General features: G+C 53.3%; 8 protein-coding genes and 1 pseudogene across 13 annotated transcripts in view; 6 read left to right on the top strand and 3 right to left on the bottom strand.

Annotated features, from left to right (window-relative positions):
• The first annotated feature begins 792 nt into the window (after positions 1 to 792).
• Positions 793 to 10724, top strand: LOC105465245 (glutaryl-CoA dehydrogenase). Of its 3 annotated transcripts, none has more exons than XM_011713578.3 (11): positions 793 to 1004; positions 1097 to 1132; positions 1447 to 1590; positions 1709 to 1771; positions 3677 to 3847; positions 6477 to 6606; positions 6690 to 6906; positions 7382 to 7485; positions 7774 to 7899; positions 8174 to 8334; positions 10231 to 10724. In XM_011713578.3, exons 1-11 carry the CDS (start codon positions 914 to 916, stop codon positions 10302 to 10304), a joined length of 1317 nt encoding a protein of 438 aa, XP_011711880.1. In that variant the 5' UTR covers positions 793 to 913; the 3' UTR covers positions 10305 to 10724. The 3 variants fall into 3 exon arrangements, with proteins under 3 accessions (XP_011711880.1, XP_011711962.1, XP_011712037.1); XM_011713735.3 differs by having other exon boundaries at positions 896 to 1004; positions 1097 to 1311; XM_011713660.2 differs by lacking the exon at positions 1097 to 1132.
• LOC105465179 (small ribosomal subunit protein eS6-like) lies at positions 3857 to 6466 on the top strand (annotated as a pseudogene).
• LOC105465374 (synaptonemal complex central element protein 2) lies at positions 9841 to 29147 on the bottom strand. The gene is made up of 6 exons (XM_011713827.2): positions 29029 to 29147; positions 28127 to 28242; positions 14994 to 15168; positions 11231 to 11419; positions 10759 to 10872; positions 9841 to 10149 (listed from the first exon to the last, which is right to left on the bottom strand). Exons 1-6 carry the CDS (start codon positions 29041 to 29043, stop codon positions 10105 to 10107), a joined length of 654 nt encoding a protein of 217 aa, XP_011712129.2. The 5' UTR covers positions 29044 to 29147; the 3' UTR covers positions 9841 to 10104.
• A 2834-nt stretch (positions 29148 to 31981) lies between these two features.
• On the bottom strand, positions 31982 to 42991 carry LOC105465123 (phenylalanyl-tRNA synthetase subunit alpha). The gene is made up of 13 exons (XM_011713408.2): positions 42806 to 42991; positions 39542 to 39679; positions 39359 to 39457; positions 39162 to 39280; positions 37860 to 37952; positions 37640 to 37768; positions 37447 to 37562; positions 34602 to 34686; positions 34416 to 34515; positions 34151 to 34319; positions 33962 to 34039; positions 33644 to 33758; positions 31982 to 32402 (listed from the first exon to the last, which is right to left on the bottom strand). Exons 1-13 carry the CDS (start codon positions 42950 to 42952, stop codon positions 32264 to 32266), a joined length of 1527 nt encoding a protein of 508 aa, XP_011711710.1. The 5' UTR covers positions 42953 to 42991; the 3' UTR covers positions 31982 to 32263.
• A 5632-nt stretch (positions 42992 to 48623) lies between these two features.
• Positions 48624 to 55197, top strand: LOC105465060 (calreticulin). The gene is made up of 9 exons (XM_011713309.2): positions 48624 to 48786; positions 49148 to 49249; positions 49442 to 49645; positions 50068 to 50162; positions 50255 to 50464; positions 50552 to 50665; positions 50755 to 50898; positions 54250 to 54342; positions 54420 to 55197. Exons 1-9 carry the CDS (start codon positions 48696 to 48698, stop codon positions 54618 to 54620), a joined length of 1254 nt encoding a protein of 417 aa, XP_011711611.1. The 5' UTR covers positions 48624 to 48695; the 3' UTR covers positions 54621 to 55197.
• A 1185-nt stretch (positions 55198 to 56382) lies between these two features.
• On the top strand, positions 56383 to 64114 carry LOC105464890 (RAD23 homolog A, nucleotide excision repair protein). Of its 2 annotated transcripts, none has more exons than XM_011713161.2 (9): positions 56383 to 56551; positions 58353 to 58514; positions 58675 to 58856; positions 58993 to 59048; positions 59182 to 59309; positions 59577 to 59655; positions 59771 to 59904; positions 63161 to 63325; positions 63408 to 64114. In XM_011713161.2, the coding sequence occupies exons 1-9, from the start codon at positions 56480 to 56482 to the stop codon at positions 63519 to 63521; spliced, it is 1092 nt and encodes a 363-aa protein (XP_011711463.1). In that variant the 5' UTR covers positions 56383 to 56479; the 3' UTR covers positions 63522 to 64114. The 2 variants fall into 2 exon arrangements, with proteins under 2 accessions (XP_011711463.1, XP_011711514.1); XM_011713212.2 differs by having other exon boundaries at positions 56384 to 56551; positions 59774 to 59904.
• A 512-nt stretch (positions 64115 to 64626) lies between these two features.
• On the bottom strand, positions 64627 to 67627 carry LOC105464828 (GADD45G interacting protein 1). Its single transcript, XM_011712943.2, has 2 exons — positions 67254 to 67627; positions 64627 to 64997 (listed from the first exon to the last, which is right to left on the bottom strand). Exons 1-2 carry the CDS (start codon positions 67601 to 67603, stop codon positions 64679 to 64681), a joined length of 669 nt encoding a protein of 222 aa, XP_011711245.2. The 5' UTR covers positions 67604 to 67627; the 3' UTR covers positions 64627 to 64678.
• Positions 67628 to 81419: 13792 nt separating this feature from the next.
• Positions 81420 to 85025, top strand: LOC105464785 (DAN domain BMP antagonist family member 5). Its single transcript, XM_011712862.2, has 2 exons — positions 81420 to 81840; positions 84537 to 85025. Exons 1-2 carry the CDS (start codon positions 81430 to 81432, stop codon positions 84780 to 84782), a joined length of 657 nt encoding a protein of 218 aa, XP_011711164.2. The 5' UTR covers positions 81420 to 81429; the 3' UTR covers positions 84783 to 85025.
• Positions 85026 to 110635: 25610 nt separating this feature from the next.
• Positions 110636 to 137044, top strand: part of LOC105464278 (nuclear factor I X) — a 104831-nt gene continuing 78422 nt past the window's right edge. For all 3 annotated transcript variants that reach the window (XM_071087280.1, XM_071087281.1, XM_071087282.1), the window contains exon 1: positions 110636 to 111028. In XM_071087280.1, the coding sequence (XP_070943381.1) occupies positions 111002 to 111028 (27 nt within the window). In that variant the 5' untranslated portion in view covers positions 110636 to 111001. The remainder of the gene's footprint in view (positions 111029 to 137044) is intronic.

A 137044-nucleotide genomic window follows, 5' to 3' on the forward strand; every position in this document is an offset into this window, starting at 1 on the left:
ATCGACATGTGCTTCTTTTTTTTTTTTTTTTTTTTTTTTTTTTTTTTTTCTGAGACGGAGTCTCGCTCTGTTGCCCAGGCTGGAATGCAGTGGTGCGATCTCGGCTCACTGCAAGCTCCGCCTCCCGGGTTCACGCCATTCTCCTGCCTCAGCCTCTCGAGTAGCTGGGACTACAGGCGCCCGCCACCTCGCCCGGCTAATTTTTTGTATTTTTAGTAGAGATGGGGTTTCACCGTGTTAGCCAGGATGGTCTCGATCTCCTCACCTTGTGATCCGCCCGCCTCGTCCTCCCAAAGTGCTGGGATTACAGGCGTGAGCCACCGCGCCCGGCCTACATGTGCTTCTTGGGACAGACTGGCAGACAAGTTTACTAAGATCGCCCACTCGGAGATCATCTTCCCCATAACCAGCGCTCAGAGAACTCGAGACTGGCCTCCTGGGTTGGGGAGGACGCCTAGCGCTCGCGCCAGAATTTCTTTGTTTAATTCTTGGCTCCCTCCGCACACACCCCCTGCAACTGACCAACCAGGAGTGGGCCGAGCACTTTTCTACGGCCAATAAGAGGAGAAACCCAGCTGGCCAATCGATTTCCCTCACTCGTCTTCCGCCCCTACCCCGTCCGCTTCTTAAAGGGGCTAACCTATCTCTGTATGGGCCCTCCTATTTCCACAGGCAAGGCTACCTTAGCCCTTTTAAGAGGCAGAGCGAGGAGGGGCCGGATTCTACGAGGAACCAATAAAAAGCCTCACTCGGCCTCCGCTCCTCCCACTTTTTGCTGAGGTCAAAGGCCTGCGTCAGTTGCACTCTAGCCTCGGCAGTGAGCTGGGAGGTACCAGCTAAGGAAGGTAAGGTGGCTCCAGCCGTAGGTGGTTCCTGTAGGTCGCCGTCGTTGCTCCTCTCGCTTTGAGAGAGCATGGCCCTGAGAGGCGTCTCCGTGCAGCTGCTGAGCCGCGTTCCCGGCCTGCGCGTCTTTCGCACGTGGGTCTCGTCGGCGGCGCAGACCGGTCAGTGCGGGGTCGGGAGTGTGGAGGGAAGGAGTGAGGAACTGGGGGCTTAGGGACTTTCCGGGGTTGACTTTCCCGTTCTGTGCTTGCAGAGAAAGGCGGGAGGACACAGAGCCAACTGGCCAAGTGTAAGGACCTCTGGTCGCGCCGTGTGTCTGCTGCCTCTGTTCAGCTGTCTGTCTGCCCTAGGTGGACTCTGTCCCAGAATCCGAGGGCTGCCCGAGCAGGGTGGCAGGGTCGTGGCCAGGGTCAGAGGCACTAAGGCAGTGAGTGCGCTGTGCCTGCGGGGCCGGAGAAAGTTCACCTGGTCAGTCTCGTTTGCAGCTCGCAGTACCCGGGAGGCGACATGGGTGTGGAGCGGTAGGGCTGATGAGGGTCCGAGAAGGGAGGGCATAGTGATCGGGCGGACTGGACCGAAGCGAATTCCTTCTCCCCTTCCCAGCCTCGCGTCCCGAGTTTGACTGGCGGGACCCGCTGGTGCTGGAGGAACAGCTGACCACAGATGAGATCCTCATCAGGGACACCTTCCGCACCTACTGCCAGGAGAGACTCATGCCTCGCATCCTGTTGGCCAATCGCAACGAAGGTGGGCGGGCTGGTGGGTGCCCTGAGGCTGCTCCTCCCCCTGGAGCCACAGCCACCCCGCCTCAAGGCCCCCTTGTCCTTGGGGCTGGGCCTGAATTTGGGCACTTGTCCCTTTGCAGTTTTTCATCGGGAGATCATTTCGGAGATGGGGGAGTTGGGTGTGCTGGGCCCCACCATCAAAGGTAGGAACAAGTGTCTCTCCACACACTGCAGACCCCTCTGTATTCTGAAAGCTTCTTCCTCCTTCCCTCCCTCCCGCCCTCCTTCCCTCCTCCTCCCTCCCTCCTTCCCTTCTTTCTCTTTCTTTTCCTTTCCTTTTCTTTCCTTTTTTTTTTTTTTTTTTTTTTTTTTTTCCCCTGGAGTCTCCCTCTGTTGCCGAGGCTGGAGTGCAGTGGCACTATCTTGGCTCACTGCAAACTCCGCCTCCCAGGCTCAAGCGATTCTCCTGCCTCAGCCCTTCTAGTAGCTGGGATTACAGGCACCTGCCACCATGCCTGGCTAATTTTTGTATTTTTAGTAGAGACACGGTTTCACCATGTTGGCCAGGCTGGTCTCAAACTCCTGACCTCAGGTGATCTACCCACCTCAGCCTCCTAAAGTGCTGGGATTATAGGCATGAGCTACCGCATTCAGCCTTTTTTTTTTTGAGACAGAGTTTTGCTCTTGTTGCCCTGACTGGAGTGCAGTGGTGAGATTTTGGCTCACTGCAGCCTCCACCTCCCGAGTTTAAGTGATTCTCTTGCCTCAGGCTCCCGAGTAGCTGGGATTAAAGGCGTCCGCCACCACGCCTGGCTAATTTTTGTTTTTGTTTTGTTTTTTTTTTTTTTGAGACGGAGTCTCCCTCTGTTGCCCAGGGTAGAGTGCAGTGGCCGGATCTCAGCTCACTGCAAGCTCCGCCTCCCGGGTTTACGCCATTCTCCTGCCTAAGCCTCCCGAGTAGCTGGGACTACAGACGCCCGCCACCTCGCCCGGCTGGTTTTTTGTATTTTTTAGTAGAGACGGCGTTTCACCGTGTTAGCCAGGATGGTCTCAGTCTCCTGACCTCGTGATCCACCCGTCTCGGCCTCCCAAAGTGCTGGGATTACAGGCTTGAGCCACCGCGCCTGGCCAATTTTTGTATTTTTAGTAGAGACGGGGTTTCACCATGTTTGCCAGGCTAGTCTCGAACTCCTGACCTCAGGTGATCCACCTGCCTCAGCCTCCCAAAGTGCTGGGATTACAGGTGTGAGCCACCGTTGCCCGGCCCTTTTCTTTTTCTTTTTTTTTTTTTGAGATGGAGTCTCGCTCTGTTACCCAGGCTGGATTACTGGATTACAGTGGTATGATCTTGGCTCACTGCAGTTTCCTCCTCCCAGGTTCAAGCACTTCTGCCACCTCAGCCTCCTAAGTAGCTGGGATTACAGGGGCGCACCCCCATGCCTAGCAAATTTTTTTTTTTTTTTTTTTTTTTTTTTTTGAGACGGAGTCTCGCTCTGTTGCCCAGACTGGAGTGCAGTGGCCGGATCTCAGCTCACTGCAAGCTCCGCCTCCCGGGTTTACGCTATTCTCCTGCCTCAGCCTCCCGAGTAGCTGGGACTACAGGCGCCAGCCACCTCGCCCGGCTAGTTTTTTGTATTTTTTAGTAGAGACGGGGTTTCACCGTGTTAGCCAGGATGGTAATTTTTTATTTTTAATACAAATGGAATTTCACCATGTTGGCCAGGCTGGTCTTGAACTCCTGACCTTGGATGATCCACCCGCCTGGACCTCCCAAAGTGCTGGGATTATAAGCTTGAACCACCATGCCCGGCCCCTTTGTTTCTTTTTTTAGAGACTGGGTCTCACTATGTTGCCCAGGCTGGTCTCAAGCGATCCTCCTGCCTTACTGAAAGCCCCCTTCTTTCCCTAAGCCACAATTTCCCAGTCTGTAAAGTGGGGCTGTTGTCCCACCCTCTGAAAGTGGCTATGGAGATGAAATGAATAAACCTCAGCTAGGGCCAGCTTGGTGCCTGCCTCCTTGTGTGTCCCTATCCCGCCCTGTCTCTTGGGTCCTAGCTGGGCAGGGCGGTGTTCTCTATTGTCCTGCTTTCCCCTCCTACTGCCACCAGGATATGGCTGTGCTGGGGTTTCGTCTGTGGCCTATGGGCTCCTGGCCCGAGAGCTGGAGCGGGTGGATAGTGGCTACAGGTCAGCGATGAGTGTCCAGTCTTCCCTCGTCATGCACCCCATCTATGCCTATGGCAGCGAGGAACAGCGGCAGAAGTACCTGCCCCGGCTGGGTGAGTGGCTGGCCATGGGGCCTGGTGGAAGGAAGATAGTCCCTGAGGTCTGGAACTCAAGGGTGGGGCTGTCCCCTGAATCTATTCTGTCCCTATCTCAAAGATAGCATAAGTGGCCACCTGGACCCCCTGCCAGACCCTGGGCTTCACCTAGAGATCTGATCCCTGGCCAGCCTGATTGTCCCCCTCTGTGACCACCATCATCTCCCTACACTTTCTATGTTCCCCAGCCCAGCCCAAAGTGTAAAGTCCACCAGGTCCCTGCTGGCCATGTGCAGTGGCTCACACCATAATCCCAGCACTTTGGGAGGGTGAAGTGAGAAAATCCCTTGAGCCCAAGAGTTCGAGACCAGCTGGGCAACATAAGGAGACCCCATGTCTATTAAAAAACAAAAAAAGGGCCAGGCGCGGTGGCTCACGCCTGTAATCCCAGCACTTTGGGAGGCTGAGGCGGGCGGATCACAAGGTCAGGGGATCAAGACCACGGTGAATCCCCGTCTCTACTAAAAATACAAAAAATTAGCCAGGTGTGGTGGCGGGCGCCTGTAGTCCCAGCTACTCAGGAGGCTGAGGCAGGAGAATGGCGTGAACCCAGGAGGCGGAGCTTGCAGTGAGCCGAGATCGCACCACTGCACTCCAGCCTGGGCGACAGAGCGAGACTCCGTCTCAAAAAAAAAAGAAAAAAGGAAAGTGCTTATGTGGCCTGAGCTAAGCGGACGTTGACCCTCTTTTCCATGGCGCCTCGGAGGCGTTCAGCTGCTTCATGATGAAGCTGAACATCTCCTTCCCAGCCACTGGCTGCCAGAAACTCATTGAAGTGGATGATGAACGCAAACTTTGTACTGTTTAGGAGAGGCATATGGCCACAGAAGTTGCTGCTGACGCTCTGGGTGAAGAATGGAAGGGTTATGTGGTCCGAATCAGTGGTGGGAACAACAAAACAAGGTTTCCGCATGAAGCAGGGTGTCTTGACCCACGGACGTGTCCACCTGCTACTGAGTAAGGGGCATTCCTGTTACAGACCAAGGAGAACTGGAGAAAGAAAGAGAAAATCAGTTCGTGGTTGCATTGTGGATACCAATCTGAGCATTCTCAACTTGGTTATTTTAAAAAACAAAAAGGAGAGAAGGATGTTCCTGGACTCATACTACAGTGTCTCATTGCCTGGGGCCCAGTAGAGCTAGCAGAATCTGTAAACTTTTCAATCTCTCTAAATAAGATGATGTCTGCCAGTATGTTGTAAGAAAGCCTTTAAACAAAGAAGATAAGAAACCTAGGACCAAAGCACCCAAGATTCAGCGTCTTGTTACTCTACATGTCCTGCAGCATAAACAGCAGTGTATTGCTCGGAAGAAGCAGTGTACTAAGAAAAATAAGGAAGAGGCTGCAGAATATGCTAAACTTTTGGCCAAGAAGGAGGCTAAGGAGAAGCACCAGGGACAAATCGCAAAGAGACGCAGACTGTCCTCTCTGCGAGCTTCTACTTCTAAGTCTGAATCCAGTCAGAAGTAAGATTTTTTGAGTAATAAATAAGATCAGATTCACAAAACAAACAAACAAAAAAACCCACAAGGCTCTATGTAACCAGGCCTCTGCTGACCTTCCCACCTCTTCTCTGGCCACTCACGTGCTCCTCCCAGCCAGACTTAGCTCCTGGAAATTCTCCAGAAGTACCGCCAGTCCTTTGCACATCTGTTCCCTCTCCTGGCACTGCTGTTCCCCACAGCCTCCTCCTGCTTAACTCCTCACGCCCTTCCAGTTTGGCCAACTCCTTCCTGACTCCCTGGGTTCCCCTCCTCATCTTGACATTGTGATCATGACTTTGGGGTAACCTGTCTCCTGACAGCAGGGCCAGACCTAACTTAGTTATGAGGCCTGACTCAGGGGCAAGGGTAATTTTTTTTCTTTTTTGAGACAGAGTCTTGCTCTGTCCCCCAGGCTGGAGTGCAGTGGTACCATCTTTGCTCACTGCCACCTCTGGCTTCCCAGTTCAAGCAATTCCCATGCCTTAGCCTCCTGAGTAACTGGGATTATAGGTGCTTGCTACCCATGCCTGGCTAATTTTTGTATTTTTAGTAGAGATGAGGTTTCACCATGTTGGCCAGGCTGGTCTCAAACTCCTGACCTCAAGTGATCCACCCGCCTCGGCCTCCCAAAGTGCTGGGATTACGTGTGTGAGCCACCTCGCCTGGTTTAATTTTTTGTATTTTTAGTAGAGATGGGGTATCACCATGTTGGTCAGGCTGGATTTTTTTTCTTTTTTTGAGATGGAGTCTTTCTCTGTTGCCCAGGCTATAGTGCAGTAGCATAATCTTGGCTCACTGCAACCTCTCCTGCCCAGGTTCAAGCGATTCTCCTGCCTCAGTCTCCTGAATGCTGGGATTACAGGCACACGCCACCACATCTGGCTATTTTTTTTTTTTTTTTTTGTATTTTTAGTAGAGATGGGGTTTCCCCATGTTGGCCAGGCTGGTCTCGAACTCCTGACCTCAATTGATCCACCCGCCTCGGCCTCCCAAAGTGCTGGGATTACAGGCGTGAGCCATTGCGTCCTGCCACAAGGATAATTTTTGAGTGAGGGGATGTATTGGGGAGCAGGCAGCCATGTGACCTTGTCTTGTGCCTGCAGCCAAGGGAGAGCTCCTGGGCTGCTTCGGGCTCACAGAGCCCAACAGCGGAAGTGATCCCAGCAGCATGGAGACCAGAGCCCGCTACAACTCATCCAACAAGAGCTACACCCTCAACGGGACCAAGACCTGGTAAGGGGTCTAGGCGGTGGGCAGGCGGTGAACAGGGGCAAAGAGACGCTCGTCAGACCCCTCACCGACTGTTCCATCCCCAGGATCACCAACTCGCCTATGGCCGACCTGTTTGTAGTGTGGGCTCGGTGTGAAGATGGCTGCATTCGGGGCTTCCTGCTGGAGAAGGGGATGCGAGGTCTCTCGGCCCCCAGGATCCAGGGCAAGTTCTCGCTGCGGGCCTCAGCCACAGGCATGATCATCATGGATGGCGTGGAGGTGCCAGAGGAGAACATGCTCCCTGGTGCATCCAGCCTGGGGGTGAGTGGCAGCCACTTTGGGAATGGGTGTTGGGTCACCTGCGGGTGTGGCTTTGTCAGGCAGGCTCCGTGCTGGGGACACAGCTCCCTGTTCCTGTGGAGCCCACACAGCGGTGATTCTTACTCAGCCGGACTCACTGATGTGCTGAAAACTGCCCCTGTTTGGTGACCGTCTCGCTCATCCCGGCTCTGCCCGGGACACATGGGCCTGAACCAGCTCAGTCGTTTGACTCACAGTGCATCTTCTGGCATCCATCAGCCTCCTAGCTTTGAGCATGGAACCCAGATCCCAGGCTGGGTGGGACTGTGTGCAAACCAAGTGAGCAGGCACCGAGCGTCGGTGCCAGGGCCATCTGTGATGTGAACCCCCTGCGTGGGGTGGCTGGGGAGGAGGCTTTCCCTGTTTCAGAGTTGGTTCTACATAGGCATTCTTGGTGTCTCTTGGGTGGGGCTGAGGTGCCATCTCAACCCTACAGGGTCCCTTCGGCTGCCTGAACAACGCCCGGTACGGCATCGCGTGGGGTGTGCTTGGAGCTTCGGAGTTCTGCTTGCACACAGCACGGCAGTACGCCCTGGACAGGTGTGTGGGGGCTGCAGTGAGATCCCCTGGGGTTGTGGGGCAGCTTGGGTTTCATTCTCTACCCCATGGGTGACTCCCCAGCCCCCACCCACCAGGCCTGAGTTCCTTGCTCTGGAATGACCAGTGACGTCCTTCTGAGCAGTCATGGGCTGAGTCAACAGCAGGGCCAGGGCGGGCTCGGGGGCACTGAGGCAGCCTGGGAGGCTTCCTAGAGCAGGGGGCCCCAGGACAGGGACGGGGTGGGAGAGCGGACCTCCCCTCACCCTTACCCTGCCATTGCCCCTGTAGGATGCAGTTTGGTGTCCCGCTGGCCAGGAACCAGCTGATTCAGAAGAAGCTGGCAGACATGCTCACTGAGATTACCCTGGGCCTTCACGCCTGCCTGCAGCTCGGCCGCTTGAAGGACCAGGACAAGTAGGGGTTGTGTGGTGGGGATTGGGGGACGGCAGCTGTGGGTGGAGGACCTTGTGTCTTTCCTGGAGAGAAAGGTCCTTTCTGCCTGGTGGCCCCAGGGACCTGAACTTTCTGCTCTCCCTCTTGTCTTTGATGGGCTGGGCTGAGGACAGCCCCACTGGTCCCTCATTGGGAGCTTGGCTGCATCAGGGAATCCCCACCCCAGGCTAGGTTTGCTTGGGGCATCGGGATGCCAGGATCCCCAGTCCTTGTTACCCTCATATGCTGCTCCCAGGGCTGCCCCCGAGATGGTCTCTCTGCTGAAGAGGAATAACTGTGGGAAAGCCCTGGACATCGCCCGCCAGGCCCGAGACATGCTGGGGGGGAATGGGATTTCTGACGAGTATCACGTGATCCGGCACGCCATGAACTTGGAGGCTGTGAACACCTACGAAGGTGGGAGCTGGACCTCAGAGGGCTCACTGCAGCCTCAGTGTCTGGGGTGGGGGTACAGCGAGGTGGTACGGGGACAGGCCTGAGTCTGACTCCACCTATCACTAAGTGACAGTGTGGCCTGGGGCGAGCCTCACCCCTCTGTCCCTCATCTGGAGTTGCGTACACGGGGACTGTGGAAGTGAAGTGCTTCATGCACCACATGGAGGCCCCATCATGCCTTGCGAGGGGCTCCCAGCTCTTTCTCCCACATGCTGGGGATGAGGAATGTTCCTGAGACAGGTAAGCTCCGAAGGCAGCCCAGGGATGAGGCCCAACTCCTAGCAGGCTGGTGGGTGTGAGCGAAGCTACACGCAGGACTCAACGCTCCATTTTATGTTAAGAGACAAAAGTCATCTTCAGATGACGGTGTTTGCACCCTGCAACTGATGGTGATTTACATGGCGGCCCAGAACCCCTTGCTTGGTGGGAAGACAGATGTGGAAAAAGATACTTAAAAAAAATAAAGTGCAAACCCAGTGTGCACTATGCAGGAACAGAGGGAGGTATGAGGACCCCCCCGCCGGCAGACAGGCTTCCAGACAGAGGACAGCAAATGCAGGAGGGGTGCCTTCCCTGCGCCACAGCCCCAGATCTGGCAGCTGGTGGGTGGGGGGATCCTACAAGTGTGAGAATGACCTTGAGGACAAGCAGAGGGCGCCGTGAGACGGTTTTATGCAGAGATGGCATGAGTCAGATTTGGTGCTTTACAGGCTGGGCGCAGTGGCTCACACATGTAATCCCAGCACTTTGGAGGCTAAGGTGCGAGGATTGCTTGAGTCCAGGAGTTAGAAGTTACAATGAGCAATGATCACTGTGCAACTGCACTCCAGCCTGGGTGACAGAGTGAGACTGTCTCAAAAAGAACAGAAACAAAGGCCGGGCGCAGTGGCTCAAGCCTGTAATCCCAGCACTTTGGGAGGCCGAGGCGGGCAGATCACGAGGTCAGATCGAGACCATCCTGGCTAACACAGTGAAACCCCGTCTCTGCTAAAAATACAAAAAATTAGCCGGACGTGGTGGTGGGCGCCTGTAGTCCCAGCTTCTCAGGAGGCTGAGGCAGGAGAAGGGCATGAACCTGGGAGGCGGAGCTTGCAGTGAGCCGAGATCGCGCCACTGCACTCTAGCCTGGGCAACAGAACGAGACTCCATCTCAAAAACAAAACAAAAAAAAAAATAGGTTTGTACTTTAGGAAGTAAACAGAATTGGCTCTAAAAAGGAGGCTACAATCTTGCCTTCTGCTCCATGGAGCTGGGGAGGAGCAAAGGATGAGACACCAGGGCGTGAGGTGTGGGAGAAGCGACCTCTTCTCTGGGAGAGGTGGCTTCAGGTGGGCAGAGGTCAGCTGAGGCAAGTGACTACTTTTCCGACGTGCTGTCCCTCCCGTCCCTCCCAAGGGTAAGAAAGGGCCTGCTGTGTTTCTCTGGAGCTCAGGGGTGCTTTTAGCCTCTGCAGCAAGGAAGCGTGGCCAGGTTGAAAATCAAACATTTAATAAACTGTGGGCCTCGGGGTGAGGAGAACTTGCCAAGGGTGGGGAGCATGAAGGCTGGGCCCATGGCAGGGGCTGGACTTGCTATGTTTTGGGAGTTCAGCACAAGGAGCTTTGGGTTTTTGTTTTTTTTTCTGCCAAGATGCATTATAGAACCATGAAAAACAATTTCTCAGTGTGGCCCAAATGGTGGCCTCACAGTCTTCTGGAGGCTGTCACTAAGGCGTGAGTCTCCCGGCAGCTGTCAGCATTCACCATCTCTGTGGGTCTGTTCTTCTGAAGCAGTGGCCTGGGGGGACATGAAAATTCATTTTAAAGGAAGTTGTGAGCCGTGAAGACTCCAAACCAACTCTATATTAATCTTGTCCAGGTACACATGACATTCACGCCCTGATCCTTGGGAGAGCTATCACGGGAATCCAGGCATTCACGGCCAGCAAGTGAGCCCGTCCCATCAGGGGCCCAAAACTCTGAAGCCCCTTTCTGGAGAGAGGCCTGGCTGGACCGCAGGAGCGCCATGCTCTGAGAGGGAGGTGGCGGATGGCGTGGGAAGTGAGAGACACTGATTTTTAAATATCAAAATTTCCCTTTGAAGTCGTTCGGATGTGTTCCTTAAAAAGAAGATGGAATTCTCTGTAGAGCGTCTCAATCCACTTTTAACCATGGATGAGAACAGACTCCATTTACCCTGAAATAGCAGCTTTTCTTGAGAGGAGAGTGACATTGAAGCAACTCCGTCTGCTCCAGCCGACCCCTCACACCGAGTTCACAGTGTGCCCTCCGTCCCTCCCGTCTGGGGGTAGTGCCTTATGCTGGGTGTTGGAGCGGAGTGAGGGAGAGGAAAATAAAGAGCTGCACATCTGACCCCAAGGTGTCAGGCCAGTTTACTGGTAACTACCTGAGAAGTAGTTTCAGCCACGGAAGAAACGAACGCGTCTGGGGGCTGTGAGTCGCTGGGACGTGGTGAGGACTTCCCCCTAGAGTGGTCTGGCCCCCGTCTGAGTCTTAGGCTCTGGTGTGAAAAAGGAAACCCAGGTTAGCAGTGACAGGCTGTGCCAGGGCTGCAGGGCTCAGGGCTGTGGGCAGAGGGTATGATTTCTGAGTGGCAGGGGTGCAGGGGACTTTGTCCTTTCTGTCACCACAGAGCTGCTCATACAACAGTGGGACATGACAACGGGTTGGCTTCTCAGCTCAGACACACCATGTTATAGGGGACCACAAACAAGATGGTAAGTGCACCAGGGGCTTTGCAGGGACTGTGGCCTGGTGGGGTCAGTGCTGGGTGCCTGGTTTCTGTTCACATTTACTCTTGGCTGGGCCATCCCTGTCCTCTTCCTCAGGCAGCGCCCCCCATGTGAGTTTCCTCATACCTCAGGCTGGAGACACAGGTCTTTGTACACAGTCTCCACGCTGTGGCAGACTTGTTTGAGCTCTGTCTCCAAATGGCTGATCTTTGCCATTTTCTGGGTGAACTCTTGGAGCTTTTCCTGGATGATCTTGTTGTGGTCATTATAAATCTGATAGATCCTCTCCTCTAATTTCTCTGTCAGATCCGAAACCTTTTAAAGAATAAGATGTGTTCTTGGAAAATCAAACAAGAGGTATCACAACACATATGTGTTAAGTGGGTTTCTTAGATTTCTGTAATTTATCTTATGAAAATGGCAAAATAGGCCGGGCATGGTGGCTCACGCCTATAATCCCAGCACTTTGGGAGGCAGAGGCAGGTGGGTCACTTGAGGTCAGGAGTTTAAGACCAGCCTGGCCAACATGGTGAAACCCCGTCTCTACTAAAAATACAAAAATTAGCTGGGCATGGTGGCACATGCCTGTAATCCCAGCTATTCGGGAGGCTGAGGCAGGAGAATCACTTCAACCCAGGAGGTGGAGGTTGCAGTGAGCCGAGATTCCACCACTGCACTCCAGCCTGGACAAGAGTGAGACTCCGTCTCAAAAAAAAAAAAGAAAGAAAGAAAGAAAATGGCAAAATAGGCCAGGCATGGTGGCTCATGCCTGTAATCCCAGCACTTTGGTAGGCCGAGGTGGGTGGATTACTTGAGGCCAGGAATTCAAGACCAGCCTGGCCAACATGGTGGAAACCCATCTCTATTAAAAATATAAAAACTAGCTGGGCATGGTGGCGTGCGCCTGTAATTCCAGCTACTTGGGAGGCTGAGGCAGGAGAATTGCTTGAACTGGGGAGGTGGAGGTTGCGGTAAGCCAAGATGATGCCATCGCACTCCAACCTGGGCAACAAGAGTGAAAGTCCATCTCAAAAAAAAAAAAAAAATTAGCAAGGCATAGGTGACGGGCACCTGCAGTCCCAGCTACTCGGAAGGCTGTTGCAGGAGGATCAGTTGAGCCCAGGAGTTAGAGGCTACAGTGAGTCATGATCACACTAATGCACTCCAGCCTGAGTGACCCTACCTCAAAAAAAGAAAAGAAAAACACCAAAAACTAAAACGCAGTGCAGTGACTGGGGGTCAGATTGCCTATATGTTAAATTTTCTTGTTTTCTTGAGGCGGAGTTTCACTCTCGTTGCCTAAGCTGGAGTTCAATGGCATGATCTCAGCTCACTGCAATCTCTGCCTCCTGGGTTCAAGGGATTCTCCTGCCTCAGCCTCCCGAGTAGCTGGGATTATAGGCGAGCGCCACCACGCCCAATTAAGTTTTTGTATTTTTAGTAGAAATGGGGTTTCACCATGTTAGCCAGGCTGGTCTCAAAATCCTGACCTTAGGTGATCCACCCCCACCCCCCCGGCCTCCCAAAGTGCTGAGATTACAGGCATGAGCCACCGCACCTGGCCTGTTAAATTTTTTTAACAGGCAAAAGTATATATAGTCGTGTGCTGCATATTGACATTTTGGTCAATGTCAGACTGTATATACAATGATGGCCCATAAGAATATAATGCCATATTTTTACTGTACCTTTTCTGTGATTAGATATATTTAGATACACAAATACTTACCATCGTGTTATAAGTGCCTACAGTATTCAGTATGGTAACAGGTAACAAGCTGTGTGCAGGTTTGTAGCTTAGGAGCAATAGGCTCTTCCACGTAGCCTAGGTGTGTAGTAGACTATACCATCTAGGTTTGTGTAAATTCACTCTATGATGTTCAGATGATGACAGTGTCACCTAGGGATGCATGTCACAGAACTGTACAGGACAAGCTCAGCCAGGTTAGGAAGAAAGTACACAGAATAGAAGAGGCATCCAACAAAGTGGCCTCTGGGTGGTGTATCAAAAAAATAAATAAATAAATAAATGTTTTTGTATCTTTTCTACTAGAGGCCAAGGCAGCGGGGTGAGGAGTTCAAGACCAGCCTGGGTAACATAGCAAGATTCCAACTCTACAAAAAAATGTTTAAAGAAAATTAGCTGGGCAAGGTGGTGCACACCTGTAGTCCCAGCTACTTAAGAGGCAGAGGTGGGAGGATCACTTGAGCCCAGGAGTTTGAGGCTCCAGTGAGCTATGATCGTGCCACTGCTCTCTAAGCCTGGGCGATAGAGTGAGACACCACCTCTAAAACTATAAATCAACACAACACAACACAACAATACAACACAACAACAGAACACAACAATACAATACAATAAAACAAGTGAGCCGGGCTTGATGTTGCACACCTATAGTCTCAAGCTACTCGAGAGGCTGAGATGAGGATTGCTTGAGCCCAGGAGATCAAGATTGCAGTGACCTATGATTCCACCACTGCACTGCAGCCTGGGCAACAGCAAGTCTTGTCTCAAAAAAAAAAAGAAAAAAGAAAATAATCTGTCATCAAGACACCTAGAATCAGCAAGCTGTCCCACTCACATGACCCATTATGTATTTTTTTGTTTGTTTGCTGGAACTATAGGCATGTGCTACCATGCCTGGCTAATTTTTTTTCGAGACAGTGAGCCAAGATCGTGCCACTACTCCAGCCTGTGCAACAGAGCGAGACTGTCTCAAAAAAAAAAAGAAAGAAAAGAAAACCAGAAAGAAAGAAGCAGTCTCCTTTTTCTTCTTCTTCTTCTTCTTTTTTTTTTTTTTTTTTGAGATGGAGTCTCGCTCTGTCACCAGGCTGGAGTGCAGTGGCACAATCTCAGCTCACTTCAACCTCCGCCTCCCAGGTTCAAGCAATTCTCCTGCCTCATCCTCCCGAGTAGCTGGCATTACAGGCACGCACCACCAGGCCCAGCTAATTTTTGTATTTTTAGTAGAGACGGGGTTTCACCATGTTGACCAGGATGGTCTCCATCTCCTGACCTTGTGATCCCCCCACCTCAGCTTCCCAAAGTGCTGGGATTACAGGCGTGAACCACTGTACCTGGCCCCTATTTATTTATTTTTGAGACAAAATCTTGTTCTCTGGCCCAGGCTGCAGTGCAGAGTGACTGCACCAAGCCAATTTTTCTATTTTTAGTAGAGATGTGGTTTCACCATGTTGGCCAACCTGGTCTCTTAACTCCTGGCCTCAAGTGATCCACCTGCCTCAGCCTTCCAAAGTGCTGGGATTACAGGCATGAGCCACTGTGCCTGGTCCCCCCATTATATATTTTGAACAGGCATCAGGCGCAACCATTCATGTAAGACCTGAACATCACACCAGCTTTTGTAAGACGTAAGCCCCAGGCATGTTGAAAAACCTCCACTGCCCCATCACAGCCCATTCGATGGCTTCTGCTGGACATACGGTTGTGACAATGCAAGTTATGCCTTGACCCCCTACTCCCATGGCTGCTTGACCTTGTGTGAAGTAAGAGGGCTGGGTGTTGGAGGCAGGAGGGTATCCAATGCCCTGCTCCTTCAGCCTGGCTCTCTCATCAGGCAAATCATTCATTTCCAAGCCTTATCTATAAAATGGGTCCAATCTCTTCACTGTAGGACTATTCTAAGGGTAAATTGAGATACAGATGGTCCCCAACTTACTACAGTTCAACTTACTACATTTTTCACTTAAAGCATTTTCAACTTGCAATGGGATTATTGGGATGTAGCCCCATCATACGTGGAGGAGCGCCTGTGCTGTGTGTGAATGGCCTAGCACCGTGCCTGGTGTACAACAGACATTCATCAGTGGTTCATTCCCTCCCCTTTTGCATAAGGAATCCCCCCTCTCGCTGGGTGAAGTCTGTCACCTTGGTCTTCAGGCTGTTCCTGAAGTTGGTCATGAGCGCATGGTCCTTTTGCCGGCTCTCGTTGATGTTTTCGATCAGCTCCTGGGCTCTCTTCTGCAGGATGTCGATGCTTGAGTCCAGAGAGGAGAAGTAGAGTCCCGACTTCCCTTCCAGCACTGTCAGCTGGCAACTGGCACTGGAGATGGCGACACAAGGGCAAGAAACCTGACTTCACAGAGTACAGGATGCGGCCGGGTGCGGTCGCTCACGCCTGTAATCTCAGCACTTTGTAGGCCGAGGTGGGCGGATCACAAGGTCAGGAGTTCGAGACCAGCCTGGCAACATGGTGAAACCTCGTCTCTACTAAAAAAAAAAAAAAAAAAAAAAATTAGCCTGGCACAGTGGCATGTACCTGTAGTCCCAGCTACTTGGGAGGCTGAGGCAGGAGAATTGCTTGAACCCAGGAGGTGAAGTTGCAGTGAGCCAAGATCATGCCACTGCACTCCAGCCTGGGTGACAGAGCGAAACTCCATCTCAAAAAAAAAAAAAAAAAAAGTACAGGACACTGAGATCAGCACCAGACTCTTCCAAGACTAGCTGATCTGAGAGAGCTACATGGTGGGAGGGGACCCACATTGTTGCCTTCCATGGGTGATACGAGGCATGCTTCCTAGGTTATTCCATTCACACACATGCCCTGAACGATGAGAATGGCACCGCATTTTATAGCTGAAAAAACAGACCAAGACGCACGACTAAATATGCACAAGGTTCCAGACCAAGGAGGTCTGTCTGACCCCAAAGCCCACTGTTATTTTATGACACCAACTCGCTTCTTTGGAATACCAATAATAGTATCAATGCTTTCTTTCTTCCTTTTTTTTATAGAGACAGGTCTTGCTCTGTTGCTCAGGCTGGAGTGCAATGGCACAATCATAGCTCACTGCAGTGTCAACCTCGCAGGCTCCAGTGATCCTCCCACCTCAGCCTCCTGAATAGGTGGGACTACAAGCACGTGCTACCATGCAGAGCTAATTTTTAAAATTTTTAAATAGAGACTGGGGTTCACTATGTTGTTCAGGCTGCTCTCAAACTTCTGGCCTCCCAAAATGTTGGGATTACAGGTATGAGCCACTGTGCCTGACTGATGTAATCAGCAATCTCCTGCAACCTCCACCTCCTGGGTTCAAGCGATTCTCCTGCCTTAGCCTCCCGAGTAGCTGGGACTACAGGTGCACACCATCACACCCAGCTAATTTTTGTACTTTTAGTAGAGACAGGGTTTCACCATGTTGGCCAGGCTGGTCTCGAACTCCTGACCTCAAGTGATCCTCCTGCCTCAGCCTCCCAAAGTGCTGGGATTACAGGGGTGAGCCACCGCACCCAGCCTGATGCTTTCTTAAGTGACCGTCCTGTCATTAACCTGCTGCATCCCTTTCCAAACCTACTGGGTGGTGTTCACCACCTGGGGCTACAGAGTACTTACACCTCCTTGCTCCCACCAGGTGAGGTAAATACCTGTTGAATTATATTTAAAGAGCATTTAAAGAAATGTGCACACACGCAAAAAGTTGTTGATCCCATGCTGTACATGTAACTAATGATATAATTCAAATATTGTGTTAACCAGTGAAATAGTGGCAGAAGAGTGACAACTGTCTAAAAAGCTAAAGAGAATGAAAAATGTTGAGTAATATGTAATGTTATGTAACTTCATAATATTCAATGTAATAAAATGGAACTTCGGTTGGGTATGGGGGAGATGACTAAAATTGAAGCAAAGATCATAAAAATCTAGAAAAATTCTGCATATAGATTGCTCTGCCAAGGTTTTGTTCTCTGCTTTAAAAACAGAACTGGGGCCAGGAATGATGGCTCAAGCCTGTAATCCCAGCACTTTGGGAGGCTGAGGTGGGTGGATCACAAGGTCAGGAGTTCGAGACCAGCCTGGCCAAGATGGTAAAACCCCATCTCTACTAAAAATACAAAAAATTAGATGGGCACAGTGGCGGGCACCTGTTATCCCAGCTACTCGGGAGGCTGAGGTAGTTGAATTGCTTGAACCCGGGAGGCAGAGGCTGCTGTGAGCCAAGATCGTGCCACTGCACTCTAGCCTGGGCGACAGAGCAAGACTTCATCTCAAAAATAAATTAAATTAAAATAAATTTAAAACAGAACTGAAAATTGTGGGTAATGCATTGTGAATGAAGTTTATACTGTGATCTGATAAGGCAACCCATTGGTATTTTAAATTAAGACATATTTTTTCTTCTTCTGATTCTCTGGTTTATTTGACCTGTTTGATGTCTGATCAGTTAGTGGTTCTGGCCAGGTAGAGCTGCCCCTGTGAGTCACAGCTAATATTTCCTCAGCCATGTTCCCGGCACTGAGCTAAGCCACATGCCTTTTCTTCGTGCAGCCTCACGACCACACTTGGGTCGTCTGCTGTTCTCTTTACTTTATGGCTGAGGACATGGGCTTAGAGTGGTTACACCACCTTCTCAAGGTGGAGGACAGTCTGTGGTAGAGCTGGGCTTTGTACCCACTAGGCCTGACTTCCCAGCTGGTATCCTGCTTCCTACTAAGGCACTCAGGCGCCACTCCCCTCCTGGATCTTACATTTCCTCGTCGGCCTCTGAGGTCCTCCAGCTCTGAAAGGCCAAGCCCTGTAGGTGTGGACAGAGCAGTTCCTGAATGCAGCAGGTCACACAAAACCTTAAAGTCAGCTGTGTCCACAAGCAGGTTACTGACTACTTAGAAAAATAAATCTTGGCCAGACATGGTGGCTCACGCCTGTAATCCCAGCGTTTTTGGAGGCCAAGGCTGGTGGATCACCTGAGGTCAGGAGTTTGAGACCAGCCTGGCCAACACGGTGAAACCCCATCTCTACTAAAAATACAAAAATTACCCGGGCATGGTGGCATGTGTCTGTAATCCCAGCTACTAGGCATGCTGAGGCAGGAGGATCGCTTGAACCTGGGAGGCAGAGGTTGCAGTGAGCCGAGATTGTGGCACTGCACACTAGCCTGGGCAACAGAGCAAGACTCCGTCTCAAAAATATAAAATAAAGAAAAATAGGCCGGGCGCGGTGGCTCAAGCCTGTAATCCCAGCACTTTGGGAGGCCGAGGCGGGTGGATCACGAGGTCAGGAGATCGAGACTATCCTGGCTAACATGGTGAAACCCCGTCTCTACTAAAAATACAAAAAAAAACTAGCCAGGCGTGGTGGCGGGTGCCTGTAGTCTCAGCTACTTGGGAGGCTGAGGCGGGAGAATGGCGTGAACCCGGGAGGCAGAGCTTGCAGTGAGCGGAGATCAGGCCACTGCACTCCAGCCTGGGAGACACAGCGAGACTCCGTCTCAAAAATAATAATAATAATAATAATAATTTTCAGCTATCTGAACCAGGCACAGTGGGCTCATGCCTATAATAGCAGCACTTTGAGGGGCTAAGGCAGGTGAATCGTGAGCTCAGGGTTTTGAGACCAGCCTGGGCAGCATGGCAAAACCCCATCTCTACGAAAAACACAAAAATTAGCTGGGTGTGGTGGCGTGCACTTGTAGTCTCAGCTACTTAGGAGGCTGAAGTGAGAGGATCACTTGAGCCCAGCAGTGGAGGCTACAGTGAGCTTGATCATGGCACTGCACTGGAGCCTAGGTGACATGACGCCACTGCACTCCAGCCTGAGCGACAGAGGGTGACCCTGTTTCAAACAAAACAACCACAACACACAAATACATCCCTCCCTTCCCACCCAGTCTCCCCCAGCCAACCACCTCCCTCTTCCCTCCCCATCAAGGCCAGGGTTCTAGAAGGAGCTGCTTACACTTTCTGGGCTTTTTTTTTTTTTTCAGACGGAGTCTCGCTCTGTCGCCCAGGCTGAAGTGCAGTGGCGTGATCTCGGCTCACTGCAAACTCTGCCTCCCGGGTTCACGCCATTCTCCTGCCTTAGCCTCCCAAGTAGCTGGGACTACAGGCGCCCACCACCACGCCCGGCTAATTTTTAGTAGAGACAGGGTTTCATCGTGTTAGCCAGGATGGTCTCGATCTCCTGACCTCGTGATCCTCAGCCTCCCAAAGTGCTGGGATTACAGGCATGAGCCACTGTGCACGGCCTTTTTTTTTTTTTTTTTTTAAAGAGAGAGGAGGGTCTCACCCTGGGCTTCTTTTCTTTTTCTTTTTCTTTTTCTATTTTTTTTTTGAGACGGAGTCTCGCTCTGTTGCTCAGGCTGGAGTGCAGTGGCGTGATCTCGGCTTACTGACCTCGTGATCCACCCGCCTCAGCCTCCCAAAGTGCTGAGATTACAGGCATGAGCCACCACACCCAGCCATCCTGGGCTTATTTTCTTACCCCTCATTCACTTTTCAGTCCATTGCAATCAGATTCCTACCCCGGTTCTCAAATGAAACAGCTCCTACCAGTCCCCATGACCTTGTGGTTACAGCGGTAGACATCTCAGACCAACATGCTGACCTCTTGGCAGCAGCCAGCACTGCTGACCACCCTTCCCTGCTACTCCTGACATGTGGTATCCCAGGGGTCTGTGCTTGGGCCTCTGCTGTCTTCTTCCCAGACACCCTCAATCACACACTTGCTCTGCAGTGAGGCCTCCATGCCTCCTCCCTGCTGGCCCCTGCAGCTAATATTCCAGCCACCATTCCACAGTGCACAGGCTGTTACTCTCCAAAGGCATTCATTCCCGTAGCATGGGATCCCTGAACAGTCCCCTTTCCCACCTACGTCCTGTCTCCTCCGGAAAGTGTTCCTTTGCTGGATTCGGTGCACACAGCACCTACAGTCTCACTGTCTACACCTTGGCCTCCCCTGTAGTCTCCTGAAGGGCCAGGGCCATGTCTCATTCCTTTGTCTTTGTATCTTCAGTACCTACTCCTCATGAGAGAAGCAATAAGTGTGCTGCTAATAAATAAATGACTTGCAAGTACTTTCCATTACCATCCACACTTCGGATTCTATCATCTAGATTCTATCATCCCAGCCCATGCCTCTCTCCTGAGCTCCCAAGAATATATGAAACCTCCCAGTCTCCCCACATGGCTGTCTCAAAGGCATCTGAAACTCTGCATTTGCACAACCAAAAGCATCATCTCCCTGGCAACCCAATTTCATCTTCCCTTCCCTTAGTGAATGACATAAAAAGCCACCTGGTTCCCAAGCCCAAAACTTAGCAGCAAGCCTAGAGTCCGGCTTCTCTCTGTCCCTCCGCATCCTGTCTCAAAATCCTCTCATTTCTACCTTTTTTTATATTTATTTATTTATATATGTATTTGAGATGGAGTCTTGCTCTGTCGCCCAGGCTGGAGTGCAGTGGCGCAATCTCGGCTCACTGCAAGCTCTGCCTCCCGGGTTCACGCCATTCTCCTGCCTCAGCCTCCTGAGTAGCTGGGACTACAGGCACCCGCCACCTCGCCCGGCTAATTTTTTTTTTGTATTTTTAGTAGAGACGGGGTTTCACCGTGTTAGCCAGGATGGTCTCGATCTCCTGACCTCGTGATCTGCCCGCCTTGGCCTTCCAAAGTGCTGGGATTACAGGCGTGAGCCACCGCACCCAGCCTTATTTTTATTTTTAATTTTTTTTTTCAGACGGAGTTTCACTCTTGTTGCCCCGGCTAGAGTGCAATGGCGCAATCTCAGCTCACCGCAACCTCCACCTCCCAGGTTCAAGTGATTCTCCTGCCTCAGCCTCCCGAGTAGCTGGGATTACAGGTGCCTGACAACCATGCCTGGCTAATTTTTGCCTTTTGTTTTTTTTTTGAGACAAGTTCTCGTTCAGCTGCCCAGGCTGGAGTGCAGTGGTGCGATCTGAGCTCAATGCAACCACCATCTCCTGATTTCAAGCAGTTTTCCCATGTCGGCCTGATGAGTAGCTGGGATTACAGGCACCCGCCATCATGCCCATGGGGTTTCACCATGTTGGCCAGGCTGGTCTGGAACTCCTGACCTCAGCTGATCCGCCTGCCTTGGCTTCCCAAATTGCTGGGATTACAGGCGTGAGCCACCGCGCCCAGCACAGGCTTAGTTTCCTTTCTTTTTTTTTTTTTCTTTTTTTTTTTTTTTTTTGAGACGGAGTCTCGCTCTGTCGCCCAGGCTGGAGTGCAGTGGCGCGATCTCGGCTCACTGCAAGCTCCGCCCCGCCGGGTTCACCCCATTCTCCTGCCTCAGCCTCCCAAGTAGCTGGGACTACAGGCGCCCGCCACCTCGCCCGGCGAATTTTTCTTGTATTTTTAGTAGAGACGGGGTTTCACCGTGTTAGCCAGGATGGTCTCGATCTCCTGACCTCGTGATCCGCCCGTCTCGGCCTCCCAAAGTGCTGGGATTACAGGCTTGAGCCACCGCGCCCGGCCTCTTTTTTTTTTTTTTCAAGACAGAGTCTTGCTCTGTCACCCAGGCTGAAGTGCAGTGGCGTGATCTCAGCTCACTGCAACCTCTGCCTCCCGGCTTCAAGCAATTCTCCTGCCTCAGCCTCCCAAGTAGCTAGGATTACAGGTACCCGCCACTGCACCCGGCTAATTTTTGTATTTTTAGTAGAGACTGGGGTTTCACCATGTTGGCCAGGCTGGTCTCGAACTCCTGACCTCGTGATCTGCCCACCTTGGCCTCCCAAAGTGCTGGGATTACAGGCGTGAGCCACCAAGCACAATCTAGCCTTACTGTTTTCTACAGTCCCTCCATCTGCAGCAATTGGGGACCTTCCACAATTTCCCCAAACATGTCAGCCTTTGCCTGGAATGATTTTCCCTGCCTGCCTCCTTCAAAATGGAACATTTGGAATTTTACTTCTCTACCCCCACTACACTTTGGCCTTGCTGGTCACAAAGCTGCCACAGTTTATGAACATCAGTCCCCTGTAGCACATGACACCTTGAGGGTGCAGACTATACCCTACTCATTTGTTCTGCAGCACCCCAAAGGCTTCATCAGTTTGCTGAATATCTAAATGAATGCAGCGCTGACACTGGGACTCCCACACCTCCTCCTACTGAGTTTGCTTTGTTATCTCGACCTCTCCTGGATGCTTTCAACAGTTTCAGACCCTAAAATTAAAATCAATGAGAGCACCAGGTGTTTCTTTGTGTGTGATTGTTCACAACCTGCTTGAGCTGCTAATGGTTCAGAGCTGCTCCTTTCTAAGGCTCAAGGGATGAGGCTGGAACCGGTTTTCATGGCAGCTAAGCAAACAGTTAAAAAAAAAATCACTTGAATTCAGCTAATTCAAGTTTCATGGTAGGACAAAGGCCTGCATCAGATGTCTGCTGAGAGCTTCTTTAGTTTTCCAACCTCTCCTTTGGGGATTTATTCCTTTCGATTTCATTTTTCTTAATACTCAGCAGCTGCATATTAATCAGGATGCTAATGAATCATAGGCTTCCCTGGGCCTGCATTCACCAATTAACTTTAATAAACAAAATGCGCGGTGTCCTCTCTGCTGGCTTTCCCGGTTCCTAGGCCGGCTTCTGTTGCGGAACCCTGGACCGAGGCCAGAAAATGCAAGTCAGCCCTACACAGCACGTTGGGTGTGCATGGCCTGCGCCCGCATTGGGCAGTGGGCTGGGGGCTGTGAACACAGCGCTTCGTTCATCTATTATGGTCTGTCCTTCTAAGAAGTCCCTAATTTGGCTGCGAGGATTAGGACATAGTTCCCAAGCAGGGCCCACGCTGGCAGGGGGCCCAGGAGCTGGGGAGGAAATGGGTCTAAGCGAAGAGACCATCTGTTCGCTCCAGGTAAAGCTGTGATTGGCAGGCGACTGAGCCAGAACCGCCCGCTGGCGGAGCCCTCCCTCCGTGGCCTCTAACAGATATACAAGTAAACAATCCGCCAGCCACTTATGACCACCGCGGGTGGCAGTCCCGGTAGAGGAGGCAAGCTAATCAAACATTCAAGGGGGGAACACAACAGAATCTCTGGCGCTTAGGCAAAACAATGTTTTGCTGAAGTACAGCCAGGAAGGGGGAAGGTTTGAATGGGAGCTGATGAGCCAGTTCCTCAACCTCTCCTTTTCTCTCTGGAAACGTGTTAACATTTTAATCATGTTGCTGAGTATCTGCTGCTGGATCTATTAACTGGCCCCTGCACTGGTTTTAATCCATCTGTTTTTTGGCCCAGAGTTCCCGTGGAGCTCCTTGAAGTCTCTAAATGATTTGCAGCAGTCTGTCTTTTCACTACACAGATCCTGGTCTAAACATGCTATTCCGCAGTAAGGTATTAGCAAACAAACGACTTCAACCATTGCTTCCCTTTTTTTTGGTCTCCAATTGATAGCACACACTAGAAACCATTTCACACCCGTGGCCTGCTTTCCAGCAGAGGAATGTGCCAGGTGAGGGAAGCTGACTGCTTTCTGCCTGGAGTCCTCAGGGCCCTGTCCTGACCCTCCTCTCACTCCTTCCCCAGGTGAGTTCATTCATTCCACAGCTGCTGCTGAAACAGTGATTCCCACAGCACCATCTCCAGCCCCTCGCCCCATCCCGAGTTCCGGGTCAGAAAGTTCAACTGTATCCTGGACAGGTGGATGTCCCTGGCCACCTAAAATGGCTCAGAAAAACAAGGACAACACGGAACTCGTGTTCTTGTCTCTGCCAAGAAGCCACCACCTACTGGAAACCACAAGCTGGAAAGCAGGCAACAGTGATGTGCTGGTAAGCATTTAGCAACTGGCTGTGTGATGGGGGGAAGCCCTGATTCATAGCGTTTGCCAGTTTCCGTGGTGCAGAGCCTCCCACCATAACCAACTTCAGGCTACCAACATGAAGACAAGACGCTAAATGCTAAGTTGGGAAGAGATGTGTAGAATCGGCTCTTGCAAGCCGGTAAGAGTTCGCTCCAGCACGTCATGGCCGGGAAACATCCTCCCTCATCCCCTTCCTGTGCCCCATGGTACAAGGCACTCCCTCCACCTGCCCTGCTAAAGGCCACGCCCCCACAGAAGCCTCTCACTAGGCCTCCCTACATTCACACATTCTCCCTCCCAGCCATTCTCTACAAAGCAGCCATTTTTAAAATTAATAGTATTTTTTGAGACAGAGTTTCGCTCTTGTTGCCCAGGCTGGAGTGCAGTGGCGCAATCTTGGCTCAGTGCAACCTGCGCCTCCCGGGTTCAAGTGATTCTCCTGCCTCACCCTCCCAAGTAGCTGAGATTACAGGCATGCACCACCACGCCTGGCTAATTTTGTATTTTTGGTAGAGACGGGGTTTTGCCATGTTGGCCAGGCTGGTCTCGAATTCCTGACCTCGGGTGATCCATCTACCTCGAACTCCCAAACTACAGGCGTGAGCCACCGTGCCCGGCCTGCAGCCGTATCTTTTTATAACTGGAACCTGAGCATGTCACTTCTGTGAGCCAGCAGTTCCCTTCCTAGGTATGAGTATGCCCAGGAGAAATGAAATCATCTGTCTACACGCAAACTTTTCTAAATAGATTTCATAGCAGTGCTGCTCGTAACAGCGAAAAAGTGAAAACCACCTGAATGACTATCAGCAGATGAATGGATAAACAAAATGCGGTAGACTCATGTGGAATATTATTCAGCCATTGAAAAGATGGAAGTCCAGATGCAGTGGCTCACGCCTGTAATCCCAGGACTTTGGGAGGCCTGTACCCAGCCTGGAGTGATGAAGATGTTTTAAAGTTGACTATGAGAATGGTTGTCCAGCTCTGAATATACCAAAAGCAATCAAATCATACACTTTCAAGGAGGTGAGTTGGGCGCGGTGGCTCATGCCTATAATCTCAGCACTTTGGGAGGCCAAGATGGGCAGATCACGAGGTCAGGAGATTGAGACCATCCTGGCTAACATGGTGAAACTCCGTCTCTACCAAAAAAAAAAAAGCCAGGCGTGGTGGTGCATGCCTGTAGTCCCAGCTACTCGGGAGGCTGAGGCAGAATTGCTTGAATCCAGGAGGGGGAGGTTTCAGTGAGCCAAGATTGCACCACTGCACTCCAGCCTGTGCGACAGAGCAAGTCTCCGTCTGGGGAAAAAAAAAAAAAAAAAAGAGGTGAACTGGATGGTATGTGAATTATATCTGAAAGCTGTTACTGAAAAAACCTCTAGGGTAAAGTCTGTAGCCCACAAAATGCCTCATGACCTGGCCCCTTCTGCAGCCCTCACCTTGCCCTCACCTTTGTACCCCACTTGCCCAGCCACACTGGCCTTCCTTCAGCTCCCCGAATGCCACAAGCAGGGACTTTGCACAAGCCCTTCTCTCAACTCCTCCTTCCCCGCCCAGCCCACACCTTCTGCTTCCACATCTCTTCTACAAGGACACCTTCCCTGGCTCCACGTTCGTCTGGCTGCCCCCAGGGGAAAGGTCTCCCAGCACCATGATCTGTTCCGTGTTGGTGCTTGGTCAGATGCAAACACCAGGAGGGTATGAGCATGTCTGTCTGGAGGACGGGGGTGTCCCTGCTGCCAATTACAATACCTGCCATATCAGCCTCTTTCCCCGAGACAGAGTCAGGCTCTGTTGCCCAGGCTACAGTGCAGTGGTGCGATCTTGGCTCACTGCAACCTCTGCCTCCCAGGTTCAAGCAATTCTCCTGCCTCAGCCTCTGGAGTAGCTGGGATTACAGGCACACGCGACCACACCCGGCTAATTTTTTGTATTTTTAGTAGAGACAGGGTTTCACCATGTTGGCCAGGCTAGTCTCAAACTCCTGACCTCATGATCCACCCACCTCTGCCTCCCAAAGTGCTGGGGGCCAACATCAGCCTTCTTGCTCTTTTGAGAACACATCAAGCTTATTCCTACCTCAGGGACTTCATACTTGGGGCCCCCTCTTCGTGGAAGTTTTGAGCCCAGAATGCCTCCTGGCTGGCCCCTTCTCATGTGACCTCTTCAGAGTTCTCCAACTGCTCTAAGGTCCCTGTAACTCTACTTGCTCCTTACTATATTTTGTTTCTTCATTCCACTTACTTGCCACCAGTTGAAATGACATTATTTACTTATTTATTTTTGAGACAGGGTCTTGCTTTTCCAGTGCAGTGAAGCAATCATGTCTCACTGCAGCCTCGACCTTCCGGGCTCAAGTGGTCCTCCCACTTAAGCCTTCCAAGTAGCTAGGACCACAGGTGTGTGCAACCACACCGTGCTGATTTCTTTCTTTTATTTCTTTTTGGAGAGATGTGTCTCCCTCTGTTGCCCAGGCTGGTCTCAAACTCCTGGGCTCAAGGGATCCTCCTGTCTTGGCCTCCTGAGTAGCTAGGACTACATGTGTGTACCACCACGCCTGGCTGATTTTTGTATTTTTAGTAGAGACGGTTTCACCATGTGGGTCAGGCTGGTCTCAAAATCCTGACCTCAAGTTATCTGCCAGCGCCAGCCTCCCAAAGTGCTGGGATTACAGGCATGAGCCACCGTGCCCAGCCTCTACTAAATATATATATATATATATATATATATATATATATGTATGTGTGTGTATATGTATGTGTGTGTGTATATATATTTTTTTTTTGAGACGAGTCTTGCTCTGTCACCCAGGCTGGAATGCAATGGCATAATCTTGGCTCACTGCAATCTCCGCCTCCCAGGTTAAAGCAATTCTCCTGCCTCAGCCTCCTGAGTAGCTAGGATTACAGGCATCTGTCACCATGCCTGGCTAATTTTTGTAGACACAGGGTTTCCCCATATTGGCCAGGCTGGTCTTAAACTCCTGACCTCATGATCTGCCTGCCTCGGCCTCCCAAAGTGCTGGGATTACAGGCACGAGCCACCAGTGCCTGGCCTACTAAATTTTTTTTTTTTTTTTTTTTTGAGACAAAGTCTCACTCTGTCGCCAGGCTGTAGTGCAATGGCATGATCTTGGCTCACTGCAACCTCTATCTCTGGGGTTCAAGTGATTCTCCTGCCTCAGCCTCCAGAGTAGCTGGGACTACAGGTGTGTGCTACCATACCCAGCTAATTTTTGTATTTTTAGCAGAGGCGGGGTTTCATCATGTTGGCCAGGATGGTCTCCATCTTTTTTTTTTTTTTTTTTTTTGAGATGGAGTCTCGCACTGTTGCCCAGTATGGAGTGCAGTGGCACGATCTCGGCTCACTGCAACCTCCGCCTCCCGGGTTCTTGCCATTCTCCTGCCTCAGTCTCCCGAGTAGCTGGGACTATAGGCGTCCGCCACCACGCCCAGCTAATTTTTTGTATTTTTAGTAGAGACGGGGTTTCACTGTGTTAGCCAGGATGGTCTCGACCACCTGACCTCTTGATCCACCCACCTCGGCCTCCCAAAGTGCTGGGATTACAGGTGTGAGCCACCACTCCTGGCTTTTTTTTTTTTTTTTTTTTTTTTTTTTTGAGACGGAGTCTCGCTCTGTCGCCCAGGCTGGAGTGCAGTGGCCGGATCTCGGCTCATTGCAAGCTCCGCCTCCTGGGTTTACGCCATTCTCCTGCCTCAGCCTCCCGAATAGCTGGGACTACAGGCGCCCGCCACCTCACCTGGCTAGTTTTTTGTATTTTTTTAGTAGAGACGGGGTTTCACCGTGTTAGCCAGGATGGTCTCGATCTCCTGACCTCGTGATCCGCCCGTCTCGGCCTCCCAAAGTGCTGGGATTACAGGCTTGAGCCACCGCGCCCGACCTTTTTTTTTTTTTTTTGAGACAGAGTTTCGTTCTTTTTGTCCAGGTTGGAGTGCAATGGCGCGATCTCAGCTCACCGCAACTTCCACTTCCCAGGTTCAAGCAATTCTCCTGCCTCAGCCTTCCGAGTAGCTGGGATTACAGGCATGTGCCACCATGCCCGGCTAATTTTGTATTTTTAGTAGAGATGGGGTTTCTCCATGTTTGTCAGGCTGGTCTCAAACTCCTGACCTCAGGTGATCCACCCACCTTGGCCTCCCAAATTGTTGGGATTACAGACATGAACCACTGTGCCCAGTCAATATATTTTAATAAATTAGCCAGACATTCTGGCATGCCTCTAATCCCAGCTATTTCGGAGGCTGAGGTGGGAGGATCACTTGAGTCTGGGAGGTGGAGGTTGCAGTGAGCTGTGATCATGCCGCTGCACGGTGACAAAGCAAGATGCTGTGTTAGGAGGAAAAAAAAAGAAAGAAGCAGACACTGGCAGAGCCTTGGGGAAGAAAACGGTGAATGAGAGGGACCCAGGGGCCCGTGTGGACCCACAGGGCTGGGATCTTCCTCACCTAGCTGGCCCTCCACCAGCTTCCTCCTTGCAGTTCTCTTCCCACCGCTGATGCTCCTTGCTGTCCCCCAAGGGCTGTGGCTCCTGGTCTTTGCACTTCACATGGGGCACGTCCACCTGCGAGCACAGTCAGGAGGGAGGCCAAGGAGGGAGGATAAGGAGTGAACAGATCGTCCTCCTGCCGACCCTTCAACCCTGGGCACCTCTATGTGCCGCTGCGGGACGGTGGGGACCCGCAGGAGAGACAGGCAGGGCTGGGCAGGTGCCATGAGGGCAGGGGCGTGGGGTGAAAGGACACTGTGTCCCTAGGGGACACCTGGACACCAGACCTAGAGCGGCCGGGTGAGGGCAGGACTGTAGGAATGTAACTGGGGGACCTGGGCTCCTAACTGGTATGTGTGTTGGCTGGAGTCCTTCCAGAAAGAAGAGGTAGGAGAAAAGAAATGAGGCTGGGCGTGGTGGCTCACGCCTGTAATCCCAGCACTTTGGGAGGCCGAGGCGGGCGGATCACAAGGTCAGGAGTTCGAGAACAGCCTGGGCAATATGGTGAAACCCCGTCTCTACTAAAAATACAAAACTTAGCTGACGTGGTTGGGGCATGTCTATAATCCTAGCTACTTGGGAGAAAAGAAATGAAAGAAACGGGTGCGGTGCGTGGGTTTTTGTGCCTTTCTCTACTCCATTTCGGCCACGCGCCATGTGTGGAAATCAGACCGTCAGTGCGTCAGTCAGGGCCGGGTTCAGTCAGTCAGGAAATATGGGGCCAGGCCTGATGAGAGGAAGCCCCAATAGCAAAGGACAAGCGGCGGGGCTCAGGTCCGCTGGAGAAGGCTGGGATCGCAGCCGTTCCCTGCCCATCTGTCCGCCCGCCCCACGCGCGCGAAGGAAACAAGCGCCGCGTACTCCCTGTCGCTCCATTACGTATTTTCCCGCCTTCAAGCTCGCACCATCTGCGCATGCGCCGACCCGCCCCTGGTGAGCTCCGCGCCGGCGCGTGCTTGTTGTGTGACTCGTGCTCCCAGCCCCGCCCCCTTTGAGAACTTGCGCGGCCAATGGGGCGGGGCCGACCGTTAAGCAGCAGTTTCGTGGTCCTGGGGCTGCGCGCGCAATAGGCGCTGCTGGAGAACAGGAGGCTAAGCTCTGTGTGCCCGTGTGTGCCCCTGTGAGGCTCCAGGGTCACACGCAGCGCTCAGGTTATAGGGATCTCAGAGAGTCCTGTATTTATTCTGTACATCTAACTTCATCCACTCTGCCTTGGAAAATATTCTCAATGACAATTTTCTTTTTTTTTTTTTGAGACAAGGTCTTGGTCTGTCGCCCAGGCTGGAGTGCAGTGGTGCGATCATGGCTCACTGCAGCCTCGACCTCCCAGGTAGCTGGGACTACCAGTGTCATCCACCACGCTCTTTTACTTATTTATTTATTTTCAGACAGAGTCTCGCTCCGTCACCCAGGCTGCAGTACAGTGGAGCGATCTCGGCTCACTGCAAGCTCCGCCTCCCGGGTTCACGCCATTCTCCTGCCTCAGCCTCCTGAGTAGCTGGGACCACAGGTGCCCGCCACCCTGAGGCAGAATCGCTTGAATCTGGGAGGCGGAGGTTGCAGTAAGCTGAGATCATGCCACTGCACTCCAGCCTGGGTGACAGAGTGAGGCTCCGTCTCAAAAATAAATAAATAAATAAATAAACAAACACATATACACATAATTATATATATTTTTTCCTGTAGAAATGAGAATTCTCTGTGCTGAGCCCAGGCTGATCTCCAACTTCTGGGCTCAAGCCATCCTCCCATCTTGGTTTCCCAAAGTGCTGTCTCAAAAAAATAAATTATCTGACCTACCCTATTGACTGTAGGTCATAAGACCTCCGTTTCAAAGAAGTTTCTGCCCCACACAAGGCCTACCTATGTAGATTTTTCTTGGTCTGAGCATGCATTCCTGAGATTCCAAGAAGAATCTAGACAAACAGGCCTTGCTGGCTTTCCCGACTCAACCTATTAGTATTAGACAACCCCCCCACCTTTTTTTTGAGTCTTGCTCTGTTGTCCTGGCGACACTGGAGTGCAGTGGCGAGATCTCAACTCACTGCAACCTTGGCCTCCCGGGTTCAAGCGATTCTCAGCCAACCGAGTAGCTGGGATTACAGATGCACCATGCCCAGCTAATTTTTGTATTTTTAGTAGAGATGGGGTTTTTCCATGTTGCCCAGGCTGGTCTCAAACTCCTGGCCTCAAGTGATCCACCCGCCTCAGCCTCCCAAAGTGTTGGGATTACAAGCGTGAACCACAACACACCCTTTTTGTCCAATTAGATTTCTACCTGGGTGTTCAAACTTTGTTGAACCTAAGCATAAGACACTTTTCATTAATCAGGCATGGTGGCAGGCACGTATAATCCCAGCTATTTAGGAAGCTGAGGCAGGAGAATCCCTTGAGGCTGCAGTGAGCCAAGATCACCCGTACACTCCAGCCCAGTCAACAGAGCCAGACTCCATCTCTAAACAAAAGTTTCCCCTTATCTCTGGGTCTTCATTCTGAAGGCTTGTCAGGTAACACTATGATCAAATACATTCGTATTCCTTTTCTCTTATTAATCTGCCTTTTGTCAGTAATTTTTAGTGAAACTTCAGAGAGCAATAAGGAAGCTTTCTCTTCATCCCTACACAGCCGAGGTTCAGATTTGATGGAAATGGCAACAGATTCCAGGGTACTTATGTTTATTTAGACACATAAATATGTATTTATTTAATGACAGGGTCTCACTCTGTTGCCCAGGCTGGAGTGCAGTGGTGTAATCACGGCTCATTGCAGCCTCGACCTCCCAGGCTAAACTGATCTACCTGTCTCTGGAGTACCTGGGATTATAGGCATGAGCCACCATGCTGAGCTAATTTTTGTTTTTTGGGGACAGGTCTCTCTCTGGCCTATGCTGGAGTGCAGTGGTGTGATCTTGGCTCTCTACAACCTCCACCTCCTGGGTTCAAGCGATTCTCCCACCTCAGCCTCCCAAGTAGCTGGGACTACAGGTGCCTGCCACCATGCCTAATTTTTTTTTTTTTTTTTTTGAGACGGAGTCTCGCTCTGTCACCCAGGCTGGAGTGCAGTGGCCAGATCTCAGCTCACTGCAAGCTCCGCCTCCCGGGTTTACACCATTCTCCTGCCTCAGCCTCCCGAGTAGCTGGGACTACAGGCGCCCGCCACCTCGCCCGGCTAAGTTTTTGTATTTTTAGTAGAGACGGGGTTTCACCGTGTTAGCCAGAATGGTCTCGATCTCCTGACCTCGTGATCCGCCCGTCTCGGCCTCCCAAAGTGCTGGGATTACAGGCTTGAGCCACCGCGCCCGGCGTTTTTTTTTTTTTTGAAACAAGAGTCTTGTTGTGTCACCCAGGCTGTAGTGCAGTGGCACAATCTTGGCTCACTGCAACCTCTGCCTCTTGGTTCAAGTGATTCTCGTGCTTCAGCCTCCAGAGTAGCTGGAACTACAGGCGCTCGCCACCATGCCCAGCTGATTTTTTTTTTGTATTTTTAGTAGAGATGGGTTTTCACTGTGTTGGCCAGGCTGGTCTTGAACGCCTGACCTCAAGTGATCTGCCTGCCTTGGCTTCCCGAAGTGTTGGGATTACAGGCGTGAGCCACCATGCCTGGCCTAATTTTTTAATTTTTAGTAGAGATGTGGTTTCACCTCTTTGGCCAGGCTGTTCCTGAACTTCTGACCTCAAGTGACCCACCCACCTCAGTCTCCCAAAAGTTCTGGGATTACAGAAGTGAGCCACTGTGCCTGGTCCAGTACCCAGATTTTTGACCATCAAGTGGCACACTGAGCTAGGGGGACCCAACAAGACATGTCACCCCTAAGGAAAGCCACCAGATGGGGGCAACTGCCCACTTTATTAGACAGTAGGTGGCCCACAGGTCTCCTCAAGGCCCACCCTCACAGTGGACACACCACACAGGACAACAGAAGGAACCTGCTACCTGGTCCTCTGTCCCTGGGATTCTGGTTCTGGGACAGGAGGGAAAGAGGAAGGTGGGGGCTGGCCTCACAGAGGCCTCATAAATACAAGGTCACTGGCCAGGGATGCAAAGGAGTGCAGCAGCAGGGACTCAGGGAGGATGAGCTGTCCTAGACTGGCCCATGTCACGCAGCCTCCTGTGTGGGAGGGGGCCTCGGCTCAGCATCCAGGCGGCACAGGGGACTGTCGTACACCATCTGCAGGTTTACCTTGTGGCCCACCAGGTCCCGGATGTTGTTGATGCCATATTTGATCATCGTTGGGCTTGTAAGAAAGGGAACAGAGTTTACCATGAGGTCAGCACATGCATTCTTTGGCTTAGGATGGCTCCCATCTTCCTCAGAGGAAAAGTTCAAGTTCTCCCCATGACCCATAGGGCCCTGCGCCAACTGCTCTATCACCTCTCACCCTCTGCCTTCAGCCACACCAGCCTACTCGTGCTTCTCCTAATACAAAAGGCACATTCCCACTTCTGGGCCTTTGAACTGTGACCACTACCTAGAACACCCTTCCCCAGATACTCTCACAGTTTACCCCTTTATCTACCTCCAGATTTTGCTAAGATGGCACTTCTTCCTCCATGATGCCTTCACTGACCACGTAGTTGCCTTAGCCCTCCCTATACCACTTACTGCCCTGGTACACACTTGTGTCTTTATTTGCTGAGTGCATTTGTTTTTTGAGACATAGTCTCACTCTATAACCTAGGGTGGAGTGCGGTAGCACAATCTCAGCTCACTGCAACCTCCACCTCCCAGGTTCAAGTGATTCTCATACCTAGGCCTCATGAGTACCTAGGACTAGGACTACAGACACACGCAACAGTGCCCGGCTAATTTTTGTAGTTTTAGTAGAGACGGGAGATAGAGTCACACTCTGTTGCCCAGGCTAGAATAGAGTGCAGTGGCATGATCTTGGCTCACTGCAGCCTCTGCCTCCTGGGTTCAAACAATTCTCCTGCCTCAGCCTCCCAAGTAGCTGGGATTACAGGCACCTGCCACCACACCTGGCTAATTTTTATATTTTTATTAGAGACGAGGTTTTGCCATGTTGGTCAGGCTGGCCTCAAACTCCTGACCTCAGGTATACACCTGCCTCAGCCACCCACAGTGCTGGGATTATATGCATGTGCCACCACGCCTGGCCTGTTTTTATTCTTTGTAGAGACGGAGACTTGCTCTATTGCCCAGGTTGACCTCAAACTCCTGGCTCAGACAATCCTCCTGCCTTGGCCTCCCACAGCACTGGGAGCTACCACACCTGGCCTGATATGCTTGTTGGTCTTGCTAGTTATCATCCTTCTCGCTCCACTGGGACCCCAGGTTCAAAGGCAGGGACATGAGCTGTCATGTTCACAGCACGGGGCCAGGTGTTCAGTTTGTGCTTACTATGAAAGTTTTGTCCATTGGATGAATGAATGGGTGGTGCTGAAACCACGCAGGCCCCTATGCCTGGAGAGTTGTTTGAGGCAGCTGGACACCCAGAGTTTCCACCTGGGCACTTACCGCTCCAGGGAGAGGCCCCAGGCAATGACCGACACATTCTCGGGAAGCCCCATGGGCAGCAGCATCTCTGGACGGAAGACCCCCGAGTTTCCGACCTCCACCCACTTCTTCAGGCCTGTAGGGGCAGGACAGAGAAGACAGGGGCAGCGCGTGTTGAGTTTCTGGGCACTGCTGGTACAGGTTCTGAGTCTGGTGGTGAGCTTGGGAGGTGGGGTACAGGTGTGGTGGTGGGGTACAGGTGTGGCAGTGGGGGGACCCAGGCTGAACCATGGTAGCCTGAGACCTCCCTCCCACCCCAGTACGAGGGCCCACCCTGACCTTGGTGGTAGCTGAACACCTCCATGCTGGGCTCTGTGTATGGGTTGTAGGCTGGCTTGAAGCGGAGTTGCGTGATACCTGCAGGGAGTAGGGGCGGGCAGGAGAGCAGGGGTTTGGAGGATAATGCTGGTGATCAACACACCCGCCTGCTGCCGCACCACCGCTGCCCACCCCTGCCCCCCTGCTCACCCAGCTTGGTGAAGAACTCCCGCAGAACGCCCATGAGGTGGCCCAGGGTGAGGCCGTGATCCGCCACCACACCCTCGATCTGGTGGAACTCAGCCAGGTGCGTGGCGTCCAGGGTCTCATTCCGGAATACGCGGTCGATGGAGAAGTACTTGACCGGCGTGAAGGGCTTCTAGGGGTGACAACCGAGCCAGGCCCAAGTATGGGTCAGAAGGTCCCTTTGACAGCACCCTCTCCCCACTCTGGCCCCCACCTGGGCCAACCGCACCTTTTGGGCAAGGCGATAGAGTGCACGGGCGCTGGCTGATGTGGTGTGGGTACGAAGTAGGTTTTTCCGGGCCTCATCCAGCTTCCAGGTATACTTGTACCTTCAGGAGGGAAGGTGGGAAGTCCATGCAATGGCCCAGGGGTCCCCAGCTTCCTTCCCTTCCATACCAGGTGAGTCCTGCCTCACCCCTGTGAGCCGTAGCCGCCCTGAGAGTGGGTCCGCTTGACCCGCTGGACGTAGTCCATTGGGAGCTGCAGGGCCTCAGCTGGATCTGGGCAGGACAGAGCAACATCAGGTCAGTCAACGAGCATTTCCCTTTCTTTTTTTTTTTTTCAGACAGGGTCTCACTTTGTTGCCCAGGCTGGAGTGCAGTGGTGCAATCTGGGCTTACTGCAACCTCTGCCTCCCAGGTTCAAGCGATTCTCGTGCCTCAGTTTTCTCATTTGTGTGTATTTTTTTCTTTTTTTTTTTTTTTTTTTTGAGACGGAGTCTTGTTCGATCACCTCAGCTAAAGTGCAATGGCTCAATCTTGGCTCACTGCAACCTCCCAAGTAGCTGGTATTACAGGTGCCCGCCACCACACCTGGGTAACTTTTGTATTTTTAGTAGAGGTGGGGTTTCCCCATGTTGGTCAGGGTGGTCTCGAACTGCTGACCTCAGGTGATCCACCCGCCTCAGCCTTCCAGAGTATTGGGATTATAGGCGAGAGCCACTGCACCTGGGCTTTATTTATGTACATATGTATGTATGCATTTATTTATTTATTTTGAGGTGCAGTCTTGCTCCACCTCCCGGGTTCACGCCATTCTCCTGCCTCAGCCTCCTGAGTAGCTAGGGCTACAGGCGCCCACCACCACACCCGGCTAATTGTTTGTATTTTTATAGTAGAGACGGGGTTTCATCATGTTAGCCAGGATGGTCTTGATCTCCTGACCTTATGATCCGCCCGCCTCGGCCTCCCAAAGTGCTAGGATTACAGGCGTGAGCCACCACGCCTGGCCCTAACATGGAATCTTGCGCCACTGCCCAGGCTGGAGTGCAGTGGCACACTCTCGGCTCACTGCAACCTCCTCCTCCCAGGTTCAAGCAATTCTCCTGCCTCAGCCTCCCAAGTAGCTGGGATTACAGAAGTGTGCCACCACACCCAGCTAATTTTTTATATTTGGTAGACATGGGGTTTTACCATGTTGGCCAGGCTGGTCTCAAACTCCTGACTTGAAGTGATCTGCCTGCCTGGGCCTCCCAAAGTGCTAGGATTATGCCACTGCGCCCGGCCTTTTGTTTTCTTTTTTTTAAGGTATAGAGTCTTGCTCTGTTGCTTGGCCTGCAGTGCAGTGATGCAATCATAGCTCACTGCAGCCTCAAACTCCCAGGCTCAAGCAATCCTTCACCTTAGCCTCCTGAGTAGCTACAACTACAGGCATGCACCACCATGCCCAGCTAATTTTTTTTGTAAGATGGGGTCTTTCTATGTTGCTCAGGCTGATCTCAAACTCCTGGGCTCAAGCAATCCTCCTCCCTTAGCCTCCCGAACAGTGGGATTATACCCACTGAGCCTGGCCAAGTTTCCTTCTTTGTAAAAAGGGGTAATAGTAGTGCTTCCAGTAGTTGGCAGGAAGATTAGAATAGTGGCTAGCATGTGATGAGTGCTTAGTAAGTTTTGGGTGCTATGACAATGATGACAAGAATGATGTTGCTCCTCCTGGCCAGGTAAGTCGGCACCCAATGACCTCAACTGCCCTCTTGGTCAGGAAGGCCACCCCATTGTGGGAAGTCATTCCATTCCGGACAGTGCTAAGGGCAATGAAAGAAAGAAATGTGACAGAAGAATAAACACTAGGGGTGAAGGGCTTCTGTAGAACTGGGGGTGAGCCTGGGAGTGTTAGGCTGGGGCCTGTCTCTGGTGACACGTGAGCAGAGGTTTGAGGCTGCAGCCTGCCTTGAAGATCTGGGAGAAAACAGCTCTCAGCTGAAGACAGAATGTCAGCAAAGGCCCTGAGGTGTGCACAGCCTGGAATGCTCAAAGAAGACGTGCAGGCAGGCAGGGTGTGGGGGCTCACACCTGTAATCCCAGCACTTTGGGAGGCTGAGGCAAGAGGACTGTTTGAGCTCAGGAGTTCGAGACCAGCCTGGGCAACATAGAACAAGACAAAACAATACAAAAATACACTAATTTTTAGCTAGGCGTGGTCGCTCATGCCTGTAATCCTAGCACTTTGGGAGGCCGAGGCAGGAGGAATACTTGAGGTCAAGAGTTCAAGACCAGCCTGGCCAACATGGCGAAACCCTGTCTCTACTAAAAACACAAAAATTAGCCGAGCATGGTGGCGGGTGCCTGTAATCCCAGCTACTCAGGAGGCTGAGGCAGGAGAATCGCTTGAACCTGGGAGGTGGAAATTGCAATGAGCTGAGATCGTGCCACTGCACTCTAGCTTCAGCGACAGAATGAGACTCTGTCCGAAAAAAACAGCCAGGTGCAGTGGCTCACGCTTGTAATCCCAGCACTTTGGGAGGCTGAGGCAGGCCGGAGCTTGAGACCAGCCTGGCCAACATGGCGAAACTCCATCTCTACTAAAAATACAAAAATTAGCCGGGCATGGTGGTACGAGCCTGTAATCCCAGCTACTCGGGAGGCTGAGGCAGGAGAATTGCTTGAACCTGGGAGGCAATTTGCAGTGAGCCAAGATCGTGCCACTGCACTCCAGCTTGGGCGACAGAGTAAGACCCTGTCTCAAAAAAAAAAAAGACTGGAGGTGATATAATGAGAACAGAGCTTGACACATTCAACAAGGATGGACTTTAATTAATTTTTTTAGAGGTAGACTCTTCCCTAGGTTGCCTGAGCTGGATTTGAACTCCTGGGCTCAAGCAATCCTCCTGCCTTGGCCTCCCAAATAGCTGCACTACAGGTGCACACCACCATGCCCAGTTCTAGACCTAATTTGATAAAATGGGATGCCCATCCTGTAAAGGCTCTACCCTGGCGCCTGGTGTCTCTCATGTCTCAGGGAGGCCCTAGGGGCTGACCCACCTCGAAGGAAGAAGGTATCATGCTGGTCACGGGCTGGGTGCTGCTGGGGCTGGAAGAGGGCGTCAAAGTTCCAGAAGGAGCTCTCAATGAAGTTATCGGTCGGCATCTCGGTGAACCTGGTGGGAGACGCGGCCTGACTGCCCTGCCTGTACCCAGCAGCAGCACCAGGCCCTGCCCCCAGCCCTGTGCTCACCCCATCTCCAGGAAGATCTGTCGGAACTGGGAGCGGACCTTGAGCAGGGGGTGAAGGTGACCGCTGTCGGGGAGGACACCGTGGGCCAAGAAGTTGTAGGGCTTGAAGGGCCGGTCCCGCCAAGAGCCACTGGGGGAGGATGCAAGGGCCTGGTAAGGGCTGCCCGTCCCCGCCCCCTGCCCCAGCTCCCATCCGCCCTGACCCTGGGGTTGACCCCTACCTAGAGATCATCTCTGGGCTCAGTTCTGTCTCTTGCTTGGAGATGCTGGTACTAAAGGCACTGCCTTTGCTCACCCAGTAGGTCTTCAGGGTCCTGTGGCCAGGGGAACAAAGGAGATGCCACTGCTATCTCCTCTTAGAGGACTTCCTTGATCTCCCGCCTGATGAGGATCCCCACGCTACCTACCAAGTCACTCTGCTTTATTTCCATCCTGACATTCATCACTACCTGAAATCCCCCTATGTGGCCATGTCCTGTCTCCCGTATGCACTTACTTATTCATTCAAAAAACGCTTATTGAGAACCTAATGTGTGCCAGAGTCTGTTCAAGGTGCTAAGTACACGACTGAGTGATGAAATTAGGGAAAGTCTAGCAGATTTATTCCGTGCCAGGCTCTGTTCTGCGAAAGTCTCCCCGCAAGTCCCTGAAAGAGGGCAGTTTTTTTGGTTTTCTCCTTTTCCTTTTTTTTTTTTTTTTTGAGATGGAGTCTCGCTCTGTTGCCCAGGCTGGAGTGCAGTGGCCGGATCTCAGCTCACTGCAAGCTCCACCTCCTGGGTTTACGCCATTCTCCTGCCTCAGCCTCCCGAGTAGCTGGGACTACAGGCGCCCACCACCTCGCCCGGCTAGTTTTTTGTATTTTTTAGTAGAGATGGGGTTTCACCGTGTTAGCCAGAATGGTCTTGATCTCCTGACCTCGTGATCCGCCCGTCTCGGCCTCCCAAAGTGCTGGGATTACAGGCTTGAGCCACAGCGCCCAGCCCCTTTTTCTTTTTTGAGACGGAGTTTCACTCTTGTGTACTTCAATTATGCATCCCAGCTCTAGTCTCTTCTCTCTGCCACTCTGTGTCTGCTCAAAGGGGACATTTGTTCTGTGAGAGGACAGCCCCTAGACCATCTAGGTTCCAGGAGCCTGTCCAGCGTGTGTTCATTAAACTTTAGACCACACTAAGGACAGTGAAAGAAATGAACAAGCACCAAAGATGAAGACTAGGGGTGATGGGCTTCATGGAACTCAAGAGGAGAGGAGGGGTGGCAGGGTGGCCTCTTTAAGCGGACGCAGGAGAGAGACTTGATGAGGAGCCAACTTTAAAGATCAGAGGGAAAACAGTTCTCAGCAGAAGGGTCCTCATGGACAAAGACCCCGAGGCACATACGCTTGACAACTATGGCATTAAGCGAGCTGGGAGGAAACTGGCCACACCTGTGCCTGGTGTGGGCAAGGTGTCTGTCTCCCTCCCACCATGCCTCCACCATGCCATGCAGGTGGTGGGGGCCTGAGCCTGCAGGGGGCACCCACTCACACTTCAGCCAACAGCTTCCTCTTCCTCAGCTCGCTCCTCTCCTTCTCCCCCAGCTTCTCAGCCTGTCCCCCCTGGACCAGTTGGAGCCGTCGCTGCACCTCGTCCTCCATGCTGTCCACCTGCCGGGATAAGGGGTGTGAGGGCCAGGGGCCCACGTGCCTGTCCACCTGCCCCCTGGCCAGCCCGCAGGAACGCACCACTCGGAACACCCGGGGCCCGTCGGCTGCACTCTTGTCTACCCGGATCCACTTGTTGGACATGGCCTTGCTGAAGCCCACTTTGCCACTGGGCAGTCGCTGGAAAAGAGAGGCTGCAGTGAGTGGGGCACCAGGGCCACCTTCACCCCATCACTCACTCCCCTTTCACCCCACAGCTCCTACCATAAGCTCGCTCTGGGCCAGGCCCTCCGGGGGGATGCTTCGAAACACACGGGCCTCATGGCTGCCCTCCCGGGCAATCTCCTCACCCTCCGCAGTAAGCTCCCAGCGCTTGGTGGACCGAAGTTCAGCCTCGATGACCTAGAGAGAAATGGCGGGGGGTGGGGGGTCCAGGCAGGGGTGAGGCTCAGAGTCAGGCACCCCCTTTCGGCAGCACTGGGTCCCAGGTTCAAAGCATAGCCCTTGAAGCTGGCTTCATATCCCAGCTATGCAACTTTACAGTCAAGTGGTCTCAAGGGAAAGACCTTGTTGTGTCTCCATTTCCCTTATGTAACACAGGGGTAATAATAATGGTAGTTTACACCTCCCTGGGTAAAGTATACCACTAAGGATGTTACCTGGCGGAGGACAAATTCTTACTGTCAGTTTTGAACCTGTGACAGATTTTAAGGTGAAAAATTAGGTGAACTGATTCACCTTCACATTTTTTTCTTTGTTTTTGTTTTCACTGAGAGGGGGCCTAACCCTGTTACTAGGCTGGGGTACAGTTGTGTGATCATAGCTCACTATAGCCTTGAACTCCTGGACTCAAGTGATCCTTCCGCCTCAGCCTCCTGAGTAGCTGGGACTACAGGCACGTGCCACCACACCTGGTTAATTTTTAAATTACCCTTCTTGTTTTTTTTTTTTTTTTTTGAGATGGAGTCTCGCTTTGTCGCCCAGGCTGGAATGCAGTGACGCGATCTCGGCTCACTGCAAACTCAGCCTCCCAGGTTCAAACAATTATCTGCCTCAGCCTCCCAAGTAGCTGGGATTGCAGGTGTGTGCCACCATGCTCTGCTAATTTTTGTATTTTCAGTAGAGATGGGGTTTTGCCATGTTGGCCAGGCTGATCTCAAATTCCTGACCTCGTAATCGGCCAGCTTGGCCTCCCAAAGTGTTGGGATTACAGGCGTGAGCCATTGCACCCAGCCCTTTAAATTACCTTTTTTTTTTTTTTTTTTTTGAGACGGAGTCTTGCTCTGTTGCCCAGGCTGGAGTGCAGTGGCTGGATCTCAGCTCACTGCAAGCTCCGCCTCTCGGGTTCACGCCATTCTCCTGCCTCAGCCTCCCGAGTAGCTGGGACTACAGGCGCCCACCACCTCGCCCGGCTAGTTTTTTGTATTTTTTAGTAGAGACGGGGTTTCACCGTGTTAGCCAGGATGGTCTCCATCTTCTGACCTCGTGATCCGCCCATCTCGGCCTCCCAAAGTGCTGGGATTACAGGCTTGAGCCACCGCGCCGGGCCCCTTTAAATTACTTTTTAAAGACAGGGTGTTGTTATGTTGTCCAGGCTGGTCTCAAACTCCTAGTCGCAAGTGATTCTCCTTTCTCAGCCTCCCAAAGTGCTGGCATTACGGGCATGAGCCACCACGCCCAACCTGTCTCCATGTTTAAATGTTCACATGTCAGTGCCCAGAATGTCAGACAAGGGCCCTGGAGGTACACATTACAAACAAAAACTGAGGTTCCAGGTCCAGAGTCACGAAGAAAAGGACAAAAAGGATAAATAGAGTGCACAGGACCTGGCTCCCACTTCGTTCTAATCCTACCTCTGCCCTTCATTTCCTGTGTGACCTCGGGAAAGTTGCTTAACCTCTGAGCAACTCTTCTCATCCATAAGAGAAAGGTGTGATGGGTTCTACCTCAGATGATTTTAAGGAGTAGCTAAATTAATGCTCAGAAAAAATATATAGTGCCTACCATGTGACAACTGCTGCATAAATTTTTTTTTTTTTTTGAGATGGAGTCTCGCTCTGTCGCCCAGGCTGGAGTGCAGTGGTGCAATCTTGGCTCACTGCAACCTCCACCTCCCAGGTTCAAACAATTATCTGCCTCAGCCTCCCAAGTAGCTGGGATTACAGGCGCCCACCACCACGCCTGGCTAAATTTTTTGTATTTTTAGCAGAGACGGTGTTTCACCATCTTGGCCAGGCTGGTCTTGAACTCCTGAACTCATGATCCACCCGCCTCGGCCTCCCAAAGTGCTGGGATTACAGGCGTCAGCCACTGCACCCGGCATAAATTCTAACTGCTATAATTATTTTTATGGCTATTACTGTCATTAGATTTAACCTTACCTCCTTATATTATTTAACTCTCTGTGACGTATACAAATGTCAAATCATATTGATCAAAGCACTGTCATCCAACAGAACACAGCTGCCTCTGCATTGAGGACTATGGGCTCTGCAGCCTGAGTCCCTAATTTCAAATCTGGGTTCATCGGCCTCTTCTATTCACACTGATTATGTTACTGACCATCAGTTGTCACATCTGCAAAATGGGAATAACATGGCCATCAGCCAGGATTATGGAATGAATTGGACAAACAAGCTGAGACCAAAGTGGGGCGCAGAACGTGAGCTCTAAGGATAAACAGCCCAGATCCTGGCCTCATGGATCTAGCCTTCTGGGTGGCCCACGGGCCCCTCAGCATCCTCCTCCTGTGACTCTGTCACTGTCTACTTGCCCAAGTCAGAAGGCTGGACTTCATCGGTGTGCCCCCTGCCTTGTCCTGAATCCCATGCCTTCCCCACCTCCCCCAAGCTGCCTTCCCATAGCCAGACATCATGCCATCCAGCTTGGGGAAGTGCCAGCTTCTGCTTTCATCCCTTCACCTCCTGTCCTGTCCCTGCCAGTTATTCCCAAAGGTGATGTGGATAGCACATTCATCTGACCGGGCTCTAGCTCCTGCTATCGCTCCCCAGTTCCCTCGTGAGGTAAAGACCTAAGAGGCCTTGCAATTACAGCTATGCTGGTCTCCCTCGCCGCCTGCCATCCCCGAAAATCCCGGCCACTGATCTCTAAAGTGGTATCACTTTCCTCTACAGAGAACCGACTCAGCCGTCACCTGCACCAGGCCGCTCTCCCTGACCCCCAAGCCTGGGTCAGCTGTCACAGCTGGGTCCCCTGTGTTCCCCCCATCACTCTAGTTCTTGAAGCACCTTCCTATAAGGTCGCAACCTGCGTGAGGGCAGCAACCGCGTCCTCCTCGTCCATTATCGTTCCCCCTACCCACGCTGACCGCGCCTCAATAAACGTTTATTGCATGAGGAACATCTGGGCCCTCACTCGTCCCACTTCCCGTCCGCGCATCCCGGGGTGGACACATATACAGCTACCCCAAACTAGGCCTGAGGGAATTTGGTCTGGACGTAGAGCCCTCCTGGCAAGGGGACCGTAGGTGCAAGGGCAAGGCGGCCCGGCATCACGGGCCCGGCTCACCTCGCCCAGTGCCTGAAGGCTCTTCACGGCGCCCACCACCGCTTGGTGCTCCATGCCCAGCTCAGCCGCCAGCTCGGCGCTGTCCAGGCCGCCATCGGACGCCTCCAGCCGCCGGAGCAGCAGTTCCGCCACCGGACCATCCGCCATGGCTGCTTCCAGTGTGCTCAGCGTGTCCTGGCCGGGGCCTGAGCCACCGGAACCGGAATCCGGGCTGTGCATCGCCATCTTGAATGTGTCTAACCGCAGAGCAGGGCTCAATGTGTCGTCATCTTGAGTGTGGCGACGGAGCCTCAGAAGGTGCACTGCACTCAGTTCGCACCTCCACCCTGGCTCCATCAGTGGCGTCTGGTTGACCAGAGAGGAAAATCGATTATCTCAAGGTCAGAAGCACCGCCCTGTTTTGAGCTTTATCTAGCCTCACTTCGAGCGGGCTGTGTGACCTTGGACTTAACCCTCTCTGGGTTACAGAAATCTCTGCCCTTCTGGTATTCTCTCTTGCCCTACGAGAGGCGGTGGGTGGTGGGCTCCAGAGATGGTCATTTTGGCGATCTCAGCTACTTTTAAAATTTCAAAGGAAGGCTGGGTAGGTACCATCCCTTTTTATAGAGGGGAAAAGGATTCATCTAGTAAGTCAAGGTGGCACCTAACCTGTGTGGACTACCTCCTATGTGGTAGTACTTAGCCCAGAACTAAGTACTTCACGTGTAGAATTTCATTTCTCCCCAAAACTTTATGATGTAGATACTGATATAACCGCATTACACAGATGAGAAAACTGAGGCTCAGAAGGTGGTATGACTTGCCCAAGGTTCTACAGAGAGTTGGTGGAAATTAAGCCATAAATTATAAACCTTCCAGATCCCCCACCCCTGTGCGCTGAGAGCAACGTCGGTGCAAATACTGCATGGCCTAGATTAGCACTGTCCTATAGAAATATAGTGCAAAACATCTTTCTGGGTTTTTTGGGGTTTTTTTGTTTTGTTTTGTTTTGAGACGGAGTCTCCCTCTGTCGCCTGGGCTGGAATGCAGTGGCCGGATCTCAGCTCACTGCAAGCTCCGCCTCCCGGGTTCACGCCATTCTCCTGCCTCAGCCTCCCAAGTAGCTGGGACTACAGGCGCCCGCCACCTCGCCCGGCTAGTTTTTTGTATTTTTTTAGTAGAGACGGGGTTTCACCGTGTTAGCCAGGATGGTCTCGATCTCCTGACCTCGTGATCCGCCCGTCTCAGCCTCCCAAAGTGCTGGGATTACAGGCTTGAGCCACCGTGCCCGGCCAACATCTTTCTTTTTTGAGACAGGGTCTTGCTCTGTCACCTATGCTGGAGTGCAGTGGCGCAATTATGGCTTACTGCAGCTTTGACTTCCCAGGCTCTAATGATCCTCCAACCTTAGGCTCCTGAGTAGCTGGAACTACAGGTGCGTGTCACTACACCCAGCTTTTTCTTTTTTGTCTTTTTTTTTTTTTTTTTTTTGTAAAGATGGGTTTTTGCCATGTTGTCCAGGCTGGTCTCAAACTCCTAGGCTCAGGTTATCCTCCTGCATCGGTCTCCCAAAGTGCTGGCATTACAGGCATGACCCACCGTGCCCAGCCAGCCAGACCCTGACTCTTAAGAAAAAAAAAAAGATGACTAATAAAATATTTTGCACTCGGCTGGGCGCGGTGGCTCACACCTGTAATCCCAGCATTTTGGGAGCCCGAGGCGGGCAGATCACCTGAGGTTGGGAGTTCGAGACCAGCCTGACTAACATGGAGAAACCCTATCTCTACTAAAAATACAAAATTAGCAGGGCATGGTGGTGCATGCCTGTAATCTCAGCTACTTGGGAGGCTTAAGTAGGAGAATCGCTTGAACTTGGGAGGCAGAGGTTGCAGTGAGCTGAGATCATGTCATTGCACTCCAGCCTGGACAACAAGGCGAAACTCCGTCTCAAAAAAAAAAAAAAGCACTTTTTTTTCCATACTAAATCTTCAAAATCTGATGTGTATTTTATACGTACAACACATCTCAGTTCAGACCAACCACGTTTCAAATGGTCAGTAATCACATGTGGGCAGTGGTGATTTATGTCAGCACAGGTAGATTGGAATCCTAGATCTGCAGGCCAGGTGCAGTGGCTCATGCCTGTAATCCCAGCACTTTGGGAGGCTGAGGTGGACGAATCACCTGGGTCAGGAGTTCAAGACCAGCTTGGCCAAGATGGCGAAACCCCATCTCCTCTAAAAATACAAAAATTAGCCAGGTGCGGTGGGGATGCCTGTAATCCCAGCCACTCAGGAAGCTGAGGCAGGAGAATCACTTGAGCCTGGGAGGCGGAGCTTGTAGTGAGCGGAGATTGCCCCACTGCACTCCAGCCTGGGTGACAGAGCAAGGCTCTGTCTCAAAAAAAAAAAAAAAAAAAAAAAAGAATTCTAGGTCTGCCATTTATGTCATTCAACCAGAAGGCTTAATCTTTCTGTGCCTCAGTTTCTTGCCCACATGGAGATGATTGGAGCCCAGGTTATTGTGAGAATTAAATGCCCACACATATTCACACTGCTTACTAAATTGAGTGTGGTCCACGTTCGAACACTCTTATAAGCAGAACACATTTATTCCTTTTACATCACAATTATTATTTGAGTCTGCAAAATGGGATGACTCATATCCCCCAGTCCTGACCCTATATGAGGTTCTGTATTCAGGATACATTTCTCAAAGTCCCTTCTCTCCTCCCATTTTTTGTTGATTATTTATTTATTTACTTAGAGAGTGGGTCTCACTTTGTTGCCCAGGCTGTAGTGCAGTGGCATGATCTTGGCTGACTGCAGCCTCCACCTCCTGGGCTCAAGTGATCCTCTCACCTCAGCCTCCCAAGTAGCTGGGACTACAGGTGTGTGCCACCAGTCCAGGCTAATTTTTTTTCATATATATATGTGTGTATATATATGCCAGTTACATATATATGTGCCAGGTGTGTGTGTATATATATATAACTATATATATAACTATATATAAATATAGTCAAGTTAATTGTTATATATATCATAATACATGATATATGATATATGTGACATACATATCATATCTCATATACAATTTATGTATCTCATATATTTGACATATATATATAATGTGTATATATTTTTTTTGTAAGAACAAGGTTCCACCATGTTGCCCAGGCTGGTCTTGAACTGCTGGGCTAAAACAATCTGCCTGCCTCAGTTTCCCAATGTGCTAGGATTACAAGTGTGAACTACCGTGTCCAGCCTATTTTTATTTATTTTTGAGACAGGGTCTTGCTCTGTCACCCAGGTTAGAGTGTGCAGTGGCAAGAACACCGCTCACGGCAGCGTCAACCTCCTGGTCTCAAGTGATCCTCCTGCCTCAGCCTTCTGAGTAGCTGGGAACACAGGCGGGCGCCACCATACCTGGCAATTTAAAAAACTTTTTTTCGCTGGGTGCGGTGGCTCACGCCTGTAATCCCAGCACTTTGGGAGGCTGAGGCGGGTGGATCACGAGGTCAGGAGATCGAGACCATCCTGGCTAACATGGTGAAACCCTGTCTCTACTAAAAATACAAAAGCAAAATTAGCTGGGCCTGGTGGCAGGTGTCTGTAGTCCCAACTACTCAGGAGGCTGAGGCAGGAGAATGGTGTGAACCCGGGAGGCGGAGCTTGTAGTGAGCCGAGATCGAGATCACGCCACTGCACTCCAGTCTAGGTGACAGAGCAAGATTCTGTCTCAAAAAAAAAAAAAAAATTTTTTTTAGTAAAGACGGCATCCTGCTATGTTGCCCAGGCTGGTCTTGAACTCCTGGCCTCAAGTGATCCTCCCATCTTGGCCTGCCAAACTGTTGGGATTATAGGCATGAGTCACTGTGCCCAGCCTGTTTTTAGTTAATTTCTACAAGTCCTTCCTTCCTCTCTTCTGTCATGCAGCAAGTAGTTTTTAATCCTGTTCTGTGCCAGATGCTGCAGGTGACACTGGAGGATGCAAAGTGAACAAAACAGGCAGTGTCTAATCTCAGGTAGGAAGTGCCAAGCCCACAGGTGCCTGACACAGGAACAGGAGGAAGGGTCAGCCAGAGGCCTGGGATGGTCCTCGGGATCCTCATTGAGGGGACCAGACTAGGCAATACTGAATACTACCTAGAGGAAGGGGTAGAACCCCAACTTCCCAATTCATTCTCCCCCTTCTTTTTTTTCGAGATGGAGTCTTGCTCTATCACCTGGGCTGGTGGCCTGGAGTGGTGTGATCTCGGCTCACTGCAATCTCTGGCTCCCAGGTTTCAAGTGATTCTCCCACCTCAGCCTCCTGAGTACTGGGATTACAGGCACCCACCACCACGCCCAGCTAATTTTTTTTTTTTTTTTAGTGGAGACGAGTTTTCGCCTTGTTGGCCAGGCTGCTCTCGAACTCATGACCTCAAATGATCCGCCTGCCTCGGCCTCCCCAAGTGCTGGGTTTACAGGCGTGAGCCACCGCGCCCGGCCACCATTTCTTTTTCTTTTCTTAACCAAAGACCCTTGCCAAGTCATTCCCCACTCCACTTTGTTTTCCTTTTCATTTTTTCCTTCCTCCCTTTTCTGAGTCACAACCATTAGCCAGGAAGCACCCCCTCCTCACCCTCTTTCCTGGATCCCCCTCATTCCCTCCTTCCACAGTCCACTCCCGTGTTCCCAGGTCCAGGGCTTATTTGCCCAGAGTTTGGAAAACCCCCAGCTCTCCTTTCTACAGCGTGGGGACAGGGTACTGGTGCCAGTCACGTGCCTCTGGCTTCAGAAGACTCCAGACTGGGGTGGGGTGGGGGGGGTCCTGCCCATCTCCCTAGCACCTTATCTTCGCTACCATCTGTGTCTTTTTTCCCTCCCCAAACGGAACCCCCTGCCCTCTCGCCTATAGCCGTTTAATTGCAAAAGCCAGGCCGTTTGTGGGAGACCACAGACAGCGACCTCCTTCATTTACCGGTTGAGACGAGAGTAAAGGGGCTGCTGCAACCTGGGTAATAACCCTATCCCCACCCCAGGAGTCACAGTCACATCGTTAAGTCTTCCTCCCCTCTTGTCCCAGGCCAGCTTTAAAAACGTTAACAGCATTTCTGCTGGGTAGCACCTGGCCAGGGTCACCCCCTCTGTCTGCTCAGGAACGTCTGTCACTTCAGAGAGGTTAAGTGACTTGCCCCAGTCACACAGCAGCAGTCTGATAGGCTGCCAGGGCCCTAGGGGCAGAATGAGGAGAGGGCTGGCATTCTTCCCACTGGCCCGCGTGGCTGTAGCACCGGGGTGCAGCGTAGCCCCAGGGCCCCAACCCATGAGCTCTCTCCTATCCTGGGCGGGGGTTGGGGAGCAGCAGTGGGGTGCTGGTTCCCAAATGCAAGATAAGAACTGGCTAGGAAAGCCTTGCCCAGCCCCTCCACCTAGAGGGAACGGGAGGAAGAGAAGCTGAGGCGGGGTCCCGATCCCGCGTGGAAACACCTGCGCTCCCGCGGGTTCTTTAAACGCCCAGATGGGGAACGACGCGCACGGGTAAGGGCGGTCTTAGGTTCAGGTCTGGTCACATGACCTGGCCTGAGGGGCTCGCGGCCCCCACCCCACCAGTGGGCGTCCCCCACAACGCGTGGTCGACCATCATTGGTCAGTGGTGAGGCCAATAGAAATCGGCCATCTGGGAACCCAGCGTTCCGAGGCGCAGCCTAACCTAGTGAACCGACGAAGGTCCAATGGAAAGAGACGGCCGTGGGCGCAGGCCAATGATAAAGTGTCAGGGGCGGGCCCAAGGGCTGGGTCAGGTTGGTTTGAGAGGCGGGTGGGTATAAAAATGCAAGGCGGGCGGCGGCGTCCGTCCGTACTGCAGAGCCGCCGCCGGAGGGTCGTTTTAAAGGGCCCGCGCGCCGCCGCCCCCTCGGCCCGCCATGCTGCTATCCGTGCCGCTGCTGCTCGGCCTCCTCGGCTTGGCCGCCGCCGAGCCCGCCGTCTACTTCAAGGAGCAGTTTCTGGACGGAGGTAACGCCTGGTCCCACCTCGAGGCCGTCCCGACGACGCGGCCGGCCCCCCATCCCGGATCTGCGTCGTCGCCCGTAATTACCGCTTAGAGGGCCAACACAGTGGTCCCCGGCGACTGGAGCTGCGGGCGATCCCTCTTCTGCGTCCCTGGGGAGTGCGGAAGGCGTAGCGGCCTCCCGCGGCGGGAGTTAGGGTTCGCCCGAGGATCGCTGAAGGCACCCGACGTGTCAACTAGAGGTTGGGGTGGGGAGAGTCGGGGATCTCCTTCCCTGTCCCCAGCAGCTTGTGGTTCTCCGCAGATGCTTGGTGTGGGGGGGATTAGCAGAGCCGCGCTGACCTAACTCTCTAACCCCCCACTTAGACGGGTGGACTTCCCGCTGGATCGAATCCAAACACAAGTCAGATTTTGGCAAATTCGTCCTCAGTTCCGGCAAGTTCTACGGTGACGAGGAGAAAGATAAAGGTAAGAGCTTAGGAGTGGGTGCTCAGATCCGCGAGGACTTCCTGGCAGAAGTCCTTGTCCGCACATACACAGCCGGGACAGTCCCCTAGGAGCAGGGCAGGTGGAGGAAGTGGGGGAGTCGTCTGTATCGTCTAAATCGAGGGTCCTCGCGGGTCAGGACCCAACGGTGACCACACTACCGTCCCGTCTCAGGTTTGCAGACAAGCCAGGATGCACGCTTTTATGCTCTGTCGGCCAGTTTCGAGCCTTTCAGCAACAAAGGCCAGACGCTGGTGGTGCAGTTCACGGTGAAACATGAGCAGAACATCGACTGTGGGGGCGGTTATGTGAAGCTGTTTCCTAATAGTTTGGACCAGACGGACATGCACGGAGACTCAGAATACAACATCATGTTTGGTGAGGGGCTGCTTCCTGGTGCTGACCTCTGTCCCATTAGTTGGAGGGAGACCCAGACCCCATTGACTTTCTTAATAGTTATGATTGTCTTTGGAAGGGGTGCTAAAAGAATTAAGTCACAGCAACAATTTATTGCGTTATGATCGCAGATCTAGGCTGTTAATTAATTTGTGTCATTGTATATAGTTATTTCCCAATCTTACAAATGAGGATGTTGAGTTCTAGAGCACTGATTTTTTTTTTTTAATTTAAACTTAAGGCTTCACCCACAACCCATTCAGGACAGAATCAGGGTCTGAGTTTCTCTTTTCAGCCTTGACAGACCCGAGTTTAGGAACCAGGTCTTCCTTTTGTAAAGAGGGGTGAGGAACTCGAAATGGTGGGTAGTCTCTGACTTTTAACTGGATCTGCTTCACACCTAGGTCCTGATATCTGTGGCCCCGGCACCAAGAAGGTTCACGTCATCTTCAACTACAAGGGCAAAAACGTGCTGATCAACAAGGACATCCGTTGCAAGGTGTGCCTGGGGGTGGTGGCAAATGGGTGTCATGGGGAGGTTCAGAGGTCAGCCTGATTGAGGGGGGGCTGCTCACCTTCTTCCTTCTTCAGGATGATGAGTTTACACACCTGTACACACTGATTGTGCGGCCAGACAACACTTATGAGGTGAAGATTGACAACAGCCAGGTGGAGTCGGGCTCCTTGGAAGACGATTGGGACTTCCTGCCACCCAAGAAGATAAAGGATCCTGATGCTTCAAAACCTGAAGACTGGGATGAGCGGGCCAAGATCGATGATCCCACAGACTCCAAGCCTGAGGTTGGTGTTTGGGTGGGGGCTCTGCTCTCCACATTGGAGGGTGTGAGGACATTTGGGCCAACTCTGACCTCTTCATCTATCCTCCAGGACTGGGACAAGCCCGAGCATATCCCTGACCCCGATGCTAAGAAACCCGAGGACTGGGATGAAGAGATGGATGGAGAGTGGGAACCCCCAGTGATTCAGAACCCTGAGTACAAGGTGAGTTTGGGGCTCTGAGCAGGGCTGGGGCTCACAGTGGGGAGTGCACCAACCTTACTCACCCTCTAGTTCCCTTCTTCCTTCTGCAGGGTGAGTGGAAGCCCCGGCAGATCGACAACCCAGATTACAAGGGCACTTGGATCCACCCAGAAATTGACAATCCCGAGTACTCTCCTGATCCCAGTATCTATGCCTATGATAACTTTGGTGTGCTGGGCCTGGACCTCTGGCAGGTGAGACTTGGAGGAAAAAGGAGGATCCCTGGGGTACCTCAAGTGCATAAGATCACCCAAGGGGAAAGTGACAGGATACGATCGCACCCCAGGCGGGTCTGACTCAAAAATGATACTTTTTGTAAACAGTACTTCCTGGTCTGTCCCTGTGGAGTCCTCACAGCAATGCTTTTGAGATTGTACTTCTTGTGAACTAAGTACTTCCCCAAGTACTTTTATGCAAATCAACTTCTTTAAATACCCCCAAAGAACTAGAAGGTGGTCAGGTAACCCACTTAGTTAGCTGGGGCTGGGCACAGTGGCTCACCCTTATAATCACAGTACTTTGGGAGACTGAGGCAGGAAGATTGCTTGAGGCCAAGAGTTAGACAACCTTGCTTGGCAATGTAGTGAGGAGACCCTATCTCTACAAATTTTTTTTTTTTTTTTTTTTTTTTTTTTTTGAGACGGAGTCTCACTCTGTCCGCCTTGCTGGAGTGCAGTGGCCGGATCTCAGCTCACTGCAAGCTCCGCCTCCCGGGTTCAGGCCATTCTCCTGCCTCAGCCTCCCGAGTAGCTGGGACTACAGGTGCCCGCCACCTCGCCCGGCTAGTTTTTTTGTATTTTTTAGTAGAGACGGGGTTTCACTGTGTTAGCCAGGATGGTCTCGATCTCCTGACCTCGTGATCCACCCGTCTCGGCCTCCCAAAGTGCTGGGATTACAGGCTTGAGCCACCGCGCCCGGCCTTTTTTTTTTTTTTTTTTTTTGAGACGCAGTTTCACTCTTGTTGCTGAGGCTCGAGTGCAATGGCACGATCTCAGCTCACTGCAACCTTCGCCTCCTGGGTTCAAGCGATTCTCCTGCCTCAGCCTCCCCAGTAACTGGGATTACAGGCATGTGCCACTATGGATGCCAGGCTAATTTGTTTGTTTTTTGTTTTTGAGACCGAGTCTTCCTCTGTCGCCCAGGCTGGAGTGCAGTGGTGCGATCTCAGCTCACTGCAAGCTCCGCCTCCCAGGTTTACGGCATTCTCCTGTCTCAGCCTCCCGAGTAGCTGGGACTACAGGCGCCTGCCACCACGCCTGGCTGATTTTTTTTTTTTTTTTTTTTTTTTTTTTTTTTTTTTTTTTTTTTTTTTTTTGAGACGGAGTCTGGCTCTGTCGCCCGGGCTGGAGTGCAGTGGCCGGATCTCAGCTCACTGCAAGCTCCGCCCCCCAGGTTCCCGCCATTCTCCTGACTCAGCCTCCCGAGTAGCTGGGACTACAGGTGCCGCCACCACGCCCGGCTAGTTTTTTTGTATTTTTTTTTTAGTAGAGACGGGGTTTCACCGTGTTAGCCAGGATGGTCTCAATCTCCTGCCCTCGTGATCCGCCCGTCTCGGCCTCCCAAAGTGCTGGGATTACAGGCTTGAGCCACCGCGCCCGGCCGATTTTTTTTTTTTTTTTTTTTAGTAGAGACGTGGGTTCACCATGTTAGCCAGGATGGTCTCAATCTCCTGACCTCATAATCCACCGGCCTCAGCCTCCCAAAGTGCTGGGATTACAGGCATGAACCACCGTACCCAGCCTTTTTTTTTTTTTTTTTTTTTTTTTTTGGTAGAGACAGGGCTTCACCATGTTGCCAAGATTGGTCTCGAACTCCTGGCCTCAGGTGATCTGCCCGCCTCGGCCTCCCAAAGTGCTGGGATTACACGGGTTGAGCCACTGTGCCTAGCCTCTACAAAAACTTTAAAAATTAGCCAGATGTCCTGCATACCTGTAGTCCAAGCTACCAAGGAAGGAGGATGATACTTGAACCTGGGGCATTGAGGCTGCAGTGAGCCATGATCATGTCACTGCACTCCAGCCTGGGTGACAGAGTGAGACCCTGTTTCAAAAAAAGCTGGGACTGAATTTTTGTCTTTTTTGGTCACTGAAATACCTTCTGTGCCCAAGACATTTCTTGGCATTTAGTAGGTACCTGAAAAATACCTGAATATAAGAGAGTGAGAAACAGAAGAAACAGGTGCAGAGAACTGAAGTCAGTAGCCCAAGGTCATGGGGACAGGAAACCACAAAGCTGGGGTTTGAACCCGGGCAGTACAACACCTGAGTCGCTCCATCCTTTTTTTTTTTTTTTTTTTTTTTTTTTTTAAATATAAAGACAGAGTCTTGCTCTGTCACCCAGGTTGGAGTGCAGTGGCTTGATCTCGGCTTACTGCAGTCTCTGCCTTCCAGGTTCAAGTGATTCTCAGGCCTCAGCCTCTCGAACAGCTGGAATTACAGGCATGTGCCACAGCGCTGCGTTGTTTGTGTTTTTTTTTTTTTTTTTTTGAGATGGAATTTCACTCTTGTTGCCCAGGCTGGAGTGCAATGATGCAATCTTGACTCACCACAACCTCCGCCTCCCAGGTTCAAGCGATTCTCCTGCCTCAGCCTCCTGAGTAGCTGGGATTACAGGCATACCAGGCATGTGCCACCACAGACACCGGGCTTTTTTTTTTTAGTGGAGACAGGGTTTCACTATGTTGCCCAGGTTGGTCTTGAACTCCTGGCCTCAAGTGATCTGCTCACCATGGCCTCCCAAAGTGCTGGGATTACAGGCGTGAGCCTGTGCCTGGCCATCTCTCCATCTTTGTTTGAGATGGAGTCTCTCTCTGTCGCCCAGGCTGGAGTGCAGTTGCCCGATCTCCGCTCACTGCAAACTCCGCCTCCTGGGTTCACGCCATTCTCCTCCCTCAGCCTCCCAAGTAGCTGGGACTACAGGCGCCCACCACCACGCCCGGCTAATTTTTTGTATTTTTAGTAGAGACGGGGTTTCTTTTTTTTTTTTTTTTTTTTTTTGAGACAGAGTCTCGCTCTGTCGCCCGGGCTGGAGTGCAGTGGCCGGATCTCAGCTCGCTGCAAGCTCCGCCTCCCGGGTTCACGCCATTCTCCTGCCTCAGCCTCCCGAGTAGCTGGGACTACAGGCGCCCACCACCGCGCCCGGCTAATTTTTTGTATTTTTTAGTAGAGACGGGGTTTCACCGTGTTAACCAGGATGGTCTCGATCTCCTGACCTCGTGATCCGCCCGTCTCGGCCTCCCAAAGTGCTGGGATTACAGGCTTGAGCCACCGCGCCCGGCCGAGACGGGGTTTCACCGTGTTAGCCAGGATGGTCTCGATCTCCTGACCTTGTGATCCACCCGCCTTGGCCTCTGGGTGAGGATTACAGGTGTGAGCCACCGTGCCCGGACTCTCCATCTTTTTAACTGCAATGTCAGCAGCGTTCCTTGTCTTCTCTGCAGATGCAGGCAGCAGGGTATAGTGGTTATAGGAACACAGGTGGAAACCCTGTCCAAAGGAAGGGCTATCGGGTGTCACCTCTGACCATCCTTCCCATTCATTCTCCAGGTCAAGTCTGGCACCATCTTTGACAACTTCCTTATCACCAACGATGAGGCATACGCCGAGGAGTTTGGCAATGAGACGTGGGGCGTGACAAAGGTGAGTCCTGGTCCTGATGTGGGGGGCGGGCAGGGAAGGCAGGGTGCAAGGCCCTGAGGTGTGTGCTCTGCCTGCAGGCAGCAGAGAAACAAATGAAGGACAAACAGGACGAGGAGCAGAGGCTTAAGGAGGAGGAAGAAGACAAGAAGCGCAAAGAGGAGGAGGAGGCAGAAGACAAGGAGGACGATGAGGACAAAGATGAGGATGAGGAGGATGAGGAGGACAAGGAGGAAGATGAGGAGGAAGATGTCCCCGGCCAGGCCAAGGATGAGCTGTAGAGAGGCCTGCCTCCAGGGCTGGACTGAGGCCTGAGCGCTCCTGCCGCAGAGCTGGCCGCGCCAAATAATGTCTCTGTGAGACTCGAGAACTTTCATTTTTTTCCAGGCTGGTTCGGATTTGGGGTGGATTTTGGTTTTGTCCCCTCCTCCACTGTTCCCCCCCACCCCCCGCCTTTTTTTTTTTTTTTTTTAACTGGTGTTTTATCTTTGATTCTCCTTCAGCCCTCACCCCTGGTTCTCATCTTTCTTGATCAACATCTTTTCTTGCCTCTGTCCCCTTCTCTCACCATATCTCTTAGCTCCCCTCCAACCTGGGGGGCAGTGGTGTGGAGAAGCTGCAGGCCTGAAATTTCATCTGCTCTCCTTCCTGGAGCCCAGAGGGGGGCAGGAGAAGGGGGTGGTGTCTCCAACCCCCCAGCACTGAGGAAGAAAGGGGCTCTTCTCATTTCACCCCGCCCTTTCTCCCCTGCCCCCAGGACTGGGCCACTTCTGGGTGGGGCAGTGGGTCCCAGATTGGCTCACACTGAGAATGTAAGAACTACAAACAAAATTTCTATTAAATTAAGTTTTGTGTCTCCCTCCTGTGTCTCCTTTTGGGGAAAGACAGACTTCAGGAAACGCAGCAGTGGTCTTTTTGGGGGTGGGGAGGGTTTCCAGTATATCTCCTTTTTCAGCTGTTGCTAGAGAGGTTACTGACTGTTCCACAAGATTGCAGGGACCCGTATTTACCCCATAACCCTCAAAACCAACGGGGGAATGACTGTTGCTGCCGTAAATACTCCACATATTAATTTACTGAATCCTTGAACCTAACTGGTAAGTTTTGGTTCTGTTTATTGGTTTTATTTTTAAGATAGACTGTTGCTCTGTTGCCCAGGCTGGCCTACAATGGCTTAATCTGGTTCACCCTGCCTCTTAAACTGGCCTTCTTCATGCTTCTATTCCTTTGGGGTCCTGTGGCTCAGCCCAACCCCTCTGGGATGCCTCTAGGACTGGTAGATCCAAGGGAGAATTCTGTTTTTAATGTCGTGAGGCTTTGAAAGTTAACATCTTTATAATACTTTTGGGGTCAGATTGGGGATAGTACAACAAAGTACTCCTGGCGGGAGACCCAGGAATTAAAATAGTAGGTTCATTCCAAAAATCCGGATCCCTAAAGAATGAATGAGGCTACAAAATGGCACCTTGCCCCTGCTACCAATGTAAGGTTTTTTTCCTCTGCTTGGTGGCCTTTCAGGTATTTCTAGTCTTGAGTAACTTCCACTTTGCCCTATCTGCCAGAATAAAACGGGGCCAGGTGCAGTGGCTCGTGCCTGTAATCCCAGCACTTTGCCAGGCCGAGGCGGGCGGATCACCTGAGGTCAGGAGGTGGAAACCAGCCTGGCCAACATGGTGAAACCCTGACTCTATTAAGAATGCAAAAATTATCAGGGCATGGTGGGGGTTCCCTGTAATCCCAGCTACTCGGGAGGCTGAGGCAGGAGAACTGCACGAACCCGGGAGGCAGGGGTTGCAGTGAGCCGAGATCGCGCCATTGCACTCCCGTGACGTCACCGCTAACGGGCATGGCGTCACTTTGGAGATCTCGTGTGCTGGCAGAATGAGAAGCCCCGTCCCCGCCCACGCCCACAACGCGGAGTTTAGTCTGCGCATGCCTCGTTCGACACCGCGCTCGTGCGCATGCCCATAAAGGCCAAGGAGGGTGCGCACAGGTCACGTGCGCCGGTGGTCAGCGCGCGCATCGCCTGCCCCGGAAGTGGTCGGCGCGCGGCGCGGCGCGCCTGGGCGCTAAGATGGCGGCGGCGTGAGTTGCATGTTGTGTGAGGATCCAGGGGCCGCCGCGTCGCTCGGGCCCCGCCATGGCCGTCACCATCACGCTCAAAACGCTGCAGCAGCAGACCTTCAAGATCCGCATGGAGCCTGACGAGACGGTGCGGGCCAGGCCAGAGCCCGGGGGCGGGAGTGACGGGTGCCGGGGATGGGGTGGGGGCGGGGAGACTAGGATCCCAACGGGAGGGGCAGGGAGGACGGCGCGGGTCGGCCCTGTCCAGACCCCCGACCTGCCCGACTTTCCTGGACCCCCCGATGGTCTTTAGCCCAGTCCCCAGCGGATCGGGCGGCGCTCCTGGGCCGGTCTCCGGGCGAGGCCCCACCCCCGGGCCTCTGGCCAGGTCCCGGCTCCAATGTCAGCGCTCTCGCGGGGCGCGGGAGTCACAGGCTCGGAGGCCTGGGCAGGCCAAGCTCTCCAGGACTGGGCTCCACGTTCTCAGCTTTGCAGGCTTCTCCTGGGGACACTGGTGGTGGAATCTAGGAGTAATGACCAGGAGATAACGAGTAGTGACGACAACAACGATGTTAATGATAATAAAGGGATCTCAGTCTTTATAATTTTGGTGGTCCGTGTTTGTTGGGCGTTTATTTTTTATCAGTCATCGAGTGTTTTAGTGTTGTTTTACTGCTCTGCAGAACGGGCTTGTCATTGGGGACCTCTGACCATTTTACAGATGTGGAAACTTTGGGGTTAAGGAACTTTGTCACAGTCACACATGTAATGTCAGAGCTGGGATTCACATTCCGTTCTGCCTCGTGTGAGCGTCCACTATATAAATATTATGCTGCCTTTTTAGTCAAAAATAGAATTAGGACCTAATTCAAACATAATGACTATTGGGTACTTGGCACTTTTTGCACAGTGAGGGAGACATTGAAGTCCACTTTTTGTAGAAAAGGAAACACACATTTTTTGATCAGCTCAACGGTTTGGCTTTGGGCAAGTTAACCTCTCTGTGCCTCCGTTTTCTCAAAATATCAAATGAACCTGTCGCCTGCTGGCTTCCGCCTGTAATCCCAGCACTTAGGGAGGCAGAGGCAAGAGGAGCGCTTGAGCCTGGGAATTCAAGATCATCCTGGCAACACAGTGAGACCCCATTCTCTACAAAAAGAAGAAACAAAAATAAATAAATAAAAGGAGGCCAATTAAATGTATTTCATAGGAAGCTTAAAAGGTATGCCACATACACACTTACAGTAGCACTATCGGCCAGGCATGGTGCCTCATGCCTCTGTAATCCTAATGATTTGGGAGGCGTAGGCAGGAGGATTGCTTGAGGCCAGAAGTTTGAGACCAGCCAGCCTAACATAAGGAGACTCTTATCTACAAAAATAAATTTTTTAAAAATTAGCCTGGTGTGGTGGTGTGCACCTTTAGTCCTAGCTACTCCCGAGGCTGGGTGAGAGTACCACTTGAGCCCAGGAGTTTGAGGCTACAGTGAGCTGTGGTCGTGCCACTTCAATCCAGTGTGGGCAACAGTGAGATCCTGTCTTTTAAAAAAGAAATATTACTGTGAACTATTAGTCACTGTTATTGTCCAAGATACAGTGTAGAGTGGGGGACTGTCCTCTTTATTCTGTTATCATACTTTATGCCACCTGAAATTAACATTTTCTTCACATTAAGTGTTCTCTCATTGAGAGCAGGGACTTGTGTTATGTTCTGTGCTGTGGCCTCCATGTCTAAAACAGCACCTGGCACGTAATAGGTGTTTAGTATAAATACTGTGTTGAATGGCATGATGATTGAATGAATTCTTATCTAGCATGCTTTAGATGTTGAGAAAGCTTAAACATTCCAGCATGCTTGCCTCTCTGCCATCAGGGCTTGCAGCTTCTCCGTCCTAAACTAGAAGAGAGAATCTTGGGGTCTCCAGTGACTGTCTGTACTACTTCTTCTAGGTGAAGGTGCTAAAGGAGAAGATAGAAGCTGAGAAGGGTCGTGATGCTTTCCCCGTGGCTGGACAGAAACTCATCTATGCCGGCAAGATCTTGAGCGATGATGTCCCTATCAGGGACTATCGCATCGATGAGAAGAACTTTGTGGTCGTCATGGTGACCAAGGTGGGTGACGTGTGCTGGCTGGGAGGGACGAGCAGGGGAGCTGGCAAAGAGCCTGTGTGCCCAGGAGAGATTAGCCATGAACAGGGCGGGGCCACAGCGGAGTGGGTTGTTGGGTCTGATAGGGTTGCTGATGCCAGCTCCCTTTTTCTTGCTGTCGTAGACCAAAGCCGGCCAGGGTACCTCAGCACCCCCAGAGGCCTCACCCACAGCTGCCCCAGAGTCCTCTACATCCTTCCCGCCTGCCCCCACCTCAGGCATGTCCCAACCCCAACCTGCCGCCAGAGAGGACAAGAGCCCATCAGAGGAATCTGCCCCTACGACGTCCCCAGAGTCTGTGTCAGGGTAAGGCGGGGCAGCAGTCCCAGCTTGGGCCCTGTCTTCCTAGCACATTCCAGGGTCCACATAAGTGGCCCACACACCTGGAGGGAGGGCAAGCCGCCAGAAGCCAGGGTCCGATTTCTCTCTCTTGAATTTGCAGCTCTGTTCCCTCTTCAGGTAGCAGCGGGCGAGAGGAAGACGCGGCCTCCACGCTAGGTGGGTGGGTGGTCCCCAGGACAGAGGCGACTGGGTGCCCCAGCCATCAGCTGGGCCTTGTCTGGGTGCGGGAGGGCCTGGGAGCTGCCCTTTCCTCTTCCTGGTGACCCAGGCTTTTCTGCTCCTTCCACAGTGACGGGCTCTGAGTATGAGACGATGCTGACGGAGATCATGTCCATGGGCTATGAGCGGGAGCGGGTCGTGGCCGCCCTGAGAGCCAGCTACAACAACCCCCACCGAGCCGTGGAGTATCTGCTCACGGTGAGGTGGGGCTGCTGCCTCCTGGGAAGGCCTTGAGGGTGTATACGGGCCTCACTGCCCTGATGGGCGGTTGGGAAGGCAAAACCTGCCCTGAAGAGCCTTTGGGTAGTGATTCTAGCCACTAAAGGCTTCCCACAGGAGGCTGGATGTGAGTGGTGGGTGGGCCTCTGGAGGGCAGGGCCGAGGCCTCATCTGTGTCCAGCCAGGGCATGGAGGAGGGTGGCAGCAGGAGGTCTGTGCATTAGAACTAAACAGGACCCCTGACAGGGAATTCCTGGGAGCCCCGAGCCGGAACACGGTTCTGTCCAGGAGAGCCAGGTATCCGAGCAGCCGGCCACGGAAGCAGGTGGGTGTGCACGTGCTGCATCTGCCCTCCAGGTACCTGACTCACATCACACTCCACCCCGCAGTGCTCCTAGGAGCCTGGCATGGTGTCTGACTGCACCCCTTCCTACTATCAGCAGGAGAGAACCCCCTGGAGTTCCTGCGGGACCAGCCCCAGTTCCAGAACATGCGGCAGGTGATTCAGCAGAACCCTGCGCTGCTGCCCGCTCTGCTCCAGCAGCTGGGCCAGGAGAACCCTCAGCTTTTGCAGGTGTGATCCCAAGGGCAGAGGGAGCCATGGCAGCCACCATTTTTGTTCCCTGTGGGCACCAGAGTCCATAACATGTAGGAATTGTTCTAGGCCTGGAAAGCAGGACTAAGCACATGCTTCCCCCATGCCCCCATGCTTCCTGTGACCTGTTGATCCCCACGGTTTCTCAGTCTTCCCAACCATCTTGTGAGATGTGGGTGCTGTCAACATCACCTCCCACAGAAGAAGACACCAGAAGCTTAGAGCAGCCTGTCATTCCCAGGGTCATACAACTGGTAATGTATGTGTCTGCCTGCTGCCTCAGGGTCCTGGGCTGGGGCTCTGGCTCTGGCTCCACATACAGATGGTGCTGCGTAAATGTCTGTAAGGTGGCATGACATCACCCAGGACAGCTGTGCCCCAGTTGGCTCTGGGGTGACTCTGTTCTGTGAGGCTCCACCTTGCCCTTGAAGGTTCACAGGAAGAGTGGGGGAGTGACCCCCCAGCTGCAAGCAGGTTCCTCTGGGTCCTTGGTGAAGTGCCTACCGGTCTTGGCTCAGGACCCTGCTGTCTGCCCATTCTCCTCACTTCTCAGTCCTTTGCCGGCTCCTCCTGCTCGATCCTGTTCTTCATCTGCACTCAGCCCTCCCTCATAATGTCCTGGGGCCTTCAGTCTGTATGGGAACCCCCACATCTATGTAGCCAGCCCAGGCCTCTCTGAATGCCACACTCCATGGCTGGCTTAATCTCTCCATCAAAGTGCTCTCTAGACTAGACTTCTAAGACTTAGAACAGACCTCCTCAGTCCTCCCCAATCTCTGCAAGGACTAGCCTGGGGTTGCTTCAGCCCCAGGCCCTGGGGACCTGCTGGGGTCCATCCCTCGTCCTGTCTGCTCTTCCCACTCAGCGCCTCCTGCACTCCAGCTCCCTGGCAGCCTCTTCCTGGGCCTCTGCCACTGCACAGTCCCGCAGTCCACTTTCCATCATGAGGCAGATAACTGAAAAGCACTTTCTGCTTTAATGCGAAAATGGTCAAATGTAGACAATAGTAGAGTTGCATGAGAGCTTCCAGATACTCAGGCAGGGCACAGTGGCTCGTGCCTGTAATCCCAGCAGTTTGGGAGACTAAGGCAGGCGGACTACTTGGTCAGGAGTTTTAGATCAGCCTGGTCAACATGGCAAAAACCTGTCTCTACTATAAGTACAAAAAGTAACTGAGCATGGTGGCAGGCCACTGTAGTCCCAGCTACTCGGGAGGCAGAGGCATGAGACTTGCTTGAACCCAGGAGGCAGAAATTCCAGTAAACTGAGATTGCCCCACTGCACTCCAGCCTGGGTGACAGAGTGAGACTGTCTCAAAAAGAACAGAAACAAAGGCCGGGCACAGTGGCTCACGCCTGTAATCCCAGCACTTTGGGAGGCAGAGGCGGGCGGATCACGAGGTCAGGAGATTGAGACCATTCTGGCTAACATGGTAAAACCCCGTCTCTACTAAAAATACAAAAAATTAGCCGGGTGTGGTGGCGGGCGCCTGTAGTCCCAGCTATTGGAGAGGCTGAGGCAGGAGAACACCGTGAACCTGGTAGGCAGTGCTTGCTGTGAGCCGAGATCGCGCCACTGCACTCCAGCCTGGGCAGCAGAGCGAGACTCCGTCTCAAAAAAAAAAAAAACAGAAACAAAAATGAACAAACGAACTTCCAGATACCTAAACCCAACACCCAGATGAGTTCACTTTTTTTGGTTTGGTGGCTGGTGGGTGGGAATAGAGACACAGTCTATGTTGTCCAGGCTGGTTTTGAACTCCTGGGCCCAAACAGTCCCTCCTGCCTTGCCTCCCAAATTATTGAGGTTACAGGTGTGAGCCACCACATCCAGCCAAGTTTACCTTTCTAAAAGATCCACAGACCACGTCTTTTCCCCTGTAACTGTCACCATCGTGGCTTCCCCCTGCTCTAGAAAATGGGTCTGACTTGGGCCTTCCTCTCTGGTGTCATTGTCTGCTTCCTCCCCCTTCCCTTGTTCGCTCTGTTTTTTTGTTGTTGTTTGTTTTTGAGATGGAGTTTTGCTCTTGTCCAGGCTGGAGTGCAGTGGCACAATCTCGGCTCACTGTGACCTCCACCGCCTCGGTTCAAAAGATTCTCCTGCCTCAGCCGCTGGAGTAGCTGGGGTTACAGGCTTGTGCCACCATGCCCTGCTAATTTTGTATTTTTAGTAGAGATGGCGTTTCTCCATGTTGGTCAGGCTGCTCTCAAACTCCTGACCTCAGGTGATCCGCCTGCCTCAGCCTCCCAAAGTACTGGGATTGCAGGCGTGAGGCACTGTGCCCAGCCACATTCACTCTGTTCTTGCTTCTGTTTCTGAGACTTCCCAGATGCATCCACCCTGGGCCTTTGCACTTGCTCTTTGCTTTACCTGGGGGAAACCTTCTGCATCCCCTATACTGCAGGCCTGTCCTCCAGCCCTCGTCTGCAGTTCCTTCTTAGCCAGACACCTGCAGTTGTCTGGTTCATTTATTGGCTCACTTACTTACTATTTTTGAGACTTTGTCGCCTAGGCTGGAGTGCAGTGGCGCTATCTCAGCTCCCTGCAACCTCTGCCTCCCAGGTTCAAGTGATTTTCCTACCTTAGCCTTAGCCGTCTTGAGTAGCTGGGATTACAGGCACGTGCTATCACCCAGCTGATTTTTGTATTTTTAGTAGAGATGGGGTTTTACCATGTTGGCCAGGCTGGTCTCCAACTCCAGGCTGGTCTCAAATCACCTCAAGTGATTACTGGTGTGAACTACTGCGCCCAGCCTATTTGTCTATTTATTTATTCAAGACAGGGTCTTGCTCTGTTGCCCAGGCTGGAGTTGAGTGGCTTACTGCAGCCTCCGCCTCCTGGGTTCAGTCTCATGCCTCAGCCTGCCAACTAGCTGGGATTACAGGCGTCTGCCACCACACCTGGCTACTTTTTGTATTTTTAGTAGAGATGGGGGGGTTCACCACGTTGGCCAGACTGGTCTTGAACTCCTGACCTCCAGTGATCTTGACCTGCCTCTGCCTCTTAAAGTGCTAGGATTACAGGTGTGAGCCACCACGCCTGGCCTATTTCTTGGCTCACTTAAAAGCCCATCATCAGCTCCTCCAGGGCAGGGCTTGTGTTGACTGCTATGTTGTGTTTGGCCAGAATAGGCTCCTCTGGATATTTGCCTGACTGAATGAAAAAGCAAGGGCTCTGATGACCTGGGGAGAGGAGGGGCTGTGAATTACCTTCCCTTCCCCACCCTCTCCTGCAGCAAATCAGCCGGCACCAGGAGCAGTTCATCCAGATGCTGAACGAGCCCCCTGGGGAGCTGGCGGACATCTCAGATGTGGAGGGGGAGGTGGGCGCCATAGGAGAGGAGGCCCCGCAGATGAACTACATCCAGGTGACGCCGCAGGAGAAGGAAGCTATAGAGAGGGTAAGAGGCCTGGCTGAGGGGTGACTGCGGGTGGGCAGGACCCCTACCCTCTGCTGCTCACACTTAACCCATCTTCCCACAGTTGAAGGCCCTAGGCTTCCCAGAGAGCCTGGTCATCCAGGCCTATTTCGCGTGTGAAAAAAATGAGAACTTGGCTGCCAACTTCCTCCTGAGTCAGAACTTTGATGACGAGTGATGCCAGGAAGCCAGGCCACCCAAGCCCTCACCCTACCCCTACTCCATGAAAGTTTTATAAAAGAAAAATATATATATATTCATGTTTATTTAAGAAATGGAAAAAAAAATCAAAAACCTTAAAAAAAAAAAAAAGCAAACAGTCCAGCTTCCTGTCCTCCTAAAGTGGCCCCTGTTCCCATCTCGGTCTGAGAAGACCCGGGCCAGACAGCTGTCCCCCCATCCTCCTCCCCAGCCCAGCCTGCTCAGAGAAGCTGGCAGGACTGGGAGGCGACAGATGGGCCCCTCTTGGCCTCTGTCCCAGCTCCCTGCGGCCAGATGGAAAGGCGGCTGCTTGCCTCTCCATCCTCCGAAGAACCCGAGGACCCCTCCCCACCCCATCTTCTAGGATGAGAGGAAGCTGGAGCCCCAAACTTTGCCCAAATCTTTCCATCTGGGGCAAGCCCTAAAAGGCCCAAGGCCCTCTTCCCAGTCTGGCTTTGGCCTCCAGCCTGGAGAAGGGCTAACATCAGCTCAGTGTCAAGGCCACCCCCGCCCCAGAACAGAACCGTGTCTCTGATAAAGGTTTTGAAGTGAATAAAGTTTTAAAAACCAGCCCTATGGTCTGTACCTGCTGGGGCTCCCCGCGCCTGCCTGTCTGGGTTTGGGGGCTGGCTGGGCACAGGCAGGCATGGTGACGGGTGCTGGGAAGGGGGAGAGGAGTCTGTGAGACCCTGCAGATTGAGGCTCCCAGTGTCTCCTCCCCCAGTGTGCCATTTCCAGGCAGTGGACCCCAGCCCAACCTTGCAAAGACTGCTGCTCCCCAGCCCCCACCATCATCACCACAGTCTGTTTTGGCTATACTCCCCCCTCCTGCACCAGCCCTGTAATTGGCTAATTACTGGAGATGAATGTTGGTAAACAGAAGCCGCCTTCTCTTCTGCCATCTGCTTCTCCATTATTTGCCCATTGCACCCCCCTTTTCCTCCCCCTGAAGCTCCAGTTAGTCAGCAGGGCCTAGAGTCCCTGTCCCCTTTTGAGTAGAGCCAAGTGGGGGATTCCCCAGCCCTTAAGTATTGAAGGAGGAACCAGGGGACCCAGAGAGGCACACCTTGAGAGGACACAGATCTCTTCAGCGGTACTGCCAAGTAGCAGGCTTTATTGGGAAGGGACAAAGCCTCAGGAGCTGGGTGCCCCAGAGGCTGCTGGGTCCTGAGCTGCAGCTGCAGCCAATGCAGCAGCTCGCGCCTCCTGCTTCTGTCTTTGTTTTTCCTCCTTGAGGCGCTTGCGCTCCTTCTTCTCTAGGTCCTGGAGCAGCTCCTGGAAGCGGGCACTCTTTGGGTCCACTTGGTAGCCCAGGAGCTCCTGGGCCTTAGCCTGCAGTCGGGCCCTCCTCTCCTTGTCAGCCTGGGCCTTCTCCCAGCGCTCCCGCTGCTGCTGCCGCCAGTTCACAATCATCTGTGGCATCTTGGCCATGCACTCTGCGATGTGCTGCTCCCTGCAGGGGAGGGAGAGTGGGCTGTGACACTGGCACTCAGCCAGGGCAGAGCCCACCCACCTATATCTCACCGATAGGCCTTTGCCTACAGGCCTGCCTCCTCAACTCCCCCTGTAGATTAACTGTCAGGAAAAGCCCTTGACAAGTGAAGAACAGGAAGAGATGAGAAAGTTACTTGTGCATGAATTTGATCACAAGGGTGTGTCAAGCCCCAGTAAACCCCAGGTGCCAAAGCCAAATCAACATTTCACTGAGCTGCCTATGAGCAAGCCAAGTGCCACTCCCATGGGTAATTTCACACCTCTATTCCACAGACACTGCTGAGCATCTCCTGTACAGAGGCCAGGCCCAATTCTAGGCACAGGAGTGAAAGCAAGAAAGACATTTCCCACCAATCCTTGAGTTTGTAGCTACCAGTCACAGCCCCATTTTTTTTAAGTTCAGGAGTACAAGTGCAGGTTTGTTACACAGGTAAACTTGTGCCATGGGGGTTTTTTTGTACAGATTTATTTCATCACCCAGGTATTAAACCTAGTACGCAGAGGCCATTTTTCCTGATCCTCTCCCTCCACCCTCCAAAAAGCCCTAGTGTGTGGTGTTCCCCTCTGTGTGTCCATGCATTCCCATCACTTAGCTCCCACTTATAAGTGAGAACACGTTGTATTTGGTTTTCTGTTCCTGTGTTTGCTAAGGATGACAGTCTCAAGCTCCTGTCATGTCCCTACAAAGGACATGATCTCGTTTTTTGTGACAGCCTCATTTAAGGATTCGAAAAGTGAAGAATTAAGCCCTATAACGGTCATCTGGCTGAGGAGGGGCAGAAACTGGAGTCCCTGCTCCATGGTTCCCTGTCTGGGTGATCAGACACATGGCTTCACCAAGCCTCAGTTTCCTCATCTCCAAAATTAGGTAGGGCAATCCCTTCTTCCTCTTAAGGCTGTTGGGAAAACAAGAAGGTTAAACACCAGGAACACACTCGACCTACCCGCTTCACCCTCCAGGATGTGGCATTATCTATAAGAGATGCCCCTGGTCTGGTCGGACGCTGTAGCTCACGCCTGTAATCCCAGCGCTTTGGGAGGCCGAGGTGGGTGGATCACCTGAGGTCAGGAGTTCAAGATCAGCCTGGCCAATATGGTGAAACTCCATCTCTACTAAAAATACGAAAAATGAGCCGGGCGTCGTGGCAGGTGCCTGTAATCCCAGCTACTCGGGAGGCTGAAGCAGGAGAATCGCTTGAGCCCTGGAGGCGGAGGTTGCAGTGAGCTGAGAGGGCACTCCAGCCTGGGCAACAAGAGCAAAACTCTGCCTCAAAAAAAAAAAAAAAAAAAAGATGCCCCTGGTCCTTCAGAGCTGCCTCTGTATCCGACCTCTGCCCCTGGTTCCAGGACCCATCACCTCCCTGCCAGCAACTTTCCCCAGCCACACTGACCTCCTGGCTGTTCTTTAAGGCAATATCCTACCTCAGGGCATTTGCCCCAGCTGTTCCCTTTACCAGGAACTCTTTACCCAAGAGATCACCCCATAGCTAAGTCTGGTTATTCAGGGCTTTGCTTAAACATCACTTCAGAGAGGCCTGAGGCTTCCCAAACCAAAGCCGCCCTCAGGCACTCACTCTTCACTCTTTTACCTTCCTAATAGTCCGCTGTCGCCATCTGATATTAAGGGCCCTTTGGGGGCCTGCCTCGGCCTCCCAAATAGCTGGGATTACAGGCATGAGCCACCGCGCCCAGCCTAGGACAGGGTCTTGCACAAGGTATGCGCTCGGTAAATACTTGGTGATGATGGCTGGACGCGTTGGCTCACGCCTGTAATCCCAGCACTTTGGGAGTCTGAGGCGGGTGGATCACTTGAAGTACGGAGTGACCTGGCCAACACGGTGGAACCCCGTCTCTACTAAAAATTACAAAAATTAGCCGGGCGTGGTGGTGCACGCCTGTAATCCCAGCTACACGGGAGGCTAAGGCGGGAGAACCGCTTGAACCCGGGAGGCGGAGGTTGCAGTGAGCCGAGATCTTGCCACTGCACTCCAGCCTGGGCAACAGAGCGAGACTGTCTCAAAAAAAAAAAAGACTTGCTGATGAATGACTAAATAGACTGTTATTCTGAGTTTGTTTTGCGGCCAGGTGAGCGAATATATAAATCTACAACATACAGATGCTACGACGTGACCCCGATGGGGTAGGCACGGCTTGGGGACCAGTTCGCCCACGGGGCACAGAGGGCAACCCCGCGCATCTGCCTGCACGCACGCACCTCTCCTGACGCTTCTGCTCTTCGGCCAGATGCTTCACCCGCAGCGACTCCTGCATGGTCGCCAGGCTCGGGTACCATTCGCGTTCTTCGGCCTCCAGCTCCCTCAGCTGCTCCGGCGACGGCCACAACGAACCGGGGGCCACCCCGGAGGCGGCGCCGTAACGCGCGAACTGCTTAGCCGCGTAGCGCGGTCCCAGCTGCCACCGCTGGGTCAGGAGGTCCTCGGGGTCTGGCCACCAGGGTCCCGGCTCGCGGCGCGGGGGCGGCCGCGCCCGGTAGCCACGAGAACCCGGGGCCAGGGTCGCCGTCAGTCCTAGCAGGCTGCGTGCCTGTCTCACGGACGCCGCCATCTTGGCTGTGCGGGGTCCTTGCAGGCCCGCCGGGCTGTCCACGCCCGTTGCCTGAGCGCGAGGCCCGGTGTGGGCCAGGGCAGGGAGAGGGGTGTCCCTGCTGCCTCAGTTCCGGGGAAGACGGCCAAGGGAGTAGTGTGGATTTTATACGTTTCCACGTACAGCTTTAAATTTTAGTTAAGCAGTTACTTAGTCATTTTTTATTTTCACTTTTTTTCCTCTCCTTTCTGCACACTGACACTTAAAAATATATATTTTTAGCCAGGCGCGGTGGCTCACGCCTGTAATCCCAGCACTCTGGGAGGCCAAGGCGGGCGGAATACCTGAGGTCGCGAGTTTGAGACCAGCCTCTTTTTTTTTTTTTTTTTTTTTTTTGAGACAGAGTCTCGCTCTGCCGCTCAGGCTGAAGTGCAATGGCGCGATCTCGGGTCATTGTCACCTCCGCCTCCCGGGAAGAGAGGAGAAACCCCGTCTCTACTGAAAATACAAAATTAGCCGGGCGTGGTGGCCCATGCCTATAGTCCCAGCTACTCAGGAGGCTGAGGCAGGAGAATCGCTTGAACCCTGGGGACGGAGGTTGCGGTGAGCCGAGATCACGCCATTGCATTCCAGCCTGGGTAACAGGAGCGAAACTCCATCTAAAATAAATAAATAAATAAATAAATAAATAAATAAATATGTATATGCTCACCTGGTTGCAAATATATGCAGTGTTCAATGTTCTTTGGGTAAAAATCGTATTTTTAATTTTACTTTTATACATTTAAACTAGCATTTATTAGGCTGGGCTCGGTGGCTCCCGCCTGTAATCCCAGTGCTTTGGGAGGCTGAGGTGGGCGGATCACTTGAGGTCAGGAGTTGGAGACCAGCCTGACCAACATGGCAAAACCTCGTCTCTACTAAAAATACAAAAATTAGCTGGGCATGGTGGTGGGCGCCTGTAATCCCAACTACTCAGGAGGCTGAGGCAGGAGAATCGCTTGAACCAGGGAGGCGGAGGTTGCAGTGACCTGAGATGGTGCCATTGCACTCTAGCCTGGGTGACAGAGTGAGACTGTCTAAAACAAACAAACAACCCACTAGTATTTATTATTTTTTTTATGTAAATGTACCCGGATGCGGTGGTTCACACCTGTAATCCAGCACTTTGGGAGGCTGAGGCAGGCATCACTTGAGGTCAGGAGTTCGAGACCAGCCTGGCTAACATGGTGAAACCCTGTCTCTACTAAAAATACAAAAATTATCTGGGCCTGGTGGTGCACACCTGTAATCCCAGCTACTCGGAAGGCTGAGGCAGGAGAATTGCTTGAACCCAGGAGGCGGAGGTTGCAGTGAACTGAGATTACACCACTGCTCTCTAGTCTGGGCAACAGAGTGAGACTCTGTCTCATAATAAATAAATAAATAAATAAATAAATAAATAAATAATTCTGTCACGTGCTGTGACATGGATGAACCTTGAGGACATTAGGCTAAGTGAAAGAAGCCAGTCACAAAACGATAAATATTGTATGATCCCACTTATATGAGGTAACTAGAGTAGTCAAATTCATAGAGACAGAAAGTAGATTAGGAGTTCCAGGGGTTGGGGGTGGAGGAGTGGGAGTTATTGCTTATAATGTATAATATATTTTATGTTGTAAAATATACAAAATAAAAAGAATTTGTGTTTTGTTTTGAGTCAGAGTCTCGCTCTGTCCCCCACGTGAGAGTGGCGCAATGTTGGCTCACTGCAACCTCTGCCTCCCAGATTTAAGGGATTTTCGAGCCTCTGCCTGCTAAGTAGTTGGGACCACAGGCGCAAGCCACCAAACCTGGTTGATTTTCGTATTTTACTGGAAACGAGGTTTCACCATGTTGGCCAGGCTGGTCTCAAACTCCTGACCTTAAGTGATCTGACCACTTCAGCCTCCCAAAGTGCTGGGATTACAGGTGTGAGCCACCATGCCCGGCCAAATGTTGTTGTTGTTTTTGTTTTTTGTTTTTTTTGGAAACGTAGTCTCGCTCTGTCACCCAGGCTGCAGTGCAGTGGTGCGATCTCAGCTCACTGCAAGCTCCGCCTCCCAGGTTCACACCATTCTCCTGCCTCAGCCTCCCGAGTAGCTGGGACTACAGGCACCTGCCAACACGCCCGGCTAATTTTTTTGTATTTTTAGTAGAGATGGGGTTTCACCGTGTTGCCAGGATGGTCTCGATCTGACCTCGTGATCTGCCCGCCTTGGCCTCCCAAAGTGCTGGGATTACAGGCGTGAGCCACCGCGCCCGGCCTGTTGTTTTTAATCACACACATGCACACCTTCTCTGCCCCCGCAAAAAATAATTGCAGTTTTCTCAAGACATGAATATTCATAACAATACCACGTATATATGTCATTCCCAAGCTGGAAATAGCTCACACCCAATGTCCATCTGAAGTAGAATGGACAGCTAAATTATGCTGTTTCAGCCAATGGAATACTACACAGGAATGAAAGAGCAGATATTACATCTTCTCACAGCAAGATGGATGATTCTTTTTTTTTTTTTTTGAGAGGGAGTTTCACTCTTGTTGCCCAGGCTGGAGTACAGTGGCACAATCTCGGCTCACCGCAACCTCCGCCTACCGGGTTCTAGTGATTCTCCTGTCTCAGCCTTCTGAGTAGCTGGGATTACAGGCACCCAACACTATGCCTGGCTAATTTTTCGTATTTTTAGTAGAGACGGGGTTTCACCATGTTGGCCAGGCTGGTCTCAAACCCCTGACCTCAGGTGATCCGCCTGCCTTGGCCTCCCAAAGGGCTGGGATTACAGGCGTGGGCCACCGACCGTACTTGGCCTGGATGATTCTTATAAGCATAATGTGCAACAAAGGAAGCAGGACCTATATGATCGCTTTTAAAATTTAATTTTATTTTTTTGAGATAGGGTCTTGCGCTGTTGCCCAGGCTAGAGTGCCCTGGCTCAGTCATAGCTCACTGCAGCCTTGAATTCCTGGGCTCAAGCGATCCTCCCGTCTCAGTCTCTCGAGTAGCAAGACTACAGGCATGAAACACTACTCCCACCTACATTTTAAATTTTTTTGTAGAGACGGGGTTTCTCTGTTACCCAGGTTGGTCTTGAACTCCTGGGCTCCCCTCCTCTCTTCTCACCTCCCCTCCCCTCCTTTCTTGACAGGGTCTCACTGTTGCCCAGGCTGGAGTACACTGGCATGATCACTGCAGCCTCAATCTCCTGGTATCAAGTGGTCCTCCCACCTCAGGCTCCTGAGTAGCTGGAACTGCAGGCAGTCACCATCAAGCCTGGCTAATTTTTGTATTCTTTGTAAAGATAGAGTCTCAATATGTTGCCCAGGGTGGTCCTGAATCTTGGGGCCCAAGTTATCCTCCCACCTTGGCCTCCCGAAGTATTGGGATTACAGGTATGAGCTACTATGCCTGACCTCAGAAGTTTTTCATCTTGCAAACCTGTAACACTGTATCCATCAAACACTCACTCCCCAGTTTCCCTTTCGCCCAGTCCCTGGCAGTCACTATTCTCTTTTGTTTCTATGAATTTGACTACTCTAGGTACCTCATATAAGTGGAATCATACGTTACTTGTCCTTTTGTAACTGGCTTGTTTTTTGAGACAGAGTCTTGCTCTTTTGCCCAGGCTGAAGTGCAGTGGCACGATCATAACTGGCTGCAGCATCGACCACCTGGACTCAAGTGATCCTCCAATCTCAGTCTCTCAAGTAGCTGAAACTACAGGTGCTCACCTGGCTAATTTTTTTTTTTTTTTTTTGAGACAGAGTACTTGCTCTGTTGCCCAGGCTGGAGTGCAGTGGTGTGATCTCAGCTCACTGCAATCTCCGCCTCCTAGGCTCAAGCAATTCTCATGCCTCAGCCACCTGAGTAGCTGTGACTACAGGTGGGAGCCACCTGCGCCTGGCCTAATTTTTTTTTATTTTTAGTAGAGACAGGATCTTACTATGTTGCCCAGGCTGGTCTTGAACTCCTGAGGTCAAGCGATCCTCCCGCCTTTGTCTCCCAAAGTGTTGGGATTATAGGTGTAAGCCACTCCACCTGGGGCTGGCTTATTAGTATAGTATCCTAAAATTCCTTTCCTTCCTTCCTTCCTTCCTTCCTTCCTTCCCTCCCTCCCTCCCTCCTTCCTTTTTCTTTCCTTTCTTCTTCTTCTTTTTTTTTTTTTTTTTTTTTTTGAGACAGTCTCGTTCTATCACCCAGGCTGGAGTGCAGTGGCAGTGGGATCTTGGCTCACTGCAACCTCCACCTTCCAGGTTCAAGCAATTCTTGTGCCTCAGCCTCCCGAGTAGCTGGGCTTATAGGTGCGCACCACCACACCTGGCTAATTTTTGTATTTTTAGTAGAGATGGGATTTCACCATGTTGGCAAGTCTGGTCGCAAACTCCTGACCTCAAGTGATCTGCATGCCTCAGCCTCCCAAAGTGCTGGGATTACAGGCATGAGCCACCATGCCCGGCATATCCTAAAGTTTCATCCATGTTGTAGCACGTGTCAAAATTTCTTTCCTAGCCTGGGCAACATTGTGAAACCCTGTCTCTCCAAAAAATACAAAAATTAGCCGGCTGTGGTGGCACATGCCTGTAGTCCCACCTACTTGGGAGGCTGAGGTAGGAGACCACTTGAGCCTGGGGGAGGTAAAGGCTGCAGTGAGCTGTATGTCACTGCACTCCAACCTGGGTGACAGAACAACACTATCTCAAAAATTTTTTTTCTTTCCTTTTTAAGACTGAATGCTATTCCATTGTATGGATGGACCACATTTTTTTTTTTTCCCAATTGCAGATGTGAGGCTGAAAGAATGGACCACATTTTAGGCCGGGCACGATGGCTCATGCCTGTAATCCCAGCACTTTGGGAGGCCAAGGCAGGAGGATCAGGAGGTCAGGAGTTCGAGACCAGCCTGATCAACATGGTGAAACCCTGTCTCACTAAAAATACAAAAATTAGCCAAGCATGGTGGTACCCACCTGTAGTCCCAGCTACTCAGGAGGCTGAGGCAGGAGAATCGCCTGAACCCAGGAGGTGGAGGCTGCGGTGAGCCAAGATAGTGCTACTGCGCTCCAGCCTGGGAGACAGAGTGAGACTCTGTCTCATAAAAAAGAATATACTACGTTTTGTTTATCCATTCATCTGTATGTGGACATTTGGGCTGCCTCCAATTTTTGCCTATTGTGAATAATGATCCTATGAACATGAGTGTACAGCATTTCTTCTTCTTCTTCTTCTTTTTTTTTTTTTTTTTGAGACAGATTCTCACTGTGTCGTCCAGGCTGGAGTGCAGTGACATGATCTTGGTTCACAGCAACCTCTGCTAGGTTCAAGCAATTCTCCGGCCTCAGCTTCCCAAGTAACTGGGACTATGACTGGGCATGGTGGCTCACACCTGTAATCCCAGCACTTTGGGAGGCCGAGGTGGGTGGATCACCTGAGATCAGGAGTTCAAGACCAGCCTGGTCAATGTGGTGAAACCCTGTCTCTACTAAAAATACAAAATAAGCCAGGTGCTGTGGTGGGCGCCTGTATCCCAGCTACTTGGGAGGCTGAGGCACAAGAATCACTTGAACCCAGGAGGCAGAGGTTGCAGTGAGCTAAGATTGCGCCCCTGCGCTCCAGCCTGGGCAGATAGAGTGAGACTCTGTCTCAGGGGAAAAAAAAGGAAAAAGGAGGCCGGGCGTGGCGGCTCATGCCTGTAATCCCAACACTTTAGGAGACCGAGGCAGGAGGATCACAAGGTCAGGAGATCCAGACCATCCTGGCTAACACAGTGAAACCCCATCTCTACTAAAAATACAAAAAATTAGCTGGGCGTGGTGGCGGGCGCCTGTAGTCCCAGCTACTCGGGAGGCTGAGGCAGGAGAATGGCGTGAACACGGGAGGCGGAGATTGCAGTGAGCTGAGATTGCGCCACTGCACTCCTGCCTGGGCGACAGAGCGAGACTCAGTCTCAAAAACAAACAAACAAACAAACAAAAAAAAAACCCAGGAAAAAGGAGGTGGGATTATAGGTGTGCACCACCACACCCAGCTGATTTTTTTTTTTTTTTTTTTTTTTTTGTATTTTTAGTAGAGATGAGATTTTCACCATGTTGGCCAGGCTGGTCCCAATCTCCTGGCCTCAAGTGATCTGCCCGCCTCCACCTCCCAAGGTGCTGAGGCTTTTATTCTTTGCCCCCGCCGCCCTGAGACGGCGTCTTGCTCTGACACTCAGGCTGGAGTGCAGTGGTGCGATCTCAGCTCACTGCAACCTCTGCCTCCCAGGTTCAAGCAATTCTCCTGCCTCAGCCTCCCTAGTAACTGGGATTACAGGCACACCCACCACTCCCAGCTAATTTTTGTGCTGTTAGTAGAGACGGGGTTTCACCATGTTGGCTAGGCTAGTCTTGAACTCGACCTCGTGATCCATCCACCTCAGCCTTCTAGAGTGCTGGGATTACAGGCGTGAGCCACTGTGCCCGGCCAGGTTTTTATTTATTTCTTTTTTTTTGAGACGGAGTCTCACTTTGTCGCCCAGGCTGGAGTGCAGTGGCACAATCTCGGCTCACTGCAAGCTCCACCTCCCGGGTTCATGCCATTCTCCTGGCTCAGCCTCCCGAGTAGCTGGGACTACAGGCGCCCACCACCATGCCTGGCTAATTTTTGTATTTTTAGTAGAGGTGGGGTTTCACCGTGTTAGCCAGGATGGTCTTGATCTCCTGACCTTGTAATCTGCCCGCCTCGGCCTCCCAAAGTGCTGGGATTACAGGCGTGAGCCCATGCCCGGCCAGACTAACTTTTTGTGTGTGTGTGTTTTTAGTAGAGTTGGAGTTTCACTGTGTTAGCTAGGATGGTCTCGATCTCCTGACATCGTGATCCATCCGCCTCGGTCTCCCAAAGTGCTGGGATTACAGGCATGAGCCACCGCGCCTGGCCTCAGGTTTTTATTCTTAATGAAATAAAGTAGCATAGAATAGAATTACCAGATTGTTTCTGGTAATTACTATCACACTGTAGTAAGCATAAGTATTGTTTTACAAAACTTTCATTTCCGGCACGTATACATGTGTGTATGTACCGGTGTTCTGGCTCCAGTTGCTGCCAACAAACGTTCCCATTTTATTAAGCCCATGGACTCTGTGGATCAGGATTTTCTGTAGGGCCCAGTGGGGATAGTTTGTCCCTGCCCACTGCTATCTGTAACCACAGCCAGGAAGATCTGAAGGTTGGGGCAACATGACACCTGGCAGCTAGAATCCTCAGGAAACATCATTCATTCATGTATAATGACTGATGCTGGCTGGGGCCTCAGCGGGACTGTCAATTGGTGTATCTACACAGAGGTCTCTCTGCATGGGCCCGTTTAGGCTTTCTCACAGAATGGTGACTGAGTCTCAAGAAAACAAAACTGAAGTGTATAGCATCTTTTTTTGTTTGTTTGTTTTCTTTTTTTTGAGATGGAGTCTGTTGCCCAGGCTGGAGTGCCTGGCCCTGAATTTTTATTTTTATTTTTAAATTAGTTAGCCATGATGGTGCATGCTTGTAATCCTAGCTACTTGGAGGCTGAGGAGGGAGGTTCACTTGAGTGTAGGAGGTTGAGGCTGCAATGAGCTATCATTGTACCACTGCATTGCAGCCTGGGAACATTTGTGTTAAAAAAAGAGACTGGAAGAGATAAATACATAAATATTTACAAGAAAGTAAAAGTGGTTATTTCTAGGAGGACAGGGAGACTTTTTCTTAGGTTTCTTGTTGAATTGACAGTACACTGCACATAGTTAAAACAATTTAGGTCGGGCATGGTGGCTCACGCCTGTAATCCCAGCACTTTGGGAGGCCGAGGCAGGCAGATCACAAGGTCAGGAGATCGAGACTATCCTGGCTAACATGGTGAAACCCCATTTCTACTAAAAATACAAAAATTAGCCAGGCGTGGTGGTGGGCACCTGTAGTCCCAGCTACTCGGGAGGCTGAGGCAGGAGAATGGCATGAACCTGGGAGGCAGAGCTTGCAGTGAGCCGAGATCGCGCCACTGCACTCCAGCCTGGGCGACAGAGCGAGACTCCGTCTCAAAAACAAAAAAACAAACAAACAAAAATAATCTGCTAGCCAGATGTGGTGGCTCACGCCTGTAATCCCAGCACTTTGGGAGGCCGAGGCAGGTGGTTCACGAGGTCAGGAGATTGAGACCATCCTGGCTAACACGGTGAAACCCCATCTCTACTAAAAATACAAAAACAATTAGCTGGGCGTGGTGGTGGGTGCCTGTAGTCCCAGCTACTCGGGAGGCTGAGGCAGGAGAATGGTGTAAACTCGGGAGGCGGAGCTTGCAGTGAGCTGAGATCCGGCCACTGCACTCCAGCCTGGGCGGCAGAGCGAGACTCCATCTCAAAAAAAAAAAAAAAAAAAAAAAAGAAAAAAGAAAGAAAGAAAGAAAGAGGCTGGGTGCGGTGGCTTATGCCTGTAATCCTAGCACTTTGGGAGGCTGAGGCGGGCGGATCACGAGGTCAGGAGATTGAGATCATCCTGGCTAATACAGTGAAACCCGTCTCTACTAAAAATACAAAAAAAATTAGCCAGGCGTGGTGGCACACGCCTGTAGTCCCAGCTACTTGGCAGGCTGAGGCAGGAGAATGGCATGAACCAGGGAGGCAGAGCTTGCAGTGAGCCGAGATTGCCAAGATTGCACCACTGCACTCCAGCCTGGGCGACAGAGCAAGACTCCGTCTCAAAAAACAAACAAACAAACAAACAAACAAAAAACCTGCTGAGAATCATGAAATTAAAGCGTTTTTAGTTTGTTTGTTTGTTTCTCTTTTAAGATGGAGTCTTGTTATGTTGCCCAAACTGGAGTCCAGTGGCGCGATCTCAGCTCACTGCAACCTCCACCTCCCGAGTTCAAGCCATCCTCCTGCCTCAGCCTCCCGAGTAGCTGAGATGGCATCTGGCTAGTTTTTTTGTATTTGTAGTAGACATGGGGTTTCACCATGTTGGCCATGCTGGTTTCTAACTCCTGACCTCAGGTGATCTGCCCACCTTGTCCTCCCAAAGTACTGGGATTTTAGGTGTGAGCCACTGTGCCTGGCCTGATTAAAGCAATGTTTTTTTTTTTTTTTTTTGGAGACGGAGTCTCACTCTGTCGCCAGGCTAGAGTGCAGTGGCATGATCTCGGCTCACTGCAACCTCCGCCTCCCGGGTTCAAGCAATTCTCCTGCCTTAGTTTCCTGAGTAACTGGGACTAGAGGCACGCAGCACCATGCCCAGCTAATTTTTTTTTTTTTTTTTGAGACGGAGTCTCGCTCTGTCGCCCAGGTTGGAGTGCAGTGGTGCAATCTCAGCTCACTGCAAGCTCCGCCTCCCGGGTTCACGCCATTCTCCTGCCTCAGCCTCCCGCGTAGCTGGGACTACAGGTGCCCACCACCACGCCTGGCTAATTTTTTTTTTTTTTTTTTTTGAGATGGAGTCTCGCTGTGTCTCCCAGGCTGGAGTGCAGTGGCATGATCTCGGCTCACTGCAAGCTCCGCCTCCCGGGTTCACGCCATTCTCCCGCCTCAGCCTCCAAGTAGCTGAGACTACAGGCGCCCGCCACCACGCCCGGCTAGTTTTTTGTATTTTTAGTAGAGACGGGGTTTCACCATGTTGGCCAGGATAGTCTCGATCTCCTGACCTCGTGATCCACCCGCCTCGGCCTCCCAAAGTGCTGGGATTACAGGCTTGAGCCACCGCGCCCGGCCTACGCCTGGCTAATTTTAAAAATATTTTTAGTAGGGACGGGGTTTCACCATGTTAATAACCAAGATGGTCTTGATCTCCTGACCTCGTTATCTGCCTCCCAAAATGCTGGGATTACAGGCGTGAGGCACCGCGGCTGGCCACAATTTTTATAGTCTAGAGTGAGGCTCCCTCATACCATCTGTACATTTCCGTGCCCCTCCTCAGCAGGAAAACCTGGCTGCTTTTTGCAACATGCAAATACAAATAAACAATAGCTGTAAATTATTATTTTCTCTTTCCCCAAAAGGTTGGAATGATATAGCCCATTCTGAATGTTTTCCTTTTTACTTAATTTTTGAGGAGATATCTTTCCTTGCTGAAACTTAAAGAGCTTCTGCGTTCTTGTATAGCTGGCATAAATAGCATTATAGAGTGTGCCTGGTACTTTTGGAAAAATGGAATGAGCAAGTGTGGCTGGAGGGAGAAAAGGGGGGCTTGTGGGGAGAGGAGCGTGGGGAGGTGATGGGGGCACATCCTCGCGGGCCTCCTCCTGAGGCTTTTTTCATGGAGGGTTTCTCATCGGGGGACCAGTCTCGACTCAGGTGCTCACAGGCGCCCCCTGGCCGCTGTGGGCGGAATAGACTGGAGGGCACTGGTGGCCAGGGCGAGAACTGGGAGACCTGGAAGGAAGTGACTGCACTGATCCGGGTAGGGGCACAAGGAGTGGGTGAGAAGCGGGCGGATTCTCGGTAGATTCTGGAGCTGACCGGAGTTACTGCCATATAAGATTGGTGGCGGGGATGGGTGTTAAAGAGATTGGTCAACGGTGCTCTCCAAAGTTTGGAGCCTTAGCACCTGGCAGGACAGAGCTGCCGTTAACTGGGTCTAGAGGACACCAGAAGGGCAGGTTGGGCGACAGTCAGGAGCTGGGATGTAGCAGAGCTGGGTGGGAAGCACGCCCGCCCCTCCAGGCTTGGCGTCTGGGAGGCGGGTGTCCTGGCCGCTCAGTCCCGGGAGCCGCCGCCAGAGGGCGAGCACGCCGCATCACACTCGCAGCTCCTTGGAGGCGAGGGCGCGGGAAGGGCTGGCCTCGTCTCTTCCCACGACCCCCGCGGCCTCCAGGCTCCTCACCTGGGTGCGAGATAGAGGTGCCAGGATCCAGCCAGGACCCCCCAGACACCTCCGGGGCTCCAAAGCCTGGGATGCGACTCTCACTCTCTTTATCTGCTTCTAACACTCCCAACTTCCACCCCCCCACCAAGCTGTTCCCACCGCCTCCAGCGCCATCTCAGGTGTCTGTAAAAATGCCACCTACTTGGGGAGGCCTTCCTTGACCACCCTGGAGACAGAAGCCCCCGCCCTGACCCCTCTAAGGAACATCCCATTTTAACAGCTTTTTAATCAAGACTCTGAAATGATCTTTATTATTATTATTAATATTAATATTTTTGAGACGGTTTCACTGTCACCCAGGCTGGAGTGCAGTGGCGCTATCTGGCTCACTGCAGCTTTCGCCTCCCGAGTTCAAGCAATTCTCGTGCCTCAGCCTCCAGAGGTAGCTGGGGTTACAGGCGCAGGCCGCCACGCCCGGTTTTTTTTTTTTTTTTTTTGAGACTCAGTTTTACTCTTGTTGTCCAGGCTGGAGTGCAATGGTGCGATCTCGGCTCATCGCAAACTCTGCCTCCTGGGTTCAAGTGATTCTCCTGACTCAGCCTCCGGAGTAGCTGGGATTATAGGTATGCACCACCACACCCCGCTAATTTTGTATTTTTAGTGCAGATGGGGTTTCTCCGTGTTGGTCAGGTTGGTCTCGAACTCCTGACATCAGGTGATCCACCCGCCTCAGCCTCCCAAAGTCCTGGGATTACAGGTGTGAGCCATCGCGCCTGGCCTTGCCCCGCTAATTTTTGTATTATTTAGTAGAGACGGGGTTTCACCATGTTGTCCAGGCTGGTCTCCTGGACCACAGCAATGAGCTGTGATTGTGGGACTGCATTCCAACCTAGGTGACAGCACAAGACCCTGTTAAAAAAAAAAAAAAAAAAAGCCGGGTGCCATGGCTTACACTTGTAATTCCAGCACTTTGGGAGGCCAAGACGGGCGATTACCTGACCTCAGGAGTTCGAGACCACCCTGGGCAACATGGTGAAACCCCATCTCTACTAAAATACAAAAAAAAAAAAAATTAGCCAGGTATGGTGGCAGGGGCCTGTAGTCCCAACTACTCGGGAGGCTGAGGCAGGAGAATTGCTTGAACCCAGAAGGCAGAGGTTGTGGTAAGCTGAGATCACGCCACTGCACTCCAGCCTGGGGGTGACAGAGGAAGACTGTCTCCCAAAAAAAAAAAAAAAAAAGAGAAAAACAAGTCAGGCAAGATAGCCTCCTGTGCCTATATTCCCAGCATTTTGAGACCTGCACTTCAAGACCAGCCTGGGCAACATAGTGAGACCCTGTGTCAAATAAAATAATAATAATAATAGGCCGGGCGCGGTGGCTCAAGCCTGTAATCCCAGCACTTTGGGAGGCCGAGACGGGTGGATCACGAGGTCAGGAGATCGAGACCATCCTGGTGAACACAGTGAAACCCCGTCTCTACTAAAACTACAAAAAACTAGCTGGGCGAGGTGGCGGCGCCTGTAGTCCCAGCTACTCGGGAGGCTGAGGCAGGAGAATGGCGTGAACCCGGGAGGCGGAGCTTGCAGTGAGCTGAGATCCGGCCACTGCACTCCAGCCTGGGCGACAGAGCGAGACTCCATCTCAAAAAAAAAAAAAAAAAAAAAAAAAAAAAAAAAAATAATAATAATAATAATAATAGTGAGACTCCATCTAAAAAAAAAAAAAAGAACAAAAAACCCAGCAGCAATAATGTTATTCATAGCTGATTCATGGTGTTACTGTGTAGGAACCGCTGTTTTAAGCTCCTTACATAAATTACCTCCTTGAGTCCTCAGAACAACCCAATGAGATAGGGACTGTTTTATCCTCATATTACAGAAGAAGAAGGTAAGGACCAGGATAGTTAAGGGATTTGCTCAAGGTTGCACAGTCAGGAAATTGCAATGCCTGGGCTGAACCCAAGAAACCTGGCTGCAAGGTATGCTATTTTTTTTTTTTTTTGAGATGGAGTCTTGCTCTGTTGCCCAGTCTGGAGTGCAGTGGCGTGATCTTGGCTCACTGCAAGCTCTGTCTCCCGGGTTCAAGCGATTCTCCTGCCTCAGCCTCTTGAGTAGCTGGGATTACAGGCGCCCGCCAACACGTCCGGCTATTTTTTTTGGTATTTTTAGTAGAGACTGGGTTTCACCATGTTGGTCAGGCTGGTCTCAAACTCCTGACCTCGTGGTCTGCCCACTTCAGCCTCCCAAAGTGCTGGGATTACAGGCGTGAGCCACTGCACCTGGCCAATTTTTGTATTTTTTTTTTTTTTTTTGAGACGGAGTCTCGCTGTGTCTCCCAGGCTGGAGTGCAGTGGCTCGATCTCGGCTCACTGCAAGCTCCGCCTCCCGGGTTCACGCCATTCTCCCGCCTCAGCCTCCCAAGTAGCTGAGACTACAGGCGCCCACCACCACGCCCGGCTAGTTTTTTGTATTTTTAGTAGAGACAGGGTTTCACCATGTTAGCCAGGATAGTCTCGATCTCCTGACCTCGTGATCCACCCGCCTCGGCCTCCCAAAGTGCTGGGATTACAGCCTTGAGCCACCGCGCCCGGCCAATTTTTGTATTTTTAAAGTAGAGACGAGGTCTCACCATGTTGACCAGGCTGGTCTTGAATTCCTGACCTCAGGTGATCCGGCCTTCTCAGTCTCCCAAAGTGCTGGGGTTACAGTTGTGAGCCATTGAGCCCAGCCAAAAGTGTGCTTTTGCTAATTGGAGAATCGGGGTCCCAGGACTGGAAAGTCAGCTGCCCAGGGGCTTCAGGCATTGTGTGTCTCGGCCCCTGGCCCCAGACCTGTCTTTCCTGGTCCCCACAGCTCGCACACAGCAGGACCAGCCCCCATGTCTCTCAGCAAGTTGGGAGGGAGTGTGGGAACCCAGCCGGTCTGAGTTTACTCTCCTCCCCCGCTGTGGGTCTATAGAAATGCCTCCCAGGCTATTCAGGAGGGGCCAAGAGATTAAAAGCAGGTTCAGAGGGCTCAGATGCCACTCACCAGACAGCAGGGTCGACTGCTAGTGACCTTGAGCCCAGTCCTGGACGGACAGACAGACGGACGCACAGAGAAGCAGATGCTCCTTGGCCGGCTAATCACTCTTCTGTGCCTGCTTAGCGGGGCCCTGCCTACAGGCTCAGGGAGGCCTGAACCCCAGGCTCTCAGACCTCAGTCCTGGGCTGCGGCCAATCAGACCTGGGCTCTGGGCCCAGGGGCCCCGCCTCCACTGGTGCCAGCTCCTGCTCTTAGGAGCTGGAAGGCCTTCTTGGGCCTGCAGAAAGCCAGGCAGCTGGGGATGGGCAGGCTGCAGCATGGGCAGGACGAGGTGGCTGCTGTGACTCTGCCACTGAACCCTCAGGAAGTGACCCAGGGGATGTGTAAGGCTGTGCCCTTCGTTCAGGTGAGTGTGTAGGTGTGGGGAGGAGAGGGCTGGGTCTCACCATTGGCAGAAGGCACAGGTCGTGGCCCCAGACAGATTTGGGTTCAAGTCCTGTATCCTCCACCTGAATGTCTCCGTGCCTCAGTTCCCTCCCTTATAAAATGGGACCCAAGCCTCTCCCACCTGGGCAGATGCAGTTGCCTCTATCCTGGTCTCCTTGATTCCACTATCATGCCCCTCTCCACCCCCAAGCCTGGTTTTCCACCCAGCAGCCAGAGGGCACCTGTGAACACCAGAGTCAGATCTGGTTCCTCCTCCGGCTAGAACCCATGGCTCCCACTTTACTCAGAACAAAAGGCCAAGTCCTTCCCACAGCCCACAGATTTCTGTACTGTCTGATCCCGTTACCTCCCTGATTTCACCTCCTCCCACTCTCCCCCTCACTTACTTTGCTTCTACACATCAGCCTCCTTTTCCTCAGACACCAGCTTTCTTTCTGTTTTTTTAGACATGGGAGTCTCGCTATGTTGCGCAAGCTAGTCTTGAGCTTCTCGCCTCAAGCAATCCTCCCACCTCAGCCTCCTGAGTTCCAGGTGTGAGCCCCCATCTCCTGCTTGATATACCAACTTTCTTTCTTTTTTTTTTTTTCAAGACAGAGTTTCACTCTGTCACCCAGACTAGAGGGCAGTAGTACAATCTTGGCTTACTGCAACCTCCACCTCCTGGGCTCAAGTGAGTCCCGTGCCTCAGCCTCCCAAGTAGCTGAGATTACAGATGTGCATTACCATGTCCGGCTAATTTTTGTACTTTTAGTAGAGACGAGGTTTGGCCATGTTGGCCAGGCTGGTCTCGAACTCCTAACCTCAGGTGATCTGACTGCCTTGGCCCCCCAAAGTGCTGGGATTACAGGCGTGAGCCACCACACCAGGCCGGTGAGAAGTCACTTATGAGGAAGGTGGCTCAGGATTTAAGCAGAGAAGGACTAGGATTTGGGGGAGACATGATAGAACCACTTGGAGGGGATCATAGGAGGAACTAACACGCATTGAGCACCTACTTTGTGCCAGGCAGAGGGCTAAGGGCTTTCTGTTGGATGCTTCCGGGCTCCTGTAATATTGCTGTCCCTTACACCTAGGGGTACTAGTTGGCTTCCTACTGGTACCATCACCAGGCCACCTTATCATCATATCCTGCTTGGCTTTTCTTTAGTCTTCTTGTTTATTTATTTATTTTTTTGAGATGGAGTCTTGCTCTGTTGCCCCGGCTGGAGTGCAATGGGGGGATCTCGGCTCACTGCAACCTCCGCCTCCCGGGTTCAAGTGATTCTCCTGCCTCAGCCTCCCAAGTAGCTGGTATTACAGGCACATGCCACCACGCCCAGCTAATTTTTGTATTTTTAGTAGAGACGGGGTTTCACCATGTTGGTCAGGCTGGTCTCAAACTCCTGACCTCATGATCCACCCACCTCTGCTTCCCAAAGTGCTGGGATTACAGGCGTGAGCCACTGCACCCAGCCTTCTTTACTTTTCTTTTCATGTTTTTGTTTTTTTGAGACAGAGTCTCACTTTGTCGCCTAGGCGGGAGTACGGTGGTGCAATCTTGGCTCACTACACCTCCATCTGCCAGATTCAAGCAATTCTCCTGCCTCAGCCTCCTGAGTAGCTTGGGACCACAGGTGCCTGTCACCATGCTCAGCTAATTTCTGTATTTTTAGTAGAGGCGGGGTTTCGCCATGTTGGCCAGGATGGTCTTGAATTCCTGACCTTAAATGATCCACTCACCTCGGCCTCCCAAAGTGCCAGGATTACAGGCGTGAGCCACCGCACCCGGCATCTTCATGTTTTTTTGTTAGAGACAGGGTCTTATTCTGTTGCCCAGGCTGGAGTACAGTGGTGTGATCATAGCTCACTGCAGACTTGAAATGCTAGGATCAAGCAATCCTACTGCCTCAGCCTTCTGAATAGCTAGGCCTACAGGTGCACAACATTAGCCCAGCTAATTTTTTTTTTTTTAATTTCCTTGTAGAGACAGGGTCTCACTATATTGCCCAGGCTGGCCTCAAGCCACTACATCCAGCCCTTGGCTTTCAAACACCCAGGTAACCAATTCCCTGAATTAGTCCTCTTTGTTGAAAGGCCTAAAGTGATTTCTTCTTTTTCTCATTTAATTAATTTATTTGTTTATTTATTTTGGAGACAGAGTCTCGCTCTGTCAGCCAAGCTAGAGTGTAATCGTGATTTCGGCTCGCTGCAACCTCCGCCTCCCAGGTTCAAGCAATTCTCCTGTCTCAGCCTCCCATGTAACTGGGATTACAGGTGTGCACGCCCAAGCCCGGCTAAGTTTTGTATTTTCAGTAGAGACGGGGTTTTGCCATATTGGCCAGGCTGGTCTCAAACTCCTGGCCTGAAGTGATCCGCCCACCTCAGCTTCCCAAAATGCTGGGATTACAGGCGTGAGCCACCGCGCCTGGCTGTCCTTGTTGAATTTCAGTCATTTTACAGGTGAGGAAACAAAAGCTCAGAGAGGCTAAGTAATTTGCCCCATGTGAGCCACTGCACCCAGAGATGGCAGAGATGGCAGAGTCAGGATTTGAACCCAGGCAACCTGGCTGCAGCATCCATACCTGTCAAGGTGGGGTGGAAGTGGACAGGTGATTATCCTCACCGCTCTGGCCCCAAACTCCACCACCCTGACCGTCTCCATGCCTCCGGCCCCAGGTGTTCTCCCGGCCCGGCTGCTCAGCCACACGCCTCCGAAATCACCTCTGCTTTGGTCATTGCTCCTCTCTCTACATCCCTGGCTCGGACCCCACCCCACTAGTCCTGTGCAACAGCTGTATGCCTGCTCGCAAACATTCGGCACCTGTGGTCCTGTGGTGTCACACTGGCAGCTCAGCCTCCCGTCGACGGGTGAAGATAACCACCGTGCTGATCGAGGGGTGTCATTGCAGCCTGAAAGCATGAACTGAGCATCATGGATGGGTGCACGGAGACACGCACCTTGGAGAGATGAGGGGAGACGGACCAAGAAAGACGTGCACCTGGATGATGTACTCTGGGTCAAGAGACCAGGGATGCAGGGTTAGGCAGACAGGTCCCCAGCGTCCTCACCCTGCTCCCCAGACACTAGACACCATGCCCATCCTGGAGTTGCACCACTGATAGTCACAGCACACGCTGACTGACAACTCACTTTTTTTTTTTTTTTTTTTTTTTGAGACAGAGTCTCGCTCTGTCACCTAGGCTGGAGTGAAGTGGCTTGATCTCGGCTCACTGCAACCTCCGCCTCCTGGGTTCCAGCAATTCTCCAGCCTCAGCCTCCCACGTAGCTGGGATTAACAGGTGCTCACCATCACACCCGGCTAATTTTTGTATTTTTAGTAGAGATGGGATTTCCCCATGTTGGCCAGGCTGGTCTCAAACTCCTGACGTCAAGTGATTCGCCCCGCTTGGCCTCCCAAAGTGCTGGGATTACAGGCGGAAGCCACCACGCCCGGCCAACCACTGACTGTTTACCAGGCCCCATGCTAGGCATCTGACACGTACTAACTCTTGTAATCCTTACAGCAGCTCAATGGGATAGTGGCTAACATCACCCCATTTTACAGATGAGACAATCAAGGCCCTGAGTGGCGAAGCCACTCACCCAGAGTCACACCACAGTACAGAGTCACACCACAGTACAGAGTCACACCACAGTAAGTGGCACACAGTAAGCGGCACAGCCAGGATTCAAATCCACTCTGTTTTTTGTTTGTTTTTTTTTTTTTTTTTTTTTTTTTTTAGGACAGAGTCTCTCTCTGTCACCCAGGCTGGAGTGCAATGGTGTGATCTCGGCTCACTGCAACCTCCACTTCCGGGGCTCAAGCAATTCTCCTGCCTCAGCCTCCCAAGTAGCTGGGACTACAGGTACCCACCACCACACCCAGCTAATTTTTGTATTTTTAGTAGAGACAAAGTTTCACCATATTGACCTGGCTGGTCTTAAACTCCCGGCCTCAGGTGATCTGCCTGCCTCGGCCTCCCAAAGTGCTGGGATCAAATCCACTGTTAATCACTAGGCTGAACCATCATCTCTTATACAATGAGATCAAAGACACTCCCAGCTGCAGGGAGGGCAGATGGCCCCACCCAGACCAGGAGACACAGCGATGACCTTGTCCTCGGGACACCAAAGAAGAAAAACAACAACAACAAAAAAACCCAAACCAAAAATGCAAACCAAAGCAGGCAGGCAGACAGCTGCTGGGGGAAATCCTGGGGTCCTTGAGACAGAGGCAGGACCCTCGTGTTCCCAGCTGCCTCTTGCCTTGATAGTGGTTGCCGTACCCTTCTCAGACCCCCCACCTGAGTCTCCACACAGCCCCATGCCTGGCGTGGCATTCCACAGAAACCATAAAGGTTGGCTGAGTCCAGCTGTCCATATGTGCATCTGTTTGTTCCTCCAACTGGGGTTCCCTGTGAGTGGGTGGCCCCATGACAGGGTGTGGGCATCTGAGTGCTCCCTCCCCAGCTGGGGCTCAGGGTCTTCGGCGGGCGAGGGCAGCCTGGCTTTGGGCGGCTGGAACCAGGGCCCTGGCAGATGGGCCTGTCTGGCACAGACGCAGGGACATGTGGCGTTGTCAGTGTTGCCTCCAAATGCCCCCCGGAGCGTGGGGCGGGGAGCCGGCCGGGCCCTTCTCAGCCCTCTTCCTGCCTCAGGAAGGAAGGCCCCAGGTGAGGGGAGCAGGAGGGGACCCGAGGAAACAGATGGGCCAGTGGGGCGTGGGAGCCTGAGACCCCTGACCTCACAGGCCTCACGGAGAGATGGGAACAGGCCAGGCAGGCAGCTCCCAAGGCCCCTTGCTCGAAGGGCCCTGTAGGGGAGGGTCACGAAGGGCTCTAGGGGGGCTGCCCCCTCCCTGTTCCCTCCAGAGTTCTGTGCCAAACCCCAGGCAGTGTCCGAGTGGGCAGCTCAGCCCTGGCACCATGGGCAAACCCCCTCCAGTGGGCATGAGGCGTTTGCCTTCCCTCCCTCTGCTGTGCCCACCTCCTGCCAGCCAGGGGAGCCAGCTGGGAACCTTGGTGCCAGGGGAGCCCCCAGAGTCCCTGCCCCCTCCCGGGCAGTGCCAGCCGGCCCCCACCCCGCCCCCCAGGCCCAGTAATGGGTGGGTAATGAGTGCTGGGGGAGCGGGGGAGGGGCAGGGGATGCAGGTGCCACAGGCGCTGGCACGGGGGCTGCTAATCAGGTTTGCCAACGCCATCTGTCACCGCACGAGCATCTGGGGCTCAAGGTGACCCTGTCACCCTCAGTTACAATTATGAGTTTGGCATCTGTATTAAAGCCCGCCAGCCGGCCAGGCGGGGGAGGGCTGGGGTGGGCATGGGGTTGTGCGTTGAGCCCCATCCCTAGGGTCCCCTTCCCAGGGGCTGCGTGGCTGCCAAGGCGTGGAGCTTCTTAGGGGACTGTATCTGTGTGTGTGTGTGCACACCCATCCCAGTCTCTACAGTTCTCTAAGTGGGTCTGGAGGCAGGGCTGGAAATCATACGTTTGTGTGTGTCTCCGTGGCGGCCGTGTGTCTAGGAGTTTGGTGGGATGACTGGGGGCGGAGCTCTGAGATTTTGTGGGTGCACAGATGTTCATGCATCTGCATGCTGGGACAAGAATGTATGGAGGGAGGTGTGTCTGGTTGATGGTGTGTCTTTTTTCTTTTATTGTTAGTATTAATTATTATTATTTGAGTCAGGGTCTTGCCCTGTCACCCAGGCTGGAGTGCAGTGGAGTGATCATGGCCCGATCCCTGCAGCCTCAAACTCCTGGGCTCAAGTGATCCTCCCTCCTCAGCCTCCAGAGTAGCTGGGGCTACAGGTTCATGCCACCACACTCAGCTAATTTTATTTTTTTGTAGAGACAGGGTCTCACCATGTTGCCCAGGCTGGTCTCAAACTCCTGGGCTCAAGCCATCCTTCTGGTTTAGCCTCTCAAAGTGCTGGGATTATAGGCATGAGCCACCACACCCAGCCTGATGGTGTGTGAGCATGTGTGTGTGTGTGTGTGTGTAAATACATAGGGGTAGGTTGTGAGGGGGTATCAGCTGGGAGAGGCTATGTGTGGTACTGCTGAGCTCCTCAGCTATCCCTTTGTTTCTATCTTCACCAACTCCTGCTACCTGAATGTGATCAGGAGGGCTCTGAGGACGGCTTAAGAATCTGGATTTTGGCCAGGCGAGGAGTCTCACACCTGTAATCCCAGCACTTTGGGAGGCTGAGGCAGGTGGATTGATTGAGCTCACAAGTTCGCGACCACCCTGGCTAAAATGGCGAAACTATGTCTCCACAAAAATACATAAAAAATTAGCTGGGCTCCAGGCGCGGTGGCTCATGCCTGTAATCCCACCACTTTGGGAGGCTGAGGTGGGTGGATGACCTGAGGTCAGGAGTTCAAGACCAGCCTGGCCAACATGGCGAAACCCCGTCTCTACTAAAAATACAAAAATTAGCCAGGCGTGGTGGTGCATGCCCGTAATCCCAGCTACTTGGGAGGCTGAGACAAGAGAATCGCTTGAACCCAGGAGGTGGAGGTTGCAGTGAGCTTAGAGTGCAACACTGCACTCCAGCCTGGGTGACAGAGAGCAAGACTCCATCTCAAAAAAAAATTAGCGGCCGGGCGCAGTGGCTCAAGCCTGTAATCCCAGCACTTTGGGAGGCTGAGACGGGCGGATCACAAGGTCAGGAGATCAAGACCATCCTGGCTAACATGGTGAAACCTCGTCTCTACTACAAAATACAAAAAACTAGCCGGGCGACGTGGCGGGCGCCTGTAGTCCCAGCTACTCGGGAGGCTGAGGAAGGAGAATGGCGTAAACCCAGGAGGCGGAGCTTGCAGTGAGCTGAGATCCGGCCACTGCACTCCAGCCTGGGCGACAGAGCGAGACTCCGTCTCAAAAAAACAAAACAAAACAAACAAACAAACAAAAAATTAGCTGGGCGTGGTGGTGTGTACCTGGAACCCCAGCTACTCAGGAGGCTGAGGTGGGAGAATGGCTTCAGCGTGGGAGGCAGAGGTTGCAGTGAGCCACGGTTGCACCACTGTACACTCCAGCCTGCCTGGGTGATAGAGCCAGACCTTGTCTCAAAAAACAAAACAAAACAAAACAAAAAAAAAACTCTCAAAGGCTTTTTTAGCCCCTGGGAGGGGGCAGGGACTCTGGGGGCCTCCTGGCACCAAGGTTCCTAGCTGGCTCCCCTGGCTGGCAGGAGGTGGGCACAGAGCCTTTGGACTGTGCCGTTGGATTCTAAATTCTTGGAGCTAGATTCTGGGTCTGGTGGATGCTAGTTTTGAACAATAGGATCTAGATTTTTGGAATCTGAATCCTGGAGTATGGTTTCAGTGGCACCATCATAGTTCCCTGCAGCCTCAGACATGTGTCACTACGACCAGCTAATTTTTATTTTTTTATTATTATTATTTTTTGAGATGGAGTCTCGCTCTGTCGCCCAGGCTGGAGTGCAGTGACCAGATCTCAGCTCACTGCAAGCTCCACCTCCCGGGTTCACGCCATTCTCCTGCCTCAGCCTCCCAAGTAGCTGGGACTACAGGCGCCTGCCACCACGCCTGGCTAATTTTTTGTATTTTTAGTAGAGACGGGGTTTCACCGTGTTAGCCAGGATGGTCTCGATCTCCTGACCTCATGATCCGCCCACCTCGACCTCCCAAAGTGCTGGGTTTACAGGCTTGAGCCACCGCACCCGGCTTACGCCCAGCTAATTTTTAAGCTTTTTGTAGAGACAAAGTCTTGCTATGTTGCCCATGGTGTCCCAAACTCCTGGCATGAAGTGCTCCTCACACCTTGGCCTCCCAAAATGCTGAGATTATAGCTGTGGGCCACAGCGCCTGGCTGAGTTCTTGGATCTGGAGTGTAGATCATGGTATGATTGGAATCTTTTTTTTTTTTTTTGAGATGGAGTCTTGCTCTTTTGCCCAGGCTGGAGTGCAGTGGCGCGATCTCAGCTCACTGCAAGCTCCACCTCCCGGGTTCAAGCGATTCTCCTGCCTCAGCCTCCTGAGTAGCTAGGATTACAGGCGCCCACTACCACACCTGGCTAATTTTTATTTCTATTTTTATTTTTATTTTTTATTTATTTATTTTTTGAGACGGAGTCTCGCTCTGTCGCCCAGGCTGGAGTGCAGTGGCCGCATCTCAGCTCACTGCAAGCTCCGCCTCCCAGGTCTACGCCATTCTCCTGCCTCAGCCTCCCGAGTAGCTGGGACTACAGGCGCCCGCCACCTCACCCGGCTAGTTTTTTGTATTTTTTAGTAGAGACGGGGTTTCACCGTATTAGCCAGGCTGGTCTCGATCTGCTGACCTTGTGATCCACCCGTCTCGGCCTCCCAAAGTGCTGGGATTACAGGCTTGAGCCACCGTGCCCGGCCATAATTTTTATATTTTCAGTAGAGACGGGGTTTCACCATGTTGGTCAGGCTGGTCTCGAACTCCTGACCTCAAATGATCTGCCCGCCTTGGTCTCCCAAAGTGCTGGGATTACAGGCGGGAGCCACTATGCCCGGCCTGGTATGATTGGACTCTAGATGCTGATCCTGGGCCTTGGCATCTGGATTACCAGCTCTTAGTTCTTTATCTGTGTTCCTGCTTCTGGACTCCAAGTCTCTGCGCCTGTGTGCTCTGTGTCCCCTCTGTCCACAGCTTCAAGCTCAGCAACTGGGCAGCTGCCTGTCGTCCCTCATGGATGGGTGCAGAGAGTACCTATGGCCACCAGGGGACACCCTTGGCCTACATTTGGTCCAAGCTGCCCGACTGGAGGAGGAATCTGGGACCACTGTGGCCCAGTTGGACTCAACCCTTTCAGGGGGACCAGGGGCTGGACATCACTTCCCTCCCCTTCCATCCCACTGGGACCTGAAATCTGTCAGCCCCCACTGACTCAAACATGGAGAATTCGACTGAGCACCCCAACACCGTTCTGAACAGGACCGTGGGACAAGGTGCCTGCCCAGTGAGTAGGTCAAACCCAGGGTTGAAGGCACGCGTGTCCATGAGGGTGACAATGAGTGTCTGAAAACATGTGTCCAGGTGTGAAGGCGAGGGTGCACTGTTCATCAGAAGTGGCCACATACGATAGCATTGCTAAGAAGTGTGAGCCTAGGAGGCACGGTGGCTCAGGCCTGTTGTCCTGGCACATAAGAAAGTGAGGCCCAAGGCCGGGCACGGTGGCTCACGCCTGTAATCTCAGATCTTTGGGAGGCTAAGGCGGGCAGATCACAAGGTCAGAAGTTCGAGACCAGCCTGACCAACATGGTGAAACCCCGTCTCTACTAAAAATACAAAATTTAGCCTGTCGTGGTGGCGTGTGCCTGTAATCCCAGCTACTCGGGAGGCTGGGGTATGAGAATTGCTTGAACCCGGGAGGCAAAGGTTTCAGTGAGCCGAGATAGCGCCATTGCACTTCAGCCTGGGCAACAAGAGCAAGACTCTGTCTCAGAAAAAAAAAAAAAAAAGCGAAGCCAGGCGTTCGAGCCCTTATCTAAGTAACAACAACAAAAATGTCAACCTGTGTGTTGGATGGTGTGTGACCACCACTCACTGCATTCGCATGTCTGACAAGGTGCTCATGAGATAGTGCACCTACACGCTTGTGTCTGTAACTGGGAGATGTCACCAGGAGCCCCTGTATGAGTCTGTGTCATATTCATGTGTCTGCATCTATGATTGTGTCACTAGGCATCTATAGGTATCCATAGGTATGACTGTGACCATCTAGGGGAGGTGTCACTGGGTGACGGTGTACTGGAGTGTCAGAAACAGTGTCCTGGCTGGATGCGGTGGCTCACACCTATAATCCCAGCACTTTGGGAGGCTGAGGTGGGCGGATCACCTGAGGTTGGGAGTTTAAGACCAGCCTGGCCAACATGGTGAAACAGTGTCTCTACTAAAATTATAAAAATTAGCCAGGTGTGGTGGTGTGTGCCTGTAATCACAGCTACTAGGGAGGCTGAAGTGGGAGAATCGCTTGAACCTGGGAGGCAGAGGTTGCAGTGAGCTGAGATCATGCCATTGCACTCCAGCCTGGGTGACAGAGTGAGATTCTGTCTCAAAAAAAAAAAAAAAAAGAAAGAAGCAGTGTCCCAGCACTTTGGGAGGCTGAGGTGGGAGGATCATTTGAGCCTAGGAGTTCGAGACTAGCCTGGGCAACATAGCAAGACCCTGTCTCTACAAACAATTTTAAAAATTAGCTGGGCATGGTGGAGTGCACCTGTAGTCTCAGCTACTCAGGAGGCTGAAGTGGGAGGATCACTTGAGCCCAGGAGTTGGAGGCTGCAGTGAGCTGTGATTGTGCCACTGCACTCCAGGCTGGGTGCCAGAGAAGGACTTTGTTTCAAAAATAAATAAATATGGCTGGACACGGTGGCTCATGCCTGTAATTCCAGCACTTTGGGAGGCTGAGATGGGCAGATCACCTGAGGTCAGGAGTTTGAGACCAGCCTGGCCAACATGGCAAAACCTGGTCTCTACCAAAAATACAACAATTAGCCAGGTGTTGTGGCGGGCACCTATAACTCCAGCTACTCGGGAGGCTGAGGCAGGACAATTGTTTGAACCCGGGAGGCAGAGGTTGCAGTGAGCCGAGATTGCGCCACTGCACTCCAACTTGGGCGACAGAGCAAGACTCCATCTCAAAATAAATAAATAAATAAATAAATAAAATTAAATAAAGAAGCACTGTTCCTGAAGGCTGAGCCTCTGTGTCACTGGTGTCTTATTAGTGGCTGTATGAAGGTGTGTAGGACAGAGGGTATGTTTTCTTTTTTTTTTTTTTTTTTTTTTTGAGACAGAGTCTTGCTCTGTCGCCCAGGCTGGGGTGCAGTGGCCGGATCTCAGCTCACTGCAAGCTCCGCCCCCCGGGTTCCCGCCATTCTCCTGCCTCAGCCTCCCGAGTAGCTGGGACTACAGGCGCCCGCCACCTCGCCCAGCTAGTTTTTTGTATTTTTTAGTAGAGACGGGGTTTCACCGTGTTAGCCAGGATGGTCTGGATCTCCTGACCTCGTGATCCGCCCGTCTCGGCCTCCCAAAGTGCTGGGATTACAGGCTTGAGCCACCGCGCCCGGCCAAGAGGGTATGTTTTCTGAGAGTATGAAACCAGGGTGAGTGGAAGGGGCAGGTGGGACCAGAGACTGTCAGAGCAGGGAGCTGGGCTTTTCTCCAAGTTTCTCTCCTTCATTCCCTCACATCTGGGTATGTCTCACCCTCCCTCTTGCTCTGTCTTTTTTCCTCCCTTGGGACAGGGTCTGGCTCTGTCACCCAGGCTAGAGTGCGGTGGTGTGTTCATGTCTCACTGCAGCCTCAAACTCCTGGGCTCAAGTGATCCTCCCACTTCAGCTGTAGCTGGGGCTACAGGTGCAGGCCACATGCTTGGCTAATTAAAAAAAAACTTTTTTTCTCCCTCTCCCTCTCCCTCTCCTTCTTTCTTCTTTCTTTCTTTCTGAGATAGCATCTCACTCTTGTTGCCCTGGCTGGAGTGCAATGGTGCAATCTTGGCTCACTGCAACTTCCAACTCCAGGTTCAAGCGATTCTCCTGCCTCAGTCTTCCGAGTAGCTGGAATTACAGGCGCATGCCACCACACCCGGCTAATGTTTTGTATTTTTAGTAGAGACAGGGTTTTGCCGTGTTGGCCAGGCTGGTCTTGAATGCCTGACCTCAAGTGATCCACCTGCCTTGACCTCCCAAAGTACTGGGATTACAGGCATGAGCCACTGTGCCCAGCCCTTAACATGTTTTTTATAGAGATGAGGTCTTACCATGTTGTCCAGGCTGGTCTCAAACTCCTAGGCTCAAGCATTCCACACATCTTGGCCTTTCAGAGTGCTGGGATTACAGGTGTGAGCCATCACACCCAGCCTCTATGTCTTTCTATGGCTGGGTATCCTCCCAACTCTCAGCACTTCTTATCTGGGGATCCCCATTCCCCTGACTTTTTTTTTTGTTTGTTTGTTTTTTGAGACGGAGTATTGCTCTGCCGCCCAGGCTGGGGTGCAGTGGCCGGATCTCAGCTCACTGCAAGCTCCGCCTCCCAGGTTTACGCCATTCTCCTGCCTCAGCCTCCCGAGTAGCTGAGACTACAGGCGCCCGCCACCTCACCCGGCTACTTTTTTTTGTATTTTTTAGTAGAGACGGGGTTTCACTGTGTTAGCCAGGATGGTCTCGATCTCCTGACCTCGTGATCCGCCCGTCTCGGCCTCCCAAAGTGCTGGGATTACAGGCTTGAGCCACCGCGCCCGGCCTTTTTTTTTTTTTTTTTTTTTGAGACAGGGTCTCACTCTGTCGCCCAGGCTGGAGTGCAGTGGTGTGATCTTGGCTCACTGCAACTTTGCCTCCCAGGCTCAAACGATTCTCCTGCCTCAGCCTCCCGAGTAGCTGGGATCACAGGTGTCCACTACTACTGCCTGGCTAATTATCGTATTTTTAGTAGAGACAGGGTTTCACCATGTTGGCGAGGCTACTCTTGAACTCCTGACCTCAAATGATCCACCTGCCTTGGCCTCCCAAAGTGCTGGGATTATAGGCATCAGCCACCGCACCCAATCCCCCATCCCCTGATTTCTCCCATTGCCAGGCACAGCACACTAGGCAAGGAGGGTCCAGGGGTATTGGCTAACTGGTCCTGTCCTGTCTGCCACCCAGCCTCTCCCATCTTGCTCCCGGGCTCTGCCTCTCCATGGTCTTCTCCCTCCCCCCATCCTTCCTCGTTGGTGTGTTTCTCTCCACCTTTCAGGTCTCTCCCATCTGTTTCTGCCTCTTGGATTCCCCATCTCTGTCTCTATTTCCCCACCATTTTTTTTTTTTTTTTTGAGACAGAGTCTCGCTCTGTCACCCAGGCTGGAGTGTAGTGGCGTGATCTCGGCTCACTGCAACCTCCATCTTCTGGGTTCAAATGATTCTCCGGCCTCAGCGTCATGAGTAGCTGGGATTACAGGCGCGTGCCATCACACCCATCTAATTTTTGTATTTTTAGTAGATACGGGGTTTCACCATATTGGTCAGGCTGGTCTTGAACTCCTGACCTTGTGATCCGCTTGCCTCAGTCTCCCAAAGTGTTGGGATTATAGGCGTGAGCCACTGCGCCTGGCCTTATTTCCCCTTTTGTGTCTAATTTCTCCCACTCTATCTCCTCTTGTCCATTCTTCCCAGCCCTAAATCTTGCCCTGTTTTGTTTTTTTTTTTGAGCCCGAGTCTCACTCTGTCGTCCAGGCTGGAGTGCAGTGGCACAATCTAGGCTCACTGCAAGCTCCGCCACCCGGGTTCATGCTATTCTCCTGCCTCAGCCTCCCGAGTAGCTGGGACTACAGACGCCCGCCACCCGGCTAATTTTTTGTATTTTTAGTAGAGATGGGGTTTCACTGTGTTAGCCAGGGTGGTCTCGATCTCCTGACCTCGTGATCCGACTGCCTCGGCCTCCCAAAGTGCTGGGATTACAGGAGTGAGCCACCGCGCCTGGCCAATCTTGTCCTGTTTATGTCTGTTTCCATCTCTCTCTTTTTCTCCCATTTTTTCCCTGTCTCTCTCATCTCCCTATCTCTCCTCCTTTTTTCTCGTTTATTTATTTATTTATTTTTTGAGCCGGAGTCTTGCTCTGTCACCCAGGCTGGAGTGCAATGGTGTCATCTCGGCTCACTGCAGCCTCCACCTCCCAGGTTCAAGCAATTCTCGTGCCCCAGCCTCCCGAGTACCTGGAATTACAGGCATGCACCACCACACCCGGCTAATTTTTGTGTTTTTAGTAGAGATGGGGGTTTCTCCATGTTGGCCAGCCTGGTCTCAAACTCCTGACTTCAAATGATCTGCCCACCTCGGCCTCCCAAAGTGCTGGGATTACAGGCGTGAGCCCCCATGCTCGGCCTCCTCTCTCCCTTTATCTTTGTCTCTTTCTGTCTTTTTTCTCTCCCAGTGTCTCCTTATCTGCCTCTCCCTGCCTAGTCTCCCTGTCTCTCTCCATCGCTCCGTCCCCGTATCTCTTCTCTCATCCTGTCTCTCCCATCTTTTTTCCCTCCATTTCTCTGTCTCTCAGTCTCTCCAGCTCTTCCCGTGTCTCTGTCTCTCCCCATCTCTGTCTCTCCCTACCCAGTCCCCATGTCTCTCCATCTCCCTGTCTCCTCATCTCTTCTGTCTCCCCATCTCTCTCATCTCTTTCTTTCTTTCCCTTCTTTCCTCTCTCTCTCTCTCTCTCTCTCTCTGCCGCAGTCTCACTCTGTCACCAGGCTGGAGTGTAGTGGGGCGATCTCGGCTCACTGCAACCTCTGCCTCCCGGGTTCAACCGATTCTCCTGCTTCAGCCTCCCGAATAGTTGGGACTACAGGCGCACACCACCACGCCCAGCTAATTTTTTCTATTTTAGTAGAGACAGGGTTTCATCATGTTGGGCAGGATGGTCTCGATCTCCTGACCTCGTGATCCGCCCGTCTCGCCCTCCTAAAGTGCTGGGATTACAGTGCGCCCGGCCTCTCTCATCTGTTTTCCCATCTCTCTGTCTCTCAATCTCTCCAGCTTTCTCCGGCTCTCCCAGTGTCTTTTCGTGTCTCCTCATCTCTGTCTCCTCATCAGGTCTCCCTCTCTCTCTGGTCTCTCTGTGTCTCTCATCTCTGGTCTCTCCCTGTCTCTCCTGTTTTTCTTCTCTCCCCATTTCTCTGTCTCTCCCCGTCCCGGTCTCCCCGTCTCTGTCGACCCGGGTGGGTCCGGGTGGGTCCAGGACGGCCCGGGCGCCGCGGCGAACAATGCCCCATTCACGCGGGCCGCCAGCGCCATGGCAACGCGCCCGCCCCGCCCTCCCTGCGCGCGGGCCGCGCGTGCCAAGAGGATGCCATGGTTACGTCAGGCGCGTGCCCGTCGCGCGCGCCGCCGTCCCGCGCGCTCTTGCAGGGAGGGGCCAGGCCAGCAGGGGGCGCGCGGCAGTAGCCTCTGCCCGGAGTCAGAAGGGGCGGTCCTCCCCGCTTCAAGGGGCCTTCAGCTGCTTAGTGCCTCAGTTTCCCCATCTGTAAAACGGGGGCGATGGGCAGAGCGATATCGGAGTGTGAAAGAGAAGGAGGAAGGAAGAAAGGGGAAGGAGAAGGCGGTGCTCCTTGGGGATGGTTGTGTGTCTGAGTTCGCATGAGTCAGTGGGTATATGTGTGTGCGAATTTGTGGGTCCATGTTTGTGCGCTTGTGTGGGTGTTTTATGAGAAGTTGAGAAGTGGTTGGTTGTAATTTGGGGGTGACTTGGGGGCCCATGTGTTTGGAAGTGTGTGTGTTTGTATTTTCATGCCTGTGTGTGATGATGTTAGCTGGTGTCATTTGTGTGTGACAGTGTGTCCGTGTGTTTGTGGTCCTGTGATTGTGCACCCCATGTTTGCCTGTCTGGTGTGTGTGTATAGTGGGTGTCTGTGGTTTGAGTGTGGTTCTGAGTTCGGGGAACTGTGTCCCATGTTTGCATGTCTGGGGCGTCTGTGTGTGTGTGTGGTGGGTGTCTGTAATTTGGGTATGGTTGTGACTTCATGTAACTGAGCCCCATGTTTGCATGTCTGGTGTGTGTGTGTGTGTGTGTGTGTATGATGGGTGTCTGTGGTTTGGGTGTGGTTGTATGGTTGTGAGTTCATGTGACTGTGTGTGCACCATGTTTGCATGTCTGGCGTGTGTGTGTGTGTGTTGTGGGTGTCTATGGTTTGGATATGGTGTGTGTGGCTGTGTTTGCATGCCTGGTGTGTGTGTGTGTATGAGTGTATGTGTGTCTGTGATGGTGGATGGGTGTGATTGTAAGTTTGTGTGAATGTTGTTTGCGTGTCAGGGGGTCTGTGTTCACAAACTCATGTGTGCTTCTGTGTGGAACTGGGTGTGAGTTCTGAGCACTTCGGGGACCTGGCCGAGTCTTCCTCCCACACCTGGGGGCCTCCTGGCATGGAAGGGGGTGACCAGCTGCCTGGGACCTCCGACTCCCCACAGGTTCAGGAGAGCCCCAGCTGATGAATATTCATGAGGTGGGGGGGCTGGCACCCACTGCCAACAGCTGCGCGTCCATTAGTCCCCCTCCCTGCTCTGCCTCTACTGACTGAAAAGGGGAGGGGGGTATCGGCGTGTGTCTGTCCCTGTTTCCAAGACTCGGGGGCGGGGGTGTCCTAGGGACAATCGTGGGGGCCCAGTCAGCATGCCTGGCTGCTTGTGTGGACGGCTAAGGGGCTGTCTCAATGTTGTGACAGGCACTGGGAGAGTGACTGTTGTGTGACAGGTTGTCCTTGTAATCGTGGTGAGGCTGTCACCCACGGTTGCATTGTAGCTCCTTGGTCCGGGGACTGTGGGTGTTGTGTGGCAGTGTGAGTGAGATGTGTACCTGTCACCTGCAACAGGGAGACTGTGAGTGTGTGCTATTAGAGTGACTGTGACCAGTGGTCTGTACCTACTGGCTGCCTGCTCTGTGACGCCGTGACAAGGGTGTGTTATTGTGCTATTGGAATAACTGGGTTGGGTCAAACCTTGATCAAGGGACAGCTGCAGTCTGCACCCTAGGGAGGCAGTGGTCAGTGCTGCTTTTCCTCCTTGTGACCGGGTGGGGCGGTGACTCCGTGTGGCCACGTGGCTAGCACAGCTGCAGCGACATGTGGACTGAGTATGTCAGTGTGCCTCTGCTGGCCAGTGTGACGTTAATGTGTTGTGAGGGTCAGAGTGTCGGGGTTCCTGTGAGGATGTATGAGACCGTGCAGCTGAGGTGTGTGTCACCAGAATTGTCAAGGGTGTGACCGTAGTTCTTCATGTGACAGAGTGGCCGAGGGTGTGATGGTGTTGCTGTGCAGGTGACACTGTGGCAGTGACAGCATGGATCTTTGTGTGGTTGAAGGTGTGACAGTGATTGTGTTTGATGATCTGAACCAAAGGGCTATGACTGTCGTACCCCCACTTTCAGGCTGCACAGGGAGCCGGGTGCTGGAGTGAGTGGGCTCCTAGCATGGGATTGGCAGCTGCCTCGCCAGGGGCCGCATGTCAGCCTGAGACAGGGACACCTGGAGATTCGACGCCAGCTGGGGCACAGAACCTCGTCCCTCCGTCTTCCCCTCCATAGGCTGGGTTTGGAGGAGTGGCCTCTAGATGCAGCTGGGACCAGCAGGGGCTGGGATGGGACGTGCTTCTCCAGTCTAGGGGACTCTGGCCTCTGGCTGGGTGGCCCTGGAGGCCCCAGGTTCCCAGCATACGTGGCTTGGCCAGGAACTCAGTGTAGCCGACTCACCCGCTCTGATACCCACACCCTGGGATGGCTGAGCATTGCTGGCGGCCCCAGCGGCAGTGCACAGAGGCTCCATTCAGGAGCCAGGGCCAGGTTTCCAGGGCGGGTGGGTCTCTGGCTGGCCCGTTGCAAATGAAATGTTTCCCCAACTCCTTCCCTTTCGTCTCCAGATGAGCGACAGCTACAGGAGGCCCTGCCCAGGCTGTGCTGCCTGGGCAAGGGTGAGTGTGTGTCTGTGTTTCCCTGTGTGTGTGCATGATCTAGATATCTTTGTGTGACTTTTGTTTCTTTTTTCTTTGTATTCAAGACGGAGTCTCACTCTATCACCCAGGCTGGAGTGCAGTGGTGCGATCTCGGCTCACTGCAACCTCCGCCTCCCGGGTTCAAGTGATTCTCCTGCCTCAGCCTCACGAGTAGCTGGGATTGCAGGTGTATGCCACCATGCCCTGCTAGCTTTTGTATTTTTAGTAGAGATGGGGTTTTGCCATGTTGGCTAGGCTGGTCTCAAACTCCTGACCTCAGGTTTTGGGAGGCCCGTCTCAGCCTCCCAAAGTGCTGGGATTACAGGCGTGAGCCACTGCGCCCGGCCTGTTTCTTTTTTTGAGATAGGGTCTCACTCTGTTGCCCAGGCTGGAATGCTCACTGCAGCCTCAACATCTTGGGCTCAAGTGACCCTCCCACCTGATTAGCTGGCACCACAGATGCACACTCCATGCCTGGAAAATTTATAAATTTTTTGTAGAGACAGAGTCTCGCTATGTTGCCCAGGCTGGTCTCAAACTCCTGGGCTCAAGCGATCCATCCGCCTGGGCCTCCCAAAGTGCTGGGATTATAGGCGTGAGCCACCATGCCTGGCCTTTGAGTGACGTTTTGTGTGCTACATCTGTGGATGATTTTGAGAACATCAACGTGTGTGACCCATTGGGTACGTGCAGTCCTGTGTGAGATTTTTGTGAACCTGTGTGACTTAGGGTGGCCTGTGTGTACCTGTGGAACTGGGCTCAGCGTGAGATTCTGGGAGTCCGTGTGACTGTGTGTGTCTGTGTGTGTCTTTGCAATTTGGTGTATTATCTGGGTCTCTATGGGGATCTGTGTGATGGTGAAGGTCTTTGTGTGTATGACCTGGCTGTCACTCTGTGGGTGGCTATGGGAAGGTCTGTGTGGGATTATTGGCGTGACTGTGTGTGTTTGTATGTCTGTGTGATATTCTAGAAGGGTGTGTGACAGTATCTGGGTGACCCTGTGTCTGTGTGTCGTTGTGGATTTTATCTGTGGGTACAGAGGAGGAGAGGAAAAGAGGGGAGGGGAGAGGGAAGGAGAAGGGTTTGTATTTCTGTGTGTCTGAGTGTGCCTGTGTATGTTTGGGTGCCCCTCAGTGAGTGTGATAGAGTCTGGTGCCTGCATCCACGTGTGTGGTGTGGTTGTGGGTGCCCCTCGAGGTATGCTTTAGGAGCAACGACCTGTAACTCCCCAGACTGAGTCCCTAAGAGGGGCTTCTAGATCACCCTGGAAGGTGGACAGTGAGTTCAAGGCTAGGACCCCAGGCCCAGGGCACAGATCAAGCCTACCATGCTAAGTATGGGGGCATCAGGCCCTCTTGGTGGGAGTGGGGATCCAGGTCCTACTGGGGGTGCCTAGAGCACCCTTTTCTCCCAGCTTGGCAGCGCTCATGGCCTGGCTCCCTGCCTATGCCACATGCCAGATGTTTGCCCACCTCGCCCAAGAGCCCTGCTCAGTTGCCAAGCAGCCCTGGAGCCTCACGTTGCCCGGCCCCACCTTCTGTGCCCTGGAATGTGGCTGCCAGAGCCCAGATGTTTCAGCCCTTCCCCCACCCCCACCCACACTGCCCGCAGCATCCTGGCCAGGTAGTGCCATGGGCCTGACTCCCGCTTCCTGCTCCTCCTCCTCCCCCAACACACCTGCATGGTAGGAACACGCCTGCTGCCAGCCACAGCCAGGTGGGCAGCCCGGCAGGGAGGAATGTGGGGGATTCCAGCTGTGGCACGCCAGCTGTGCCCAGCCCCCTGGCAGCACCCTCCTCCCGTGAGATTTCTTGAAGGCCAGGTGTACCGTAATACTTGGGCTCTGGGGAGGGGGGATGGGGAGGGGCAGCGCTGCGCTGCCCTCTCTGGCAGTCCCTCTGCCTTCCCATAAATTCTTCCCATTTGCAGTTGTGGAGGGGAGCAGAGCGAGGGAGTGTGTGTGTGTGTGTGTGTGGGTGCAGGAGGTTGCTGTCAGTGTAGAGGAGGGGTGCTGAGTGTGGGGAAAGAACTCTGAATGAGGATGTGTGTGTAAATGTGAGAGTGTCTTGTCTGTGTGAGTGTGGATGTGGTGTGAGAGTTGTTTTTGAATACAAGGAAGACAGAGTGTGGCGTGTACATGGGAGGGTGTTATGGGAGGAGTATGTGTGTACAAATGGAAGTGTGTGTGTTAAGTGTGTGTTTTTGTGTGAATGGAGGGATAAGTTGTGTGTGTGAATGAATAAGGAAATAGGTGTTTTGGCGTGATATTGAGTGTGATAGAGTCTGTGACTGTGTGTGTGAAGGATGTGTGTGTGCGCACCTTTGGAAGGCTGGTGTCCTGTGTGTATGAATGGAAGGACAAGTTTGTGTGTGTGAAGGATGAGTGTTGTGTGGGTGTGAATGAAGGGTCTGTTGTGTGTGTAAAAATGAAGGAGAGATGGCCGGACGCGGTGGCTCATGCCTGTAATCCTAGTACTTTGGGAGGCTGAGGCGGGCGGATCACAAGGTCAGGAGATCGAGACCATCCTGGCTAACATGGTGAAACCCTGTCTCTACTAAAAATACAAAAACAAAATTAGCTGGGCGTGGTGGTGGGCACCTGTAGTCCCAGCTGCTTGGGAGGCTGAGGCTGGAGAATGGCGTGAACCCAGGAGGCAGAGCTTGCACTAAGCAGAGAGCGCACCACCACACTCCAGCCTGGGTGACAGAGCAAGACTCCGTCTCAAAAAAAAGAAAGAAAAAAAAAAGGCCGGGCACGGTAGCTCACGCCTGTAATCCCAGCACTTTGGGAGGCTGAGGCGGGCGGATCACGAGGTAAGTAGATTGAGACCATCCTGTCTAACATAGTGAAACCCTGTCTCGGTCCGGGCGCGGTGGCTCACGCCTGTAATCCTAGCACTTTGGGAGGCCCAGGTGGACAGATCACCTGAGGCTGGGAGCGAGACCAGCCTGACCAATATGGAGAAACCCTGTCGCTACTAAAAATACAAAATTAGCCGGGTATGGTGGTGCATCCCTGTAATCTCAGCTACTTGAAAGGCTGAGGCAGGAGAATCGCTTGAACCCAGGAGGCGGAGGTTGCGGTGAGCAGAGATCGTGCCATTGCACTCCAGCCTGGGCAACAACAGTGAAACTCTCTCAAAAAAAAAAAAAAAAAAGAAACCCTGTCTCTACTAAAAATAAAAAAAATCAGCCAGGTGTGGTGACACACACCTGTAGTCCCAGCTACTCAGGAGGGTGAGACAGGAGAATAACTTGAACCCAGGAGGCGGAACTTGCAGTGAGCCAAGATCGCACCACTGCACTCCAGCTTGGGTGACAGAGTGAGACTCAGTCTCAAAAAAAAAAAAGTAGGAGAGATATGTGTGTGGATGAAGGCTGGGTGTTGTGTATGTGTAGATGAAGGCTGGGTGTTGTGTGTGTACGTATGGAAGGCTGGGGGTGTGTGTGTGTGCATATGGAAGACTGAGTGTCGTGTGCATATGGAAGACTGCGTGTCATGTGTGCGTATGGAAGGCTGGGTGTCGTGTGTGTGTGTGTGGAAGGCTGGGTGTTGTATGTGTGCGTGTGGAAGGCTGAGTGTTGTATGTGTGCGTGATGAAGGATGGGTGTTGTGTGTGTGCGTGAGGAAGGATGGGTGTTGTGTGTGTGCGTGATGAAGGATGGGTGTTGTGTGTGTGCGTGAAGGATGGGTGTTGTGTGTGTGTGTATGGAAGGATGGGTGTTGTGTGTGTGCGTGATGAAGGATGGGTGTTGTGTGTGTGCATATGAAAGGATGGGCATTGTGTACGCGTATGGAAGGCTGGGTGTTGTGTGTGTGCTTATGGAAGGCTGGATGTTGTGTGTGTGGATGAAGGATGGGTGTTGTGCATGTGTGTCAGTGAAGGCTGAGTGTGTGCATGTGTGTCAATGAAGGATGGATGTTGTGTGTGTGAATGAAGGATGGGTGTTGTGCATGCGTGTCAGTGAAGGATGAATGTTGTGCGTGTGGATGAAGGATGAGTGTTGTGTATGTGAATTAAGGATAGGTGTTGTATGTGTGAACAAAGGATGGGTGCTGTGTGTGTGGATGAAGGCTGGGTGTTATTTGTGTGGGTGAAGGATAGGCATCGTGTGTGTGGATGAAGTATGAGTGTTTTGTGTGTGTGGATGAAGGCTGGGTGTTGTGTGTGTGTGAATGAAGGATGGGCGTTTTGTGTGTGGGTATGGAAGACTGAGTGTTGTGTGTGTGGATGAAGGATGGGCGTTGTGTGTGGAGGCATGGAAGACTGGATGTGTGTGTGGATGAAGACTGGGTGTTGTGTGTGTGAATGAAGGATAGGCGCTTTGTGTGTGGATGAAGGATGGGCATTGTGTGTGGGGGTAAGGAAGGCTGGGTGTTGTGTGTGTGGATAAAGGCTGGGTGTTGTGTGTGTGGATGAAGGATGGGTGTTGTGTGTGTATGAAGAATGGGTGTTGTAGGTGTGTGTATGAAGGATGGGTGTTGTGTGTGTGTGGATGAAGGATGGGTGTTGTGTGTGTGTGTATGGAAGGCTGGGTGTTGTGTGTGTGTGTGGAAGGACGGGTGTTGTGTGTATATGAAGTATGGGTGTTGTGTGTCGGGGTATGGAAGCCTGGATGTGTGTGTGGATGAAGGCTGGGTGTTGTGTGTGTGAATGAAGGATAGGCGCTTTGTGTGTGGATGAAGGATGGGCATTGTGTGTGTGGATGAAGGCTGGGTGTTGTGCGTGTGGATGAAGGCTGGGTGTTGTGCGTGTGGATGAAGGCTGGGTGTTGTGCGTGTGGATGAAGGCTATGAAGGCTGGGTGTTGTGTGTGTGGATGAAGGCTGGGTGTTGTGTGTGTGGATGAAGGCTGGGTGTTGTGTGTGTGGATGAAGGCTATGAAGGCTGGGTGTTGTGCGTGTGGATGAAGGCTATGAAGGCTGGGTGTTGTGCGTGTGGATGAAGGCTATGAAGGCTGGGTGTTGTGTGTGTGGATGAAGGCTGGGTGTTGTGCGTGTGGATGAAGGCTGGGTGTTGTGTGTGTGGATGAAGGCTATGAAGGCTGGGTGTTGTGCGTGTGGATGAAGGCTGGGTGTTGTGCGTGTGGATGAAGGATGGGCATGGTGTGTGCAGTGGGGCTGGGTTGGTGATTCAAGCAGAGCCTAGGTCTGGGCCAGGTGCAAGGACCAGAAAGGCCATGAGGAACCATCAGCCCAGGAGCCTGGGACCTGGGGGCTGGTGGTCAGGGCTGGAGCACAGGCTGAAAGGTGGGGTAGGACAGCTGGAGTTGGGGATTTCTGAGCCATGTGCCCCCTCACAGCCATTTGCAGGGAGTGGGCAGGGTCTGCCTGGCTCTCAAGATCCTCCAAGCCCCCAGCTCCGTGAAGGGTCTCACACCTCCCCCGGCCCTTTCCCACAGTTTCCCTCTCAATCCCCCCACAGACCCACACTAATCTGCTGTCCCCTTCACCCAGGCCCCCCAGATCCCCCAGACATTGCCTCTGCTCCTTTCTACAGCCATCCAAGCCCCCGCCCCGCCTCCATCCCCCATCACTCCCGGAAAGCCCACATGTCCCAACTCCTTCTCCCAGACATCCCAGCCTCTCTAGGGCCCCTCAAAGGTCCCCCAGACCCTTTTCCGTTCATTCCCTCTGCCTCTTCCAGCTCCCCTACCCTCCCTACCCCTGGACCCCCATTCTGTCTTCTACCCCTTTCCAGAACCATCCATTCAGGGGCCCAGCCCCCTTGATCCCCAAATCCCTTCCTGGCCCTTCCCCCAGCCCCTTACCGCTCCCAGCCCCCCATGGGGCCCCGCCCCTTCCCCTCTGCACCCCTGCTCCGCTTCCAACCCCTCCCCCGTCCGCACCTCAGAGCCCCCTTCTCCGCCCGCCCTCGGAGCCCCCTCCCCCTTCTGGGGCAGCGGTGGTGTGGAGGCAGGCAGCCGCAGCCGTCCTGAAACTTTAAACGGTGTTAAAAGTTTCTGTTTACGAGAAACCCTTGAATTTTTAAGGACGTATCGATTCCCTGCTCCACAGCCTTGCCTTGGTGGCGGCGTGGCGGCCTCAGGCACAGTGGGGAGGCCCAGACCGGTGGGAGCCCAGGGTCCTAGGCCCCCAAGCACGGAATAACAGACACACACATACCCAGACACACCCTTGGGCACACAGGGACACGATTCCTGATACACACACATACACACACACACAGCTGGTCACACACAGACATGGCCTGACACCGACATACACATACACCAGTCACACACACTGACACGGCCGGACACAGAGACTCACATCTCTGACACAGGTTTACACCGACCCCCCTCCCTGACACCCACACACCCACCCACACTCCTAGTTACACACACTGATACGGTCTCACAAAGACACACACATTGACATGGCCTGAGACCCACACACCCCCACACATAGTTAAACGCTTTGACATGGCCTGATTCACACACACACACGGACATGGTCTGACGCAGACACACAACAGACCACCCCTCCCTGACAAATGAACACACACAACTAATCACACACACCAACATGGCCTGACACAGACTCACATCTCTGACACAGGTTCACAGAGAGTCCCCCTTCCCTGACACACATACATACACACACCTAGTCACATACACTAACATGGCCTCACATACACACACACATATGACCTGACACACAGAGACACACATATCTGGACATACAGAGACCTCTTCCCTCATACACAGACACACACACCGACATGGCCTCGCTCGCTCTCACACACAGACACATACACAAGCATGGCTACACACACACTCTCTGGCATGGCCTGACACACAGGCTCACATCCTTGACACACAGAGCCCCCACGTCCTGACAGCCCTGATCCCTGACACTCCTGAGCACCTCTGTACACATCCTGGAACACAAAGATCCTCATCACTGCCCTAGACCCACACAGCAAAACATACACCTAGTGACACCCATTGCCACTTTCTGCCCCACAGACCCTGATCACAAACAGGGCTGGCTATGCCCACTGGGCTCTTGCAAGCAGGTCCCAGACCCACTGGGACCCTTGCACAATCACTCATGTGATCACACTCCAAGACACACACACACAGTGACCCATATACACTGACACTGCACTGTCACTCAGGCTGGAGTGCAGCGGCGCGATCATGGCTCACTGCAACCTCCGCTCCCTGGGCTCAAGCCATCCTCCCACCTCAGCTTTTGGAGTAGCGGAGACCACAGGCATGCACCACCACGCCTGGGTTTTTTTTTTTTTTTTTTTTGTATTTTAGTAGAGATGGAATCTCATCATGTTGCCCAGGCTGGTCTCGAACTCCTGACCTCAAGCAATCTGCTGTTTTAGACTCCCAAAGTGCTGGGATTATAGGCATGAGCTACCTCATCCAGCCTACACTGACGCTTTTTAATAAAAGCTGGCAACATATGGGGCTGGCACATACAGTCATCCAGGCACCCTGTCACCAGCGCGTTCCATGAGACCCAGACCCAGACCCTCATTGCCTGACCTCTATACCTGATAGCTGCTGGGATGTCAGCCCAGAGGCTATGGTGTTTGTTTTCTTTTTCTTTCTTTCTTTTTTTTTTTTTTTTTTTTGAGACAGAGTCTCACTCTGTCGCCCAGGCTGGAATGCAGTGGCTTGATCTCGGCTCACCACAAGCTCCGCCTCCCGGGTTCACGCCATTCTCCTGCCTCAGCCTCTCAAGTAGCTGGGACTACAGGCGCCCACCACCACGCCTGGCTAATTTTTTTTTTTTTTTTTTTTGAGATGGAGTCTCGCTCTGCCGCCCAGGCTGGAGTGCAGTGGCCGGATCTCTGCTCACTGCAAGCTCCGCCTCTCGGGTTTACGCCATTCTCCTGCTCCCGAGTAGCTGGGACTACAGGCACCGCCACCTCGCCCGGCTAGTTTTTTGTATTTTTTAGTAGAGACGGGGTTTCACGGGGTTAGCCAGGATGGTCTCGATCTCCTGACCTCGTGATCCGCCCGTCTCGGCCTCCCAAAGTGCTGGGATTACAGGCTTGAGCCACCGCGCCCGGCTTTTTTTTTTTTTTTTTGAGACGGAGTCTCGCTCTGTCGCCCAGGCTGGAGTGCAGTGGCCGGATCTCAGCTCACTGCAAGCTCCGCCTCCCGGGTTCCCGCCATTCTCCTGCCTCAGCCTCCCGAGTAGCTGGGACTACAGGCGCCCGCCACCTCGCCCGGCTAGTTTTTTGTATTTTTTAGTAGAGACGGGGTTTCACCGTGTTAGCCAGGATGGTCTCGATCTCCTGACCTCGTGATCCGCCTGTCTCGGCCTCCCAAAGTGCTGGGATTACAGGCTTGAGCCACCGCGCCCGGCCCTTTTTTTTTTTTTTTTTTTTATGAGATGGAGCCTCGCTCTGTTGCTCAGTCTGGAGTGCAGTGGTTCGATCTTGGCTCACCACAACCTCTGCCTCCTGGGTTCAAGCAATTCTGCCTCAGCCTCCTCAGTTTCTGGGATTATAGGCGCCTGCTAACACACCGAGCTAATTTTTATATTTTCAGTAGAGATGGGCATTCACCATGTTGGTCAGTCTGGTCTTGAACTCCTGACCTCAGGTGATCTGCCTGCCTTGGCCTCCCAAGGTGCTGGGATTATAGGCGTGAGCCACCGCGCCTGGCCATGGTGTTTGTTTTCTTCCCCCACCATGTCTCCAGTGTTTGGTATAGGGCCAGGCAGGCACCTTCTCTGCCTCACAACACCCCAAGTACAAAGTCAGACCCAGTCTCTGCTGCACAACACACAGATCCACACAAAAAAGATTCTTGCTTTGTTTTTTTAAATTTTTATTATTTATTTACAGACAGAGTGTCACTCTGTCGCCAGGCTGGAGTGCAGTGATGTGGTCTCGGCTCACTGCAGCTTCCGCCTCCCGGGTTCAAGCAATTCTCTGGCCTCAGCCTCCCGAGTAGCTGGGACTACAGGTGCACGCCACCACACCCAGCTAATCTTTGTATTTTTAGTAGAGATGGGGTTTCACCATGTTGGCCATGATGGTCTCGATCTCTTGACCTCGTGATCTGCCTGCCTTGGCCTCCCAAAGTGCTGTGATTACAGGTGTGAGTCACCACGCCTGGCGTTTTTTTCTTTTCTTTTTTTTTTTTTTGAGACAGAGTCTTGCTCTGTTGCCCATGCTGGAGTGCAGTGGTATGGTCTTGGTTTACTGCAGCCTCTGCCTCCTGGGTTCAAGCGATTCTCCTGCCTCAGCCTCCCTAGTAGCTGGGATTACAGGTACCTGCCACTACGCCTGGCTAAGTTTTGTATTTTTAGTAGAGACGGGGTTTCACCACGTTGGCCAGGCTGGTCTCAAACTCCTGACCTCAGGTGATCCACCCACTTTGGCCTCCCAAATTGCTGAGATTATAGGTATGAGCCACTGTACCCGGCCAGACTCTTGGCACCTATCATGACCTGCATTTCTTTGGTGTCCCCAGAAGACACCAGAGCCATCTAGACACCCACAGACACACTGCCTGCCACACAGCCTAATACAGTATTGTGACCAGGAGCATATCATTTCTGGGACGTGTACACATACGTGCACATGCACACTTTTGTGCCTGCTTGCAAGAGCTCAATGGGCACAGCCAACCCTGTGTGCATGTGCACCCCCCACCCTGGGCACTGACACCCCCTTTAACAGACAATGCATAGCTGAGAATTGCCACAGCTTTTTGGCCCAAGAGAGCAAGAAGGTGCTGGTTGCTCCTGGCAGCAGGCAGGTGTTCTGTCTCAGCAGGAGCTGCCTGGGGGCTGTAGTCACTGCCTCCCCACCCACCCTGGGGGTTACCAGAGGGCTTCCTCTCCTCTTGCTCGAGGGTCCCCAGCACTACCTCTTCCCCTAGGCCTTTACATTCTGAAAATGAGGAGTCAGGGCCTGCAAGAGGGGCTGGAACCTCACCAAAGTGTATGTGTGTACATGTACGGAGGCCCTCATGCCCAATTCTGTCCCTGACAGCTGAGCTGTGGGTCTCCTGCTGTATTTGCCTATGTCGATGATCAGGGCCACATTATAAGTGTGTGTGTATGTGGCATGTGAGGGACATGGGTGTATGTGTGTGATCCCTGTGTGTATGGCTAGATGATTCTCCCAGGGGGGTTGTCAGCCGCTTGGGCATCAGACAGTTGGTCAGTGTGTCCAAGGCCTGTGGGTACATCTGGGCAACCCAGTATGGTGTGTGTGTCTGTGTGTTGTGTTGTGACAGCCAGTGTTGCTTTGTATCTGTGACACTGTGTATCTCTTTGTATCGGCATCCTTTGCATTCACTGCCAGGTGTTTGATGGTGTGTGTTTATGTGACATTGTGTATCTTCCCTTCATTAGTGTCATTCTTATTTATTTTTTTTCAGACAGGGTCTTGCTCTGTTACCCAGGCTGGAGTGCAATGGCATGATCATGACTCACTGCACCCTTGGCCTCCCTGGGCTCAAGGGATCCCCTGACTTCAGCCTCCTAAGTAGCTGGGACCACAGGCATCCACCACCACACCCAGCTAATTTTTGTATTTTTGGTAGAGAGGGGTTTTGCCATGTTGCCCAGGCTGGTCTTGAACTCCTGAGCTCAAGCAATCTGCTGGCCTCGGCCTCCCAATCATCAGTGTCATTCTGTACATTGGGGTGTATTGCCACAATTGCCAATGTGTTCTGGCACTGCGATGTGTGTGTGTTGTGTATGTGTCTGCGTGTAGGAATTGTGTGTCTGGAAGGTATTGGCGTGTGGCTGTGTGATCTTGCATGTGTCTGTGTTCTGCAGGAACATGCGTCAGTGTGTGTACATCAGTGTGTATCTCTATGTGTCATGCACTGGTGGGTCTTCGTGCATATCAGTGTGTGTCTATGTGACGCCTGCGTTGGTATATGTCTATATGCGGTTCCTTGTTGTGTGCCTGGATACCATGGTGGGATGGTACATGTCAGAGCGTGGGTCGTGGGTGTTTTCCCAGACTGGCGAGTGTGTTAGTGCCTGTGTGTAGGGGTTGTGTGTCCGTGCCTTGTGTGCATTGGTGTCCGAGCGTGCTTTGTTGTTCCAATGCGGAACGTGTGGCCAGGCGTTCTGGACGTGACATGTGTGGCGGGGTCCGAGTCCCGCTGTGTGTCAGCGTGTGTCTGCGCTGGAACGCGGGCCAGCACGTGTCGGGGCGGCCGCGTCGGTGTGCGCCCCCGCGCGCGTGTGCGTGTGTTCGTGTGTGTGTGTGCATGTGTGTGCGTGTGTGTGTGCGCCGGCCGCCGCTCCCCCGCCCTGCCCGCCCCTCCCCGCGCCCCTCCTCCCGCCCGCGCCGCCCGCCCGCTCCCTCTCCCCGGAGTGCGCCGCTTCCAAACTTTGTCTAAACTTTCACTTTCACAGCGCGGCGGCTGCGGCGGCGGCGGCGGGCGAGGGTGACCGGCCGAGCGGCGGCGGCATGGAGTAGACGCGCGGCGGCAGCGGCGGCGGCGGCGGACGCGAGAGGCAGCGGCGAGCGCGGCGGCGGCGGCGGCAGCGGCGGCCCCGGAGCCGGCGGGGCCGAGCCTGCGAGCGGCGAGCGCGGAGCGGCGCCGGGCCGAGCGCGGGGCCGCGGGCCGGGCGGGCGCAGCGCGGCGGAGGCCGGAGGAGCCGAGCCGGAGCCCGAGCCGGAGTGCGGCCGCCGCCTGCCGGGCCTCCCCTCCCCTCGCCGCGGCCGGCCGCCGCGCTCCCGCCCGGGCGCCCAGCTATGTACTCCCCGTACTGCCTCACCCAGGTACCGGCCGCCGCCCCCGCGCGACCGGGGGAGGGGAGCGGGCGCGGGAGGCCGGCCGGCGGCGCGGGCGGGCGGAGGGGACGCGCGGCGGCCGGGAAGGCGGGGGCCGAGAGCCCGCGGGCCGCCGAGGGGTGCAGGCTGTGCCGCGGTGAGCCCGGGCACGCGTGCGGGCGTCACCGTGCGCGTGCGACCCTGGCCACCGGGCGGACTCCATTTGGGGGCTCCGGGGGTGGCCAGCTGCGTCGTGGCGCTGCCCTTGGAGCGCAGGCGGGAGTGCGTGTACGTGTGTGTGTGTGTGTATGTGTGTGTGTGTGTGTATGTGTGTGTGCGCGCTCGACTAGGGTGCGATGGGCAGCGGGACTCTGGCCGACCTGTGGGCTACTGTAGGCGCACCCGGGCAGCGTGGCCGCTGGCAGTGTTTGCGGGGGTGACAGAGTGGCAAGAGGGTGGTCCCGAGGGCGCAGAGGGGACATTGGGTCCCGCGACGCTTCCTGGGGCGGGCGCCTCGGTTCCCGAGGGTGGCAGTGGCCGGCGTGCGTGGCGGCGGCCCTTGCGTGCGGCCGGGGTGCCTGGGGCGGGCCGAGCGGCCCGGGCGTCTCCCCAAAGTCTTTGTTCAGGCCTCACATGGGAGCGGGGCTAAGAAAATGGCGGGGCTCCCAAATTTCGGAGGGGCAGGGGAGGGGAGAGAGGGGCGGGCGCGCTGCCAGCGGTGGCCGCGCCTCTCCGACCCTGGACGTCGCAGCCTCAGCCCCCCCACCCCCAAACTTTCCTCGGCGCAAACTTTCTGGCCCTAGCGACCCGCGCTGCTGCGGAGTGGACCCGGCAGGCCTGGGGAATCCCGTCCCGTCGCCTGGAGGCGGGAGGGGCGGGAGGCAGCCGTGGACACAGCCGCCAGTGCTGCGGCCACACCGTCGGGTCAGCCTCTGGCACAACAGCGCCGACCTTGGCGCGTTGCTAGAGCGCGTCCCGCCTGCAGCGAAGTTCCCTGAGCGGCGCACGGCGGTGGCAAAAGCTTGGAGGATGCCTGTCGGGCCACCCAACTCTCCCCGGGCTGTGGCCTGAGGCTGTAAGAGGGCGCAGGAGCTGCCCAGAGTTCCACAGTGGCCCTGACAGCATTGCCTGCAGGGCCAGGCCACAGCTGGTAACAGTCTCTGAAGAGGGGACATCTGAGGCTGTTTAGCCCTGCTGCCAGCCAGGCCTGCATGTGGGGGTTCTCTAGGCCAGGCCCTAATTGTCCCCTCTGCCCAGCCTGATCCCTGTCAGCTATGTGCCAAGTGTGTCCACAGCTTACAGTGGCAATCCACGTGGGTATGGCTGCTACTTTGGGTCGTGCCGCGAGTGTGCAGTGGTGTCAAGGGGCGAGGGGTTTGTCGGGGTGCATGTCATTTGTGGCCACACCATGCTCCTGTATGCACAAGTGCAAGTGTATGTGAGTGTGAATCAATCTAGAGTCTGTGTGTGGCCCCTGTGGGCCGGCCATGGGCAGGCCTGCGTGGCATGGCCGTGTATGGCCCAGGGAGCGGGTTTTCCTGTAGAAAGCAGGCCGAAGTATGTGTTGGCGAGGGCGCACGGGCATGCATACATGTTGCAGTGTGCGTGCACCCTGAGCACCATGGCAGTGTGGGGAACCCCTACATCTGCACCTCCAGTTCCATGGCCACTCTATGTTGGGCGCCCCTCACAACAACTGCCTACCCAGCGGTGTCTGAGCTGTGCCTTTTTGCTGTTACGCTTGGCTGGGCTGTGTGGTCGATGTTTGGGGCCTAGTGGGACCAAGACCCCACACTCAAGCAGCCCCTTGCCCACCAGGCTGCCAGCTCGGCCTTCCATGCCAAGCACACCAGACATCTGAGCCTGCTCCCCCGTGGCTTGGGTGAGACACCCGCCCCTCAGATTTCACAGCACCCTGGGAGAGAAAATGCCCGCAGATCCACCAGTGACACGGCTAGGAAGGGGCTGGGGCGGCTGCTAGACCCAGGGCAATGGCGGGTGCTTGGCTATGTGTGACTGAAGGCGCAGGTTGCGACAGCTCCAGTGTGCCAGGATGGCTGGAGAGGGGAGTGGGCATGGTGTCACCAGGCTGCCAGCCCTTCATGGTGGGCAGGGAAACCCTTCAGCTCTGGGCAGGTGGCTGCTGTCGGCTGGTCAGTGGGGTCTGGCCTGCCCCTCCCTAACAATCACATCTCTGTTTTTACAAATCTTTCTGCTTCCATAGTTTGCCCTGCTGGTCTGTTTTTCTGACAACCTCTTTCGTTCGCTGTCTTTTTCTCGGTCTCTGTTTTTATCGGTCTCTGGCGTACTCTGCCCTTTTCCATCTCTCTTTCTCCATCTCTGTCCTTTTGTATATCTCTGACTATCTCTGTCTCTGACTCCAGTTTTGGCCCCATCTCTGCTCCCCCCTCCACTGGCGTCTCGGACTCTCTCTCTCTGTCTCTCTGGCCTGCCTCTCTCTCTTTCCCTCTCTCTCTCTCCCTTTTCTTTTTTTCAAACCAGAATTGGCTTCGATTTTAAAGTCAATAAATGATTGAGCAGGAACGAGCTTGGAGCAGCGGGGCCCTGGCGGGGAAAGGTACTGTGGGCGAGGGGGAAGGGCGGGGGGGGAAAATCTCCTTCTAGAAAAAGCATCGAAATTCAGGGCGGCCGGGCGGGGCGGTTGCTGGAGCTGCTGGAGTCCATTGCAGCCACGGGCCTGAGTCTCAGGCAGAGAGAGGGGTGGGAGGTGGATGGATGGACCCCCTTCCCCATCCCGACCCTGCCAAGAAACAGAGACACAACCAGGATGTGAACTCATGTACACCACCATCACCGCCAAGATGGAGATGTAAGCGTCCTGTTCACACCAATGTCCAGACACACGACCACTGATGAGCCTACAGACCTATGGACACAGGAAACCGAGGACTTGTGTTCACACTGTCACACACACCCATTAACACACATGCACCTCTTGAAACGGGACACATGTATTGGTGTAGGCTTAGAGACCCAGCAGTACCTCTTTGATGCACGTACGGACACAGGAAACTGTGGACTTGTGTTCACAACCACCCCCAGCGCACACATAAACACAAACCCCTCGAGATGACACAGATAGCGAAGAAGGCACATGGAGACCACGACACCTCCCAGACTCATGGAGCCCTCATCACACGCTTGGATACAGGCAGACACAAATGTGTGTTCGCCCCCACACATGCTCACATGGACCCAAGGATGGACAGGCGGACGGATGGCTACACATCTTTATACAGAGACACAATGCAGTTGGCTCACCTAGGTGTGTACAGAAATACCTTTTTTTTTGAGATGGAGTCTTGCTCTGTTGCCCAGGCTGGAGTGCAGTGGCATAATCTTGGCTTACTGTAACCTCCGCCTTCCTGGTTCAAGCAATTCTCTGCCTCAGCTTCCTGAGTAGCTGGGATTACAGGTGCCCACCACCACACCCGGGTAATTTGTGTATTTTTCAGTGGAGATGGGGGTTTCACCATCTTGGCCAGGCTGGTCTTGAACTCCTGACCTCATGATCCACCCACCTTGGCCTCCCAAAGTGCTGGGATTACAGGCATGAACCACTGCACCCGGCCACAAATACCTTTTCAAACACACACATACACACACACACACACACACACACACCCCCAATGTGTGCTTCCCCCTCCTTGCCACAAGAATACATAGGCAAACATGCCAACATTTGCTGACACACACAAAGACATACATGGGCGCACACACGGATACACCCACTCTCAGACACGCAGCGACCTACGCCCATTTTCCTGGCCACACAAGCAGCCGAAGTTCCTGTACTTTTGTATCTGCATAGCTCCCCCGACACTCCTTCCATGGGAGGGGGATGGCTGGGGCTTCCCTGATGCCCCCTTCCCTCAGCTTTCTCTCTCGGTCACTCTGGCACCCCTCTGTCCCTGCAAAGCTATCGCTCTCTGTCCCTGCTCCGGCCTGGTGCCCTGTTTTCATGGCACTTGGCATTTTCTCTCCGGCTCTGGCCCTGCCCGATTCATGCCCACTGCTGGGGTGGGTGGTGTGCCCAGGTGTGGGCCGGGATGGGGTAGCTCATGAGATGAGCTGGGGCTCCGTGAGATGTTTCAATGCTCTGCCGAGCTCAGAGCCGACGGCTCTGCCGGGAACAGGGTGCTCCAGTCTCCCTAGGGCCTGGAATGTCTTTTTTTATTTTTTTTTGAGACGGAGTCTCGCTCTGTCGCCCAGGCTGGAGTGCAGTGGCTGGATCTTGGCTCACTGTAAGCTCCGCCTCCCGGGTTTACGCCATTCTCCTGCCTCAGCCTCCCGTGTAGCTGGGACTACAGGCGCCCGCCACCTCGCCCGGCTAGTTTTTTGTATTTTTTAGTAGAGACGGGGTTTCACTGTGTTAGCCAGGATGGTCTTGATCTCCTGACCTCGTGATCCGCCCGTCTCGGCCTCCCAAAGTGCTGGGATTACAGGCTTGAGCCACCGCGCCCGGCCAGGCCTGGAATGTCTTGTATAGCCTTGAGAGCTCCTAGACGGAGGCTGCGGGAGCAGAGTCAAGGGCTAGGCTTTGCCATCAGACAGAAATGGGTTTGAGCTCCAGGTCCACATCTTCTAATCTTGCGACCTGAAGCACAGGATTCTCCTGGCCTGTAAAATGGGCGAAAACCAGTGTCTATCTCTTGGGCTGTACTTAGGCTCAGTGTGGTGCCTGAGTGTGTGCTCCAGAAATGGTAATTGTTGCCAGTTGTTGGTTGTCAACCTCCCAGACCTCCCAGCTGAGAGAGGGATGCCTCTGAAGGGTAGAAGACAGGGTCGAGCATCTCCCAACCATAGACATCCAAGTGGACTTCCTGGAGGAGGAGGAGGCAAGAAGAAAGTTTGGAAGGATGGGAGACTGCACATGGCCCAGCTCTTTTACCTTTGGATGGGGACCTGTAGGCCAAGCAGAAGGTGGCAGGACTTCAAGATAGGGGAGAGATGGTGGGGGAGGGTGGGGGGCAGGATGGGAGATACGAGGCCTCCACTGTTTCATGAGGACCAGATGCCCTGGTTGGGGGCCCTGAGTCCTGGTATAAGAGTATGTGTGCATGCGTTCATTCAAATATACGTGGGACAAAGAGACCTGGTGCATCTAGATGATGACTTCAGGGATGTCCCCAAGCTCCAGAACTGTTTCTGAGTCTGCACCTGGGCATTGTCACCTGGACCCGTCATGGAGACAGGACACACGTGCAGGATCCTATGTGGGCAATGTGGGCACTTGGCTGGATCAGGGCGCATTGCGGGTGGGAGCAATGCTGGGCGTTTGGCCGTGGCGCCGTGGCTGCGGGCAAAATGCCCCCGTGGTCGGTGTCTTGACTGCTGGCCTCCCCATCTAACCCACAGGGAGCCTGGCCTTTTAAATCTGCTCAGATATTGTCTCCCTCACCCTCATGAAGCTGGAATCTGGGGACTTGCTGGACCAGAGAGGTAGGGGAGGCTGGGCATTTTCTCCAACGAGGTGCTGAGGATGGGCCTTGTGTCCCCTCCCTCCCAGCTGGGGCGGAGGAAAGGAGGGGGGTGTCTTCATCTTCCTGCCCCCAAAGCCCTGGATGTGGGGGTGAGTGGGCCAGGGGGACAGCTGTGAGCCACTATCTGGGTTCTCCCAGATCGGCGTGCGTGTTAATCGGCATGTCAGGCCTCAGAGCCACCATTTTCCCGCAGATGTCTGTGTGGCAGTGTGTGCCTGCCCGGGTCCCTCTCCATGCCTCTCCGTGGGTGCTACCTGCATGTGACTCCACGGATCATCGCACACCCTGTCTCTTGTGTATTCGGTAGCGGGGGGTCGGGAAGCATGCCACCATGCGTGTCGGTGTGCCGGATGTAGTCTTTGTGTCACGGTGGCGCTGCGCGCGTCAACGGGTATCGGTGTACCGGTCGCCATCTTTGTATCTGCGCTTTGTATCTGGGGTGACAGTGTCCCAGCGACATGCGTCACATCTACAGCAGTGTTTTTCTGGGTGTCTGTGCGTCACGGCAAAGAGTGTATCCGTGTGTCTCACACACATGTTGGCCTGTCCGTGTCAACTTGTGTCCACATACGTGTCAACCCACGTGTCTCCGGTGTCACCACCCTCATATCACTGGGCCTCCTAGGCTTGTCCCTGGGACGATCACTGTGGGTCTCACCCCATGGGCACCTCTCCCGGGCATTCCCTTGGCCTCTGAGCACCATGCAAGATGCCTGCTATGGCGGCTGGGCAAGCGGCTGGGAGCAGGCTGGCCGCTCAGTCCCTTCCCATGAGGTCGTGCGGCCGCGGTGGCCTTGCTGGGGGCCCCGCCCGTGCCCCTGGCCTGGCGTGGACAGAAGCCTGTTGTGCGGCGGCGAGGTGCGGGCGTGTGTTCGGGCCGCCCACAGGCCTCCCTCTGTCTGCCCGGCGCACATTGATCTTGGCTTCTGCCTGTGTCCGTTCTAGCCTGGCCAGCTGGGTGTCCGGCTGTCTCCGTGGGCCTGAGCCCACTATCCTCGCTGCCCCCACAGCCAGGCAGGCCCTGGGCCCCACACCCCTGGGCCAGCCGCCATCCCTCCGAGGCTCTGAGGGCGCGGATTTGGAAACTGAGGTCCCCCCTTCTTTCCCCCTTTCTCTCTCTCTCTTTCCTCCCTCTCTCCTCCCCTCCTCCCCTCCTCCCGCTCCCTCTCTCCCTCTCTCTCTCCTCCTGCCAAACGCGTCTTGGCTCCGTCTGAATATCTCTCCTCCTCGATTTTTGGCTCCAGCTCTGGGCGCGTTCACTAAAGGAAGAAGGGCTAGCTCCCCAACCCCCCCTTCCTCACAGCCTCCCCCCTCCCGAGGAGCCCCTCTGAGGGCGGGAGTGGCCTCGTGCAGGGGCCTGGGCCCCCTGAGTGGGCTTGGCCAGGGGGGCACAGGCCTGGTGGGTGAGGGAGCAGGGTGGACAGGGCCTGGCAGCCGGAGGGAGGCAATGGGCAGGGTGACTGAGCTGCCCAGCGGGGCGGGCGGGCAGGGAGGGGTCGGGGGCACGGAGCTGGGGTGTCTGGCTTCTGGTGGGGCTGGCAGGCCTCTGTGAGGCGCAGCTGTGCCCAGAACTCCAAGTTGCGTTTGCCACCACTACCGATGTGGCTGCGCCAGCCAGGGAGGGGAGGCGGGTAGCGGGCACTGCGGCGCTCTGCAGCCAATCGGAAGCCGGGGTTGCACTGGGGAGCTCTCCCACCCTGGGCCCCACCCTGAGGGGAGCCGGGGGTAGTGGCCAGCAGCAGGCAGGGGGCAGTACCCACCACCGTCGCCAAGGACCCTGCCCCCTCAGCTGAAGCTCAGTGCCAGCCTTCCTGGCACAGATCGGGCAAGAGCGGGGATCTGTCTGTCCCCACCTGAATCTGTGTGAGCCAGGCTGGAGGAAGGGACAGCATGGAGGTGCACCCGACCCCCCTGGGCCTTTTAGTCCAAGGCAGGCAGGAGCTAGGGATGGGGGCCAAATTATCCAGGTGGTTCCGTCCAAATATCGGCTTCGGTCGAATCATCTCGGGTAGGGGGGGGTTTATTCTGGGTCCATCTCGCACAAAGTCACACACTCTCGCTGGCACTTGCGGGCACAAAGAATCACGCTAACACACACTGGCATGCTGCACCTCCCTCAATCAAACAGACACAGGCGTCCCCATGCAAAGAAGCTTGCCCTCACTCACAGACACTTAGAGGCACCTGGCCACACCCGAACACATCAATGCGGCATTACACACGCAGGGACGTGCACGTGGGTGCAGACACATGGGACACGCGCAATCACACGATCACATGCCGTGAAGCACACAGCACAGACACAGGCTCTGCCACCGTAAAACGCTCAGACCCACAGGCATAGCTAGAAACACACAGCACACGCACTCATAATGTCAGGCGCCGATACACCCGCACACACCACCAAGCACACAGGTACGCGCACATGCATGCAATAACACGCTCTCAGACACACAAACATCCCACACACTCCCTAACCCAGTGTCACCAGGAGTGATTTTGCCCATTGGGAAATGTCTGGAAACATTTTTTTTTTTTTTTTTTTTGTTGAGACGGAGTCTCGCTCTGTCACCCAGGCTGGAGTACAGTGGCCGGATCTCAGCTCACTGCAAGCTCTGTCTCCCAGGTTTATGCCATTCTCCTGCCTCAGCCTCCCGAGTAGTTGGGACTACAGGCGCCCGCCACCTCGCCCGGCTAGTTTTTTTTGTATTTTTAGTAGAGACGGGGTTTCACCGTGTTAGCCCAGGATGGTCTCGATCTCCTGACCGCCCGTCTCGGCCTCCCAAAGTGCTGGAATTATAGGCTTGAGCCACCGCTCCCAGCCACATTTTTTTTTTTTTAAGAGACAGACTCTCATTTGCAGCCCAGGCTGGAGCACAGTGGTGCAATCTCGGCTCACTGCAGCCCTGACCTCCTAAGCTCAAGTGATCTACCCATCTCAGCCTCCTGAGTAGCAGGGACTACAGGTGCATGTCACCACACCTGGTTAATTTTTAAATTTTTTGTAGAGACAGTCTTGTTATGTTGCCCAGGCTGGTCTTGAACTTCTGGGCTCAAGCAGTTCTGCTTCACCCTTGCAAGTAGCTGGGACTACAGGTGAGCACCACCATACCCAGCTAATTTTTTAATTTGTAGTAAAGATGAGGTCTGGCTATGTTTTCCAGGCTGGCTTTGAATTCCTGGGCTCAGGTGATCCTCCTGCCTCGGCCTCCTAAGGTGCTGGGAGCCATGAGCCACCATGCCCGGCCTGGAATCATTTTTGGTTGTCACACTTGTGGAGGGGGTGCTATTGGCATTTAGTGAGTGGAGACCCGGGACGCTGCTCAGTCCCCTACAATGGAACCTCCCAACCCTTGCCGACCACAAGGAACGACCCAGCCCCAAATGTCAGTAGTGCCAAGGCTGGAAACCCTGCCATGAGTCCCCAGATACACAGTAACACACACAGGCACAGCTAACCCTTGACACCCATTACACATGCACCCACATACACAGTCACACCCAAACAAGAAGCCAGCTGACGCAGTGTCACACACACACACTCTCCCTCACCAGGACACAGGCATTGTCGCATATATGCCCCTTTCCCCTGCCAAACCTAGGCACAATCGGCATGGCATGTACACAGTCTGGCGTTACCCCAGCACACAGGGACGAGAGTCACACTCCCACACACATTCGCACCTGGGCCACACCTGGCAGTGGTTGGAAATGGTGCCTGAGATGAGACCTGCCCTGGTGGCACCTCCCCTCTGTTTGTCAGCCACAACCAGCTGTCTTTGCGCAGCAGCTACAGCCACCCTGACTTCTCAGGGTAGAACTGGGAGCCCCAAATCCCTGCCCTGGTTTGTAGAAGCCTGGGGCAAGACAAAGCCTGGAAAACCATATGCCCACCCCTACCCAGGATACCTGCAGTCTTCTAGACTCAGTGGCCGAGGGCTCCACCCTCACCTCCTTGCTCCTGGCAGCTACCGAGAGAAGGGACGGGGACAAAGCTAAGTTCTTTTTTTTTTTTTTTTTTTTTTTTTAAGACAGAGTCTCACTTTGTTGCCCAGGCTTGAATACAGTGGTGCAATCTCGGCTCACTGCAACATTGGCCTCCCGGGCTCAAGCAATTCTCGTGCCTCAGCCTCCCAAGTAGCTGGGATTACAGACGTGCACTATCATGCCTGGCTAATTTTTGTATTTTTAATAGAGACAGGGTTTCTCCGTGTTGGCCAGGCTGGTCTCAAACTCCTGGCCTCAAATGATCCGCCTGCCTCGGCCTCCCAAAGTGCTAGGATTACAGGCATGAGCCACTGTGCCCGGCCAACAAAGCTAAGTTCTGAGACTCCTGTCCTCCGTGGGGCTGTCTTACTAATCCTTTGGCCTTTGACTCCCCAGTTCTGACCCCAGAGAAAGACAGAAGAGATAGCGGTCGGCAGAATGGTAGAAGATAGGATAATAGCAAAATAAATGTTTGTCCTAAGATCGTAGCAACGGCCGGGCGCGGTGGCTCAAGCCTGTAATCCCAGCACTTTGGGAGGCCGAGACGGGCGGATCACAAGGTCAGGAGATCGAGACCATCCTGGCTGACACTGTGAAACCCCGTCTCTACTAAAAACTACAAAAAACTAGCCGGGCGAGGTGGCGGGCGCCTGTAGTCCCAGCTACTCGGGAGGCTGAGGCAGGAGAATGGCGTGAACCCGGGAGGCGGAGCTTGCAGTGAGCTGAGATCCGGCCACTGCACTCCAGCCTGGGTGGCAGAGCGAGACTCCGTCTCAAAAAAAAAAAAAAAAAAAAAAGATCGTAGCAACAACTAATGTGAACTGTGTGCTTGCTGCGTGGCGCCCTTGCTAAGTGCCTTCCCAGCTTGTCTTCTCGAATCCTGTGTTCAGCAGGTACTGTTATTAGGAGAGTGGGGCCTGCAGAGCCACCTTCCTGGGTTTGACTCCTGGCTCTACCACTCACTAGCTGTGTAACTTCGGGCAAGTTGCTTAACCTCTCTGGGTCTCAATTTCTGTATCTAGAAAGCAGGGTTGTGGTAAGGATCTGAAGAGTTGGCTCACAGCACACGCTTTAAAACTGTGCTTGATGTGAAAAAACTGCTCTGAACTTATGGATGAAAAACGGAGACTCAGAGTAGAGGTATCCAGTGCTAGGGTCCAGGGCAGGGAGCTCCTTCTCCAAGATCGTCATCACCCTAAATCCTGCTGATGCAACAGAATTGCGGCTTGTTCTCTGGCCTTTCCCAAATTTCAGAATGGACCTGCACACCCCCACACCCCCATTTGAAACATGCCCCAGTGGTTGACCCTTGAACCTTTCTTACCACTCTGACCTTCAGATCTTCTTCCATCCAGGGCTCAGAATAAAGGTGGATGGTGGTCTCATCCGCTCTGCACCCCTGCTGGCCAGGCTTGCCCTCACCCCCGCAGGTCCAAACGTCCTCTCCCACACCTTACTGGGCACCCAGCCGGAGCCCAAATGCTGGGGGTGCAGCCGGGGGCCTGTGCATTCCTTCGACAAATATTTACCAAGCACCTCCTGGGTGCCAGGCTCTGTTTTAGGCCCCGGGGGCTCGGCAGGGAGCAAAATCTGCAAAGGTGCCAGCCCCAGTGGGAGGGCAGACTGTGAACCTGATAAACAAGGGAGTGTCCAGTCCTTGAGACAGCGCTAGGTGCTGTGGGGAGAACAGAGCCGGCTGGGCCCTCAGGAGTGCTGGGCAGCTGTGGTTTTAGCAGAGGTGGGCAGGGAGGCCTCATGGTGAGATGCTGATTTTGAACGCTGCCTTGCTATAGCTTAAGTGCAGCCCGCCAGGCCCCTTTCTCTCTCCAAGGGGCAGACTGGAGGTCAAGGATGTGTGGCTCAGCATGGCATGCCCATCATTTGCCCAGACCATGTTGCCTGTCGTTTCTTCAATCTGAGCTCATCTATTATCCATATTTGTGGATATGCCATACGGTGCCCGCCCAAAACCTGGGGACAAGATGGCCGAGGCCTTTCCTGTACAGAAACTGGGGCTTGATGGGCACTGGGTATTCGCAACCCTGCTGCTCTGAGCTGGGGGATGGGGCGGGGGCAGCTGGTGGCCCAGAGTGGCACTTCCACCTGGGCCCCTCAATTTAGCTCCCCCGGGGCGGGCTGGGTTTATTTTTACCCCAGCCTGTCACCCTGGCAGTACCAGGCTGCGCCATCTTTGCAGGGTCTTGGGGATCTGCCCACAGCTTGGGGGTATCTGGCTTTGTCTGTTGGGTTCCCCAACTCCCACCAGGACCCCAGACTCTCTCCACCCCCAAAGCTCCAGGCTTGAGAGCTCTGGGCTGAGGCCCGGCGGGGTCGGCACTGCAGGCTGGCAACCACCATGCCCAGCCTGGTGGCATTTGGTTTGGCGCCCTGCCTGCCTGCCACCCCCACCCCATGCCCGGGCAGAGCCGAGCGGCTGCTGCTGCCAGTCTCCATTTCGAAGCTTGGGGTGGGGGTGGGGAAGTGCTGGGTGCCTCCGGGCCCCTGCTTGTCCTGTGCCACCTGGGGATCATCCCCCATGCCTGTTCCCTGGAAGGGCCGGGCTGCCTCTTCCGCTGCCCCTTTGCAGCCTGGAGCTCAGCAAGGATGCCCGCCTGGCTTCCATCTTCCCCGTTTGCTCCCTCCCTTCCTCCCTCTCTCGCCTGCTCGCCTGTAATGGCTCACCATTTTTGGCATCTCTTCCCCCTCCCCCTCCCATAGGCGCCAACCTCACTTCCAAACCCGCCGCCATCGTTGGCTCTCCGGCCTTCTCTGCCGCCTGGGGCTGGGACCCAGGAATGGGAATTTGGGGGTGGGGGCCGGGCATGTGGACATCAGGGGCTTTCTGCGTGCTCGTGTGTATGTCTGGGGTTGGGGGGCACATGTTCTAAGCCAGCTCGCTCCATCCACCCCTTCATTTAGTCTCAAAATTGCAGAGCAGGACTGCAGCAAAAGTGGGGACCCTCCCATTTCTGATTGCCCCGCACCTGGTATTGGCATCCGGGCCACCAGGGGGCCAGGGTGGGCATCTCTGCCCAAGCCCAGGCCCTGGCATGGCAATGGCAAGGCTTCATCTGTAGTGTACCCCAACCTCTCCCCTTTCCTAAGTTCTCTCCAAGGTTCTAAGATTCCTGCTTCTACTCCCCAGAGCTGGGGTGGGGGAACCAAGCCCTCACCTTGGGTACTTGTGTCCCCAGATGGGGTAAGGGACTTCGGAGGAACCGGTTTATTGCCCTCCCCCCCACCCCACACCCGCTGCCCGCGCCTCTCTCGGCACTAAACAAAGTTTGCTAAGTAACTTCAAATGTTATTTGAGGACGGCCTGGCCTCAACCCAAGGCGGCCCTGTGGAAACTTGTTTTTCGCTGCCGAGACTGCAAGTATCAAAGACACACTTTCGGAGGGGGGGGTGCTCCAATACCGCTCCCCACTCTGTGGCAGGGGCTGGCCCTGAACGGACACACAGACGCACAGAGCAGACACACATAGGCCTGTGCCTACAGAGAGATGCAGACACCATCCTGTGGCCTAAACACCAGGGACAGCTACAGGACAGCCCTGGAGCATGGCACACATAACATACAACACACACACATGTTGACATGCTAAGGAGGTAGGAGGGGGTGACAAGGCACTACCCCCAAGCCCATGGAGTCCTGTGATTCTTCCAGCTGGTGGGGTTTTGCCATGTTGGGAAAAACGTACGGCTCCGATCCTTGGGGTCCTGTATTCTCATGATTCCAGGGCTTGACGGGGTGCTGGGATGAGGCCCCCCAGCTTAGTTTCCCCATCTGCAGAGGGCCACTATGGACTTTTCTTTTCTTTTTTTTTTTTTTTTGAGACGGAGTCTCGCTTTGTTGCCCAGGCTGGAGTGCAGTGGCCGGATCTCAGCTCACTGCAAGCTCCACCTCCCGGGTTTACGCCATTCTCCTGCCTCAGCCTCCCGAGTAGCTGGGACTACAGGCGCCCGCCACCTCACCCGGCTATTTTTTTGTATTTTTTAGTAGAGACGGGGTTTCACTGTGTTCGCCAGGATGGTCTCGATCTCCTGACTTCATGATCCGCCCGTTTCGGCCTCCCAAAGTGCTGGGATTACAGGCTTGAGCCACTGCGCCTGGCCCACTATGGACTTTTCAGCCGAGTCTGGGTTTTTTCATCCCTCTGACAGGGCTGCATCCCTAAAGGTGAGTCCCTAAAAGTAGGCTCTGAGCACAGGGCCTGGTATACAAGCAGTGCTCCAGTGTCGTCAGGCATTTCTGCCAGTCCTGACCCCATAAACCTGGTGTGTTTTCCTCTTGATTGGTGGCCCTGACTGCAAGCAGCTTGGTATTCTCCGGGTCCCGGGAGGAGCCCATGCTGACGTTACTCGCTTGTTCCAATTTTCCCGTCTCTCTGATTTTCTCACTTTGTTCCTCCCTTTCTCTCCTAGCTTTTCTTTTCTTTTTTTTTTTTTTTTTGAGATGGAGTCTCGCTGTGTGGCCCGGGCTGGAGTGCAGTGGCCGGATCTCAGCTCACTGCAAGCTCCGCCTCCCGGGTTCACGCCATTCTCCTGCCTCAGCCTCCCGAGTAGCTGGGATTATAGGCGCCGCCACCTCGCCCGGCTAATTTTTTTGTATTTTTAGTAGTGACGGGGTTTCACCGTGTTCGCCACGATGGTCTCGATCTCCTGACCTCGTGATCCGCCCGTCTCGGCCTCCCAAAGTGCTGGGATTACAGGCTTGAGCCACCGCGCCCGGCTCTCTCCTAGCTTTTCTTGATCTTTCCCCAAGTCCCTCTTCTTCTTTCTCCAGGTCTCTGCTGGCCCTGCCCAGGCCTGGAGCTCAGGGAAAACGTGGGAAACAGGCACAGGGTACACATCCCTCACTGAAGCCAGCCAGGCCTGCAGTCCTCCGCGCTCTGAGCCCTCTGATTACCCTCCTGGGCCCCCCCAAACCCCAGCAAGAAGCTGGAGGCTGAGCACTTGAGCTGACACAATAGGTGAAGGAGAGACTCTGTCACAGGGTCCTCTGAGACCTGTCACCTCCAAGGTTTGCAGACAGGTGTAGTCCCACTGAATGTGATGGAAGAGCCAAGGCCCAGGAGGAAACTGGAGTGAGTTCCTCCTGCAGTTCCAGAGAGCCTCCCTATCCTTGCTGTGGCCAGGTCCTCAAGGAGGTAGATTTGCGGGGGTCTCCCAGTCCCAGTCCCACACACCGCCTCATCCCCACTCACAGTCAACGCCCGCAACACCCCGCCACCCGCAGTCTGTCGCGCAGTGACAGCCTGTCACAAGCACTGCCGCACACCGGCACAATCTGTCGTCCACGCACAGTCTCACACACAACCTGTCACACACACGCACACACACACACACAGCGGCACAGTCGCACACACAGCCAGCCTCACGCGATCACACCAAGCGTCACAGCTTGTCACAGCCATAGATTCCTCACAATAAAAATAACAGCTACCGACTCCAGAGCAATTATGCCTGGGCAGCGGGTGGGTGGGGGGGAAGGCGGGCGGGCATACGTGACCTCCTGTGACCCTCCCAAGACGAGGCAGGTATGAGTAACCTGTTTTACAGATGAGGAAACAGAGGCCACAAGGTCAAGTGCCAAGGTCATGGGGCTAGAAGCAGGGTGGTGGGGATTACCCAGCCAGATTCCCAGGAGTGAGCAAAACTTAAACAGGTTCACTCCAGCTTTTCAACCCCCTCCTGGCCACCTGAGGCTCCTTCTTCTGGCCTTCCCATGGGAATTCCCTTCCTATTCCCTGGTTCTAAGAAGCCCAGAGCAAGAAACAGGAGGAAGAGGCTTACTGGTTTCCCGCTTAAGGGTGTTCAAAACCGTCTGCCTTTGGCTGGGAAAACTGGGCCACGCCCTCCCCACCAAATGCTACTTGGCTTCAAGCGGGGTACTGATGGACACTGAGAAACCGCTGGCCAGCGTGGGGGCTATCAGAGGGGCAACTACAAGTACAGTGGCACTAGGCTTGAGTGTCTGATGTGTGAGTGGCCATGTAGAGGACTGGAGTTGGTCCACAGTGGTGGCAGCTTGTGGTCCCTTAGGGGATTTGGTGGGTAGAATCGGGCAGAGGGTCTTCAAAGGCAGAGAAGTCTCAGGACTTCAAACCAACATCCTGACCCTGTCCACACAGGTGGACTGACCCACTTTGGGCCCGGGGGGCCTCCAGGAGCCCCCCTGGCCCAGGCAGGCCCCAGCCTCCACCGCCCCTGGGGCCCTCCGCGGTCCAGGGCGCTTCCTCCTCTGCAACCCACTTTTCCCTTGCTTTCCCCTTCTTTGTTCTGCCCCCGCCTGCTCCTGGGGCTTCCCCCATTGGAGTTGCCTCGGCCAAAACCAACAGGGCTCCAAAGACATCCCGCCTTGGCCTGCCGGGCGGCCGGCCCTGCCCCATGGCCCGCTCAGGGGCCAGATCCGGGCTCGACTGGGTCCAGACGGCAGCCCCCGCGCACGTGGCTACTCCCAAGGCATGCGAGAGCGCTCACACACCCCCCTGCCCTGCCCTGCTCTGAAGGGCACCTAGGCGTGCTCATGCATATCCCTGTTTGACACCCCAGCCCGGCACTCGGACATGTGCACACACATAAGCATGCTGTCATACAGTTGCTCCCACCGGGGTCCGCAGCAGGCCCTTGCCCGGTGTCCCCAATCAGGAGCTAAGGCACCGAAAGCTTATGTGCTCACCTAGGCCTGACATTCCCAACGATACTGGCTGGTGTACTCACACCCATAAACATGCCCCTATCGGGCACCACGCGGGGGTCCTGAACACAAGCATTCACTCCCCTGCTTTCCCTCCAATGGAGCTTCCAAGCACAAGTACTCGTGCCCAGGGCCCCCATGGGGAGCTCCAGGTGGGTCTGTGAGCCTGCTCTGGTGCCCACACACGTGGCTCCAGGCCTATGCGGGTACACACCTCTCCAGCCTGCACGCGCGTGTTTCACGAGTCACACACCTGCCAGGCCGCCCAGGGCATCTGGCTTCAAAGTGGCATTCAGGTTGTTGGGGGAGCTGGCAGGGAAGGGAGGCCTAATTCCCACCTCCCCCATCCCTCTCTGAACACCCGCCTCCCCATATGTCCCTGGGGGCACAGGTGAGACATCCCAGAACTGCTGCTGCCCAGTGGCGCCCCTGCATGTGCTATATTTATATTTGAAATTTGTACCTTTATATATACTTTTTATATGTAAGAACCGCTCCCCCCTCTTCCCGCTCCACGTTTGTACTTGGATTTTACCACCCCCACTAGGCTTCGACCCAAACCTGCAAAAACCATTTCGCCAGGCAGGGATGTAGGGGGAGGCGGGAGCAGCCCTCCCCCTCTCCACTGCGGCCGTCCCACGTTCTTAAAGACGGGGACCCCCCTCCCCCAAGGGCCGGACTGCAGCGCCGAATCCCGAAGCCCCAGAAACACAATCGCGGGGGTGGGTGCTGGCGGCGAGACATTGCTTTTTGGTGTGTGTTTGCAGTTACCGCTTAAATTAACCCTGAGTGACGACTTGCAATTCGCCACAAAGAGGCCATTTAATGCCCCCCCACCACCCCACCTCGGGAGAAATTTCCACTTGCCCCCGACCGAGTCCAGCTCGGGCGGCATGCTACCCGCCCTCCAGGCCTTCGCTCCAGGTGCGCCCGGGGCAGTGGAGACGATTCCCTGCGTGAGCCATGGACTTCAGGAGTGAGGCTGGGTGGGTTTTGGAGGGGTGGGAGCAGAGGCAGGGGGTTATGCCGGGACTCCCCAGACGCTCCACTGCCCAATCATAGCTCTTCGATGTCCCAGCCTGGGTGGAGAAAGTTAGATGGTACTCCAGCGTCTCCTCCGGGTCCCCGGAACAGAGAAGCTGGGCTGCACCCCATGTTGGCACGAACATCCCCTCCCCAGTGTTTCTGTGCATTAGGTCGCGTGCCAGTACGCACCCTACCTGAGATAGCCCCTCTGCCCAGTGCGCCCCTCGACAGGTGTCCGTCGTCCACGGGCTCCTTTCATTGTAGCCTTTCTGGAGGTTCTCAAGGCACGTGGCATTTCCCGGACCCGCTGCAACAGACTCAGACTCGGGGGAGGGGGCTTATTGGAGGTAAAGGTGGTGGGGAGGTCTCCCCGGGGCCCAGGCAGGAGGAGGGAAGGTCGTGTGCTTTCCATGTCGCGGGCAAAATGGGTGCTGACGGTCACTGCCACTTGCACCGCACACTGCGGGGTGGAAGAGGACAGCAAGTGCCTAGACCGTGCAGAAGGCCCAGAACCTGGGCGCGAAGAGGCCGCGGGACACGAGCGGGCTGTGCGCAAAGCCCGGCGTGCGCGTGCGCGGCGACGAAAAGGCGGGAAGCAGCGCTTCGAGGCCCCGGATGTGAGACGCGACCTGTGGCATGTACCAGGGTGGCTCCGACGACGGAACCGCCATGGGTGCTGAGTGGAGAGTGGGGACCGTGGACGGCGGGGGCAGGTGAGGGGAAACTGGGAGCCGAGGTCAGGCTTTCGACCGTTTGCTTGGCCAGAGGCTCCTCAATGATCCCTCCCAGGCACCGTAGTCTCTCTAGTGGGTTGCGGTGGCGTCCTCCCGGCCCCTCGCTGCGCAAGCACGGCTCCCTCCTGCCTGGGCGCGGCCTGCCCCTCACAGTGACCCCCCGGCCCACCCCCCAGAAAGTGACCCCGCGCTGGTGGGCATGGAGGACTGTCCCGGTTCACCATTTGCTGCGTCAAAGGCCGCCGCCAAAAGGGGCTCCGATGTCGGCATTTTTGCCTTAAGACTAGTTTGTACCCCAGGCGCGCGGGGTTTGGGGGCTCAGGGCCACCTGTGCCTCAGTTTCTCTCCTCCGCCCATCCTGACGTGCGACGGAGGATAATGAGCGTTCGGAGGCTTTGGCTGTGAATGCGATGTTGATGATTGCTGTGATTCTTTGGGTGCTTGGGAGAGTTTGGGGTTTAACTGCCCCCAAATCCGAGGACAGCTTGGGGGCGTCCCTTCGGAGAGGGTCTCTCCGCGTCGCATAGTGAGCGTCGCCACCTCTAGACTACCTCGGTCTCTGAGGAACCTCACCTTCAATCCCCGAACCTTCTCTTTTGGGGGAGTAAAGGCGGGGAAATTTACCAGGGGAGATTTTTGTTTGTTTCCAGGGTTGGCTGGGATTGGGGGAGTTTGGCCTCCAGCGAGCGCGGGGAACAAATGTGACTAAGTGGCAGAAAATGCGCTTTCCCTTTCTCTCTTCTGCCTTCAGGCCGCGGGGAGTTGCGCAGCCTCTAAAAAAATCTTTAAAAACCTAAAACGTCCCCTCCAAGTCCCTTTCGATCTACGCCACCTTCCCTCTCGGGCTGATTTCTTGAATTTGGGGCGTCGAGGCCTCCCCACCCATTGCTTCCAGCCCTTTTGCAGCACTTCCTGGGCAGGCCAGGGGAGAGGACGGAAAAGTGGAAAAAGAACGTGTGCGCCCTGCGGACCCGACTTAACCTGTTGGAGGAGGAAGCTGGTGTCGGGCTGAAGTCCCCCGAGCCACCCCCGGAGCCAGAACAGCCCCCGGGCATTCAGAGAAAGCCGCCTGTCCCCAGTCCCCTCGGAAGCCGGTCATAAACCCGACTTCTCATCACTCGAATTACTTAAATGCGCTTTGATGGTGTTAGGTCCTTTTCCACGTGCGGATGACTCAGCCCGCTGCAGCTGCGCCCAGGGAGGTGACCCTGGGGCAGCGGCTGACCCTGCTGCGCCCTGCACCCTGGACCCAGACGCGGCCCATCCCAGCAGCACCCCCGCCCCAAGCTCCCAGACCACACTTAGCTTTTTTTTCCCCCCTTACTCTTCGAGTCTTTTTCCTCTTCTCTAAAAACATTTTTTTTTTAACTTAAAGGAGTTTTATTACTTTATATATATATATACATATATACATATATATATATATAAAGCATGTGAGACAGAGGCTGAATGGTAGAAACAGGCTGTTAAAAAAAGAAAACTACGTGCCGGTGACGCTTCGTGGAGCTGGCCAGCCTCGCCTGCCCCGCGACTGAGCTTGCGGTCGCCCCGATTCTCTAGTAGACCCGGACGTGGGGCACCTGAGATCTCCGCCACTGAAAAGGCGCTATAGAAATGCAAGGAATGATTATGATTTTAATAAAATTGTCTCATTTAGGAGCAAGCTTCTGCGCTGCCTCTGTCGTCGGAGCCCGGGTTTGCCACGGCAAAGTCTGTAATCAGAGAAAAATACCAGCTTTGTTGAGGGTTAGAATATATCATTGGCTAATGTGTGTGGTTTTCTTTTTAAATAATGCTAAGCATTGGAATAATTAAAGAGTGAGAAATAACTCGTCTCTCCTCTCTCCTTTCCATTCAGCATTGTCTTATTTCAGGGCGGAAAGCGCGCTTTTCGGCAGAGCTGGTTAGTTTTTAATGCGGGCTTTTTTTCTCACCCGCCGTTCCCTCCGCTCCGGTCTGATTCGCAAATCCCCAAACTGGCACAAACCGGGAAACTTGCGGCCGGCCGTTCTTCTCCCCGAGTTGGAGACAGCCCTCTCCTCTTCCCTCCCCCGCCTCTGGGCCCTGACCCACTGCCTGGTTTGCGCTAGAGCCGTTTAAAAAAGAAAGAAAGGAAGAAAGAAGCCGGGCTCTGGTACCCCGATGCCAGCCGAGGGCGCGTTTCCCAGGCGGCGGGCTGGTGGGAGAGTCAAACCCGGGTGTGGGGAAGCAGCCTCGCTGCCTACTCTGCATCCTCTCCCCTAAAAAGAATCAAGTATTTCTAGAGATCGCCTGCTCATAGGGCTCAGATCCCTTGTCATATTTTAAATTAAATTGAATAGTTCTTTCTTTCCAGCCCTATATGCAATAGGAAGAGAAAATGCGGTCTTGGAGAGCCCGCCTTGGCAACCCTGTGCCCTTGATAGAGGAGAGAGCTGCCCACTTGGGCTGGGCCTGGCATCCAGCCCCAGAGGAGTGCTCTTGCCACTGGCCACAGGGCCTGGATTTGGGGAGGAAGAGCAGGGTCCAGGGCCAGTGGCTGGGCACGGCCTGGAGAGATGGGGGAGTTGGGGAAAGGACTTTTTTTTTTTATCAGGGATGCAGAGGTTAGACTCTGGGCTGGTGGTAGGGGGCTGGTGGTAGGAGAGGTGGCTGCGGTGGCCCTTCCCCCAGGTGTGGGGAAGACCGCTTAGAAGGGAAAGGGGATCCTGAAGTGCCTGGGGAAGAAACAGCTCCCTGTGAGAAAGCAATGGGAAAAATGGGCAATAAATGGGCATAGGGGCTAGTGCCCACAGGCATTAGTGGCTGTGAAGTGCCTTTGAGTTGCAAAGGGAGCTTTTTATTTATTTGCTTCAGGTGTTTTTCATTACATGTGTTTCCCTTTTATTTTCCTTGTTATTTGGTCCTTAGACTTTTCAGCGATCCCTTGTATCCGTCTTTTTACATAAGCAGAAACTTTTTTTTCCTCCTTAGAGAGATACTGTGGGAGGTATTTTGCCTTCAGTGCTTTCTCTTTCCTGCTTTTTTTAAAATTTAATTTTAAAATTATAAAGTAAATTTAGTGCTAGTGAAAGTGAGGGGGGGAACCAGCTGGGGCTGGAGCCAGGGAAGGGGTAGGCAGAGGCAGGGTTCTCTGCCTCCCTTCTTGAGGCAGCCCCTCCCCAGGACCCTGGGCCCAGCCTGGTGCCGCTTGCTCACTCTCTCTGCTCTCTTCTCTTGATGCCGTTCTGCTCCCCTCACCTCCCTGCAGGGCTCTTGTGGACAGGGATGGGGACAGTGTATCCCAGTGGGTGCCCATTCTAGGCTCTGCAGAGTCACTTTCCCTCATGACCTACATACTAAGGCCCCCCATTCCCTGCCTGCCAGGCAAGCAGGGCGAGAGGAGGGGCCCTTGCTCCCCTCAGACACTAAGGCTGTTTAACTTTCAGCTCGGTGGGTCCTGTTTGTCCCCCATACATGCCCTGTTAGTCTGCTAAACCCGCTGCACAGTTGGTTGCCCTGTTGATGGGATCAGAGTTGGGCAGGCATAGACAGAAGACACACACACACACACACACACACGTACTCATACACGTACTCTGCAGCAGTGAGGATGAGAGGGGCTTCTATTTGCCACACATTTTTGTGGTCACATGAATAGCACACTCTGCTCTATAACACGTGTATGCACATAGGTGTTTGCATTTGACGATACTGGTGTGACAGGGAGGTATTTCTAAGCCATATAAATTATGAGAACTGTATAGCTTAAAAATTTAAGGCCTGTTCATCGGGGCTGAAAATGTTTATTTCTTAATCTGGGTGGGGTTACATGGGTGTGTTCACTTTGTGAAAGTGTATCAAGCGGCATAGCTTACAATGTGTGCAATTTTTATACATGCCTTGCTTCAGTTAAAAAGTTTACTTTAAAAAAAAGAAGCCCCAGTCTCAAAGGTAAAGAAAAACCTGTGCATTACAAAATAATAATAAAAATTTAAATAAAAATTTATTCTAGCCTGCTTTGCTTAGTCCTTCCTGCTAGGAATGGTGGGAGGGCTTGCAAAAAATATCGGGCTGATAAAAAAGCTAGCAGGCATGTGGTCCACGAGGCATCCTGACCGGTCCACATGTGTGGAGTGCCTGAAAACCGCCTACAGACAGGTATAGAGGTAGGATTTTAACATCTCAGGGCTAAAGGATAAGAAATGGTAAGGAGTAAGTTACGTGCCAATTACATTTTGCTGTCAACATCTGGAAAGCAAAATTGCAGCTGTTCTCTTTGCCCCTGCTCCCCTGGATTGCCACTTCTTTTTTTCTTTGCACACTTAAATTTTATGTATGCTTGCCATTTATACTTCGGTTTTCTGCACTGTTAAAACAATTCCATGGCTCTGTTCAAATTGGGTTGTTGGGTTTGAGTTTTTTTTTTTTTTTTAAAGGATCTTGTAGTCTGACAGTATAATTTTTGGAGGGATTTATTTAAACAGGCCCAGGAGCCATTGATAATCCCCTCCCTTTTCTTTCACCCTCTCTGTCTTCCCAGAACTGCTCAGGCCAGCAGTGAGGGGGAGGACGCTCGGCAGCCCTTGCCGGGCTCCTTCCTTTCGCGTCTGCTCCTCCGGGCAGGTACTGACAGCTTCGCCCTCCATGGCCCTTCTGCGGTGTTTTTGTTTTCTCTTCGCCCCCCAAAAATATTTGAACCAAAAAGCCTCTTTTTTTTTTCCTCCACCCACAGCAAACTGAAAGGGCTAGTGAACCGTGATTCAACAGAGCGAGGGCGCCTCTTTTCTTCCTTAGCATTAATTAACTCAAGTTCGTTAGGACGTTGGGTCTGTCGCCCACAGTTTTCTCTTGTGTGTGCTGAATCGGGTCATAGAGGGAGACTTCCCGTGCAAACAGTTTGTGTTGGAGCTGAAGGACGCAGAGGGGGAGAGAGGGTGAGAAAGAAAGGGAGCCGGGGAGGGACGGAGCGTGGCCGAGGGGTGGGCATGGTCCGAGCTCCTCAAAGCACCCCCAGTGTCAGGCTCTACAGGGGCTAGACACCAGGGAAATGTGGATTCTTGGGTTTCCTGGGCAATGATCCTGATAATAAAATAGTTGGGGGAGCAATACATTTTGAGGAATTGAAAAATGACCTCTTTCTAACTCCTAAAGTTGTACATTTTGGGGTTCTGGCCACTGCCTGTGGCTGAAGCAATTGCAAGAAAGAGGTTCCCTCAGGACTGAGGGTGCCAGGCCGATCTGAGGGCAGGTGGTGAGGAGAAATCCTTTCTTGCTCCTTGTCTCTCCTGTGGCAGGGAAAACAGAACTGGTAAAATGAAGGGGGTTATCTGGACTGATCCTGATGGAGCTCTTACGGAGGGACTGGGAAGGCCCCCGCCTTTTGGGTTTTGTCACCTTGCCCTGACCACCCCCCTTCCCCACCCCAAGGAGAGGATTTGCTGTGGTGTCTGGGGTGAGTTTTCAACATTTTGCCATTTGCTCTGGCCTTCTCTCTCGCCTTCCAGATATTTTCACAGTGTGCTGGGCACAGATCTCATCTTCACGCGCTGGTCTCTCTTTGCCTTGCCTTTTGTCACTTTTTCAGTTCTTCAGAAAAAGTTGTGAAGCTGGCCTGTGCAGTTCTTCCCTCTTCCAGGGCCCTTGACCACCATGAAGTGACACTTCCCAAGCCGGTTAGGTGTGTGAGGCTCTGCACTTCCCTTGCCCCCGGAAGCCCTTCGTTGTCATCTGTCCTTCACGCACTTTGGAGGGTTTTATCCCCATGCAGCCTGCCGGCTGGAGAAGAGAGCTTTGGCCTTCCCCAGCTTTTACTTCTATTTGGTGACACAAGGAAGTTTCAAGCTAAATAATGAATTAAAGACTAGGGTTTTTGTTTCCCATTCCTTGTAGAGGATGAGATGAAAGTAAACAATTTCCAGTTGCCCTAGAGAGAATAGATTGTCTCCCCCAGTATCCCCATTCCTACCCTATTTTATTCTGTGCCAAGAGGGTAAGGGAGATGTGCCTGGAGCAGAGGAGCATTTGGAGCCAGAACGAGGCTGCCTGTTGGCCCGATCCCAGGCCACCGCTCTGGGTTTGTAGTCTGGAGGAGAAAAGGAAGAGGGGGGGCGGTTTACAGGAGAGAAGTGTGCGGCCTGGCTGTGAGGCAGACCCTGTCCTAGACCCAGCACCGGGGTGTGGGGTGAATCCATTCAGCCAGCATGAGGACACTAGAAAGAAACTGCGCAGAGCCGCCTTTCCTGAGCAGAGGAAAACAGGCCCAAGTCAGCCAAAAACCCGCTTTGTCCAAATTATCCGAGCTCCCTCGCAAAGTGCATTTTCCGGTTTCCATTCCTGGAGTTTCCAGACTCTTGGATGATTTTGTTCTGACTGCAGAGCCCCTTCTCGTTGGCCCCCAACCGAGGGGAGGCCCCACCCTCCTCTAGGATAAGCAGCAGGGCCCCTTCCCTGGCTGCCCGGTGCTGCCGCCGCGTCATGTCTGCAGTTCCCTTCCCATCTCTGGCCGCTGTCTGGCCACTGTCTTCTTGTGGCCTTCCACGAAGCAGCGGTAATCTTGGGACAAGATGAGAGAGCTCAGGGTTACGAAGCCGGCTTCTTTTGGTTCAGACCAAGGCTGAATTACAAAATTCCAACCACTGGGCAAACTAATTGGGGCTCTGTTTATGGCCTTTTTAATTTCCCGTGTCCTTTCTTACCCAGGCTGCAGATACGCTTTAGTAAAATGGATACTGGAATATCTGGTCATTTCTGTGCAGTTTTGTCAGTTATTTGCTCTAATTGCCTGTAGTTACCCAGATCAACATGGGCCCAAGTGTCCAGGATCTGAAAGAATAAATCTGGGCCTTAAGGCCAGCAGGATGTGGACAAATAGGATTTTTTTTTCTTTTTTTTTTAAGATAAAGAAGCCTCCTGAAAGTGGCCCTGTCTTAAAATATACGGCTTCTTATGCTTCTAGATGTTTCACTATGGGTAGATGCGGGCAGGTTGCAAAACCTATCTCAGTCTGGGAAGATTATTTTGTTTCCTTGAAGAATTTTTAACACTGTATATGTGATTGAGGTACTGTACATATTTTCCTAAAATAATCCATAAGGCCTCAGTGGACAGGTCTGTTGTGTGGAGTTTTTGAAAACCATGCATTTCTTCTCATGGAGAAGCGGTCATTTTCCTTAACTGGTTTTTCTTTTTCTGCTGCGACGCAGAGCCCTTTTCTGTCTTCTTATTTTTCCTCCTCTGCTGTTCTGTTTCCCTCCATCTTTGTCCTTCTTTCTTTGCAGTTGTGGGCCCAGCTTGGCACTCTCCAGGTTTGGCTTTTTTCTCTTTTTTCATTCTCCTTCTCTCTATTTCTCTTTCTCCGTGGCCCTTTCAGTCTTTTTCTGTTGGGGGCACATTTCTCCTAGTGATGGCTGAAACTGGCATGGGTATGTATTTTAGAAATGTTTCAGTGAAAACTGTTGCTGGTTTTTTTTTTTTTTTTTTTCACCAAATAGTACTCAACAATAAAAGACAGAGGCTTTTCTTCCACAAAGGCAGCAAAATCCCTTTCCACAAACCGAAAGCCCGTGTGAATTTTTAAAAAGTCTTATTTCTGGCTTCTCGATGATGATTCTCTCCAATAGGGGAAATACCTTTTCCCCCCAATGCTTCCTGCTTTTCCTTTTTGCCCCCCTTGTCTTTTTTTTTTTTTTTTCCTCTTCCTATTACCAGTATCACTGGCTTCCTTTCCCCGTTTCCCGCGTCCTTCTACTCTGTGGCCTGCATGTCCCCTCGCTTCTTCCATCGCCTGAACTCTTACACTTGCCAGTGACTCAGACCTGGAGAAGCCTTGAATCGTATGAGGGATTTTTTTGTCTTGATTCTGGTCTTTGGTGCAGGATGTAAAGCGGTCTGATCTCCTGCCTGGGGCTGGAGGGGAGAAGGGAAGGAGGCTGGGCCGGAGACAGGTAATCTTCCAACAGGAGTCTCCACTCTCTTAACAAAAGGGGGACAGTTTCCTTTTGTCTGGGGCTCATGAGGGGCGTGTCTGGGCTGATGGCCGCCACCAGTGGCATGCAGGAGGAGGGGGCCCGCAGTGGAGGGTGCTTGAAATGTTTCTAATGGAACCTGAGCAATT

Source organism: Macaca nemestrina, chromosome 20 (assembly GCF_043159975.1).
Source record: "Macaca nemestrina isolate mMacNem1 chromosome 20, mMacNem.hap1, whole genome shotgun sequence".
Taxonomy (NCBI): domain Eukaryota; kingdom Metazoa; phylum Chordata; class Mammalia; order Primates; family Cercopithecidae; genus Macaca; species Macaca nemestrina.

Coding starts and splice junctions, on each gene's coding strand:
- LOC105464890 (XM_011713161.2), top strand. CDS start 56,480: ATGGCCGTCACCATCACGCTCAAAACGCTGCAGCAGCAGACCTTCAAG. Junction 58,515..58,674: donor TGGTCGTCATGGTGACCAAG/GTGGGTGACGTG, acceptor TTGCTGTCGTAG/ACCAAAGCCGGCCAGGGTAC. Junction 59,049..59,181: donor AGACGCGGCCTCCACGCTAG/GTGGGTGGGTGG, acceptor CTCCTTCCACAG/TGACGGGCTCTGAGTATGAG.
- LOC105465060 (XM_011713309.2), top strand. CDS start 48,696: ATGCTGCTATCCGTGCCGCTGCTGCTCGGCCTCCTCGGCTTGGCCGCC. Junction 49,250..49,441: donor TGACGAGGAGAAAGATAAAG/GTAAGAGCTTAG, acceptor GTCCCGTCTCAG/GTTTGCAGACAAGCCAGGAT. Junction 50,666..50,754: donor TTCAGAACCCTGAGTACAAG/GTGAGTTTGGGG, acceptor TTCCTTCTGCAG/GGTGAGTGGAAGCCCCGGCA.
- LOC105464785 (XM_011712862.2), top strand. CDS start 81,430: ATGCCACTCACCAGACAGCAGGGTCGACTGCTAGTGACCTTGAGCCCA. Junction 81,841..84,536: donor AGGCTGTGCCCTTCGTTCAG/GTGAGTGTGTAG, acceptor CTCCGGCCCCAG/GTGTTCTCCCGGCCCGGCTG.
- LOC105464828 (XM_011712943.2), bottom strand. CDS start 67,603: ATGGCGGCGTCCGTGAGACAGGCACGCAGCCTGCTAGGACTGACGGCG. Junction 64,998..67,253: donor GAGCAGAAGCGTCAGGAGAG/GTGCGTGCGTGC, acceptor CCTCCCCTGCAG/GGAGCAGCACATCGCAGAGT.
- LOC105465374 (XM_011713827.2), bottom strand. Junction 15,169..28,126: donor GCTGGTGGAGGGCCAGCTAG/GTGAGGAAGATC, acceptor CGCCATCTCCAG/TGCCAGTTGCCAGCTGACAG. Junction 10,873..11,230: donor ACCTGTGTCTCCAGCCTGAG/GTATGAGGAAAC, acceptor TTTTCACACCAG/AGCCTAAGACTCAGACGGGG.
- LOC105465123 (XM_011713408.2), bottom strand. CDS start 42,952: ATGGCGGATGGTCCGGTGGCGGAACTGCTGCTCCGGCGGCTGGAGGCG. Junction 39,281..39,358: donor GGCCCCGGGTGTTCCGAGTG/GTGCGTTCCTGC, acceptor TTATCCCGGCAG/GTGGACAGCATGGAGGACGA. Junction 34,516..34,601: donor GGCGGCTACGGCTCACAGGG/GTGAGGCAGGAC, acceptor TCCCTCCTGAAG/GTACAAGTATACCTGGAAGC.
- LOC105465245 (XM_011713578.3), top strand. CDS start 914: ATGGCCCTGAGAGGCGTCTCCGTGCAGCTGCTGAGCCGCGTTCCCGGC. Junction 3,848..6,476: donor GAAGTACCTGCCCCGGCTGG/GTGAGTGGCTGG, acceptor TTGTGCCTGCAG/CCAAGGGAGAGCTCCTGGGC. Junction 7,900..8,173: donor CGCTTGAAGGACCAGGACAA/GTAGGGGTTGTG, acceptor TGCTGCTCCCAG/GGCTGCCCCCGAGATGGTCT.